This window comes from Hydractinia symbiolongicarpus, chromosome 13 (genome assembly GCF_029227915.1).
Source record: "Hydractinia symbiolongicarpus strain clone_291-10 chromosome 13, HSymV2.1, whole genome shotgun sequence".
Lineage (NCBI taxonomy): Eukaryota > Metazoa > Cnidaria > Hydrozoa > Anthoathecata > Hydractiniidae > Hydractinia > Hydractinia symbiolongicarpus.
Window position 1 is genome coordinate 15,608,740 of NC_079887.1, and position 119,385 is coordinate 15,728,124.

General features: G+C 33.4%; 10 protein-coding genes and 1 non-coding gene across 15 annotated transcripts; 9 read left to right on the forward strand and 2 right to left on the reverse strand.

Moving 5' to 3' along the window:
- Positions 1-7,942: 7,942 nt before the first annotated feature.
- On the forward strand, positions 7,943-9,097 carry LOC130623847 (uncharacterized). The gene is made up of 2 exons (XM_057439377.1): positions 7,943-8,069; positions 8,307-9,097. Exons 1-2 carry the CDS (start codon positions 8,067-8,069, stop codon positions 8,733-8,735), a joined length of 432 nt encoding a protein of 143 aa, XP_057295360.1. The 5' UTR covers positions 7,943-8,066; the 3' UTR covers positions 8,736-9,097.
- A 2,149-nt stretch (positions 9,098-11,246) lies between these two features.
- On the forward strand, positions 11,247-113,179 carry LOC130624246 (LIM domain kinase 1-like). 4 transcript variants are annotated; one of them, XM_057439818.1, is made up of 18 exons: positions 11,247-11,293; positions 100,305-100,468; positions 103,424-103,559; positions 104,749-104,858; positions 105,311-105,526; positions 105,705-105,792; positions 106,442-106,815; positions 106,948-107,128; positions 107,459-107,545; positions 108,148-108,235; positions 108,472-108,515; positions 108,983-109,042; positions 109,191-109,262; positions 109,724-109,937; positions 110,808-110,863; positions 110,943-110,990; positions 111,169-111,275; positions 112,198-113,179. In XM_057439818.1, the coding sequence occupies exons 2-18, from the start codon at positions 100,359-100,361 to the stop codon at positions 112,331-112,333; spliced, it is 2,127 nt and encodes a 708-aa protein (XP_057295801.1). In that variant the 5' UTR covers positions 11,247-11,293; positions 100,305-100,358; the 3' UTR covers positions 112,334-113,179. The 4 variants fall into 4 exon arrangements, 3 of the variants coding, with proteins under 3 accessions (XP_057295801.1, XP_057295802.1, XP_057295803.1); XM_057439819.1 differs by lacking the exon at positions 11,247-11,293 and having other exon boundaries at positions 99,070-100,468; positions 103,452-103,559; XR_008981193.1 differs by lacking the exons at positions 11,247-11,293; positions 111,169-111,275; positions 112,198-113,179 and adding an exon at positions 110,147-110,242 and having other exon boundaries at positions 99,070-100,468.
- On the reverse strand, positions 16,609-17,517 carry LOC130623123 (opsin-5-like). Its single transcript, XM_057438615.1, has one exon. It carries the CDS (start codon positions 17,515-17,517, stop codon positions 16,609-16,611), a length of 909 nt encoding a protein of 302 aa, XP_057294598.1.
- Positions 26,562-29,821, forward strand: LOC130624251 (uncharacterized). Its single transcript, XM_057439825.1, has 3 exons — positions 26,562-26,697; positions 27,640-27,699; positions 29,351-29,821. Exons 1-3 carry the CDS (start codon positions 26,637-26,639, stop codon positions 29,560-29,562), a joined length of 333 nt encoding a protein of 110 aa, XP_057295808.1. The 5' UTR covers positions 26,562-26,636; the 3' UTR covers positions 29,563-29,821.
- On the reverse strand, positions 40,874-45,497 carry LOC130624249 (uncharacterized). 2 transcript variants are annotated; one of them, XM_057439823.1, is made up of 4 exons: positions 45,248-45,497; positions 42,806-42,992; positions 41,462-41,528; positions 40,874-41,317 (listed from the first exon to the last, which is right to left on the reverse strand). In XM_057439823.1, the coding sequence occupies exons 1-4, from the start codon at positions 45,437-45,439 to the stop codon at positions 41,263-41,265; spliced, it is 501 nt and encodes a 166-aa protein (XP_057295806.1). In that variant the 5' UTR covers positions 45,440-45,497; the 3' UTR covers positions 40,874-41,262. The 2 variants fall into 2 exon arrangements, with proteins under 2 accessions (XP_057295806.1, XP_057295807.1); XM_057439824.1 differs by lacking the exon at positions 41,462-41,528 and having other exon boundaries at positions 45,248-45,494.
- On the forward strand, positions 53,680-61,008 carry LOC130623124 (uncharacterized). The gene is made up of 6 exons (XM_057438616.1): positions 53,680-53,683; positions 56,582-56,743; positions 58,913-59,130; positions 59,241-59,462; positions 60,155-60,266; positions 60,755-61,008. Exons 1-6 carry the CDS (start codon positions 53,680-53,682, stop codon positions 61,006-61,008), a joined length of 972 nt encoding a protein of 323 aa, XP_057294599.1.
- LOC130624244 (uncharacterized) lies at positions 60,764-68,309 on the forward strand. The gene is made up of 9 exons (XM_057439817.1): positions 60,764-61,323; positions 61,775-62,126; positions 62,380-62,662; positions 63,306-63,514; positions 64,863-65,041; positions 65,857-66,058; positions 66,166-66,483; positions 67,102-67,254; positions 68,014-68,309. Exons 1-9 carry the CDS (start codon positions 61,075-61,077, stop codon positions 68,268-68,270), a joined length of 2,202 nt encoding a protein of 733 aa, XP_057295800.1. The 5' UTR covers positions 60,764-61,074; the 3' UTR covers positions 68,271-68,309.
- On the forward strand, positions 71,451-81,008 carry LOC130624247 (uncharacterized). The gene is made up of 13 exons (XM_057439821.1): positions 71,451-71,711; positions 72,178-72,360; positions 72,910-73,186; positions 74,698-74,876; positions 77,129-77,313; positions 77,392-77,573; positions 77,738-77,844; positions 78,699-78,879; positions 79,162-79,290; positions 79,371-79,547; positions 79,783-79,851; positions 80,132-80,361; positions 80,615-81,008. The coding sequence occupies exons 1-13, from the start codon at positions 71,616-71,618 to the stop codon at positions 80,735-80,737; spliced, it is 2,118 nt and encodes a 705-aa protein (XP_057295804.1). The 5' UTR covers positions 71,451-71,615; the 3' UTR covers positions 80,738-81,008.
- On the forward strand, positions 85,677-93,342 carry LOC130624248 (39S ribosomal protein L37, mitochondrial-like). Its single transcript, XM_057439822.1, has 4 exons — positions 85,677-85,794; positions 90,445-90,827; positions 91,013-91,350; positions 92,518-93,342. Exons 2-4 carry the CDS (start codon positions 90,454-90,456, stop codon positions 92,940-92,942), a joined length of 1,137 nt encoding a protein of 378 aa, XP_057295805.1. The 5' UTR covers positions 85,677-85,794; positions 90,445-90,453; the 3' UTR covers positions 92,943-93,342.
- Positions 94,476-94,547, forward strand: Trnag-ucc (transfer RNA glycine (anticodon UCC)). Its single transcript has one exon. It is a non-coding gene; the product is annotated as a tRNA-Gly (tRNA).
- LOC130623125 (trafficking protein particle complex subunit 6b-like) lies at positions 98,603-99,073 on the forward strand. Its single transcript, XM_057438617.1, has one exon. It carries the CDS (start codon positions 98,603-98,605, stop codon positions 99,071-99,073), a length of 471 nt encoding a protein of 156 aa, XP_057294600.1.
- Positions 113,180-119,385: the final 6,206 nt, after the last annotated feature.

Here is a 119,385-nt window from a genome sequence, read left to right on the forward strand (position 1 = left end):
ACAACCTTTGGAAAATCTCCATCCTTTGTGGTTATCGAAAAATAATGGAAAAAGAAAGTGATAAAAGCAATTCAAATGCATTAACACCCACGGAAAAGCAATAATTGGTTTGATAAGCAGGTTTATGTTGATAAAAAGTTTGTAAGAAAACAAACTTCAGCAAACTCCATCAAACTAAATTTTTTCCTTCTTTCTATTTTGCGAGGTTGATAAATTTTAATAAAAAATTGGTGTACCTGCCCGCCTGAAGGCAAAATTTGTCTTCAACCACTGTTCTTTAAATTTATCTGCTTTCTATAAACTTTTATATAAATTTGGATCACTGAAAAATTAAAAACGTTATGGAAACTTAAATTGTTCTGAGAGTAGAAAATGCCTAAAATTTGTTTCTACTACAAAACTCCACAACACATGCTTAACCGATGGAAAAATATGTAATTCGAGAACAAAAAGTATCACTGAGTAGCCATTAAGGTCTAAATTTTTTTCTGTCATCGTCAGCTTTCACATTCTTCTGCAAAACCTAAAGCATCATTTTTGAACGCGTGAAATTTACTTAGTTAAATTTTGCCCGAGTCATTCGGAATTGATAATAAATTCGTTAAACAAATCAATCAAATTCGAATCATGCTGGCAGATACAGATTCGCTAATTTGAAACGACATTCGCAGAGTTACGTGCCGGCATGTTTTGATCGCGACAATTTTTTGCTTTTAGAGATATCGTTTAAAACGACAGAATGTCTTCTTACTTCTTAATGGCAGCATGATGGAATCAAGACGAACTTTGAAAGCAATGATTATTAGAAGATATAATAAACAACGCCTCCATTCCTTATTTGTTTTCTCATATTCACCGGAAACATAATAAATATATATAAATCATTTCTTCTAGAATGAATAGTTCTTAAAACTTTGTGGCTAGGGACGGTTTCATATAAAATAAAGTAAATGCTAACAAGATGTGATTTGTTAATTCTTGGGCTGGCGGGAGGAAAATATTAGGTCGTATTTCGATTTTTATTTTTAAAATTCCAATTCTATTTCTGCGCTTCGCAACTTTTGCAATTGAAGATTTTTAAGTTATAAGATCTTCGTTGATCTACTATTGGATAATCGAGCCCAATCTTGTACAAGTTAAAAGCCATAACCCCCGCCCTCTCCACTACCTCTGATTAAAGCGATAAAATCTGCAGTTTGAAAATTGTCAACCATGTTTGCAAATATTTTTCCAATAACGCTGTAATCCATATGGTTTTATATTTTCTCCATTATCTCTTATTTTTTAAGCGAGTGATACGCGATTGGTTTTTACGATTTGGAGTGTTACCATTAAGTCGAGTTTAATTTAATGAATTCGACAGCTCTCAACGTGCATCACATTTCTTCATTCAACTTTACGCATGGTGGGATTGGTTGGAGCTGCTTTGACACAATTTTTGATTGGCTGACCTTTCATTTGACAAATCAAAGTAGCGGAAATGGTGGAAATAAAAGAAATTGTGGCGACATATTAGCAAAGTGGGCTTGTAATTTTTAATTAAATTCAACGTAAGCATTAAAATTTCTAAACCATTTTATAGAGTACAGTGTATGAAATTTTTGTTGATTATATAGGAAAGTAGTATCCCGTACCCGTCCAGGTCTGAATAAATAAATAACTAGCGCAGGCCTGAACAAAGCTGCAAATTCTCATTGATCAATTGATGGTGTCACAATTCAGTTATCACTTTTATTATACGCTTTCAATAACCTAAAATATTGTAACAACTATATATATATACAAAAAACAAAATGCAAATCAAACATCTGATTTCCAAGTCAGATTTTAAACTTTGAATAAACCGAACAGATATTAACGAAGTCAAATGTGTAAAAAAAAACTTTAAAAAAACAAATACAACTATGAATTGTCCCACTGGACATTCAACCCAATTTGGTCTGAGTGTTTTTAAACATATTATGATCCGTTTATAACTTTTGATAGGCTGTTCAAAAATGAAATCAAACTCGGCACATTGATACAACGTCATCAAAGAAAACAAATGACAGTAATATATTTAAGCTTATGTCAGCAGTTTTTTGTGACGTCAAGACTTTGAATTGGTCCAAAATATCACTACCTGTTTAACATTCATTCTAGACTTTTTATATTCTGCCTAAAGTTTGTGGCGGCCAACTAAAAGTCATTCAAGTTATTCATTTTCCATTTTTCACATAATTCGCATGAACAAAAGACAAATATTTTCTGAATATCCATATTCGTATTAGGCACTTGTACAAAATTTACAGAATGATGATATAAATTTGTATTGTGAGTGTCAAGTTCTGAGTTATAATATTTTCCGGATTATAAGGCTTTAAAGGCGCGTAATCACCCTTATCGAAAAAAATTAACATATCCATTTTTTATATTTATTTCAAAGTTCAGACGGAGTTATGACTTTCCTAAAAATTTGAGGATATAAAACCTACTAGAAATGGAAATAATGGTACTTCAATATGTTGAATTTATTGGGGTTTATTTCTAGCAGCCATATTTAACGATCTTGTTGATCTCTTATTCTTGTCTAATAAGCGGGCCGTCGCAATATGTTCGTGTGAAACCATAGGTAAACAAATGACCTTATCTTTAAATGAGCACTGAGATGAAGTTCGATAAAATCGCCATTATGGTTGGGCTCCGTTCACGCTGTTCTTTTTGGCTTGTTTTTCATTGTAAAACATGGCATCAAAAAGTGGAAAGAAATTTTGGTTCTGTTTAAAAAAGAGGCCGAGCGTAAAAACATCCGTATCACTTTCTCCACTTAGATTTAATTTTCTTCTATTCTATTCGCCATTGTTTTTGGAGACCAGACAAAACAAAACAGAAAGAAGAAATCACAGCATTGCCTCGTGGCTATTAATTATGATAATTAATGCTTATCACGCTCTTTCTTTTTTTATTAGCTGACCGGGATTATTGCATATTATAGGCAAACAAACCCAACGGGGGAGAATGCTTATTGTGATAGTTGAAGATAGTTGAAGCACTATGGATTTGGTACTGTCTCCGTAAGGAAACGAATAACTGTTTAAACAAAGGAAAATAATCAAAAATTAAGACAGCTAGCGAGCCGAAGCTGTCTTCAGAAACAACAAAAAGAAGTGGTCAGTGTTGCAAAGAAGTCTGATTTCAGTAAGTAAAAACGTTTAAATAATAAAGAATAACACAAAAACTTCGATTGATTTATCTGATTTATCATGTTCGGAAATTTGTTGATACATTTGTAAAAGCATTACGATGGAAACACAGCTACGGATACTCTCCCTCCTTCATTATTTTTTCTGTAATGACATGAACCCAGCAACCATGTGATCGATTTTGCCGTGCGTTTATTATCGCATGATTCGTGCAATGAAATGCAATGGCGGTTCTGTAGGCGAAGAGAAATTGGGGTGATTTTGTTATTTCTATTAAACATTTGAACATGTTCTGGTTGTCAGTTTTCAACAAAATTTCTGGTTAATGTTTTCTCATGTATATCTTTCAATTTTTACAATAAAATAGGCACCCCAAAAAAAGTTGCCAGGGTGATTACGCGCCTTTAAGCAGTATTAATCTAATTTCATTGCTAGACATTAATTATTGGCTTAAAATATTTATACATTATAATGTTTGTTTTTCTCTGGTCTCAATTTGACAGGCTTAAATGATTTGCAGGCGCCCACTATAAACGATTTGTTATATACTTTTGTATTTCCCACTATAAGATAACATGATACATCATTTCATTCTGTTTATTGCAATGTTTCATTCTATCCCCCAGCAGATAAATTGCTATGCAAATGGTGTATTTTTATATGCTATTTTATACTGCTTTTACTCTTTATACACAGTTAGTGATGTAAAGCTTTAACCCATTCATTTCGACGAAACGTTCCTGAAAATAAAATTTTGTGACCGACTACTGATGAACTTCTCTACCAACGAAAGTGTATGTTAATTAAATCACACATACGCAGTTGTGTGATATGTTGGTTTACCCTTTCGTCGGGGCGAGGAAAATGTTATCACAGTGAATTTGAGTTATTGTTATTGCTCATTTCACTGGATAAAAAATTCTCTACTATTTTCTCGCGTATAAAAAAAGCTGATGTTGTGCTTTCTTGATATAATGTTAAAAATGACAATAATCAAGCTCCACCCACGTGATCTAATATAGGAGCATTATCGGCCCAAACCTTTTGGCCCAAAAAATTAGTTGTCGTAATTCGCCTTTCTTCTCCTCTTTAACCACCACTCTGCGCTTTTAAAGTGAAACGTTTACTCCAAGTACGGGCAACAGGAATATTGTTGACTTTATAGCATCTGTTGCACGTGCCAACTAGCATATCTCAATTTATGGAAATTTTTATCTCAGATCTAATCTACTTCTTTTATTTACAAAACCGCATTCAATGGCGCGCTTCTTAGCTTCAAAGCACTTACAGTGAATATCTGTTAATTTAAAGACAATCAGATAAGAGTGGTCCGGTGATTTCCTTGCTTTGAATTAAAAGCTGTCTTTCTAAAGGCTTTTAATAAAGCCAATAAATGTCGCCCCCATAAAATGTTGGATTGTTTACTAAACATTTTATTTACTGCTGCATCATTAGTCCTTTTTTTCTAATTAATTTTACAATCAAAAAAGAAATACAAATTAAGTAGATGTAGATGTGATTATGCCTACAATCAAAACGCTTCTTCTGAGCTTCTGCGCCGTCAATCTATCGTCAAACTCCACTTTCGACCTACTCCCCGTCTTAAAAAGGGAAATTTCTGAGAATCTGTTAACATTAATAAGAAATTACACACGCGTCAAAAGATCTTTTCTTAAATCCAAAGACATCATCCAGAAGTTAAATAGAAAGGGAAAAGCTAATGCTAGTTGATAATCTGTGTATAGCAAAGAGAAATATGTTTCGGATTAATAAATGACGCAAAACATGTGCTACCAGGCACATGCTTGAAGACTATCCTACCCTCATATGTCTCGACCTGCATTTTCACGACAAAGACGATTTTTTGCGCATTGCTCTATAAAGGCTTAATTTCGGTGAAATTTGAGAGAGATATTTTGGTGTCTTTACTCTTCTAGTAAAGAAATACCCCACCTCCACCTTTGTGAATATTACAGCTGAAGTTGTACACACAACCTTCAATCTGAACTTAATGCCTGGCGTAATATTTCCCATGATGACACCTGTAAGCGGTAGGCTCGAGTTGTTGTTGAACCTCCATGTTTTGACACGATTCCCATCTTCCAACAGCTGTGTGTCGTTTTCTTTGAATATGTACTGTGTATGCACGACACCCTCAGGTTCCGTAGAGCGCGCTTTTTCTCGAAGATACATGTGCTCGATGTCTTCGATTTCGCTGTATTCGTCTTGTATATTCTCAGCGTCGTAGTAGTTCTCTCGATCTTCTTGCTTTATCTCGTCGTGCATTGTTGTTGACATTTTTCTTTGCTCTGTTGTAATAAAGAGTAACAGTGTCTTGCACACCCCCCAGTCGATCGACAAGAGCGTTACATGTACGTGCTATTGGCGCGGATACTGCGCTGTATAATGTGATCATGGCATTTATAAACCAGCTTATCTCCATTTATTTTATACACATTTTTTTCTTTAAGATTTTTTTCAAAGTGGACAAAACTTTTGTCATCGGATTTGAGACCTTTTTGTGATGCATGAATTTTTTAGGACTGTTTGCAAATTGTCATGAATTTCCGTTTTTTAAAGGTACTGCGGAGCGGGTCGGAAGCAGAGATTTTCGACCGTGAAAAAAAAAAATGTGGACATAATCACATCTATATCTTCTAGTTTCACAAAAGGTCTTTTAAAATGCCATGGCACGGAAAGAGTTCATACCTAAACAAACACGCAAGAAAAAAATATAATTACAAGGAAACCCGACTAACAATTCAAATATATAGATGTATTTTTCAAGTGAAATAAAAAAACCACAAAATTATCATAAAAAGCAATCTCTAAGTTAAGTAGGGATTAAAAGAATGTAATTTAAAGTACGTTAATTAATTTAGTAAAGAAATATAAGATGTTTATTTTTAGTTACTTTATTCTGTATGGTACAATTGGTTTCGAAACTATGGCATTTCGTGTCATACTGTTATATTCCTGTCTCGTATTGTGCCTTCGGCTTCATTTGTTATCGAATTTACAACCCATCCTCCACAGGAACAAAAATAATGGAAGATAAATTATATATAGTTTTATGTTGTTTATATGTAACTTGCTGACGTGGTATGAGTTAGTTTTTCGTCATAGCAAATATAATAGTTTGTTAAAAGAAAGACTTCGTAAAATTTATAAATACAGAAAGCTTAGTTGTATTAGAGTTTAGTTCTGTCTCTACGGAATTGCTTTATCCACTATTGTGTACCTAATCTTTTTCCATTTTTATTAAGATACAACTTCCTGGTTATTAAAATAGAGTTCGTAAAGACTTTAAATTTAATTTCTTTACTTGCAGAACCATATCCTTTGATTTAGAATTCAGCATTTCTACTAATTTCATTAGACTGGATTTTGTTTGAGAACTGATATGTTAAACTTTGCTACGACGTATCTTTATTTGTTTAACGTGGTAATAACAAACATTTCAACCTACAATCTTAGTTAAAGATCCCCCAAACTAGTTTTTTGATAAGAACTTAATTAGAATACACAAAAAATTATAATTTTACAGAAGGGAATGAATGAATTGATCAAATTCCGTTGCCATGTTATGATTAACTTGAATTTAACTCTCATGTAATGGAATCAAAGTCGTGGTCTTATGATCAAGAAGTGGTGGGACTACACGTAATTGATCCTCTAATCTGTTTTTTCATTGTGTCTTTAGTATTTAGTAAGTATATTTTGAAAGTGAAGGAGTACATAAGTTATATTTTAAGATAAATACAAAACACACATACTGACCCAGCAGTTGGATGCAACTAAAAAAAATAATGATAAACAAAATAAATACCGTAAAACACACAAATTGTAAACACATGGTGCTAAAACTGCAAGTATGTTTCGCACCTGTTACTTTCTAACAGTTAGTTGCGGAAGGTCTTCCCTACCAAACTTAATAAATGTTTTTGTTTTTGTACTCGCCAGCAAGGGCATTGTCAATAACAAGTACTGATTAAAATTGTAAATCCCACTAAATAATTCAAGAAATTCCAATACCATTTTAGAAAATGCGCCATAACAGAAAACTTAAACTGACTGCTAGTGCTCTAAATAAAAGTGATTTTTGCAAGAAGCCTTAAAATGTTAAAGCATCAAGCTGGCTGTTACTGTGATCAGCATATATGTAATTTTCAACCACATGACCGAGCGAATTATTTAACAGCATTTTTTAGTAAAGTAAGGGTTAGAAATAAAATTCTTTGTCTTTTATGAAGGCAGGTTTTGGGAATAAAATGTGTAAATGAGTTAAGTCAAACAGCGGTTCCTTAACCACTGAACCTTTTCTTGGCCGACATTTTTATCTTAAAATTGGTAATAGATTATAATCTTTATCGTTACTAGTAGAAATGTCACGACATTTCCTCTTTTTCAAGCTGCCTCCTACTTCCTTTCTACACATAGATAAAACAAATTCATCTTTTTTGCGATTAAATCAAGCTGTACGTTAGAGTGACTGTCCATTCAACCAACTTTTGATTGCTAATTCAAATTGAAGAATCATCGCGTGAACTCAGCACATTCCAATTACATACTTACAACCCTTTCAAGTACTCATTTCATTCAATTATAGATTAGCAATTCTTATACCTTTTTTTATGATGCATTCATTTTTAGCAATACCGTGGCAAAGATTTTATCAGTGCCATTGCTTGATAATATTTTGTTATTGTCGCCCTCAGATAAAAGGTATTTTTGATTATTATATGAAAAATGTATAAATTGACGATTGAAAGTAAACAAAAATTAATTCATACTAAGCAGTACACACGATAGCACTAGAGTAACAGATATAATTTAACAATATATCCACTTTCATCTGGATTAAAGCAAACGCGAGGCAGTACGATGGTACGATTTTAAGTTTTCTCTTTTACAAACAGCGCTTGTTGTCTTGTGTCCTAAGAATTGCCACAAGTCTGCAATCGTAACATCAATGAAAAGTTTAAAAAAAGATGATGTGTTTAATGTGAAAGAAGCTGTGTCACACTTTTCTGAAAACGTCCGACATCTCACTATGTTTAAAAATTGACCTGTAACCTATTCACCCTAATTTCTTGGAGTGAGTTTATTTCAATTTTTCTTTAGAACACTTATTTGTTATATGCTATGTTGACCTGTATCTTGATGCAATGGTATTCTATTGAAGGTCTACCTAGTGGCAACATTCAAATTTCTGCAATTGGTTTTCCAAAGAATAATCCTGCAAGCAACGAAGTTAATAGTCTAAATATCAAACAATCGAATAAAAAAGATAAAAAGAAGGAAACACCCACGAAACAGCAGACGGAGCGACCAACGGAACAACGCACAGAAAAACCCACGGAACAACCCATAGAACAACATACGCAAGGACTCAAAACAAAACGCCTATCAACAAAACGCACTTCGTCATCTCCATTGATATTTCGTGATTGTGATGAATGCTGCAATTACGCTATCAATATATCTTCAGGCTTTCCGCATGAAATTGCTTGTGTTTATTCATGTTGCACGGCTGTATGTCATCAATGCTAAACTTATAAAGATATTTTCAACACAAGTATTGAAAACTATGTAAAATAATTAAGTTTTTTCTGTCTTATTTTAAAGGGTTGGATTGAAGGAACTGCTTGAGCTGCGTGGGTTAGTAAGTACAAGTAAAACAAAATGAACAAATCTTTAGATAATTTATGGCTACATTGTATAGATTCGTCGTTCCACTTATTTCGAATATTTTCAAATATTTTGATACGTATGTACATTCATAGTACGGCGCCTATTTGGCTATTTGGTTAGTGTAAAGTACAAATATGGTTAACAGGCTACATGTTTTTGGTATTATTGTACGGTTTAATTTGACATGCATCAGTCTAATGGGGTTAATATATTTCACACAATTGCTAACGTTTTTCTTGTCCTCCTTCAAAAATGTTACGCAAAATTTCTCGAAATTTTGCATCCTTGTAATTCTCTTTAATCAGTTCAACTTTTGGTTCTGTCTGGAATAATAGCAATAATATTTAAATTAAGTTTAATTATAATTTCTTAATTTCCTAATTTTACTTTTTATTATAATTTCCTGTTGATAATAAAATAATTTATAACATCTAAATGTGTTTTTGCATTAAAAATGAATAAATACTTGAAAATCTGTATATTTTAAAAAATGCCAGTAGTAAAATGCCAGATTTTAAATATCTATTTTTTGCATTAATTTTTGGTGATATCTCCTTAACACTGCACCCTGTTATGAGATTGGCTTTTGTAAAGGATAAAAAATTGATTATGGACCAGAAATAACTGAACAACAGCCACATTTAATGAATATCATTACTTTTATAGTCAGAAGGATTATGAATGTACATCATCAGGACAAAAGTTTTATCAATATTTGCAGCATAACTTAAATTAATATTGAACTTTTTATCTGTAATATTAGGTTTGCAAAATACAACTTTTATTTTCGACTGAAACAACGGTCGCTGCTTTTACATTTAAAGCATCTTCACCTAACGTTACTAAAGATTTAGCTTATACTTCGCATAGCAAACGTGGTCCACATTTTCGCTTCGTTCGCAAAGCTCAATTTATTAATTCGCAATAACTACCTGTGAGTAAGGCCTTCGAAATTCACCTCCTAAAATCTCTTGTATTTTGTTTCTTAAATATTTGATTTAGGAATTATCATACGGTTTTTGTTATGGATCAAATAATGTTATTGGCTCTAAATTTATTAAATTAAGCCCAGCAGTGCATAGAACTTATGTGAAAAATGTTATCCCTCGGCTTCTTTCATTGGCTTAATTGTTCAGCTTTCATTTAAACATCTGTTTACAAGATAAAGATAGTCACATAAATATGATTAAACTACCTTCATCATAAGTTGTTGAGATAAGTAATTATTATTAGTATTTCGTCATTACATCCAACCTTTTTTCCAGTTCTACAAATACTTTTTGTATTCTATTTCAACTTTGGCACCTGCGTATGTGCCTAATGGAAAGTTATTAAATGTATTTTAAAATACAATAATTTATTTAGCAATATAGCTGTACTTCTTAATAGTATCCCTGAGAAAACTTGGCCAAAATGTACCATATTAAAAAGTAGATACTTCATTCTGTTGTTGTTATATACAACGCATATCAGAAGGGATAATCTTTGTTGATGTAACTGTCATTCGTTTAGTTTAGACAGATATATCTTTAACTTAAAAAGACAAGGTGTTGAAAGAAGCCACGACGGCAATAGCTGCCGTCTAATTAACTTTTTTTCATTACTCCTTGATTCGACACACCACAATATCCCTATTGCATTGCCTTTTGTCCGCTCTGTAGTAAAGTGGAAAATATCTTATAGCGGGAAGTATGAACGTATTATGACAGAAGATTTGTTGTGGGCTCTCATATATCATCTGAAGCTGTCAAATTAAGACGACAGATTAACAAGCATTTTAATGTATAGATAGTTTAGGCCAATGAATTGTGTTTAGCAATTACAAAAAACTAAGATTGCTCAATAAGTCTCATTAGTTGTTTGACTTGTCTATGTAATTACAACCAAACTTTCTTAAACGATAAACTTCTCTAAGTACGAAAGTGTATGTCAATTTTACTCCAAATTACGAAAAACATTTTTTCTAATGCAACGTTCATTATTAATATGACAATAATTGGGTTTTTGCCAAAATCATTGTTGTCCACGTCATCTAATGTATAAGAATTGTCGCAAAAAAAAGTTTTAGACAAAAAATTCTCTGTCCTAATTTGGCTATTCCAATCAATTTAAAAACTCTGTTGCACCTGTCAACTAGTAAACATCAATTTATGGAATTTTTAATCTCGGATAAAATCTATTTGTTTTTTTAATTTTTATCTATTAAACCGCATTCTGAGGCGCACTTCTGAACTTCAAAACTTTAATTTGTAAAAAATCAGATAAAGGTGATCCGATGATTTTCTTGCTTTGTATTAAAAGCAAGAAAATCATTGGAATTAAATAAATAAAAACACGCGCAGTATCTCTTCTATACGCCATGTTAAACAGGTTACAGTTAAACAAACTCGCACTATTTCTAGGTCCCTGAGTTTAAGGTATATATCATCTCTACCGTGTTCGTCATTTTCGAAATTTATTTTTTCGGTTGAGGGTTGGGAAACTTTAGCAAACAGTCATACTGAAGTTTAAAAATGCGTTTTTAATTATAGTTATTTCTTTGTCTCTAATAAAATTTACAAGTAGATAGAACCAGTTTTGCAGTAGGTAGTATGGTATTTTACATCCGTTTATTGTTGATATCGGTACATCAATAGCTCACGTCAAAAACAAACTCGAAAAAATATACTAAAAGGGAATTGGACTTATAATATGAATGTAAAGAATTATTTATCCTTAATTTTCAAATGAATTAAAACAAAACTTTTCATAAAAACCAATCTCCGTATTAAGCAGGGATTAAAGAATGTAATTTGAAGTACGTTAATTATTTTGGAAAAGAAAAATGAGATGTTTATTTTTAGATACTTTATTTTTCATGGTACAATGGGTTTCGAAACTATTATATTCAACGTATTGTGCCTTTTACTTTCTATGTTATCAAAGATATTTACAATGCTTTCTTTAACCCATTCTCTACACAAGCAAAAATAATTGATGAAAAGTCGAGATAACCTGTATATGGCATTAATGTTTTGATGTATAACTTGCTGACGTAGTATGAGTAATATCATAACAAGCATGATATGTTGATGGAAAACTTTATAAATTTCATGAGTATTGCGAATTATTTCATGGCTTTCCAATCGACAAACTGGATATATATTGTGATCAGTTTAGTTCTTCTTTTAATTTTACTAATGGACTTATCTTGTCATGTGTACCTGATATTCCCCTATTTTTATAAACATATGGCTTCGTAGTTTTTTTTAAAAATTTCTGATTTCGAATTCGACAGTTCTAATGAAATAATCGTTAGTTTTAATTTGCTTAAGAAATACCTTGAACTTGCCGAATTCCTGACATTGAAAGTAAAATTGTTTTAATCTACAATTTCAGTTAAAAATTAATACTATATGTACATATATATCGAGTCGGGATTCAACAGAATGCATGGAGAACAAAAATAAACAAACCAAGCAATGTAGAACACCCAAGGTTTAAGCATGTGGTCGAGAAACTAGAATTATATTTCACTATCCTGCTAATTTTCTACAATTTGATCAGGTATAAATTTCTTTAACCCTATTTGGTCTGGGGTTTTTCGAGCATATTATGACCGGGGGGTTCCGCGATCGAAACATAGAAAATGATTCTTCATGATAAAACAAAGTTGTGTTGCAAGTTTCAAGTTCTGAGGATCAGCCTAACAAGAGTTATTATATTTTCCGTTGCAATTTGTTGAAGCAATTTTAAAAGAAAATAATTCCTGGACATTTCTTCGGCAAACCTGCAAAGGTGAACATAATTTTAAAAATCTCGAAGCGGACAAATTGAATCAAAAAAGGTGTTACACGACAACGACCGAAAAATATATGCATATAAAATGTTAAAAGTTGCTGCCTCCAATGTTTGTTATGATGATGCATTTTGTGCATTTTTTGGACGTAAAAACAACACATTTCCCATTCATTTTCATGATTACAACTTACCTTAGGGCAAATTTCAAACAGCAAAAAGAGCGCGGGAAACTGTTGGTGGCAAATTGTTTTTTAATCTGTAAGTACAGACGAAGAATGTGTTACTGTTCGAACCCAGAAACAGTGTAATAATTCGTGAAGAAGCACAAGGAAGTACTGTTCAAATAATAAGATTGATAAAACGCAGGAACACGCTTATTCTTGAATTTTATCAATTTGTAGGGTGACATTATTTATATCCCTATATGTGCGATGTTGATCTGGACACGACAACAGCATAGTAATTAAAGAAGGCGACACGTTTGATATTGATGTTTTCTTGTTTAGATATGCAGTTGAAAAAAATTGCTAATAAATAGAAGTTCTAAACTCTATTCTATGAAAAATCAGCCTGATAATTTACTTTAAGACAAAACACAAATTCACGGAGACTCCTCCAAAAATACATTTTACGCCTACAAAAGATCTGTTTCAAAAATCCTACTGCGAGATGTGTTCAAGAATGGAATTTTTACGTACAGCAGTAATCAATGATGCTAGTTTTACCTACCATAATGGACAAGGTATATTATTAGATCTGGATTAAAATCTAAATATATTTTTTATTAATTTACCTTTTGATCTTTTTTATTACCTGTATAAACCACATCGAATTTCAATACATTACATTAAGAACTAAAATTTTCGGCGGAAAAATTTTCGGACACAATGTTTTATTTCAGCAGAAAAATTTTTGGTCAAGATTTATAAAGTCAAAAAATGTATGGGCAAGTCTTTTGAACGAATTTTAACCAAATTTCAAAAGTGAAGATTACGGGAAATAACCCAAAAAGTAGACTAGAAGCATTTATAGTGTATATATATTCAATGAAGATCTAAAAAAGGGTTTATTCTAAAATGCGTTTCTACAGTTGCATTTGTGTCATGATATGGCAATATTTATATTTTTCAATGGCAATGACTAATAGAGATAAACTGTTATATTTTTAAAGAAAAAGAACAATTAGAAAAGATGCATTGATCTACCCATAAAAACATATTTAAAATGTTGTATTATCCTCCGAAAAACTGCTTTCAATATTTGGAGGTAAATCATTATCTATTTTTAATCTATGTTAGAAAAATCTTTTCGTTACCAATTGCTGATTTTATACTTTTCTAACATGCTTTCTATCCAATATTTTAATTTATGAGATAATTTTTAGATACAACCTGGAAAGTGCCAAATCGTGATATTGTAACTGAGAGGGGATCAAAACTTTATGAAAAGTTAAACAAAGCAGATCTTGGCAACAACATTTCATTGCAGGATTTTTTTGAGAATAACGCTGTCCTTATTTGATGATTGTTGAATTGCAACCTATTCGATGGGGTGTTACTGAAGAAGAAGTTGACCGAAAAACTCCTCAGGGAACAACAATTAAAGATACGTTAAGGACTTAAACAGCTCAATAATCCAGTTTGAAATAACTTTTTTTCTTTTGGTTTTCTTATGTTTTCTTCTTCTATTCTATTTTTTATCGCAACTTCTCTACACAATCTGTAAACGCAAATAAGAAAGGTCTAGAAAAAGCATAAATTAGAAGAATTAGAACTACAAAAATATATATTACCCCAACCTGTTCACCCATAGTTTCATATTATTCTTACAGTAAAGAAAAAAGTATCTCGTATTCATGTGACGGTGAATAAAGATGAAGAAATGCTTGGACCGAAATTATATATTAAGTATCAGAATGGTGCTGTTACTGAGGGATATATTGATGGATATATTCGGACAGTTGGTTATGCTGGAATGGGAAAAATAAAAAATATGGAGAATAAAAGTGGAAAGCTTAAGAAATATGAGTATCTACACACACAAAAGACTGATTTATGGAGTTATTCAAGTGCCACTACTACTGACAACTAGTTACAATGGCAAAGAAATTACTCACATTAATTTCCGGTTAAGGAAATACTGTATTTTACGGTAAATAAAATTGTCTTTCAGGCGATTTAAGAGGGTTTTTTTTGGTTTAAACGTAATCATTTCCACGTTGGCTATAAAAAACCAGCAGATATCTTTTTACGAAGTATTATGGCGCTTAAGAGTTCTTATGTGACTTGGCGGACCTTTTTTGAGTTTGGAAGTTTGACATGTCTGTAAAATGCACCTTCTATTTTCGACTGAAAAAACGATCATCGCTTTGCATTTTAGGCATTTCACCCGATGTTACCAAAGATGTTACCAAGGATTCAGCGTCTTCAAACAATTACCACTACCCACTTTGTGGTGTATAAATTTCTTTGAGATGGACCAAAAAGTAATTATCTTTCTGAAATTTTAGTGGCTGTTGATGGAATGAAAAAAAAATTCGAGATAGTTCGTGTTTGATACCGTGACGAAACCCAATTCTTTCAATTTTTAAAACATGAGGGCCCTTTTCATAACAACCTATTCCCCCAAATTTATGGTGGTCAAACTGCAGGTTTTTTTTGCCTGACTTCCGACCATGTGTTTTGTGCTCTGAGGATTGAAACTAGTATTTTTGGATCTTTTCATTACCAAATTTTAAGAATTTCTGTGAAAAAATTGAGTTCATTTATCCTAATTTTTTCTCCGCAATAATACTATCTATACTATGAGACTTGCCGTCCTTCACTAAAAGCGGGGAGTTTTGTATTTGAGACCTATAACCTATAATCGCACCTATAATCATAGTAATACCCTTTCGTCCAAAATTTCATTACTTCATGCTAACAGGCGGAAAATGAAACATATATATATATATATATAACGGGTGATCTCATATTTTACAAAAAGGTTGGTTACATAACAACAAAAAATATATACAAAAAATGTTTCATAAAATAATTTTCTGCATAAAGAAAACAAATCAACACGCCCTTGCGTTGCGTAAATGATGAACAAATTATTTACAAATTCAGTCGATATATAAATTAAACTTTGTCAGCAGCGTTATAGTACAATTTGTTTTCACCCAGCGAAATTTTAAAAATGGCGGATGTAGCACAAATGCTATTTGTCAATTAAGCAAAATGTCAATCATCACTACGGCAACAAAGCTGAACCGAATCGTCGAATTTAGCATAATTTTTATTAGGAATTTTGTTGCAAGCTAAGCTGTATTCCGCTACCTTTACTTTTTAGTTAGAGGTTGCTAAAGAGCTAGTTAGATAGCCACAACACCAAATACAAATGAATAATAGTATACCAAAGTAAAAAAGATTTCAAAAGAATAGGAATAAATAAAACTAAGTATAGCTAGCTAGCCAAGCTAGTTCAAAATCTACGTTCCTTGCCGAAATATTAAAATTGGTGATTTTAGATTTGTACGTGGGTAAAAAACGTAAAAATATATGTGCCTTAACATGTGAAGACAAATACTATAAAATTAAAAAGCTTATAGAAGACAAAAAGGACAAACAGATCTGCAAAAGAGACACCATCACTTCTAAACTAAAATGACCTCCGTAGCATGTTTCCTTTGTTTATCCGGTTCTGGCGTGATTCCAAAATTAAGCTAAGTAAAGCGAAAACGCGAAGTCCGTAAAAATCGGACACCGCGATAATTTTCCGAAAAAGCTGCGCGCAACCATTTTGAACACACAGAATACGGCTATTATCATAGAGACGATCTCTCCATGGAGCCGCCATTTTACATTCGCAGATACAGTTACCTTGATACGTCACTGTTTGTTTCTTTGTATTTATCAAATTAACAAATGTTTCTCTTTATCATCACAAAGGACGTCAAGCACGCAAAAAATTAATTGTTTAACGTCATCTTTTTCACTGTTCGACGCAAGTCCTTGTAGAAAATCAGGTACACCAGTGGCATAATTAACGCAGAAAAATGACCAATCACTGTTGTTGTTACTTCAACATACTCATTTGCCGTGCTTTCACTGAATATTTCGCCAGCCAAAGATAAATCATACGGCAACCAAGTAATAACAAATGTTATTGTGGTCGCCAGAACCAAGAAAGACTGTTCCTTATCTTCAGTTACAAAGGAGAATTCACCGCTAATTGCAGTCACTCGGCTAGTTTTTGACGTGCACGAAATCTTATTGGACTTCACGCGTTTTATTATCTTCGCAGCCACGAAGGCTGCAAACGCTGCAGGAAATAAATACATAATCAGCAGAACCAGTCCGATATAAATCTTACTATATCCATCTTCACTCGAAATCAATCCACATTTAACGTTACCACCTTGTAGTCCATATTTTCCTAAACCCAAAACTGGTAAAAAAGCCCAAGCAAATGCATATAGATATATGCTGCATAAACTTAATGGAACATAGCTTTTGCGTAGATACAACTCCAAGGCGTATTTTTGCTTCATACTGCAGAGATATCTATCTAAAACCAGAATAATAATGTGACAGATTGAAGAAAATTCGAAAAAGCGAATTGAACATGCTTCCAAAACGCAAATCTCATAGCTTCTTTCAAACCGATGCTTTAACAGTCCACTTGCGATCAGACTTCCTGAGATCAGCATTCTTGTCAAATCACATGAAGAAGCTGACAAGAGTACATAATCTCGGTATTTTCGCTGATGGTAATTTCTTGATAAAGCAACAATGATCAGCATGTTTGGTATTGCCGAAGTAACTATGATGAATATAATAACGGCTCCCATTGCGTTTTCAAAATCAATAACATCCATGCTAATTGGCTGCTAATTGGGGAATTATAATTTTTGTTTGCCTAAGAAATTAACACGTAAGTGCATAATAACAAGTTAAAATCTACTCTGTTGTCAATTTTAAGTTTCCTAACTTTTTAAGGTTTGTTTTGTTGAGCTTGCATTGACCACTTGTGAAGAGAAGGCAGCATAAAATATATTGAATTTCCCTTTTTTGTATAAGTGGCTTTATTTTGGTCCAAATTTAACGAAACTATTGTAAACCGAAAAACTAAAACAGCAACAGAGATAAAAAATAACAACAATCAAAATGAATAACAGCTTTTCAAAGAATCTGATAGAATGCTAATAATCATCAGACTTGGAAGAATGCGAATTGATGTCAGAGCGAGAGCGAAAAAACGACATGCCATCACGAAATTACGCAACTTTTAGATACCAAAATAGGAGCCCATATGAAAGAGAATTATATAATCCCTCTTGCGGTGGTTAAGTTAACCATCGCTAGGGTGGCAAGTTACCAGATATCATAAAGTTAAGCTGCAATAGGTTCAAGGACGAAAAGTTGTCGGTGAAAAAAAATTAAATTTTAAATTTTTTTTAAAAAAAGGGTGAGATAGAAGTTTACAATTGGAAGAAAAATATTATTTATATTATTTTTCTAATTGTAAAATTGGAATAAAACAAAGCAAAATAAAAGACAAACCATACCAAACAGATATCAGATTATTTTTGAACATCCTCTCCTGTTGCAATTCAAAACATTAAAAGAATACCAACGACAAATTATAGTTTATCCTTTACTAAAGTTTCATTGGAACTGTTTTGATTCTTGGCTTCATTGCCTTTATCTGCTGGAGATTTATTCTATTATTAAAATTGTTGCAGTTTTTGCAAAGAAAAAACCATCTGTGCAACTTTTGCCATCCAAAAAAGAAATGTTTTTATTGTAGTTTTAACTGCTCTTTTAAATTTTAATATCATTGCAATAAGAAACGCAAAGGTGACATACATATAATATTTTCTCGACATTTTTTTTTTGGTTAGCTGAATATTGTGGTCATAGAAAGTGTTTAAAAAACAGTGAAATGGGTGTTTCTGGACACCCGGAAATTATATCAGGCTGGCTTTCTTCAATATTTATATTCAAACTGCAACATTTAGAAGAGAAAAAATAACATTTTCAGGGAAATAGTCAATTTTTAATGTTGTTCTTTCAATGTTGATATGATGTTGTTAAAGTTATTTTGTTTTGCAACATTTAGAAGAGAAAAAAGAACATTTTCAGGGAAATAGTCAATTTTTAATGTTGTTCTTTCAATGTTGATATGATGTTGTTAAAGTTATTTTGTTTTGCAACATTTAGAAGAGAAAAAAGAACATTTTCAGGGAAATAGTCAATTTTTAATGTTGTTCTTTCAATGTTGATATGATGTTGTTAAAGTTATTTTGTTTTGCAGTTTTGCAGTTTTGCGGTATTTCTATAAATGTCTTTACATTCTTCTTTGTTTTGTTACACAACAACCGCCAAATACAATGTGGAATTGATTATACTAAAAAATAGATATATAATTTTAGCAGAGGATCAATCGGCTTATTTTTTTTACGAGGACTGGAAAATATCACAGCAAAACAAATTATTCCCACGTACACAGGACAGCGTGTGACATCACCCAATTTCAGTACATACATAAAAAAGGGATTTGACAGATCTGCTCGCTATTAACGTCTTTCAACTAAGGCCACCAATAAGACAATGTATATTGCAACAGCTGAAGTTTTTTGACTCGTCATAATAAAATCACTACGTCAAACATTGAGTTTCGACCCTGGTTCAGCTTTGAAGCAAACTACTTAACAAGTTGAATATTTAGACATGACATTTCTTTCAGCTTCAAAAGAAGATTCGCAAGATTCACCTGTCGCCGCTGTATAATCGGTATTACTGACGTAATCTTTTTCAGAGATTCAATACATTTGCAAATTGTGTGAATTTTCACAATCTTCAACGTTCGAAAATCTCTTCAATTTAGAAAAGTAAGACGTCATTCGCCATATATTACTTTCTCGAGAGATGTGTATTTTTACTTGATTGAATCACTACATCTGTTTCTAATCTTCGCGAAAAATTCACGTACTACTCTTTCGCGAAAATTAGTCTTCGTGAAATCACAAAAAAAATTCATCGCAAAACTTAACCGGGTTCAGATAGATTTATTCTTATTTGTTCTAAATTAGTTTCAACCGATCGCAAATATTTTGTACATGCCACATGGCAACCCATTATAAACGTCTGGCGTGAAAAGTAAGCTGAAACTATTAAAGAAATGGAAATGTTTACTTTGCTGTGAAAAAGTTTCTTTTGTCGTAGTTGTTAATTTCTCGTTTGATTTTCTGTGAAGTATTAAATTTGCGTGTCACTTGGTGGCCGTTTGTTATTTTTCATTTAACAAGGTAAAGAAAAAAATATTGCTGTTCACTTTTTAACACTTCTCTCTTCTCATCCAGGAATAGCTATATTGACAGCTATCAAAGGGAAGCAAATCACCTTCTGCATCTCCAATTAAGTTTAATTTCAAACTGTCAAAGCTTTCTCATTGTTTTCTCACTGTTATTTTTGCGGCAAAAAAATTGAGAAAGTTCTTATCTTGCGGCATGAATCATAAGGGGGAATTCCATGTAGCTACTTACAAATCGTATTGCAAACAGATTACATTATGTGTGGTTTTAATTGCTCCGAATAGACGCAAAATATCGTGTAATAGATGCTTGTATCGATTTAAAACCGCTAAATTCCGATTGCAATTGGCCTTCCTACAAAAGCTCTGAGGGTTTGAATCCGTCAGTCTCGGGAAATTAGCTTTTCCCGCAAGATAATAATTGTCAGTCGTGTTTATTGTGGTTTGTGTTAGCGAATGTTTATAACTAGTTTTCTTCCATTTAGGGTCATTTAAAGTAAGACAAAGGAGACCATGTTTTAACATGTGCTTATCCTTATGTTTTAAAGGGCTTTAGCAGATGAACCTTAGCACAGAGACTCATCAAGGCTGGGGGGGGGGGGTGGACTTTATTTGGCTTTCAAAAATATCAAAAAGGATGCAAAAATTCGCTCTAGAACAACAGTAATAGAATTTTAAGCAGATGGTGGTATATTAGACAAATTTCAAGCTTTTGATGACGTCACAGAAAATGTGCTGACATAAGCCAAAATTTATTGCTGCCATTTTGTTTCTTACGTGACGTGTGTCAAGTTTGATTTAATTTGGACAAGCATGTGTAAAGTTATTTAGAGGGAATCCCCCCGGTCATAATATGTTCGAAATACCCCTACCAAATAGGGTTAATTAAATTAACTGCTTGATTGACCAATAATTTTGCAACTTTTAAGGGCGTTATAGCTCTAACAGGGTAACAATCCGATTTACGTAGGAAAATCCAGCTATTATATCATTAGGATTAAAGTGTTTGTTTGATTTTAAAATTTTAATCGATCAAACATAAACTTTTTAAAAAAACATGCTTAGCCTAAAATTGTTCTTAAAAACATTAAAAATACATTAAAAATTTTTGTGCCTCAAAATCGTTCTGCACCCTCAAAATGACATGAATGAAATGAGAGAAGGTGTGTCTTGTTAGAAAAAAGTAAAATTCCAGTCTTGTCAATGATTCCATTCCATTCCAAAAGAAAAGAGTACTAGGTATAAAATAACTCTGGACAAGTTGACCTGAACCTAAACATGAATGTTCAGGTTGAGAAAACAAAACACAAAAGGAGCATTAGGGTGGTTTGAAAATGCGATTTTTTTAAGTAAAATTGAACTTCAACCTGACATTATTAGCTATTTCTAACTGAAAATTTATTATATTTGGTCTTGCGGCCTTGCAGAATAAGTTTAGACTGCGGTTATGGAGACATTTCGCAGTAGAAATCTCAATTTACACTCTTGTCATGACGTTTCAACCCTAGCGATCTAACGCGATTGCAAATACGCTTGGCGTTTTCTTTGTTTTTATTTTCAACATGCTGGAATTAACCGAGAGGAATTTAATAATTCTAACCTGTCATCGGCAGACTATAATTCAGTTTTTTATTTATTAGCGAACCTTTCTGGTCTGAGGTCTACTGGTAGAATATTTTCTTCTTTTTTTTTCAACTAAACCCTATTGTGCGGGTTTTTTTGAACATATAATGACGGGAGTGGGGGGTTGGTGTGGGGGATGGGGGTTATTTAGTAAGGGCGTCAATTTTTGACGTTACGGCACAACATCAGTGTAATAGACTGACGTCAATGTATCAAATAAGATTGGTGAAGCCATTGCATTGCATTTTTGTCTCCAGACTTTTCTGAGACAAAACCTCGAAAGGAGCTCTGAATCCGTCTTGTCACGTGATTAAAACATCCCACTATATAAAGGTTATTTTATTTTTGTGACACGATTCCCTGATGCGTTGTTTCTAAACCAGCTGTTTTAAGTTTGACTTTTCGTTTGCGGGGATCTAATTAGGTTCATGATTTACTACAACTTGGGTGGTAAGGTCTAGAAGGACCTGAAAACGTTTTTTGGTGATGCTGCTACATGTAAACCTAAAAGTTACTTACTTAACCAGTCAGGTAGCTACTGTTTTATGTTACAAATACCACACATAGCTTAGCTAGTCTTAGTCTTCTATTCAAATTCAAAACTAGCTAGCACATTAGTTAGCTATCTATTATATCGCCATTTTATTATTGGCCACTACTCCTGAAAATATGAAAGACATAAAAAATGGGAAAACAATTTTTACTATCTGTTTTTTTGTTTTTTCGGCCATGAAAGCTGGGTTTTTAACTATAGCTTACTCCTAGAAAAAAATTACTTTTTGTAAATGAGTATTATTTTTTGATTAGATATGTAATAAGCAGAGTTTATCGTCTGCATTTTTATTTGCATTGAAACCATACACCTTTTATCAGAGAATCTTTTTGGATATTTTACAAAATCCATTTATATTGAATCTCAAATCCAATATTCCAAGGTGAGAAATTTTGCGGGACGTATTCCTGCCATTGTATGAGGCCTGATTATTTTCTTTTTTTCTTTTTTGCAGAACATATTTTTGCAGTTGGAGGCTATCATCAAGAAATTACAATATTATTGTTTGCGATTGGAAGGATTTTTGCATATTTTTTAAAGAAAAGTGATGATAGAAAATGTTTTTTAATTTATGTTTTCTACAGTAGCGTATGTATCAAAATCAACCAACGGCAAAGTAAAGTCTGCAACAATTCATCGTTTTCCGAATTCATTCTTGCGATTATGCTCTAGGCCTCATTTTGCGAAGGGTTACAAAAAAGTTCCCCAAAAATTTAATTTAATAATAAGTTTTACATTATTTACAATAAGTTTAGTATTATGTGGGGCACAAATTTTTGTTAGAAAAAAGTCAATAATCAATATATGCACTCTTTCTGTATCAGGCTCAAATGTTTAAGGAATATTGGGGTGGCAGAATTTGATTGTCAAAATTGGTTAGTCGAATTTATTTCTTGCCAAAATTTTTTAATTTTTGTTTTCCATATCTCGATTTTTGATCCTTTTATTTCATTAAAATTCATATAATAAATGGTTGCGACCACCTCTGCAACAACAACAATGATTGTATGATTGTAAAGTCACAAAAAGCAACTTGTCAAAGAATCCTTTAACAGATTTATTAAAACGCCTAGGCCAATCCCGCCACAGTTTCTTGTCCACCTTCCTCTTGTGTTCACGTGGAACTTCGTATTCCGCACTAATGCAATCAGCTAGATAATCGGATAGACATAAAGAGACAGACAATACCTGATCATACAAACGTTGCTTGGCAACATGATGAATAATAAAGTTTTTCTGCATGTTTTTTTAAATATACTTAGGACAAGAAACTGTGAGGTAATCTGAAATTCAGCTTTCTTAAAACTATATTATTTTTGCCATACTTTTTCCACCATTTATTATTATTTTTTTTTTTTGAGCTATATTTCTTGGTTTTTACATTAACGAGCTTCTTGTGTGTTTCTTGTGTGCAAATAAAGTAAAATACTTCACATAAAAGAAACTGTGTGATAACCAAAGTGGACATATTTTAGCAAATCAGACATACTATTTCGATGTCAACAAAATAAAACGGATTAACGTCAATAACAGTTTTAAATTACACCTAGTAAGGCTGGCGCTTCAAGTCTTCTAGGGTCAAGCGACCCGTCTTAAAACTGACGGGTTGATTAAAGCTATTAAACATTATTATCTCATTAAATGTTCGTCAAAAGTACAGGACCCTAAACAATATTTTGATCACAACTTGAGGCTCTGCGCAATAGCGGAAACGAGTAAAAAAGATTTAAAAAAATGTTTTCAAGTACATAAACAGGCTAGTGATGATCTCATTAACAGCTTTATTAAAATCATTGGTTCTTTTATTTACATTATTAAAATCGTTGTTCTTTCATTAGGCTCTTTTATCTTTTTTCTTCTGTTCTGCCTAAGTGAACTTTTCCACGGGCCTTGAAAGTATTAAGCTAATAACTGTGATTGTCTTCTTTTAATAAATTCGACATTCCATACTGTATGCAAATTAGCTTTCAGCGATTTTATTAATGAAATCCATTAGTTGTCAGGAATGTTAATATTTATGTACATACTAGTGCTTGAATTTATAACTTATTTCCAAATGACCATCAAAAAAGTTGCATATATAATATATAATAAACCAAGGATGTGCCTACATGTCCATATTTCCTTAATACAGATAATAAAATCTCCAGTCTCTTATCAACACTTTATGATGAACGGTACAGTTAGCATTTCAACCGCAACACCTTTTACTAGATTACCAAAAGCAACATATAATCTTGTTAAGTCGTTGATAAACTCTTTAAAGTCTAGCTAGCCATAAGAAACTCTACAAAGAGAAAGAAATATTACGTATTGTAACATAGAAACACTTTAAACATAGCGTCCTTTCAATTCATCCTAAAATTGTTGATTTTTGTTTGTAGAAATATTTTTTCACTTTACTTCATTTTTACTTGCAAAATTTCGAAAACTCATAGATAACACATCAACAACAGCTTCTTTCTCCATCTTAACTAAGGGCCATGCTTGAATAATAACAGCTAAAGATAAAGATTTTTATCCTTAACTTTATTTCAGAAAAGCACAACACCGTAATCTTTTCGTTTACACGAAAAAATAGTAGAGGATTTTTAATCCAGTGGAATGAGCAATAACACTGATTCAAATCCAGTGTGATAGAAGTTTTTGACAACTGATGTAACTGCTTAACAACAAGTTTAAAATTTTGTTAATGTGTTATGAATAGCTAGCAGATACATCAGAATCAATGCAAAATTTAGCCACACTATTCACATGACACATGTGTTTTTAAATATATCTAGGACAAAAAAACTCTGATGTAATTTGAAATTCAGCTTTCTAAAATATATACCTTTTCTTTCTTACTTTTTGTTTCTTTGTTTTTTTAGACGCTAAATTCATCACAAAAAGGATTTACAACTGAAGTAAAATAATCTGAAACATATTTTGTTAAAGATCCTAAAAACGTACGAACCAAAGAAAAATGCATGTAGCTAGCTATACAAAATATGACACATTTAAGTAATAAACATGTAAATATATTTCAACCTTTTTTGGTCAGGCATTGGATTGATAAGCAGTGCCGTAACCACAATTTTAAGTGGCGGCGAGTGGGAAATTTTTAAATTTTTTATCTCTAGATTGGCAGAAAATGCCCTTCGAGACGTTAACGATCTCATGGATCAATGTTAAAGAGCACGATAAATGTTTCGATATTTTTGTAAATTAGAAAAGCTGCATTGTTTATTTGGCATCAAAATTTAGATAAAGATTTCCATCAGAAACCAAAAGATACAAAGAGATACATATTCACATTACACGAGTACAATAAAATAAGAAATGATAAGAACACTAGAAATTTTAAGGGTGCTGGCAATTTTCAGAAAATTTACATCGCATTTGGACTTTTTTAAATGTGTTGCCACCCCCTTAAAATATTGAAAGTGATTTTGACCATGAGTAGAACAACTGTTCTATGTTTTTCATTTCTCTGTCTCTCTTTTTTTTAGTAGGAAAATTATTGGGGGTCTGTGCCTTCTGCACCCCCCCCCCCCCCCCCCCCGGCGGTTACGGCACTGCTAAGGCCTGTCTTGGTCATAAGTTTCTTAGTTCGTTGTTTTTACCAACATGGTTCTGAAAATGTGAACCAGACCTCACCAGGAGTGAATTTATCACGCTAAAGCACACTATATTGCTTTTTAGAGGCGCAGTATATGTTGCCATAGTTCAAATGGGAAAGCTAAAGGAAGAGAAGGGATTGCAGCATAAATATAAGAAAACATTATATATAGTTAGCTCTCATACCCTTGCATATTGGCCATTACTCAGCGGAATCCACCCTGCCTTCTCCTGCCTAACTTTTGAGAAGGTTTTCCAAATTGAATTTTTTTTGTTTGTGTCAGCACTTTTCCGGTATTGTCATCGGAAGGTTGAACTTTGTCAAAAATACAACTATCGGCTTAAAATTCAATTACTTATTTTTAGATGACGTCGTTAACCCATCTGTTTTGACGGCTGGGTTTATCCAGTTCTAGAAAATTGGTCCTAATTTGGTGCCAGGTAGTTACCCTAACAGGAGATGACGCCGGTTATTACCACCTGTTTCCAAGTTATTTAGCTTTAAATTTAAAAGTGTAATGCGATGGCTTCACTAAGCTTAATATTTTCTTTGCTTTGACGGCAATATTGTTTTAATGTCAAGACTTATTAAACTACAAAAAAAAATTATAAGTGATGTTTAGATCAAATTATGAAAAGTATAATCCACTTTGCAAAAGTCACAGACAGACACAGTTTCGTATTATTAAGAGAGAAGCTAGAATGTCCTGCGTAGATGAGACCTAGGGATGAGGTTGATCTGCCTAAGACATATTCTTCTCATAGAGAAATCTGATACTTGTTTGTTTAAAGTTCGACTGTTTAAAAAGGTAAATAATAATTATTTGTTTTTTCTTTCATTTGCCAACATCACTCAGAGGCCATTGGGAGGGTTTTGGTGTAATAAAGTTTCGTATCGTGGAAAAATGGCAGCGACAAGAATTTTCATAACACTTTGTATTTATTCGATGTGCTGTTCAACATCATGTGAGTAAACATTGAAACATGTCTCTTTAATAATAGCCGTATTTTGTCTGTCTCTGCACGGACCCTCCCTGCTGAGTTAGAAAATCGTGCTACAGAAACACGAATATCAAATGCGATATATTTTTATCCACTTTGTTGCCACGGGTAAATTTAAAGGACGGGCGAACCCGTGGATTTTTCCACGGGCTAACGACTAGTCTATATTATAATACCCGCATGCGTCTGTCTATCTGTCACGCACAATGGTACCAAGTAGCAAGATGCACGTAATGAGGTATTAAATAAACAGGCGAACCCGTTGATTTTTCCACGGGCCACCGACTAGTTTTAATGATTTGGCTTAACCCTATTCGGTCTGCAGTAATGTTTTTTTTAATATCTCCTTTATGGTATGTTGTTTGGGTATGATACTTATTGAGTTTCAGCATTTATCTATAAGACACCTGCTCGCCAAAATTTTAGGTCGCCATATCTTTTAGAGGCGGAATAATATGTTCGAAAACACCCGGAACGAATATGGTTAAGTAAAGCATTTATTATAGCCAGTTTCTAGGCTACTCCATTGATGCGCTGACCTTGCTACATTTTACTGAAGTAGCTTTAGGGTAGTAGAAATGCTTGAAGAAGGTAACATGAACCATTTGCGATGACTACACTGCTTTCAAGTCAATGGTTTGGGTGTTAATAAATTGTAACTTGCGATATTTTTACTCCTCCATTCCACTGAGAATTCATCTCAATAACAAAAGGTGACAGGGTATAATTTTTTTATATGGAGGGAGGGGGTGGTATGGGCGGTTGTATGAACTATTGATGGATGGACGAGTTGAGTGAACGGTGGTCTCAACTATTTAAACTGAATATTATCCGCTTTTTGTCCACGTTTTACCTTTTTCAATAAGTTTAAATCATTATTTCTTTCTTAAATTTTCCATTTAACAGGGGTTCTAGGTGAGGATTGCCACGAAGATGTAGACGGCAATACAGAATGCACAAAAGACGGTAAAACTTTTTTTATAACTACCTTTCATTTATCTACCTTTAACACAATGAGATAACAGAAAAAATTCAACTTAAAGTTAAACTTAAACTTACAGTTTCTGGCAACGAAATAAAAAGTTATATAACGTATTCTTAGGGTTGTTCATCGTTCGCATAGAAATTTAAGGGGTAGATTTGAGTGATGATCAATATTTAAGGCTCGTAGAGCAGAAGATAAATGTTAACAAAACATAGATGTTTAAATATTAATAAGACATGTTTAAATATAAATTTATAAAATTTTAACAACGAAGGTTTTCAGGCCGGCTCAAATGCATCCAACATTTCATCCAACATGTTGGTTCGAATGTTGGATGATGTTGGATGAAAATTTTCTTCGAATTTCGAAAGTTAAGAAATTCGAAATTTGCATTTGAGTTGCTTCATCCAACACGTTTCATCCAACAGGTCGTGTTCATTTATTTGACTTTTCCTTATGGAGGACCTTGATGCAGCTATCATGATTTTAAACAAGTTACTGGATTCTGATGATGAAAAACCGACCAGGGAAAATACACGAAACTGGCTGAAAGAAGAAATTGTTTTTCAAATGTTTCGCCTGGTTGGTAGGTATCGTCTTCTGAATCACTGGCCATAGCTGTCATCCTTACTTTTTCTGCTCCTTCTTGCTATTCACAAATGATTTTTTTCCTCACACACTCTCGATTTATTTATTTACAAGCATTCCATTGAAAAAAACATTCGATTGTCAAAAAACGTTCGCAAATGTGTTCGAAAAGTACGTAATATACTTATTGTAAAATGTTGGTTGAAATTTGACTCAAATGCATCCAACATGAAAATTCATGAAAATTGTGTTGGATTAAGCTGAAAATGTTGGATGAAAAGTTTGATCGAGATCAAACTTCATCCAACATCATCCAATAAGATTTTTTCTTCTTTTTTTATTTTCGAGAAATTTTGATTCAACTCAAATGCGTCCAACATTTTATCCAACATCAAAAATTTAAGATGTTGGATGAAATGTTGGATGCATTTGTGCCGGCCCATAAAAAATTAAAAATGTACATACATAGTTAAAACATCATGTAGGGCATTCGTTAATACTAAAAAATCTCTAAAGATCTAATGTTGTCGTAAAAATAATGAAAATACTTCATTAGTACTTCATTCATTTTTAGTCTTAATGATATCTATCTCCTATGGCGAACAAGAAACCTAAATTTAGCCGGAAAAAATGACCAACTTTAGTGTCAGTGACTAAATGTTCCCCAGACTATTATTTTTCTGTAAAATCATCTCCCCCCATAAGGAAACATTACGCGTTGAATGTCTTCCCTTCCCTTCGCTTGCATAACATAACAATGTTGATTTGTGTAATGAATGAAGTCAATATTTAGTAAGTTCACTACAACAGGAAATTTAAGGTCCTTGACATTATATTCTAACGGTTTGATCATCTGTAACTATATGCTACATTACCGCCAGACGTATGTGGAGCATTGGTCTAACTTTATCGTCTGCAACATATCCTGTTTGTTGTCATTAGATGGTTCTAAATGAGCTGACAGCCTTTCTTTTTACAGTTCCAAGAGTGGGACCCCATGATACCACTACGCTATCACCGCATTAACCTTTGCTGATTTTTTAGGACTGACAACTGTACATTACGTTGGAATAGGCGGAGGAACTGTGGCTTTGATTGTGTTCGCTGTCATATTTCGCTTACTCTGTCGCTATAGATGTTGCTATATCCTTGCGAGACAACAACGAGTGCAAAGGCATCGTCAGGCAAATGCTAATGTAGAAGCACCTGCTGTAATTACGACAGTACCTTACGCGAGACAATTGGATGAAAAATAAAAAATGCAGATTTCGTTATGGAAAAGAGACAGGTCACACATTTTTGTAAACAATTGATTTTTTTGCATTCCGCCTCAAACATTGTTTAGCGATTTACGAAAAATACCCCGAAAAGTTGTTTAGTCATTGTTTACCAGGATAAGTTGATTGCAAATTGATATTTTTGGAAGTATCTCTTTCATACTATTTCATACTGATTAGCAATTTTTTAATGAATTTTTGACTATCGGGATTGTTGTTCATCTATATTATAATACCTGCATACGTCTGTCTTTTTCTCTGTTACGCAAAATGGTATCCCTAGTAACGGGATGCACGCAATACGGTATAAAAAGAACGGGCAAGCCCGTGGATTTTTCCACGGGGCACCAACTAGTATAAGAAAAGGATATTACGACTTTTGTTCATATACTTATTTTTCCATCTTTACATATATAAATAAAGACACTAAATGTCGTAATCATACGTCACCACATACTGTATCAGCGCAACCTTTTTTCAGTCAATTTTTTTTGTTTGGCTCAAATTATTCGTCTGCCTTAATTTTCGTAACCTACACAACATTAATTCAGAGCCAACAAAAAATTGATGTTGTTAAGATTTTAACATATTTGTCACCAGTTATCCGGACGAAGTTGATGGACGGACGCTTTCATCGGCTTATATTTTCCGCTGGCTCTAATTTTTGCCATCTTTTTAAAATCCGTCACTTAAAGCCAAATTAAGGGGATACGAGAAAGAAATTATAAGGAGAGATGTGGGAAAACTTGTTAAAGTGATATAACGAGATGACGTGGTTGGCAAACAATAGAAAGTGAAAGATAATACGAAGCAAGACTGTGCTATATTTATAGAGAAATAGTTTTGACGTTTGGAATTTTCTAACCCGGACTTAATGATATTTCGCTTTTACCGTTAAATGTCTATGAATATAAAAATATGTATAACTTGTACTCTTTTCTCTTAACATGATGAGTCAATGTGTTTGTGACGGGCAATTTCGACATGTGTCCATTTTCCTTTGATTTTGACAAAAATGTTATGTCTTAAATGTTAAATTTTTCTGGCGTTACGACTCGACGTTAATAAAATTAATGTAACGTCAACATCTTAATTTGAAATAACGAAGCCATTACAACGCACTTATAATTTTGAGGCCAAATAACTTGGAAACGGGGTGGTGATGTCAGTCATTTTTCACCGCTTGGGTAATTATGGACAACCTGGGACCAAATTAGGTAAGCGTCTCAAACCTGGGTGTCCGAATCCTTTTCAGAATGGACAGGTTGATTACGTCATCAAAAAAACCCCTAAACCTTGATACCCGTCAGCAGTTTGTCATAAGTACGATCCTTTACATTTTCTTCATCAGCGTTTGAAGCTATACACAATAGAGGCAACAGGCTAAAAAAAATTCTTAAAAAAATCTTTATTTGTACACTTGTGAGACTTTGCTGACGACATCGAAATTCAAGTGACCTTTTCTTTTCCATTGTTATCCTGCCTAGGCGGAATTTTCCACAGGCCTTATCGATTAGTATATAATAATACAAAATGTCTGTGACTGGCATAGTTAGTGTGTTATTTTCCTTTGAAGTCGCCAAAAATTTCCTTGAATTCGCCCTAAAAAAGTATCTCTTATTTGTTTACTACCTAGACATTATGGCACGACGTCAATGCATTTAGACTGACGTCAATTCATTAAATATGAATAGTGAAGCCATACAACTTGGACACGGTTTCAAATAACTGAAGCCATTTTCTGCGTGGGTAACTAGGGAGCACCAAAATGGGACCAATTTCCTAAGGCTGGGTCAACACACCCGTTTCGGATAAAATGGGTTGATGACGTTATTAAAAACCTTTAAAGTTCAATATCCCTGGAACTGTTCTTCAAAAGTACACGATCATTTTCTTGATCAGCATTTCAAGCTCTATAAAACGCAGGTAGCGGCTAAAAAAATGTGAAAAATAATCTTGACGCCTTGACGGGTCATTGCTGACGCCATCAAAATTCAAATTAAATCATTGTTTCTTTTTTTCCTAAGTTGGATTTTTCAATGGGCCTTTGTCGACTAGTTTAATGATATTAAAAAACTTCGCCAAATTTGGACGTATTAAATTTTTAGCATTTTAAAGTCTTAAAAAGACCTTAGAACATTCTGTCTGAGTAACAATATAAGTTGCTTCTAAAATTGTTATAAATGTTTTTTTGATTCTAGGCCAATATAAGCCCAAAATGTTCTGCAAAAATAATTCTGTATTAGAAGTACACAGAAGTAGGCACAAATGCCTGGGGAGGAGGGTGATTAGGGGTGTATACATATAATTTTCATTTTAAATTTTCATTATTTTATCCACCGCTCTTTTTCCCTACTCCACATAAAAAATGCGTAAGTGATTTAATTCCACGTATTTTTTTACGATTGACTAGCAGAAAGTGAATGTTATTCTAAATAATTATAAAGGTCATGGAAAGGAGAACAAGTGAATTTCTTCCATTTCTAATTTGCTCGCATTACAATAACTTTACAATGGTATGTTAATGTTAATTCTATATCTATCGAGACAGTATCTGATGTAGAATCAAGTAAATTTTACAAAGTCGTAGAGAGAGTGTATGTTCCTTCAGCAATACATACAGGAGCTGCGTTTGATATAGCCTCATATTTTCACCTTTCGATTACAAGGAAGTTGGTAATGCTTGGTCTATAAACTATTTGCATGCATGCTAACCTCGTTCACAGGGTCTCATGGCTCCTGAACCGTTATTACGAAGCAGCCAACTTTTCCCTGCTATCAAATTCATGGTAAAATGCCCTTGGAACGAGGTTGCGTGCATATCCCATCTAGTTATGCTTATCAACAGTGTGTAGATTTAGAAAACTTCTTACATGTGCGTAGAGTATTGGTGAAGTTATATGACGCTAGATTTCTTTCTTCGTTGACTAATTGTATTTTTCGCCAGAAACCGTAAAAAAAAACTCTTTACTTTGCGGTTGTTGCAAGAATAAAGAATAGCGTTTGCGAACGAATTAACAAACAAGAGAAAAAATGTTGAATCGAATTCAACTAAATACACATTCCAATTAGATTCGCACTTTCCTTGTAATGCTCCATACATAGATCGGCTGAATGAGACAATTATGTAAGCTGGGTATGTGAGGCAAAGGCTGGTCAAAATTAAACTTATTGTTCGTGTCAACTTTTTGTCATATACTGGCCGCAATTTCCTCCTCTTCAAAACATCCAAAAAATGAGGACTTATGGCTAGTTTACAATGTTCGCTTGTTCTTACTTGTGATTTCTTATGCACTTTCCACCATGTCTTCATGTAAAATATCAATGTGCTAAATCCAATCAAAAAATCTAAAGACAAAACAACCAGTTGAAAATAGCAGGCGACGTGATAAACAGCTGTTATTGCTAAACCTATCGTTATGGTGACTGCGAAACAAATGGCCACTATTATGAACGTCTGGACCTTCATCATTCCAGTGCTCTCACATTCCGCTACTGTGACTCTCATCCGCGAATAACGGTCAAGCGAGATGATAAAAATCAAGAGTGATGATAAATTCAAGAATAAATACGCAGATGTTACAGCATACCATGACAAAAAGCAATTTCCCGGACGAATGTACAAATATAAAAATATGGGCGCCACAAGCAATCCTGTGCAGAAATCTGTAATTGTTAAAATCAAAATGTAGCGGGCGAATTTCATTTTATATTCTTTTGTTTTAATTAGGGCGAAGATTAACGCCCCGTTAAATAAAAGTATAGCAGGTGTAACACATCCGTAGCATACTGCAAATATCAACCGTTGGTTTGTAGAAAGTAGTTCCAGCAGCGGCAGTGGGCTTTTACATTCTGATATATTTGCAGAAGCCATACAAAAGCTGTTTTGTTGAAGTATTGGTAGCTTTCGTTTTGATGTAGTTGATGGTGTTTCACGTGTTGTTTGTGTTGTTCCTATGTTGTTGCCTACCTCCGTTTTAAAGAATATTTATTAATCTTCTGACTTTCTGCCAGTATTTATTTACTGGCAAATCTGCGAAACATTTTTTACGTTTACTCAACTGATAGAATGATATGTTTTAAAATTTAAATGACGAAATTTATAAAATTCGAACTCATTCCCTTTACGCTAGTTTACGCTTATCATTCAATAGGTATCCCTGGTTCAGAAGCTCTACAAAAAGCTGTTTTTATTGCGAAAGTTAATTTTAAAGTTTGCACATATAATTTAGAATTTTGTATGACAAAACGGCTTGTCTTCATGTAACGGTACAACAATGAATTAAGTAGGCGTTGCATAAAAAAGTTTGTGAAAATAATAATTGCAGATAAAACTCTTTATACATAGTGTCGCAGATTTCTAAACTCTTCAACGTAAAAGTGAAGACAGCAAATTGAACTGGTTAAAGCGAAGCTTATTTGATTTGATCGTGTGCGTGAAACTAGGCAGACTATTTATCCTTTGTGAATCTCCTTTTAACGCCATGCCATGGCTTGATTGTAAATAATTTGTTTCAACTTGAAATCAAGTAAACATTTGGACCTCACAATTTGTTAACTATGGGAACAAATAAAAAACTGAATCAAGGTTAAGATAAATGATGAACAACCAGAGTCCTTGATAATTCTTGTCAGTGATTATCAAATGTTAAATAGGGAGAATAGCAATAGTGGGTAGGAGGGTGGATTTCACTGCCACAAAGTGGTAAGGTCGTCCACATTTAATTCCACGCGGCTGCTAAGTTGCGGCAACAGCAACACAAAAAAAATCCAACACTTTACCATTCGCGATGGTACATGTACGACACAGATACTTTGCACCAACGAGCAAGAAATAGGGAGACTTCAGTACGTGACAGACACGCTATACCCCAATCTCGTTCTCAGCGCCTGTTATCTCTTTTTTATATCGAGATCTCGAGAAGTTAATTATATAGGTAATCTTAGAAATGCTTTAACTTTAAGTTAAATAACCGTTAAGCGATTTATCCATCAATAATGACTTTTCTGGGAAGTACTAGGTTGAGAGTCAAATTACTTTGTACAGACGTTTAAATTTGTTTTATTACAGAATTTACTTTTTTAGAATGAGAGTTTAATTGAACATGCTCTTTTTACACGTATTTCCTTCAAAGAAGAATGAACATATAAATTATTTAAGGAAGGCAAAGTTGCTTTTCAATTTTGAGATCGACGTTAAGATTTTTCTCTTTAACCGACAATCTTCATATATTCGGTATTTTTTAGAGTCGATCTTGCGTTAGACGAGCAAGCATCCACAAGATGAACTAACACAAAAGAAGCTATGAAACAACTTTCTTTTCAATGTAAACTGTATCGTTATATCAGTTAGAATTTTATGTTAAAATAGTGAAATTCTCGCCAAAAATGTAGCAAGGTTGTGGGGAATACCATCTCTAGCCAATATCTACAAAGTTGTCCTGAATGAAATTCTGTCGGTGGTATCATTGCTGTAACGTGTTATCTCGTGTTGTCATGCGTTATCAGATCGTGAACATAAAAAACCATGCAATAGGGTCAGCGAACAATAGTACAACAGTTAAAAAATCAGTTAATAAGCCAAACTTGTTCCCAGGACCTTTCACTTAAGGGCTGTCGAGATGGATTGGGGATATAGATGTTATTATGAAAAGAAACTTTCTAGAAAAATATACTGACTGTTCAGATAAAATATCAACAAACTTTTTAAAGAGTTGGGTTTTTCAAGGTTCGAAATCGACGGCTAAAAGTTAGATGGTATATTTAGCGCCATCTCATAACGCCCTAAGATTTAAATCCTCACAGACAAGCATGATTGGTCAATTACTCAGATGGATGTGGTTTTTTATCCACTAAAATAGCTTGTGGCAAGTCATCACGTATTGACCTTTGATGCACTCCATCCCATTTACAATTGATTATTAAATTCGAATATAAAAGATATTAGTGATGTATAAATCTTGATGTATGTAAGCAAAGAAAGATGGAGAGTATATATAACAACAGCGGGGGAGATGTCATGTCAATATCACATGGTGTAAATAAGTAAAAACACAAGAAAAACATTCCATGGCTTGTCATATGTTTTCTACAAAGACGTGACTTGTAGAAAGTGCAATTTGAAAGGGATAAAAAGGTAAAAATTATGTATTATGTGTTTCTGCTTGTTTTACATAAAGTTTTTTTGTAGAATCAAGCAGATACATAGTTTTAGCCATGCCTGTGCAAGGAGAAAACGCTAAACTGTTTACTCCAGTTTTTACTTCATTTCTAAAAAAACTAATTAAACCATTGTTATAAGAAGCCAAGCAACCTTTAAATCTACTGAAATCATAAGAATTTTCCTAAAAAGTTTCTTAATAACGACGGGGTTTATAAGAGTTTATAATATTCAACCAAAACATGTTTTGACATAACGGAAAGACTTATCAAGAAAAGTGCAAGAAAAGATGAATTGATGCAGTTTTCAGCGTTTCTTCATCGTCTTAAAATAATATCTGTTCCGGTGAAATTAAAAAATTAAAAAGTTTCTTCATTAAAAATCTCTTAATTTCATAACTAAGCAAAAAGTTTCTAATTTTTTTGGAAGGCGACTTGTCCATTTTTTATACCGTGGTTTCTTAAAAAAAAGTGTATAGTGAGATTTATATAAGGAAAAGACATGACGTAAACCGTAGCGAAAATAATTAGGGTTCACATGAATTAGCTTAGTGGCTTTGGAATTAAACTTTTTCACATAGGTTAAATACATCTGTTGTTGTTGTTGCTTGTTGTGGTTGTTGTTGTTTGTTTGTTTATCTGGTTTACTTGATTGATTGCATTGCTACTCACAATCAAGAAATTTAAATTTAACAAGACAACCTTTCTTTTCTAACACAATCCTTCATTCCCCTTGCTATTCACTTTCGTTTAGGTCCATCAAAATGAACGTACTGTGGGCACTTATCTGGTTTGTCCTGCTCATTTTCATTGGCTGGCCATTGGGCTTCTTTTGTGCAAGTTGGTATGTGTGTTGCTTACCGTTCGAAGTTTGTATTGATGGATTAAAACAACTAAACGAATTTCTCTACAAAGGAGTACAGTTGCCATGGGAGATGGCGAAACGGATGAAGGAGGGCAGAGCCGGATGGAACTAAATGAATTTAGAAAAAGTTATTTCAATGAATCTATTGTTTATAAGTTTTACACGTCTTTTTTTATGAAAATATCAAACATTTAATTTACATGTTTATATTTACGAGTTCAATGTTGATATTAAGCGCTTTTGAGATGCTGTTTGTTTCCGAAGAAAAGAAATTTTAGTTCCAATAACAATGCGATATCAAATGCGCTATCTAACATGCTGTTAGCTATATGGCGAACAGCGCTGAGTTGTTTTCTCCCGCACGTTTCTCGTTTGGGGTTTGGTAACGTTCTATCGTTGGGTTGTAACGCTTTAATTATAAGTAGAACTAAGGACTCACAATCTTATTTCCAGTGAACCGCTATATACGCGCTTCAATTTTATTCTTACTTAGACAGTACTATCAAAAGATTTACGTGGTTGAAAGTTTTCCTTGCTTATGGTTGATATAATGAGAGTTTTGCACACACGGTTTTAGTGTATTTATTTCTTGATGCGATGGATATATTCCCAAAAAAGGTCAAATGTTAATCCGCCCTGCGGTAGTAAGTAATTAATCTTAAGGAATTGATTATTCAAAGAAAAAAGGATTGTTCGTAGAAGTTAAATAAGCGCCTAGCACTAAACTTAGGAGTAGGCAAGGTTGCTTTTTTAAATAATTTTTTTGAGTATCAACATTTACTTCAGCGGGGCGTTTCGTTGAAGCATTACGATATGTTGGTGCATTACAACTCCGTCTCCAGGTCTGACCAAAAATAAGCATAAAAAGCCTTTGAATGTAGACAAATATCTACACATTTCCTCTACGGGAGGAGATGCTACTGGAGATAATGCAATATGGCAATGCACCCAACCTTGTCCCCAGGACTTTTTAGGCTTTTTATGTTTATTTTTAGTCAGGCCGTCCATAGGTAAGTGCTGAGCGCTTATTTAAGTTTTAAAGTAAAAAAATCATTCTATTATAGGAGGTACCTTACCAGTTAGAACTTTGATGAAAATCGTCATTTTTAACCGACGATTTATTACGACCGGGGAGAGAACATTTTTAATATTATCTTTCGTTTTATTTTCTTCTTATTCATCTTGATGTTAGTTCGTCATTAACATTTGTGTCAATTGTGGGTTTTTCCTATGTTGTTCACCATTTCGATGTCAATGTAAAAAATGAACAAAAGAAATTTTTTGGGGGAAAAATTTCGTCGGGTAAAAATTTCCATCGGCCATAACTGGTAATAGGCCAACAATTTCTTCGGTGAAAATTTCCGCCACTTGCCAAAAATTGGTCACTTTTGACAGACAGATTTTGCCGTCAATTAAATTACCACCTTATCCCTAGCAACAAACGCCCTGTGCCAAACGTAAGACCTTGCAAAATTAATCTATGTTTTGCATTATTGATAGCAAAGAAGGTAACAACGTTTTACACAAAGCAGGAAATCTGAAACATATCCAAATCGCACTATCAGGGTGCACAACTCATCTGGAAATCCAATCAAAGTGCTTTCAAGATCTCAAATTCACCCTGTTGAATAACCCTTGAACACAGAAGTACGCGATCCATTCATTCTTTGAGTTCAAAGGGTCAGCTATGCTAACGATTACGCTTGCATTTATGGGGCGCCATTTTTTGTCTTTCTTAGAATGATTAAAATGTTTGCATTGATTGATTGTAAAAATTTCAACGCTTAACCGTCTTTCTGTTCAATATCTTAATTGACACAACGAACTGTGTCTTTTACTGCGAAAAGAAAACAATATGGCGTCCATTTGTTAAATAAGTGTCCCACAATGCAACCTGTTTTTATGACACGTTTGTCACATTTGTCAAAGCCTTTCGAAACATGTATAGATTTAGATGGAAGTATGTATATATACCATATAGTAAAACAGTAAATTTTACAATGCCTAATTCACAAGTTTGAGCTCTGACTGAAAGATGTTTCCGCTTATAACACTTCCTGTCACAACAACGAAACATTATGGCAAAAGCGAAGGAGAGTCAATTTACATGGGCTCTTTTCGTGCATTGTTTTCTGCTTTGACTAAATGCTCATTTCCGATTGGCACTTCACCATCCAATGAGAATTCTTCTTTTAGAGGTCAGAAGTTAAGAGTCAACAAGGTTCAAATTTTTCCTTTGTTTTAGAGTAATTTTTCTTTTTTCCTCTCGAAAGGTTAAACTTTCCATCAATGGAAAGGTTATCAATAATTTACTCATATACAGCATTGAAACAAGCTAGAATTGAAGCAAGCTAGATAGCTACAACGCCTTTTTTCTTAACAAAATTTAATCGGAGATATTCAAGACATTACAGTAAGAATCTTATTCTTTTCGTCATTATTTATTGTTACATTTACATAAGGGCCACAAATGATAAGCTCTACAGTTGTTTTTAGAAAGAAACATGTCTTCTGAGTTTAAACTGAATTTTCTTGACTTTGTAGAATTTTTTTTCAAAATCTCTAGAACTTGACCACTACTACATACCTTTAAAATGCATTTCAGCAAAAATATTCCAGCTAAAAAGCTTGTGCTCTATGGCACCATAGTTAAAAACCTTCTGTGTATTCGAGTGGATGCGCGATACACGTTTGTTACAGAAGCTAACGATGCAATGTTTAGTTTTAAGCACCAAAAATCTAAACGAACTTAAGAAAGTAGGAAAATAAGTCATAACTTGAACCTTATAAAAGAAATTACAGTATACTCTCCAATTAGCGGACACCATCGGTGTATGACCACAGTGTCCGGCTAATTGGAAGTGTCCGCCTTTTGGAAAGTGTTACATTTTCAGCTGCAAATTAGAAAATAAAGCTGGTTTTTGTATCACAAAGGAAAAATAACAAAGTATAGTATTCCACATTATTTCAGTATTTTTCTTAATGTTTTTAAACACTAAGCACTTTGCTGGTTCCAAACACTAAGCATTTTGCTGGTTCCAAACACTACCATTACGGCTAAAGTCATTGGGAAGCAATTTGGAAGTGGCTTATCGTTTTCATGGCCATGACAAGCTGATAAACTGGTTAATAAAGAAAATTGACGACATTAAGAGCAAGCTGGACAAATCTTTGAAATAAATGTTGGAAAAACTATTCATTTTTGTCTATTTTTCTTTGCTCGCTTTTGATTTTTTTGGACTGTCCACTAATTGGAGAGAAAAAAAACATATTTGCTCTTTGGTGCAAAAAATATTGCCCGCTAATTAGAGGGTCCGCTAATTAGGTGTCCGCTTTTTGGAAAGTTTTTTATGAGATTTTGACTAGAAAACGGTCGGTTTATGACCAAAGTGTCCGCTAATCAGAGGTGTCCGCCTTTTAGAGTGTCCGTTAATTGGAGAAAATACTGTATAATGAAAACCGTTTCTGATAACCTACATTACGCATTAAGCGAAAAAAAACTTTAAAATGCTAATGTTGTAACGTCAACTACAATTTTCGTTTAGATATGAATCCAATGTGGGCACTTATCTGGCTGTTAATTTTGGTCTTCGTTGGATGGGAGATAGCTTTCTTTTGTTGCTCGTGGTACGTATGCTGTTTACCATTCGAAGTTTGTATAGAAGCGCTTAAACCGTTAAACGAAATCTTATTAACTGGAGTGAAACTTCCACGTGCGTTTGCACGCCATATGATGAATGGAGAAAGTGGTTGGAATGCAGATTTGATGAAAGATTAGCAGATAATTTTTTTTAACAGTTGAACTTGTAATTATTAGAATTTTAGAAGTTTCCAAGATTTTAAATCTTTTTCCTGATACGTCTTTCGAAGAGTGTCGATTTTTTGCAACGCAAAGTCACCAGGTATAGATGTAGGCCATGGTTCTCTTCTCCCAAATTTACGTTGTGGTTATATAAATTCCTGGCCCAACTCTCACAGCAAAAAAAAATACTCAGAAGTCATCGATTAGTCCCTTTTGTTTTTCTTTATATTCCTGCATGATCTACACACGGTTTTCATATATGCACCCGCATTAAAACCTGCTTTTTACCTCCCACAGCACATCTTTTACTTTGCCTGCTTTATAATGCGAGGTTAAGCTGTCGGGATATCTCAGCAGACGTAGTGAAATTCTCTTGTGTGTAACTCAAACTTTAAGAAATACTTACGGTTCAGGCATCTATCCTTTCGGGTTTCAAGTTCAACAAAAGATATAAAAACGGTATGTTTAACTTCATTAATCTGCTCATCTTATAAATATACATCATATATGTGCAAAATATATTAAAACCTTACATTACTACGTGCAAAAAAGTGTTCACGAAAAGTATAAAAAGACCAGGGTGTACTACATGCTTACAACTAATTAAGAAATCAATTCTTTGGTACAATGTACGTATATGGAAAGCAAAAACTTGGGATATGAAAATAAAGTAAAAAATTAAAATGTAAATATGTAAATCGATATATGTAATTCGGCATGATTCCCACGAAGACGTAAACAAAAGTTCGGTTTAAAAAAAGTAACAAAAATTGCTAACATTTATTATACCTAATTTGTTCCTTTAGCAATTCGGTACACACAGTATGCGAACGTTCCAATACCCAGAGCGGTTCTAAATCCGTGACGGTAGTTCCACTGCTGCAGTAAATTCCGAATGTGAGCTCCTCCTAAAACAATAACAGATGGATTTTGCTACACAGCTGCTTCTTTAAAAAAAAACATATAATAAATAATACACTCAAGTAACGCAAAAATATATTGCAAGAAAAAGGTCTGGCTGAAGTTTTTTTGTTAAGCCAAAAATTTTATACCATGCATCTTCCGAGAGTGACCAGTAGAGTTTTGTTTTTGATTTCAATTCTGATTCCAAAAGCAATTCTAAAACAAGCCGCTAGTTATCCACATTGTCGTATGAAATCCACCTCTTAAAAAAATTAAACTATCCGCTCGCCTTGAATAAAACAGCTCTTCCTTGAAAGCCACACCCTGGCAAGCTTCCAGGAAAAACAAACGATTCTATAATTTGGGTGTTGAAACCGATAATTCTAGTGAATGTGTTGGTGAAATTAATCAATGCATCCACTTTTGGTGAATATTCATGTTTTGGTGATTGGGCAATTATACCTTCTATTTCTTATACCAAAATTATTACAAATGTCAAATAAAAAACAATATAAATTAGTTTGGGTACTCGCATCTCAGAGATTATTGTTTTCTCTGCATGCCAGTTGTTCTAAACATTTCGAATTTCTGTTCCTCTCCATACTACATCAAGGTGAAAATGTATTGTAAATTATTCTATGACAAGTCGATAAGGCCCGTGGAGAAATCCACCGAGGCAGGATAAAAATGAAAAAGAAGCGTCATATCAATTTTGATAACGTAAGAACCCATCCACAAAAAAATTATACTAATAATAATAATTTTAGTACTACTTCCTCCAGAAACCATATTATTTTTGTTCAAATAAATTTTGGGGAAAAAATCAGTTCCAACAACACTGATTTTAACAAAGCAAATTTAAAGAAGTCACACACCCATAATTATCATTTGATCTTTTACAAGTGTTGAAATTTATAGTTTTAGATATTTTATAATTTTACTTGCAAGGTCTTTTGTTAGTATATTCCCTTAAAGGGAACCCGAGGTAGCTATAAAATGACATTGAACTTATATTATAGAGCTTAAAAAGTTGGTTAGCAAGTCTTTAAATTTTGAAAACGCTCTTACGTTCCCAATATATTCGCATTTAAAGAATTTCAGTTATAATTATGCTGCATAAATTATGATATCATAATAAAGTAATAGAAAATTTGGACATTTTCTGTCATCAGTAATTATAAACCTGTAAGGGACGTGCATTCAAACTTTATCAATGCATAGATATTATAAAGGTGAATTAACATAAATTTTTTTGCTAAAATGACACTCGTTTTCTCGTTCCAGGCCTCCTAATTTTTTGCTGACGACCCCATTTTGAGAAAAAATTTTCAGACAATCTGTAAGACAATAACAGATAATGTAAACGCTGCTTTGAGTTAAAGAAAAATTCTTGTGTGGTAGATAAAGCTATGTTTTGGAAAAAAAATCCAGACCAACTGCATGATAAAATCCTCCCCGAGCGACAGCAAACATATTTTTAAGTCCAGCCTTACCTTTGGTTTTACAGTCATCCTGATCATGCAGCTGATTATTGACAGGCATAATAATACCAAAAGTTATTGGTACATTTAATTCGCCAATTAATTGAGATAAGAGGAATGGTAAATCTTCATTGTCAGTTCCACGAGTTAATAAGTAATGTCCAACAGCTGCTAAAACTCCTGCTCCATGTACTTTTGGCTACAAAACAACAAGTGACAAAATAAGCTTTATTACTTTTTGTTTTTTTTTGAATATGTATTTTCCTATGCACTTTTCAGTTGACTTTTTTGTGCACTAAAAGAAGTAAACATAATTAATAATACAAGTCAGGCAATACAGCACAAGGGGAGGGGGTTCCTATATGCACCTAAACATTAGGTTTAAGACGGTTTCACATTCAACCCTCTGTTATATTCTCCCGCTTTACAAAACAAATATTCTATGCATAACAAGAGAACTTTATATGACATTGGATTGCCAAAAAGGTAATAAAAATTTACATTATCTTTAATTAGGTCAAAACTCCCTAAAAAAGCCAATAATAGTAATAGACAGAGTACATTCCTCCATATTTGTGAGGCTAGCCATGTGATGAACTTTTTTATATGTGGGTGCTCAAACACGCGTGGGTGGTGGACAAGAAGCTAAGATATAATTCCTCTCTGCCCTAGAGAAAGTCTGTAAAACACAGCAAAATTTATTTGTTGCTGGCCCCTTACACTACTTGACAACAAGAAGCTCTGTATATAGTTATATACTTTGCATTGGCTAATGTTTGAAATTGAGTATGGGAACTTTTATAGTCAGAAAGTTAGGTAGTTCGAGAGTTAGTCAGTGGGCTACTATTGCCGTTGACCAATTGAAGATCCCCTTCTCCATCTGTAGACTTGTACATATTTGAAAAATTCACGTCAATGCTGAATAGCTAGCTAGCTGTCTGGTATTACGCCATTAACAAAGCATAGGCTTTTTTATTTTTTATTTTACTTTCTGCATATACTTTTTTCTGTCTACATTTTCAACTTTATACTTTTATCTGCTGGCAAGATTGCTGTTTTTCTCCTTTAGTCAATCGTGGCGCAACAAAGTGAAAGTGGTTTCATTTTTGTTCAGCTAGATTTGGGTTAAAATTTCTTGAAAATCTGTATGCCAAATGTGTCATAGTTCGACAACCCAAACTTTTTCATTTCTTTAGACGCACATTTCTATTTTGATATTTAAACAACGCTTTGTGAAGGTTTGAAACAGTTAAAACAGTAAAACAGATTAGATTGTTATCTAATTTATTTAAATAAATTAAAAAATCAGAAATAAATATATTTTTTTTAGTATCCTGTATATACATAAAGCGTTCAAACAAACATAAGCTTCTTCAAGTTTACCTTTCTCACTTATTGCTGTCAAATTTAAGTTTGTGGTAAGGTTACGGTTACCCAAAAAATCTAATATATTTATTGACTTAGTTTGTCTTAGGTTGTTAGGTTGGCAATTCTTGTCTGTTTTAATTATTATTCACATTCTCGACAAACAGAGCATGCGGATTGTACAATTCGTGACGTTTTACACAGCGCTGCATATTCTCAAACCATATTTTCCTAAGAAACAGATAAGAATCCAGAAAAACCCTGTCTCCTAGTTAAAAGTGCCTTTATTAGACGTGTATTTAGGGTTAATATTTTCGTGCTATGTCATAAATCGTGGGGATTCCCTAAAACAAATAAGGCATTATATTTTAGTAGTTTCCTGGAATCCTTTACCCTTCAATTTAAATAGAAAATTTTTATTAGAAGTGAGTATGATTTAGTGTTGTAGTCACCCCAACGTAATTTCACGCATCACCGGTTAAAATATTAAAAATAATAGGCTCTACGGAAAAGAACAAATACGACTTTCCATTTCGTTACCGTGAAATTTAGCAACTCTCCAACTCACCACTCGGCAACCACATAAATACCCAACTCCATGAATCGAAATTTACCTATTGTCTTTTAAGTTACAGTTGCAACGTGATGTAATGGTTTGATTTTGAATCGAAGAGTAGTAACAATGAACAGAATAAAACAAAACTTCTAAATATAAACAACAGACTGCAAAAATCAAATATATATTTAAAAAAAAAGACTGACACTGAAACTGTTTTTAATAGAGAAGATAATTAGTTGACATAAACAATATCCTAAGAATCTTCAAATCAACATTATATATATAGCTAATTTCGTTCATGGGTCCTTCTTTTCTTGCCTGTCAGGATGTGTGCACTTTTACAGAATTTTGTAAACATTCGTAACTCATCTATAGCTAGCTAGCTGGGTGGGAGGAGGAGGCAAAGTAATTTACCTCCTCATCCCACTCCTCCTTTCCCAAAAAGAAATTTAACATAGGCAGAAGAAAGCCCTTAAACAAGTCAATTTGTACATAATTAAAGCGTCGAACAGTGAATGATTCATACTTACAGCAAAATGGGATGCATGATGAAAATTTCTTTGCCAGTTTTGTAGGGAATGCTCTGGTTCATGATCAAGATTTGCAGGGACTTCTACAGCGTTAATATACAAAGACTGACCAGCATAGAGACCTAATGCAGTCGTTGAAAAAACCTTTAATCCAAAAGCGATACTTTCTTTGTTTAGTTCTGGAAGACTCATTTTGTTTTGATGAGTGAACCCAAGAGCGTATAAAAGTTGAACTTTCAACTTTCTATCAACAAAGTCGGAAATCCACACGGTTTTTCGGACAAGGCAATTTGGACAAACACAAACCTCGTTTCACAGGGCTTTTAATCGGCGTTTCTAAAAAAGAAAGAGAGTCTTCATATAAGACACGTAGGATATATCCTTTTTTTAAAATAAATTTGAATGTACTTCAGATATAAAAGAGACAACTGAATGGGAGGTTAATTCCAGAAATTTTGGCATATTTCTTGTTGCGCATTAGATTGATTAAAATCTTTCCCTTTTTTCTAAAATTTCGCTTTATGTTACGTTTCTTTTTTCTAAAATTTCGCTTTTTGTTACGTTGATGGTACATATCGCACGAAGGTATATCGCTGGACTTACATCACATGCAACTTTCGCGAGACTATTCGGATGGAACGCCTGTGTATTCCATTTTAGGCAGAGTTATCAGCTTAATTACCCCTGGACTAATACTCTCAGTTCAACTGGCTAGAATAGAGTTTCTATATCTAACTATTTTCGTCAGAGAAACCATAAGGGTAATGACGTGAGATAAAATCATTTGTTGACGCATAAAGAAGATTTATTTTAATTTTTTTAAACTTTGTTTTGCCATCGTTAATGCAGCAGTCAATATTGTCGCATCTTACTGATCAGCGAAGAAAACCTTGTTTTATCCTGACATTGCAGTTATAATCGATGAAGCCTATACCTCTGCATTTTTGAAGAGGTCGTCTGAATATGTTTTCTAGCGATGGTTTTTTACGACGCCTAAAGCTACGCTCAATCTGTTCTAAGGGCGGCAGAAATCATTGCCTCAACATACGCATGTGGAGTGCACTCTCCACTAATACCCTTCCTTCCTTACCCATCTTATCTCTATCACAGGGTAAAACTTGCTATTACCCAGCCGACACACAACGTTATTGTAACGTTAGATTAACGTTAATTATTACGTTATCCTGACGTTAATGGTAGGTTGGTTTGGAAGGTTTCTCTAACGTAAAACGGTAACGTTGTGCTAACGTTAAGAGTTAACGTTAGGATTAAGTAACGTTACGTTGCATTAACGTTGACCTAACGTAATGGAACGTTGCATTAACGATAAACAACTTGAGGAATCACAACACAAAAAAAGTTAATTATTTTGGTTAATTTTAATTTATTACTCACAGAATAAAGACTAAGGTATAATGCTAACAAAACTAAGATAAAATGAAAAAACCTACAGTACACTTAAGTGGATTAATTTGAAAAAGGCAGATTGGCGACAATTTATGTCAAATTAAAACACAGGAAATATTGTTGGTATGCTACTTTAAGAAAAAATAAATCACCGTACCTAACGTTACCTAATGTAAAACCTGAATACAACGTTACTCTAACGTTAATATAATGTTTATGCGGCTGGGTAAGGGATATGTACTATTCTTCCAAGATAAGTAACCGAGCTTCTGTTCTGGGATTCGATGTGATTACCTGCTATTTGCTGATCGGTTTTCCAGCGGAGGTTTTTCGTGATATAGACCTTTTCATTTCAATGTCGATTTGGTTGTTTGAGAAAGATTTAGCAAAATAACTGTCTTTTTTCAAACACACGCGATCGACATTTCTTATTCATTTTCCACCTTTTTTCCTCCATCTTTATTGCAGTGGTCGGGACATAAATTTAGAAAGTATAGGAAGGTAACAATAACAATAATGTCAATAGTAAAGCTATTTGCTTCCGAGTTTTCGATTTCCTATTATAGTATAGTGTAAGAGGCTTGTGTCAAGAGTAAAGCTAGTTACTTCCGAGTTTTCTATTTCCTAGTATAGAACGGGTGTAAGAGGCTTGTGTAATACTATTTGTAACGTACACTCAGTATAATTATATTAGGCCTCAAATAGCACACATAGCTTGATCATTACGAGTAAGTAACGCACTCAACGATACTATCGCATCCTGCGAAGCGAAAAACCTTCGTTTGGAACTGATGATCTATTATAAATCACCTAGAGCTTCAAATGTCTAAATGTGATGATTGGTACCTCTGCTCTCTGAAAGATGGGAAGCTGAGCTATTTTCTTCTTTTGTCTTGGGATTCGGTGAATTAGCTGATAATTGGTGATCATTTTTCTTTACAACTCTCTTTTGTTCTCCTTTTTCTTCTCAGGGTTGGCTTGCTTTGAACTGCCCTCTCAATCATACTGGCCAAAATTTCATCTCTGTTGCTTTCAGCGACCATTATTTTTTGCCTTGTTATCGTTGTTCTGACCACACTCTCATACTGTTCGGAACAAGAAAAAACACATTTGTTGATGAAATCGGTATTTTACCGGTCCGTGCATCACATTATGCGCGCGCGGCGAAGAACTAGTTTCATGCCTGCATTACTAAAAAACACCGTTTTGATTTCAGTAATTTATGGGGAAACGGATTTTTATTGGCTTAGTTACCCCTGAGAAAAAAAATAAAAAATTATAATGACATTAAACCTATTCGGTCCGGGGGGGAGGGGGTGGCGTTTTTTTTTAAAACTCTTTAATGCTATGTTGCATGGCTACAATACTTACTGAGTTTCAATATTTATCTATTAGACACCTGCATGCAAAATGTTTAGGTCCCTTTCCTTTCAGAGGCTTTGATATTGGTTATTACTCGAAACTACCCCTAAATATCTCCATGAAACTCTTATAATAGGAACAATATAGTAACTCTTGTTAGGATTATGTTTAGAACTTGAAACTTACAACACAACCTTGCTTCATCAAGAAGAATCATTTTGTATGCTTTGGTCACGTGGGTAATTTCCTGATTTTCCGGATTATATCTAAAATCGGAAAAACCGGATTTTCGGACAATATTTGGTTGTTTTTCATACGGTCTGTGTAAAAACCGAAAAATATGTTAAATAGCATTTATTTAGCTTTCAGAAACTTCAAACAGAACGTAAAAATTCGCTCTAGAACTAAAGTAATTGAATTTTAAGAGGATAGTATCATTTTTTAACAACTTTCAAGCTTTTGATGACGTCACAGAAAATGTGCTGACGTAAGCAAAAATTTATTGCTGCCATTTTGTTCCTTTTGTGACGCACTAGAAGTGTGCCAAGTTTAATTCAATTTGGAAAAGCCCCCCTGGTCATAATATGTTCGAAAATCCCCGGACCAAATAAGGTTAATACTTAATACTTAGTAAATAAGTGTTTTCGCAAATAGTTATTTTGGCAAACTTTATCTTACAGTCATATCTTTATCAAAAATTATCTATAAGGGCCAACATTTAAGCCGACACTGTAGGCCAATATATTGCTGACAAGTTGGTGTCGTTTACAAATTAACACGCTTTGCCACCATTTTAGATCCTAAATGCTTTTCGTGTTTGTTTTTTTAATTTTAATAAACATTTTAAATAAAATGGCTGAAAGAAGGACATTAAGGATGGAACTAGCATCAAACCTCAACAATCTTGGACAAAAATATTGAGATTAAGACAATTTTTGTCGTCATTTTTCAAATATGGACAAAAGTGGCTACTTATGCAGGTAAGGTAATAACCATGCTGATATCAGCAACAAACAGCACATTTTAAGATTTTAGACTTAATCCAAAGTGCAAGTTCTCTCTAAAGATTGACTATTAAACTTAAACGAATTTAAAATGCGAAAATTTAATATAGAAATAGCGCACAACATTACTTGTGGCAGCGAGATTCGAAATTATCTGTCTGGTCATTTCCGGAATTAAAAAGTTGGGTAAAGGAAAAAGCAAACACAATCAAATCAAACTGGAACTCTCTAACAAAACAACGTTGGAGAGAATTGACGACAAAAAGTAAAACAAAGAATGTTGATTCCTTTTGTTTGGAAAGTATATGGTATATCCGACCGCATTGTTTCCCTTTGCAATACAGTAGACTCTCTATTAACTCGAACTCACATGGAGAATTGATAATCGTTCGAGTGTTTATTAATTAAGAGTTGCTTTTGTCACTATCTTATGCATATAGTCACTATATGGCTATTTTTGGATGCTACTGTGTATTTAAAATCATTGCAGTCACTAAATTAGGTACGCAACAATAACTAGTCCAATATGGAGTAATGAGCTCCAAAATCTTTTCAAAAATACAAATTGAATGACGGTTTGTAAAGCTTTGTTTACAAATTTTTTTTCATTCGACAATCAAATAATTTATATCATACGGATTGTGTCAATATGTTCCATTGCCTCTTTCGAAGAATTTAGAGTTACAGACACATGTCATAAGTTCGAATTAGATTGGGAAAACTGCTTACAGGAGAAAAATAAATTGTTCGAATCAAGGCGAACACTTATTTATTTCAATTATGTTCAAGGAAGAGATTGGGAAGATTATACGGTAGCCTGTATAATTTAACCTGTAATTCAAACATCTCCTTAATTCGAACGTTCTTTTTTTTACACCGTGAAAACTCCCCAATAAACATTTATAATTCAGTCATTCGCACTTTTATTATTTGAATACTCCTCCAAACCTTTTTTTGCCGCTTTTGTCGAAGTGTATCACCTTTTAACACTGTCGCACATTGTAATCTCATCCCATGAAAGGATTACAAGGTGCGATAAAATAGGTTACAAATTGCAATGGGATTGCAAAGTGTAGCTAAATTGGATTACAATTGCGATGGGATTACAAAGTGCGGCGAAATTAGATTACAGAGTGCGATGGGATTTTAAAATGAGACACTACAGCTATCTCTCTCTGCTATCAGAACATCCTTTTAAAGATTAACTGCGTGAACCAAGTTTCAGTAAAAGAGAATGTTTCAGAACTCAAATTCCAGTGCCAAATTTCATTATATTTTGTATTGTGTCGTAAAAAATTAAGTACAAAGCTCCTAAAGAGCTTGAGAAAGGCAGTTCTCACTAGAACGTTGCTCGTATGTTTGAAGTTTGGACGTCAACGTGGGAAACAGAGAAAAAAAACCATGAAAACTATGAAACAGGACGGCAGTAACAAGATTTAAACCTGAGAAGCATAACGCTGACGAGAGAGCTGTCATGAAGTGGTTGCTGATTATGCGTAGTGAAAATCCAATAAATTGTTGAACAATTCAACTGTAAAGATATCCATTCTCCCGACTGATGACTAGAATAAGGTATCAATCAACAAAACGGTAATAGAAGATGCGAAAAAATTTAAGTTCTTGAAGATTTAGTTTGATGTTAAAAGTCAATAAAAAAATTATATCGTAGTTTAGACCAAAATGAACTTTCTTATTAAGAACAAATTGTAATTACTGGTGTTTTTCAAAGCAACAGATTTAAGATCTCATATTTTTCAAGTCTTCCAATAACTGTGGAAAGTTTATCATTTCTTGAACATGATAGTTTAGTAGGCACGTTTCGGGAGATCCTTCTCCCATCAGCGGGCAAAGTAAAATGATGTTGTGCATGTATTTATATTATTGCAGAGGATCGAAATTTTTATGAATTTCGATCCTCTGCAATTATATAAATACATGCTCAACATCATTTTGCCCGATGATGGGAGAAGGATCTCCCGAAACATCGCCTACTAAACTATCATGTTCAAGAAAAGATAACAGTAATATGAATATACTGAAAGACAAACCGAAATAATATCTGCAATAAACAACAACAATGTTGTTTACGAAACCACGTGTAAAGATTGTGATGCAGTGTATATAGGCGAAAAAAAAGAAAGTTTAAGCAACGAGTACAAGAACATATGCGCGCAGTGAGAAACGGAGTTGTGAAGAAAATCATTGACAGAAAATCCAGAACAACAGCCAGGAAGATTAAAGAAACCATCAACAGTGTAGAACGTAACAAACACATAAACAGCATCTCGTATCAACTTCCTGAGATTTGGTTACCAGCCCTCCAGAAGAAGTAGTTACCTATATATAGGTCCGAAAATGTTAATTACCGTAATTAACTGTAATTATCAGCTCGTTTCTGATTGGTTAATTTTCATGAATTTCGATCCTCTGCAATTATATAAATACATGCTCAACATCATTTTACTTTGCCCGATGATGGGAGAAGGATCTCCCGAAACGTCGCCTACTAAATTATAATGTTCAAGAAATGATAAACTTTCCACAGTAATATGAATACTGTACAGAAAACCGAAATAATATCTTCAAATAACATCTTTCAATATACACTGACGCTTGATGCTTAAAACATAACTAAATTTAAAAAATCTGGATAAGTTTCTTTTTGTTCGAACTCTCCAAAATTCGAACAAGTTTTCCGTTCCCATAAGAGTTCAAATTATATAGAGTCTAATTCATTGTGTAGCTGGTTCTACAATGTTACTCTATGTTTTAAAGACGAAGAATAATCAATGAGATCTGACAAGAGAAAATAAATCTATTTAAAAATACAGTTGACTTTTCCTAATCCGGATTCCCACAGTTAAAAAATTTTTGTTCGAATTATAGAGATATTCGAATTATAAAAAGTCACTGTAATTCGAACTTTCAGATTAAGAGTGTGATAATTCGAATTACAGGGAGAAATTACGTTAATTTCAAAATCAATTCAACACAATTCAAGTTTCATTCAATCTTTATTTTCATAGTTAACAAAAAGAAACTCTATTTGAATTCTATTCTCTATTTGAAAAACACTCGAAATTCAAATTAGGGAGAGAATTGTGCTGAAGGGACTAAAAAACTGTTTAAATTATAGAAATATTTGAATTATAGAGATTCAAAATAGACTGTATATGCAAAAATATGTACATTTTCCTGAATATATATTTTGATGTGATAGTCACTTGGAAGATTTTCTCTGAAAAAATATTTTTTCACTGTTACTCGTTGTATTAATATTCTGAAAATAACCTTAAAAACCTCTTCTTTTTCTCTCATCAATCATGTTCATAAAATACAATCTGTATTCACTATGATGAAATTCAGAAATCTATTGGTTCCTTATTTGCACATGATTTTAACGCATCGCACGCACCGTTTACAAACAAACTCATATAGCAATGCTACGAATGGTTTATACACCTCAATGCTGATACTCATACTGTTTCTAAAACTTAAAATCTAAAGCACGCTAACATAAAAAAAGTGGCCTAATGAAGGCAACGTTAAAAGGTCCGCCGTTTTTTGCCAAACGGGGATCTCTCACAAAAACAAAAACGACAAAGAGGCATTTTGTAGGCATGAGTTAATGAGTCGAAACTAATTACAAGCATAACCTTGTGAATAACTTTCTGCATATTTGTAATATAAACATTTTTATGTTATGAATTTTTTTGCATAGCCTACGATAAAATAAATGTATCAATCAGTTACTTCTTAATTATAGAAATAAACGTGCACAATTGAACGTATTATTCTATACAGTTATAATTACTAAAACAGACAGATCTCATTGTATTTCTGAGATATAAGTTAACGTTATAGTATAAGGAACACCTTAATGTTTGAAGTTATGTACTTCTTGGAATGGTGAGAAAAATGACTACTGCAAATAACATTTCTTTGTTTTAGAAAAATTTGTTCACTGAAATTGTTCCTGACAATCGCATGCAAATATGATTTTTTTAAAAAAGAAACTCTACGAACATGTGTTCTATAAAGGAGCCAAAGTATGAAATGTCCTTCCATCACTTATCATTAGTTTTGTAACCGATCCCATACTTGCAAATATCAACAGTAAAACTTGTATATTCTGCCTTACGATGTAAATAAAGTGATCTTGGTGCTCATTTTCCGAATAAACCCTTATTAAGTAATTTTACCATTAGCCCATCTCTATTATAGTAGCCCTTGTCTGCCTGTCGGCGAGAAACAAGTCATACTAGACCACGCACGAGTTCTTCAAGCTTTACATAACAAATATAGTTTTTAACGGGCGAAACCCCCTGAATTTTCCATTGGCTTATGTCTGGTCTATATTATAATGTCCAGCTTTTCGTGTGTAATCCGAAGATGGTAGCTGTAAGTAGCAGGGCTAAATTAACGTGAGCTTACGACTTGTATGGTTATCTTCAAACGAATATGATTAGTATAGCGCATATTTCTCAAGATTTGTTTTTGCAGAAGTGCCCTTTCAAATATGTTGTTTGTTAACAAAATTTCGAGGGTACAAACTGTTTAATGATACGACTGCTGATGCATCATAATCATACCGAAGACGATCCATTCATTGCGTTTTAACGTAATGTAGACTCACAAACCAAAATGAAGTAGCGCTATATGGGTTTGTTTGTAAACGGTGCATGTGATGCGTTAAGATCACGTGCAAATAAGGAACCAATAGATTTCCGGATTTCATCATGGTGAATACAGATTGGGAGAGTTTTGATTTGGTTTTGCTATAAACAAAATTTGATGAAATAAAAAAGAAAGAAAAAAAATTCTTGGGTTATTGTTTCACGATATCAATACTGCGGGTAACAGTGAAAGAATAAAATTTTGGGAGGAGACTATCAAAATCTTTCACGTAAGTACACGCTTTCTTTCATAAAAATGGTAATTTTTGTTTAAACACAAATCTTCTTAACTTTTTGGGTAATTTCATCTTAAATATTCTAATAGATTCTTATAAAAAGAGTGACTTCTTAATCTCTTAAGCAGAGTTTACTTTATCAGCTTTTGTTTGACAGATTTATTTGATTTGACAAAATCTGATAGTGTAAACGGAAAAATTGAAACTTTTTTGTATTCAAATTTGTCGTCAGACACAATCTTAAAAGTCTAAAAATCTCAATTTGTCAGATTTTGTCTAAAAAGAATTAACCAATGATTAAATATTTATGATTTAAAAATTCGTATGTTTTCGAAAGCATGAGAGGAGAGAACCATATTTCAAGAAATCAAAATGTCAAAAAAAGAAATTTTTATTGACTTTTAAAAAAGGAAAGAAGCTCTGTGAAATGTACAAAGCTCTGTGAAATGTACAAAGACAGGAATGAGAAAGCAAAGTCAATTATCCGCATTTAAACGCTGCTTTAATTCGAACTCTCAGGGGACAGAAAACTTATTCTAATCATAAAGAGTTCAAATAGTTTATCCAGATTTACTAGATTTTATCATGTTTTATGTTGCAATTATCCATGAATAGTCAAAGATCTTCTTTCTTATCATGAGTACTCCCTAAACTCAAACCTATTACTTGGGGGAAAAACCAGTAATTGAATTTCCGCGCCCGAAGGCGTAGGAAATTCTTTAAAACCGTCGTTTTTTTCTTTTGGAGCATTTTTTGAGAAAAAATCGACCCTGGGATTACACGTTCTTCCGTCACAGATGTACCCAAGTACCCAAGCTCCCTAACTACTGGGAACTCATCTAAATGACATTTCAGGACAAAATTAGTATTTGTTTTCCAAAAAATTTGGCACAGTTAACAAAAAAAGTATGCTGAACATAATGGTGACATAATCATTTTGATTTTTTGCCACCTTAAATGTCATTTTAGGACAAAATTGGTCCAAAAATTAAAACTACTTCATTTTCAACAAAAATTGGCAAAGTTAACAAAAAAAGTATGCTGAAGATAATGGTGACATCGAAATTTTGATTTTTGTCACCTAAATGCCGTTTAAGACCATAAACGTTTCAATCGCAAGACTTTCAACCATGAATGATAGGCTGTATTTTTTGTTAGCAATTTATTTTAAAATGTGAGTTTATTATGACACGTTTCGTTTTGTTTGCGTTTGTTGTAAGATATAATGTCACTTGCTTTATCTTCAGAGGTTCATGCACCAAACCTCCTCGAATGTTTAGCAAAATAACACAACGAATTAGCAGGTTTTCATCAAATATTTTGGTAGCGAGCGGAAATTCTTAGAGCCCCCAGGGCTTCTTGTTACACTTTATTTGTTAAAGCCTCTCTTTCTCTAAACTACGATTTACAATCTGCAAGAACTTGGACAGCCTTTCTTGCATGTCCTATTCCTGGTTTGTTATTCGGTTCAATAATCTAGCCATCCATCGGATGCATGTTATTGTCCTAAGTTAAGCCGTTCAACAATTTTTTTTTTTTTTTTGAACACGGGTCAGAAAATAAGAAAAGAACAACAGAAAATAAGACCAAAAGACGAAATAAATACCAATTAATTACAATGAAATGTACACAAAAGAAAATGGAATATTAATGATAAAAAATAAAGTCTTAGCCAATGAATTTCTTTCATTTTATCTCGTGAAAATCAGTCAAATTTGAAATATAATTTCAGCTATTCTCTATTATATTAGCATATAGTGAGTAGCTTTAAGTCCTATAAAAAATACACTTACAGACACTAAAGTGAAAATAGGACTAATATTAAAGGAATATAACAAAATCTTAAAAAAAAATATTTTATTCTTTTTTTTTTTTACTTTCACATGAATTGCTTTATCCGTCCTAAAGTCTCATTTGCTTTCCAAGCTTTTATTTATTGATATCAGTTTTGCGCTTTTTTTCAGTTTTATAAACATAAGTTAACGCATGTGCTGTAATTTTGGTTATCTCAGGTTTATTGATGCACAAACGTTTTATGAAGTATAGGAAGGTTTAATTGGGGATTTTTGATAAGCGCTGATAAGAATATTACGGAAGTTCACAGAAGATTAGGCATTGTATCAACATTTCTAAATTTAACGTTATTGAAAAATCCTAAAATTCAGTAGACTTTCAGAAGACTTTCTCACTAAAGCTGGATTTTCACTGAAGAACGTATTAGAAAATTGTGTTTTCTAGCATATGTTGATAAATATTCCGTTCCGATCTGAAATAAAAGTTGAAACTATAACCTGCTGAGAAAAGCAGGAAAATTATAAAAACAAAAGAATAATTAGGAGAACAGCCAATCGAATTAAATTATTTTTGTTTGGATCCAATCCGTTTTGTTAATGAGTTAAAATCCTAAATACAATCTGTACAGGCCTGTAACTAAATATGCAATAGGACAGCGTTTAATTCAAAACAGTTTTATTGCGTGCATAATTTTTTTCCCGCCCTTTATATGTCGCATTTCGTGTGTTCGCGTCTAAAAATACGGAGAGGAGACTTTCGAATGCGCATGCAATCTTTTCAAATAGCTTCTTAATCGACAATTTGTTGCTGTCAGATAATAGTCTACATAATTTCATAATTTTATTATGATTTTAGGGATTTTGAAGATGGCGGCTTCGCAATGGGTGATTACAATTTTGCACACCTTGATTATATTTCAAGTTGGGCATTCCATTTATTTTTTTGACGATGAAACAAGAAGAAGCGAAATTGTTGACAGCAAGGACTTCTTCCGTGAAGTTGAAGAAAACATGAAAGGTAATATTAGGGCAAGATTTTTACAATGTTGCATTTTATCAAGTAGCTTTAGGATATTAATTTTCACTAGAATTAACAAAAACAAAACAAACTCTTAGCCTCGATTCCAGGGTTTATTGTTTTTGGAGATCTAACGGTAAGATATAAAAGCAGGGTTGGTGACTCATAAAAAGCCCTAAAGTTGAGTTTGGCAAACTGTGATATAGAGTTTGGCCGGGTATGGGTATGTTACCAAAACTTTCTGCATGCTTTAAAATCATATTCACTATTCTTAAACACTCCAGAGAGCCCTTAACCCTATTCCTGACGGTTTTTCTTTAATAACTCCTGATTGCTGTCTTATATCGCTATGATACTTACTGAGTTTCAACATTTATCTATTAGACACCTGCATGCTAAATTTTTAGGTGCCATACCTGTCAGAGGCTTTGATATTAGCCATTACTCGAAACTACCCCTAAAATCTCTATGAAATCCTTATAATGGGGAAAATATAATAACTCCTGTTAGGATTATTCTTAGAACTTGGAACTTGCAACACAACTTTTTTTCATCAAGAAGAATCATTTTGATTAATTTTGACACGTGACTAATCCGATTTCCCGATTTTGTCGGATTTGACCCGAAAATCGAAAAACGGATTTTTGGGCAATTTTTGGCAATTTTTTATTTGATCCATGTAAACACCGGAAGATATGGTAAAAAAAAATTATTTAGCTTCCAGAAACTTTGAACAGAATGTAAAAATTCGCTCTAGAACAAAAGTAATTATATTTTAAGCAGATAGTGGTATTTTTAACAATTTTCAAGCTTCTGATGACGTCACAGAAAATGTGCTAACGCAAGCAAAAATTTATTGCCGCCTTTTTGTTCCTTTTATGACGTACTATAAGTGTGCCAAGTTCGATTCAATTTGAACAATCCTATAAAAAGTTATTGAGGGGGGGGCGGAATCCCCCCACCCCCCCCCCCCCCCCGGTCATAGTATGTTCGAAAAACCCCTGACCGATTAGGGTTAAGAGAAGAAGAGGACAATTGAGAAAAATTAGATGAACATGGGTTGTGATGAAAGCATTTTTGTTGAAAAGAGGATATATAAAACAACATGACATATTTTTATAAAAATCTAAAAAATTACAAACGTTTATTTCTAAATTTTTAGTTAAAACACAAGAAATACTACGATAAACGAATAAGGGAACGATATTGACAAATTCTTGAGCTAAAATAAATCATGCCTCCACATTTTAAGAAATTCTTTTGACGCAAAAAAAAGTGGCAAAGTTTTCCGGCATAATGTCTCCACACTTTGCTATAAGGAACTTTGTTAACATAAACAAAACTAACCGTAGTAAATTATAAACCTACTTAAAACATATCACACTCTATTTTCTCACATCCACATTGACAAATTATTTAAAACTATGTATCAACACTATCTCCTTTCCTGGCTGCACCAATATTTTACCAATTAAACAATAATTTAGGTAGATAACTTTAAACAAATTTTCACCTTTTGGAGAGGATAACACCATCTATTTTCTGTTTACGCTAAGCCAACGATAAAAAAATAGTAGAGAAATTTGAATCCAGTGAAATACGCAACTTCAAGAAAACTAAATCCAGTGTGATAAAATGTCCTGAACATCCTCGCCTTGACAAAAGCCTAAACCGACATATCACACCACTCCGTACCTGTGATTTAATATTTCTAATTCTTATCCAAAATAATTTTTTATGAATTTCGCGACCCACTAATTTTTGCGAAATAAACACAAACTCGTGGGGGTGAAGAGTTTTTTAAAGAGGATTCATCATCCACAAAATTTGTAAAACAAACTCTGCTATGAGTATTTGGAGTCCAACGTTTACCCTTCTCATTTACACGATTAATAAGTCGAATCCAATTATCACGGCGAAAAGAATCTTTCTTTGCAGTGGGAAATGGGTATAATTTAAATGAAAGATCACAAGAACAATTTTTATAATACCATCATGGATTATAAAATTAATTAATTTTTATTTTTCAAGCGTTCTTGAACCATTTTTATGGCGGTAAATATAAGTAGTAGTCATTTCGCTATCAGTTTATAGATCAACAGGAAACCACTACAGAAAAAGGGACCTCTAATAACAAAACAGCTCAATATTTACCATTTCAATTTTTAGGCGGAAAGCGCACAGATATAATGTCCGGCAGCGGCACATTATCCTTCGGAGCAAGTTGGTGCAATCTTGTGTTAGCAAAAGCTGGAAACATTATAACTGCAACACTTGACAAGAAAAATGGATGCAACCCACCTTCAGTAAAAATGGTTTTGCAGAATCATTTTCCATCAAATAATTTCAAAACTGCCACTAAAATTTTGGATGGAGATTTATTTGGGGTAGGTTCATATCTTTTTTTGTTAACAAGCCAATAAACCAACAAAAAAAGAAAGAAATAGAAGAAGAAACATAAAGAAATACTAAATCCAACTTAACACTATTTCTTAAGGTCCAAAGTATCAAGATTAACACAGCCAATTTATTAGTGGAAATGAAGACAAAAGTTCAAAGTAACTTACCTTTCACTCTGCTTGGGTTATTGCCTATCGGCGGAGATCCTAACAAGCCAACAAATATGGAATTCTTGTGGTCGTCTCAGGAAGTTATGACTCTAACCAACTTAGGAATTAGCATAAATGGGGCAGTCACGCTGGGATCAAATAAGGCGGAGGTAAGAAAGTTAAAAAACAAGCAACCCTTTTGATAATCTTCTAAGCTTTGTCATTACATTTTATGGAAAGACATATAACGTTGCAGATATTGTTTGTACAAATTTGCGACGGATCTAATCACATCATCTTTTTCAACTGAGCGTCCTTGTTTTAAAAATTAAGGGGCAGGATTATTTCGGTCAACTTTTTAAGAGAGAATTTAGGAAAAGAGATATGTTGTTGCTTTAAAATTTAAAAAACAGTAAACCAAATTGGACAGTGAGTAAAGTTAATTTCAAGTCATTATCACAGTTACTATGTTTCCAAAAGATTTTTGATTATCTGACGTTTTTAGCTTATCAATTTATAACTTGCTAATTTGTTACAAGATAATGTAAAACATAAAATATCAAAAAAGGTTTTTGTGCGAGCTTGACAGAGTGTATAGAAATCGCACTTTTGCAGATCAGAATTTTGACCCGTTTATGCAAGTATATTTTAACTACAAATACAAACATATTTTTGGAGAAAACCAAACTAAAGTAGATTTAAAAATTCGGTCTGATATTTATCTGAGGGGTGATTACTGCGAGGGAAAAACGAAAACATTAGGAATTTTTTCATGTAATAAAAAAGAAAAAGTGCTACACAAAGATGCTTTTTAATTTTGGTTTTACAACGGTTATTTAAAAAAATGTACATTCTTTTACAGATCAAAATTGAAAAGCCGTCTGGTAAGCAACTATTTGAAATAAAGTCAATAACGTCTTCAGCTCCAATTAGATTATCTAATGTTGCAACACAATTCCGCATTAACCTAGCAGGTAAGGTTTTCTTGTTCTTGATGTTTTAAAACAAGCGAATGAGAAGTACTGGCTTGATGAAGTCCATATAATAATGTATTCCATTGCACAATATTAAATAAATAAAAGTTGCACAGAAATACAATACCACGAATCAAAAAATCAAGACACGTTTAACCAGTACATTAGATGCCATGCTTTCTATATTATTCCTTATTTTGTAAGGAAAACAAAACACTGTTTTGTCTAGATGACAAACATGTCCTTAAAAAATCCTTAGTACATCAAACAGTACAGATATTTCTATTGGAGCTTTTATTTGAAATTGCGTTTCTAAACTGACTTACTAAATTACTTTGTCGCAACACTATTAGTGCCACATATAATATTTTTTACAAAGTTATCGGTAGTTAAAATAAATAGAGCGCAAAAGCTAAAAAAATCAAGGCATGCAACACTAAAATTCACGACGCAAATTGGTTTTTAAAGATACATATTTATGTTTCAAGAAATGGCAAGAAATGGAGACAACTTTAAATCTGATTGGTTACCTGGAACACAATGGAAAGTTTGGACTGGCTATGGAGCATTCAATGCAGAAGAAGAATTTCAAATTGCCATTGAGCATGTCACTGCAAGTGGAGACAATCAACCTCTTGGACTTAATGGCGCTTCACTAAAACTTGTTCTGACCAGGTTAGGCAAAAATAGTGGCTTAATAGTATTAACTTGTACCAATGGCGTTATTAATGAGCGAAAATAACTTTTTTACTTCTTCAATGACAGGTTTAATGAGAAGGGAGGACAGGCTGGAGCACCCTTCGGCTCAATGTTTGTCAGGTTACCAACTGGTGCAGATTTGATGGAAACAAGCAAACATTTTCTATCAAAGAAAAACCTTGAAAAAATTCCACTGTTTAGCAAGCCGGCAGATCGTCCTTGGTGTATCACTGTAGCACCAAAGCAAGTAACTTTTATGGACACTCCAAAGTTACAAGATTCGGCAGGAATTCTTTGTGCAACACCTGAAGAAGATGAACAAGCTTGTTCAGGACCTGGTTGTAATATCAAGTATCCGGTTAGTATCAACTTTTTATAAAAAAAAAACTATCAAGTTTTTTAATATAGAATTATCTACCGTGAAGTCAAACAATAATGAATCACTTTTGCAAGGAATATAGAAGTTGTTTAATTTTTTGCATGAGCTAAATCTAGCAAAATATATAATTTGAAAATTATTGAACAAGTAAAATATCGAAGCATTTCCTTTGTTATCCTCTGAACTCCCGCCTTATACCTAAAATCAAAATGTTTAAATCCACCGCTAATAATCCCAAGTTTTGCATTACGCTTTCCCGTAAGTCCATCTAATGACATTATTATTTTTTGTGAATGAATATTTTTACATCATTTTAAGAATCTCTTAAAGCAAACTTTCCTATGAAAAAACATGTTAGGTTCTGGTTAAATAGAACGTAGTGTTTTACCAACGCAATCAGTATCACATCTGTCTTTTATTTCTTTTTTAGATCAAAACAAATGATACTTTGACCGAGTGCGGTGCAGTGCCAGATGAACTTCAAGATCTTCCCGAAATAGTCACTCTCGCGATGTCTATGGGTTACTCAAGGGTGAAAAATAGAATACCCTCCCGTTTTACCACACCAGTAAAAGCAACTCTAAATTGTATGGGCGTGACTGCAACACCAGACTTTCTTTCATTTTTATTCGGTAAAAACGGTGAAGAGCCAGTGTTTAAGTTGATAGACTTTGATTATACTCCTGCTGATAAAGACGACAAAGATTCAAAAACAGAATTCAATCTCGCCTTTGAATTAACATTGCCAGAAAAATACCGGACAATACCAAACACTCAAATAGGTATGTTAGAAAACTATATTTTATCTTGTATATTCCTGGTTGAAGAGAATAGCATTTTCTTAAAAAGTAAGATATGGCACGACACTGCATGAATAATTAAAGCTTACCCGAAACTTATTGCAACAAATTACAGGAACTATCAGCAAGGCTTATTTTCTCCTTTTTTTCTTACTACTTTAACAGGAAGATTTAAACGTATCCTTTTATATGCCAAAAAAGAAAAAAGGTTTTCGAGATCAGGTTAATATTTTAGCGTTTCAGACGTTGGAAGCAAGCATTTCAACAAACGATGATAATGGATGGGACTTTAGTGCGGCAACAACCATAAAGTTAAATGAAATTGAAGTGTCTGTTCAGCTTGAGAAATCTTCGAGTAACTGGGTGTTCACTATCGAAATACCTTCGATGACTTTACAAGACATCCTGGGTATTTTTAACAACATTCAATACACCAAAACAGGGGTTAGCGAGTTGGATAACTGGGGTATCAAAGATTTTAGATTCGAGTGGCATTTCGGTGGGACGACAATCGTAAGGTAATTCTTAATAAATTCTGAACTCGTATTTTTGACATAAAGAGCATTCTTTTTTGAATTATTAAAAAACCTTAAAGCGTTGAGAACTCGTTAAATACGGCAACGTTGTTAGATCTTGCAACGATGTCGTCACCTTATGATGTTACACGAACGTCATGTTACAATTTATTAGTAAAACTTTTCCTACAGTAAGTACATCTTCAGACTATATTTTTAACTTTCAAAATCTTAATTAAAGATTTTTTAAGTTCGAACAATGTAAATCCGTTAGAGTAGCGTTGATGCAACGTTGAACAACTTCGTTGTTGTAAAAATATCAGAGTTTAATACGTACGAACTAATAACACGTGCGAATATACTTTATTTCAAAAACGCAACTCACCGAACACACATTCGGAACACATATATACAAACTAAATATCATGTCACAAAACCACAGTTTTACTATCCGGTTATTTAACAATATAAAAGGAGAAGTATCCATTTCAAATGCATGACAGTTTTGTAACATTCAATAGAATTAAATTGATATTTTTAAAATAGTGGATGGATGAAATAAGAAATATAGTTGCATAATCTATTAAGAAAATGTAAACGTGACAAACTCCTGGAATTTATTTGACAAAACAATGTATTTTTTTAGGTTCAGTGGAAATCCAATTTTATTTGGTTATGATGGAGCACACCTTGAAGCCATATATTGGAAACCAAAAAATCCAGTAGCAAACGGCCAACCTACACATGCTTTTGCATTCGGTATTTTGTTTAAACATGTGGATCTGGAATGGATTTTTCAAAAGATAACTGGATCAAGCCAAGTTTCAGTAAAATGGTTGTCAAACTTATCCGCGGGTACGTAATATAACTTTTGTAAATTTGATCGAGGTCCGCGTGGTCCAGTGGTTATTAAGTTCGCTTTGTAATCACAAAGTCCGCACTTCTGTCTAAAGCGCAAGCATGTTTAGCCTTTACCACAAATACCGGTAAACCCTTGCGGTGTGAGGAAAATTGGATAGACAATGCGGTGTATACCCGATGTATACATTCCGAACACAGGACCTGCGTTGATAACAGTGTTTCCAACACTGAAGTGGCTTTACCCTGCACAAATAACCGGAACAATAATGATAAAAAAAACAACTAGTTATTTAACCCCGGGGAGGTATGCACTTGAAAAATTTATAAGATTTATTTCGCTTATCATCTGAACACAGTTTGTTGTTAATTGTAGAGTTGAAACGCTGATGAAGGAAATGTATAGGGTCATGTGCTTCTGATAAACAAATAAGGAGACCTCGAGACCAGTCATAGTTTTTTTAAAAATTCGTATACCTGTTGCCTTCATTGGATAAATGCTTTTGAATAAGGAGATATAGGCGTTCAAAAATTTTGCTGACGTCAACAAACGTCCACCAAAGTACAAACATTTTTTATCTAAAATTTTGTTTACCGTTGCTTCTATTACACAGCTATAGAGCTTAAAACGCTAATTAGGACAATGTACGAATAGTTACAGAGATATCGGGGTTTACGTAATTTTGTGATGACGTCATCAACCTCTCCATTTCAGAACGTATTCGATTTTAGGAAGCTTAAGTTTTTAAGTCATTTGGCCTGGAAATTATATAATGTAATGGATTTATTTATGAAAATAAGCTATTGACATTAAATCAATGCATTGCCGTAATGTAAGTTCACAAATCAATAAGACATTTCGGTATTTTCCAAGGAAAATATACACATGCAATTTGCCTGGTACAGACAGAAACATGGAAGTAGCCTATTAATACAGGCGATGACCTACATACAACTTATTCAGCTTCATCTCGTCGACTATCACAATCACAACTAATAATTCCGCATGTCCCGTTAATTAAACCTTGTTGAATATTGGTTTGTTTGTTTTCACATATCCGTACGCAAATTTGCTTATCAAGTAATTGATAATACAATTCAATGGACAAAAATTTACGCTAATTTGTCTTTTGTTTTGATGTTATTTATGATTAAATTTAATTTCCTTAACTTTGGTTTAAAAACAAAATTTCCTAACTCAAACATTTGTACAAAATTATATATTTTCCTTACTCCTTTGAAATTCCTACATCAAAAGTATGTCACGTAATTTAAAGTTCTTTCGAATTCAATAAAAAGATTGTGGTTCACAACTCCTTATAAAAATTTGATTTGTAAACTTTAGTTTTTGCTGTCAGCAATGCAAAGGGAAGTGTTAGTGGAACGGAATCGAGTGAGGAGGAAGAAGAAGAACCAGCAAAATCATCATCCAGATCCTCCTTAAAACTTAAAAAAAATGGCCAAAGACGTACAATACACATCAACAAATATCGGAATAGCACCACAGAACATTCTTTATATCAGGTAAATAGACATATCAATATCCGAAAAATGCAAAAATTGCCTCATAGTTAGATCTCCATAACCGAGGACAAGGTTAAAATGTTTTAGAAGAAGGATGAATCGTGCTACCTAATGTTGCTAAACGCGAATCGTTTAGGTCTCGGGCACATCTATCAAATACCTTTCAAAGTTTTAAAGGCTGATTATTTGTTCACTGACAAATGGAGACCTTCTTAAAAACGGCCCGTCCTTCAATATCTTTATTTGTATTTACGGTTATACCTTGCAAATTTCCGGGAGCAAGTTGTTTGTGAACAGGGGGTAAAATATCTAAATTAAATATATTTTTTTATCTCGTTCTATGTTAATTTTATTATCAAAAATTATGAATCTATATTATAATACTCGTATACGTCTGTCCGTCCGTCTGTCTGTCACGCAAAATGGTAGCTTAGCTGCGCAGGTAGCGAGACGCACGCAATGCGGCATAAAAAGGACGGGCGAACCCGATAAAACTTTGATGGTAATGACATGTGTAAAGTAAAATTGGAACCAGATGTGTAATTTTTAGATCAGAATAAATAATTTAAAGACCAAAATTGATATTTCACGGACCAGATTTTCATTCTTCTTTTGTCTATGATGACGTCCCATTAGGTGGTAATGACGCCATTACGCCCATTGTGATGAATTTCCAATGTGCCAAGTGTGATAGGGAAATCATTTGTAGTTCGTGAGTCATCTATAAAAATTTGACCGCGGGCACTTTGTGGCCCTCTACCCTTGTCAATTTCATTGAATGATTTGAATAACAAGTGATGTATATTTCGATCCAGAGAATTATTCCTCGTGTTAGAAGGCATGCATCATCGCAGATGGAATCGGATGTCTATAAGAATGAAATGAATATGAAAAAGGGCGCACTCGAAAAGGCAGCTTACCAATTAGCAGCAGAGGATGCATTGAAAAAAAAATCTGATGAAGATGAGCCTGATCTAGAGTTTTCCATCGATATGCCAGACACTGAAATTCGACCTGGTACGTGTTTCATATCTCTTATGGCTCAAATTTTCGATCCCACTCCATTTTTTGTTCGGTTTTAAAAATATAATTAGATACATATTCCCTAATTGTTATAATTTTAGGATTAACTTTCCTTATGACCTATCAACTACCAGGCGATACGGAAAATTGTCTCGAAAATGCATTATGTCTCTGGATGGCTAAGAATCTTGGATCCGACTTTTTTATCCAGCTGTCGGGATATATTGGCAAAAAAAAGATTGAAATATCGGCCAGAATTACAGCAGAGCTTAAATTGATCGATAAACCAGACAGTCAACTAATTTTTACAGACCTTATATTTCAAATAAGAATCGGACTAGACGATCCTGGGCTCAGATTGGAATGCAGACTGAAATACATCAGTAGCAAATTGTCACAAGAGCCGCTTTTCTTTTTTGGTGAGAAAAACATACGTTTTTGCAGTTCAAATTACTACTTAAAGGATGTGAAAGAAAAAATAAGAATGATTTTCTAAATTACGATATCTTAATTTAATTTATGGTAGTGTATAAATATTCGAAAAGAACTTAAACAATTTCTACAGGTTGGCATAATTTTTTTCCGCTAAAACAAAGAAAATTTGGGCCCGTCCATCATATTTAAGGTCCAATGTACAAAATGACTAATTTTTTTTCTAACTTTTTTGATAAGAACCAGTAGGAAGGTTTCGAAGTTATTTTTGGTTTGCAAAATAAGATATAGTCACTACTTCGTAAAAAAATAAACACTGAGAAAGGGATAATTGCGCATACAAAGCTTATTTTTTACATAAGTCACAAGATTATAAGAATCAAGAATAGCGCTGGGTTTCCTAGCTAACTTTCAGATACAATTTTAAATTAAAAATTTTACCATCGAAAAAATCTGTTTTTGTTCACACAGTTTCTACATCAGGCATTCCTCACCCTACTAAATAAATCAGCCAGTCAAAAAAAAAAGAAATTTGACAAATTATCGTATATATTGATTCATCAAATATAGTTGGCTGTTTGTTTGATTTCACATTTTCGTTGTAGGTGCAATTGAGATTGGGTTCACCGGATCGATCAGCCTAGAGTTTGCAATGGCTGGCATAATAGAGCAACCATTTGGATTTCCATACCTGGGTTTTGGAGATTTGTTCCTGTCTATTGGTTATTCTTTCGGTGCTCTTCCCTTTCCTAGTTTTGGTGAGATAGTTTTTAATATTATTATTTATTTATCTATTTTTATTTCTATTACTAACTGTAATCCCATTGAAGAAATACACCTAATATATAACCAATACATAAAGACTTTGAGACGTTGAAATTAAAAAAAAAATTATATTCTAAAACCCAATCGTGCGAGTCAAAGATGGTAGCTGTGTGTAGCGGAGAGTAAATGGACGGGAATTTCCATGGGTTGACAACTAGTTTTTATAAGTAATCGACTAATCAAACAGATAAATCGCTACATGTGAAGTGAGATGTATATTCTTTCCCAAGATTTGCCTTCACAAGGTTTATCTAAAAATGCTTAGTTACTAAAACCTTTGCCATTCTGTGCATATTGCTGAGCATATTAATTCTGTGGCAAAAACAAGCTTGAACAAAAAAGTATGGTAACATGGTATTGGAAAACAATTTAATCTTTCCCGATTGCAATTTACTTTCATATGCTATATTCAATTCAAGGGCAAGATTCTTTTCCAAATACGAATTAGCTTTCATTCTAACATATGAAGACCGCTCTAATGCATCTTAACGGATGTTAGATCTAAACATAGAATCAGAGACTATAATGTGACATAATCTTACGACTATCTGGTTTCTGTTAAAGTATGTAAATGTGGCCTCAAACTTGACCAATCTCGTTGTCAGGGCACTTTGCCTTAACAACACTTAGGGATGAGTATGAAACATGATCCTTGTCATTATGTGTAATCGAAATTTTAATCCCTCTTATAGAATTTGCAGCAACTTTATGGCTCGGCAAGTTAATCAAAAATGACCCAAATAACAATGATCACGTAATCAAAATCAAGGCAGGTTTCGGAGTTGATCCCAACAACCCCAAAGACTTCTGGGTGTATGCTCAGTTTAATATTCTTACAATCGAGGGAGTATGCAAGGCATTCCAATTAAATTGCAACATACCTCGTAGTATTGGTGATTTAGGATTCCCAGAAGGAGGAACGTTGTCGTACTCTTTGACAGGTATGTAAAAACGACGTATAAACATGTCTTTACGTAGGTCAATCAAGTATTTATTACTTTTTAACTTAACACAGTCAAGTCAACGCGAGCATAAATGCGTAGTTTCATTGGACATCGCGTCGTATTATTCCAATGTCTTAAGACAGGACTTTTATAACAAAAATCTTTTACTTAATGTAAATGTATAAATGTTTTGCGCAAAACTAGGGTTATTCATACCACAAGCATGAATAACCCTATTTCAACTGGGCTTTTATGGGCTCTTAACAGTTAAAGAGAATGACGCTTGCGCATCTGATCCCCTTAGGTATCTTGATTAAGAAACGCTTTTGACGTCAATGTTGCTCAGATAACGTCATCAAAATCCTACAATTGAACTGTTTAACTTAATCAAATAACGAAACCTGTTTCATTATTTTTTAATTTATGTTTTTCATTTTTTGACACATATATATTTTTTAGGTCTTTTGTATGATAATACTTTATGATAACAGTGATAACAGGTAAGAGTCAGCATAGGTTGCTGGTTAATAACATTGGCTTAGTAGGTGTTAAAGAAGCCAAGTGAGAGAACATGCTCTTTCGAAGAGTCTAGAAGTTGAAAGAAGATTTAAGCAGTTGGCCCACAATGGTCAATGTAATAGCAAAAATGTTGGAAGTACTTGGGCTACTTTAAAGAATTGTGTTCTAGAAGCTTCTGATGTTACCTGGTAGAGGATTAGTGATATTGACTAGTGTATAACAAGAAAGAGGAAAGTCTGGAAGGAGTGGAAGTCAGGTGGTAGTATGATTATCTACTTGGAAGCTAAGTGCCTTGCTCGTAAAGCAGTGTGCAAAGCAAAGTTAGAAGCAGGGAGAAACCTATTTGTAAGTAAGTTCAGAATCAAAGCCCAGCATGAAAAGGTATTCAAGATAGCAAGGCAAATGAAGAAGGCTAATTAAGTGGTTACAGGTAAAGAGTGTATATGTAACGATGAAGGTGTCTTGGCTAGTACAGAGAAGCAGAAAAGCATAGCTATAAAGAGTTATTACCAGAGCTTGCTCTGGAGTTGATTGGGATGATTTAACTTTGATGTAATAAAGAGGACAGCTATTCGGATCAACAAAAAATGGGTAGTGGAGATTTGCAAGGCTACAGAGGTGTCAGGTTTAATTGCAGAGTTAGGAAAAGCGTCTGTATATACTGGAGGTGAGCTTTCCACAAATATTGCCAATCAAATTATAATGAATAGTGCCATCCCGAGTGATTGGCAGTCGAGTGTAATAGTCAATTGCTTCAGGCGCAATGGTTATGCCTTTAAAAGAGGTAATTATAGACGGTTGAAGTTGGTTGATCAAGTATGGAAAGTTATTGAATGAGTAATTTATAACTTACTTAGGAAATTCATATAGATAGGATACAATTAGGTTTTGTTGCAGGGATTGGCGCAGATTGAATATTTTTATTCAGACAATGGCACAGTAATGCTAAAAGTCGTGTCAAGATTAACACGCAGCGATGAATTTAGCGTAAATGTACATCACGTTTCTAAACTAAGTCGTTTGTTTTTGTGGATAAAGTTCAGAACTGGATTAACTAGATTGGCATAGGGGAATCGATGAAAGGATTAATTAAAAAATGTGAGAGAAGTGAAAGTAAAAAGTAGAAGAGACAGAGTTAAGAGTTAATGCAGTAACGTCTAAAATCATAATTAGTAGCATTGAAGACAAGTGTGACCTTGTAGCTGAAAGTTTAGAGTGGTTGGTAATGACTCATTTTCTTTAAGACTTGTAAGCACCGGGTACATGCAAAGTTTATTGGTACTGCAGAAAGTTTAAAGAGCTGACATTTAGTTTGTATGTATGATTGATTATATGATTATGGCAAGGAACAACAGCTCGTTAGGAATTTAAAGTTAAGTTAATTAGTTAAAAACTTCTGTTACCTGACTGATATGTTGTGCACTGTAGGGATTGTTGGAAAAAAGTGTTACTTACAGAATAAGTTCTGCTTGGAAAAAGTTCTAAAAATTACTTTCTTTGTTGACTAGTTGATGCTTCTCGATTCAGGTAAAAGGTAGGTTGTACGAAGCCTGTGTGAGAAGTGTTATGTTGTACGGTAGTCAGTAGGACCAGTTTGAGAAAGAAAAAGAGTAAAGATAAGCTAAAAATCAGGCTGGCTGCTCGTAGCATTAGAGATGTTTATCAGGTGAGAATATTGAGTTAGTTGAAATGCTTGGAAAGAAAGGAGAAGGAAAATTGGGTAAGGAAGTGTAGAGACTAGGACAAAGACCATAGGTAGACTGAGAAAAGGGTTGGCAAAAGGTAATAAGGACGGAAGGAGAGTTTGAGTTTTAAACTAAATAACACAGTTTAGATCAGATTGCCAGAAGGATTAATATACCCTAATCAACCAGTGCTGCCATGGAAAAAAGGAAGTTAAGCAGAGAATGGTGTATGATAACAGATGATAACAGATGTCAATAAATTAGTGACAAAAAATTCACCTAAGATAAGTAAATAACGTATTTGTGTCAGTTTTTCCTAATTTATGCTTCAAAACAATAGTAAAAGTAATAAAAATTGTTCAAAAATATATGTATTGGTGGAGAGGGGATGCATGTGCCGTCAGTTGGAATAGGTTACTTTATGCTAACTTGATGTCTTCATAGGGATCACAAATGACGTCACACATGCCTAAAATAGGCCATCTTCCCAATTTCACAACTTCTTAAGCACTACTGCTAGAGCCTGGATTGTTGGTGGATATACAAAAAATTTATTATATGTAAAAAAAATTTTGACGAAGTTATTATTGTAGTTTGTGTCATTGGTACATGTTTAAATATTGCATTTAAATATGTTCGAGGTTAGGAATACAATACATTAACGTCCTTGGAATAACAAAGGATGCCATTCTCTGGGTCGTTAATTCCTTCAATCTTGTCTATAATTCATCCCCAGTTCCCATATATTTCCTTAGCAACACCTTAGTAACTACCTTAACGAACACGCATGTCATATAAGTAATTTAATAACCAACATTCAAACATGCATGTCAATATTTTTTAAATTTGTATAAAGCTACCCCCGTCTGAGAAATTAAACACACTCCCCCCCCCTGAAAATGAAATAAAAACTATAAAAAAAGTCACAAAAGTTCAGCGCTTAATTACATGCGGATCAAAAGTCAAGTCCAGTCATGGACATGAGTCTGCGGACACTGTTTGCTTATTTATTTAGCAAAAAGTATACCAATTATCAATTTGGAAGTTCAAGCTGGTTTTTTCTTAAAAGGAAAGATTAAAATTTTTGATATCGAAGTTTGGGGTCATATACTTGTTGGTCCTGAAGGCTTTGATATTGATGTCCGGATGGCACCGCTTAATTGGGTAGGCGGACTCATCAAGGTGCAACGAAATTCAGAAGATAGCGAAAATGGTCCGATTTGCGTAATTAAAGCAGGCGGGGTATGTAGAAATTACTATAATTTTATTATACATGCAACTAGTTAAAGAGTGAAGGACTTTGTTATTACGTGTGCGCTCAGTAGAAGCTGAGTGAATACTCCAACATAATTAGGGGGAGGACAAAGTTACTGTGTATGTCTTAATCTACTGGGGGGCTGTATGTAGCTCCCTTTTTTGTTATTTTTGTATTTGCATGCGCTCCTGCATAGAATAAGTTTTTTTCAAGTACACATGATCTAGCAAAAAAGCTATAAAAATAACTAAAACAAATTGCGCTATAGCAGGAAACTGCAGTCGAATGGAAAGGAATCTTTGAAATAGTTTTCCGCATCCCTCTCCTTAATTGTTGTTCATTACTATAATTTCAACATCGTTGTGCCCCCTAATTATTACGGCAACTTCATCAACAAGGCAAAATGTTCTGGAAACGAGGTTACTATATTTTGTCACATTTAATTCGAAATAGGACGTTTTTGAAGTACATATAGAAGGATATGCTGAGGTTTTGGGAATATACGGTGAAATAAAGATACTGGTCAGTGATACAGAACTCGAATTCAAAGTTAGCGGTGTAATGTGGCCTGGAATTTTTGAAGCATCAATACATCTAAGAGCATCGTATGGAAGCATAGACACTCTAAGTTTTTCAGTAAGTACATTTCCAATTCATGCTAGTTGAACAGGTAGTTCTTCCTATATTAGCCTTCTCATTCTTACACCTTTTTTTATAAGAACCTAGTTCGTAAGAACGCTGTGGCTAAGATTTTATCAAAAAATAAATATATATTTTGAGAACGTATAAGATGTGAGAACAAAGTAATGTGAAGCTAGAATTACTGAGGGATAATTATTTTACACTGTTTATCCGTTTTTTTACCAGCATGGATGCATGCTTTCACAATGAAATTACTTTAACATCAAATATTCCTTCCAGCCTTTAAAATAATTATCATTATTCGTAATTAGCATATACTCTTAACATATACGCTTCCAGTTTAGTTTCTTGAAATATTTAAATCAGTTTGTTTTCCTCAATTTATTCGAAACAACCTAACTATACAATCTCATGTGGTCCTCAAGATATTTATGTAAACAGAGGTTTCAGCAAAAAACGAAGATACGATTTTTTTTCATTGTAGATTTAAATCAAATTATGAAAATTTATCTTAGATTCGTGCAAAATTTTGATATTTTTTAGATTGTCGTGGAAGTTAAAACGAGTGAATTTATTAAAAAACTCAGAAAAGCAATAATTGAATTCTGCGACAGAATAGGAAAGAAAGCGGAGACAGCTTTTAATAACACAAATAAAGCTTTTGCTGCCGCTCAAAGCAAAGTTGATTTAGCCAAAGGAAACGTTGCCAGCTGGAGGGGTGATGTCACAGCATGGCAGGATAAATTAAGGGCGAGACAGGCTGAACTCGAACAAAAGAAGAGAGAAATGCAGACAGATTGCAGACAGAAATGTCCTAAAGGTATGCTTTAAATAGTTTCAATATTGTTGAAATATGACACGACGTATCACAAGCAATTATAAGACTGCTTCTAAAAAAGACATACGTAATATGCAAACGGATTTAGGAACCAAATTATTTTGTCAGATCCAAAATCATAATTAACGATAGCAGTCTTAGAAGACATCAGCATACCTTCTTTTCCCGATTTCCCCGACCTTAGACCTTAGATTTCTGCAATGCAAACATGCCAGTACCATATTTTTAACGTTGTTTACCCTGGCTTTGATTCTGGTTATTTTGCAACTACAAGAAATAGCCAAAAACAACATTTGCCAATGTTCAGGATCTTTAAAAAAATAACAACAGGAAAACTCTTGCGGTTTTACCACTTGTAGAACCACCGAGTAGAACCTGGATATCTTACCAAGGTCTTTGAAGGCGAATACATGGCTGCTTTTGTTAAAGTCGCAAAAAATCGCTTTTTTGACTCAAATAAAAGTTGATCTGAAAAAGATAGCTTGTTTACCCTATAGGGTACAGGAATAGGCACCAATTTTTGAACTACTACTGACAGGTACGATAATTTTATCAGCTGTTATGCAATTTGTTTCAAGGGATTTTGGAACACTAAAAATTCAATTCCACATGTCGGACTCCTCTAATTTTAATGGATAGAAAGTGATTGCACTTATAATACCACGATCCGACCCTTACAGAAGCCTCTCTAAAACGTGCAAAACAATTAGCCGACACTCTAGTAAGCGGATAATTTTTTTTCGTTCCACGGATTAACTTGTCTACTGGAAAATCTCGGCCACGGTAAAAAATTCAAAAGTTTTGCTTTGAACATTGCGGAGTAACAAAGCGAGCTAATGATGTTTGTCTTGAGTAACTCAAGTAAATCGAACTTTTGGCGAGAAAAGAATTATAAGCAATTTAGACAATGGACACCCAAATAAAAACGACAGAGACATAGCTAAATAGTATTTGATAGCCAAACTTTATTCTATATAAGCACTTACCTGGCTCGATCAAATATTTGGTAAAAAAAAATTTAAACCTCCTTGGACCTAGCAAGCTAACTATTTTCTTCTAAATTCTAGATAGCCAGTTAAAGCAGTAACAATGGATATAAAACCTTTTTAGAGGTCTTAGTTATCTTATTTAGTATAGATAGATACAAAAATAGACCGTCCTGTTGTCTCTACTTTCTTATCAAAACAAAGTTTTAATTTTTACTGTTATATAATTTGCTTTGGAGACCTTGAAAAAGAATGTTAAAAAATAATGCATTGTTTTTGAAAAATACCATAAAAAAAAGTGGTAAATCCTAAAAACACTATAATTCATACCTCAAGTAAATACGAGTTGAGATAACCTATAATTCTCGTCTTTATTTTCGTATTAACGTGTTTCATAATTATAAAAAAAAAATAGACGTAATGTTTCAACAACACATGTTTAAAGTCATTCATCAGGACAGTCGCCCAGTGTATTTTCCTTAATGGAATATGTCCTTATGTTTATAGTGTGCTTTGGATTTTTGGATTGGAACTCAAAATGCTGGAGGTTTTGGGGTCATTGGGTTGGATGTCTTTATTGGAACAGCTGTTTCAGAATGATTGATGATATCTTCTGTTTGGCTGGATGCGAAATAAACAAGTTGTGGAAAAAATTTCTTGTGTGGGTGGAGCAAATCGGACTCAAGGTACGTGATGAAGACGTAATACGGAGCTTCCGTGTGTCTATCACTTTTGCAAAGTCGATTATATTTTTCATAATTTTCTTCAATAAAGTCTATAAAACATCACCTATAAAATTGTTCTGTAATTTACCAAAAAAGGAAATTATATTAACATTGCAGCCATTACAGTGCACTTAAACTTTGAGACTTTATAACTTGGAAGCCAGATGGTGACATCAGTCATTTTTCACTGCGTGGGTAACTAGGGACCACCTAGGACCAATTGGGGTAAATTTCCCAAACCGAGGTCCCCCAATCTGTTTCGGAATGGACGGGTTGACGACGTCATAAAAACCCCTTTAAATCTCAATATCTTTCCAACCGTTTGTCAAAAGTACATCATCTTATACATTTTCTTGATCAGCGTTTCAAGATCTAACGTGGAAGGCAATAAGTATACAAAATTCTAGAGAAACTTTTTTGCACTTTGGTAGGGACTTTTTTGCCGTCAGCAACATTTTTAAACCTTTATATCTTCTTCTTAACCGTTTGTCAATAACACATGATCCTATACATTTTCCTCAGCAGTATTAAAGAAAGGCAACGGAAAAACTAATTTTCTCAATTTCTTTTTTTCTATATGCACTACTGACGCGAAAAAAGCCCCTAAAAAACCTTTTTTGATCGCTAAGTGGATTTTTCCACATGCCTTATCGAGTAGTATATTAATAAAAAGTGCGTGTGCAGTCATAGTGGATGTGTTTATTTTTCTTTTAAGCCACCGAATAAAGTACGTCGTATTTGTTAACTGCCTAAATATTACGGCACGATGCCAATGTATTTATACTGACGTCAAAACCTTTTTTAAATTAGCGAAGCCACAGCATTGCACTTTTATGTTTAAGGCGTTATATCTTAAAAACGGCTGGAAATAACTGACTTCACCTTCCGCGGGGGTAAATAGGGGCCACCGAGGACCTAATTGGGTAAGTTTTCCAAAGCTTGACCATACCACTCGTTCCGATGACGTCTTTGAAATATTTTTAAACCCCGGCATCTCTTCAACCAATCGTCAAAAGTACACGATTCTATAATTTTTTTTGCTCTGCAAAAAAGAGCCAACAGTTAAACAATTAAAAAAAAATTAAAAATTTGTACATTGGTTTGTCTTTGCTGACGTCAGCAATATTTTTAAACCCTTATATCTCCTTAATCGTTGGTTGAAAGTTCACGATCCTATATATTATCTTGATCGCCTTTTTAAGCTGTACACATTGAAAAAAAACAGGCAAATAAATTTCTGATTAAATTTTTATTGTTCTTCTGCCTAAGTGGATTTCTGCACGTTCTTTATCAGCTAGTACTAATTAGTAGGCTAAGTGTGCCCCGTGTATCTGCAACAGGCAAAGTGGACGTGTCCCTTTTTTTTGGTGTCGCCGAATAGCGCATGTATCAAATGGTAATCGACAAGTAAACCGTCGCGATGTTAACTTAAGTTAACAAAGCCATTCCATTGTTGTCGAACCATAAAATAACCCTTGGAGCTCAATATATCTGCAATTGTTTGTCAAAAGTACATGATTTGATAAATTTCCTTGATCAGCGTTTTAAGATCTGTACGAAGGCGACGGGTATACAAATTTCCAAAAAAATTTTGTATTTTGGCGGGACCTTGTTGACGTCAGCAAAATTATCAAACACTTATATCTCCTTACCATTCTTTGAAACCACATGATCTTACACATTTTATATTATGATTCTATACAATACATAAAGGCAACAAGTAATTCTTTCTTTTATGTTTTTTTAACTAACTGTGGAATACCGTTTCTGAATTCGCTGGTATGTCTTCCTTGCTGGGGCAATTTTCTAACCCGTTTCGAATTTTATTTTGCTTATGCAGACGCAGCTGGTCGGCTTTAAAGGTTAGGTGACATTCGTTCAAGAGATGAAGTGAATGGTTGAATGATTTTCTAACTCTTCTTTTCATTTAACATTTTCCTCGCCGTCGTTATTTTATCTTGACTCTTTCTGCATAATAATTTTTTTTATTATCCTTCGCTTTTTATGTACTTTTAACAACGTTCTTTGCTATTTACATACAGGCGGGTAAAACGTTTCAAAACTGAATGTTGACCTGCAAACTTAGAACGTCTCTAAGTTTTCAATAAACTGTCGCAAATATGAATCTTTCTAAAAGAAATGCAGTTGCAATTAAAATTTTGCTTAAAGACGAGAAATACAACAAAGAGTTTAATTAATTGATTTATTCTTAGATTGCACTTGCATTGGGTGACATAGCGAAGGGATTGCTAACAATGGTACAGGGGATACTTGATTTAGCTAAAGAAGTTATAGAATTTGGAAAAAAGCTCAAAGACTTCGTTGGAAAAGTTGTACAGGGCGCCATCAAGGGATTAAAATGGATAGCAGATAAAGCCCTTGATATTTTTGAACTAAGGTGAGGTTTTAACCTACAAACTTTCGTGCCTGATTCCATAAGCTTTAATCGATAATTAGTTATTCGTTAATGTTTTAGAAAGCTGATACTTAGAGCAAAAATGGATTCAGATTTTAATGCTTGCGTTGGTTACGAAATTGACGTTACAATTTTTACTAAAAAAGTCGAAGGCAGCGGTGAGGCTTGTCTGAATTTAGGATTTATAAAATCGTTAGTTGGCAGAGTAACTGATGGCGACGGTTCTCCATCAGAATTAAAAGGTATGTATTTATCACTATTTTTTTAAGGTTAAGGAACACGCTGCAAAAAAAGATGAAGCTTTCAAGACCTAACAACTTGTAAATTAGAGTGTTTATCAACCATTCCGCACAATTGTTCATTGACTTTTTTAACCGTCCCTTTCTCATGCTGGAAACATTCATAGGTATCACGAAGACGGAAAAAAATCTGGAGGAGGCGGAATCGAAGAAAATGGCTTTAGATGACGCTGAAAAGAAGTTAGAAAGTGCTGAAAAGGACGCAAAGAAGGAGGTGATTTGAAATGTTTTTAATGTTTTTGTATTACTAATCAACCTGTACTAATTAATTGGAGGTTCTCAAGATTTCTAAAGAACCATGAAGAATTGTTTTAATTACCCAAACTACAAAACATCCTAGATTTTCATGAATTCCAAAGTTGTAGGGGAGGAAGCAAATTAAAGTTCCATGCAGCGCTCACGTTAACTTCTTGTTGAAGCATGCAAATGGACGATTTTTCCATATTTTAACGCAATTCGTAATTATGTACTGAAACCATACCAAGCAGGAGGAATATGATCGAGCACTACTTGAAGTTGTCAAATTAATGCAAAAAAAATCAAAAAAAAATCATTTTCGCGAATCAGTTATGTTTGTCGAATATAACCATTTTACGATTTTTTTGCAATTATCTACTAGTGCTTTTTTCTATTTTAATTATTACTAGTGATCGACATGGAATCTGCTCACATCATTAGGCCTTTGACAATTATTTTTGACTGCTACAAAAACGAATACTATCTATTAACAGGTGGCAGTCCATTTAAAGCTCAACAAGAACTACGCCAATAACCTAGAAAGTGGTCAGCTGTTTAAAGAGAAAAAAAGAGACAATTAAAAAACAAAAATTTATAAAAATGTTGAATGGCCTAACATATTACATCTTACAGCCTTCATATTTTCTAGAAGCAATTTGTTAGTAGGTAGTGTTAATTATATCAATAATTAGTTCAACAAACTGTTCATATTAAACGAAAATAAAATGTCATTTTGTTAGCTCGGAGTTCTAAAATTAAACGATGCTGATCCTTTTTTTCTGTTGTGATATATCACTGATTTGTATATTTTGCATATCATTTAACCAAAAGGTAGGTGCTGAAACGGCAAAGACATACGATGAAGAAATGAGGAGGAAAAGGGGTACCATACCAAGTCCAGAGACTATTGCTTACATAAATAAGCTGCCAAAACGCATAAAAGTTCCGACTAAGGAGGAAATGCAGTATATCAGAGCTGCAAATGAGCCTTTGCCGGATCACAATGCTAGAAGTAAGTACAGTATATACTGCAAACCCTCTTGTAGAAAGGCCTCAACTCCCTCAGATTTTTGTAGCAGCCAGAAACGAAAAATCACTTTATTATAGGTAAATAAATAAAGTATAAATACATTGTTTACTTTTTAAATAAAATCTTTTTATTTGTTTTTATTTGTTGTTGCTGTTGTTGTTTTCTTTGTTTGTTTGTTTGCTTGTCAAAGATTTCATTTCTCTCCGTAATGTTAGGTTTAAACAAACAATGCTTTATTTAAAAATAACCATAAAATATTTTCAGAGGAAGAGATTATTTCTGCATTTCAATCCCATCCTTGGTTCAACTCCCAAGAGATAACACTGCTTGGAACATCTTTACCGCTAAAGGATGACACGGTTCCTGGATCAAAAAGAACAATTCTTGATTTCGGTAACAATTTCTTTCCTCTTCCTGTAGATTATAAATTCATTCAAATAATAATATTACAAAATCTTAATTTATATCTTTAGAGTCGAGTATGAATCCGTGTGAACGGATGAAGAGAGCTATCCAAAATTACGAAGGTCTTACAGACGGATTGATAACTTCAGCTGAGTCGCTTACACAGCAAAAGAAGATGTTAAATGACACAGTACGTGAAGAAAGAAGCAAAATTGACAGAATAAAAACAAATATTCAAGACTTAGGTAGTGATTTTCTTAACAGTGGTTCTACCCATCACGTCATTTGCAGTTAAAAGTTTCTTCTTTTCACTAGAAACTTTTTGTAAAGGTTCGGAAATTACGCATAAATTTGCGTTTAACCTATCCTGTTACATTTAAACGAATAAAATATAGTAACTATGTGAGCGAAATTAATTTTCATCTCTGCACAATAAACAACCAATCACACAATGTGTAACAGTCTTCATTTCTGTTGTAGAACGACATCGGAATTTGACAGATGAAGAAAGAGCAGATGCATATTTCTGGTACAACAAACTTGATCAAGGTATTAAAACTAAATTAGCAAGAAATCAGACTGATATGTTTACTTTCTTTTTTTTCCAAAGAGCAAGTAAAGGTAGATGATAAAGTCATAAAAATAATGAAAAAAAATGTTTGAATCATCGTTAATTGAGTTTTTACGCTAGTAAAAAGGATGGATTATGATTTTTTTCCTATTTCTGCATGATAAACGCCAGCATTAATCCTCCTACGGCAAGACCTGCCGTGTTATTTAATTGTCATTTTCACTCTTTTTATCATTCTACGTATCTACTACGTTCTAGGGTTAACTGATTTCACGAAGCGTTCGGAAGAGGCGATGAATAAACAGGACTCGTATGCAGTATCCGTTCTTCGAAACCAACTGAACCATATGCTGAAAACAGAGAAAGGATCAACAGTGCTGGAATTCACAGATTTGATCCATCAGAATGCAATGAAAGGTTACAAGCGTTCTTTCATTCCCAAACATGAAAGTGATGATGGAGAGAAAACGCTTCTGTACATCAAAAGGGTAAGATTTACTTGGAATTTTGGTTAGCCGAATTTGATAACATAATTTCACTAAATTAGTTATCAAGAAGTATTATTGAACACAACCCTAAGGGACAAAAAGGTTTTAAAAATCGTGTAATATTATGCGAATGTGGTGTTAATGCTATGTCTCGACTCAACAAATGTTATTCATAGATTTTTCTTACTAATCAACACAAATCTATTTTAAGAAAACGATTGATAATTTGTATGTTTTTTTTTTGCTTTTTTAGGATTTGAAAGATGTACTTACCAATACCGACGTCCTTCTAACAAACCAGGGTGGTCGGCTGAACGTTCTTCGAAACAACATTCAGTCCATGAAGAAGTATGCCGAAACATGCGAAAATAAGTAAATTGTTGATCTTCTGGCAAAAGAAGTATAAAACAAGAATATTGCAAAAAAAAAAGATAACGAAATTTAGTGTAAAATTAACGTTATTTCATTAAAAAAATGTTGTTGAAGAAAATTGTAGTTATTATCAACCATCAAGGACGTACATAAGGTGTATTTAACATCCTTAAGAAAAAGAGGGGAAATGCTGTCAATAGTTAATAAAAATATAAAAATATTTACTTGATCAAGCATAGGCTAATTCCAATGGAAAGTTATTCTCATGAAGGTATAAATGACAGGAGAAATAAGTCCTGTTGTTAAAATGTACTTGCATTTCGCGCTACAGGATCGTGTATTTGCATTTCGCGTTACAGGATCGTGTACTTGCATTTCGCATTACAGGATAGTGTACTTGCCTTTTGCATTACAGGATCGTGTACTTGCATTTCGCGCTACAGGATCGTGTATTTGCATTTCGCGTTACAGGATCGTGTACTTGCATTTTGCGCTACAGGATCGTGTACTTGCATTTCACGTTACAGGATCGTGTACTTGCATTTCGCATTACAGGATCGTGTACTTGCATTTCGCATTACAGGATTGTGTACTTGCATTTTGCGCTACAGGATCGTGTACTTGCATTTCACGTTACAGGATCGTGTATTTGCATTTCGCGTTACAGGATCGTGTACTTGCATTTCGCATTACAGGATAGTGTACTTGCCTTTTGCATTACAGGATCGTGTACTTGCATTTCGCGCTACAGGATCGTGTATTTGCATTTCGCGTTACAGGATCGTGTACTTGCATTTTGCGCTACAGGATCGTGTACTTGCATTTCACGTTACAGGATCGTGTATTTGCATTTCGCGTTACAGGATCGTGTACTTGCATTTTGCGCTACAGGATCGTGTACTTGCCTTTTGCATTACAGGATCGTGTACTTGCATTTCGCATTACAGGATCGTGTATTTGCATTTCGCGTTACAGGATCGTGTACTTGCATTTTGCGTTACAGGATCGTGTACTTGCATTTCGCGTTACAGGATCGTGTACTTGCATTTCGGGAATCAACTTCGCAACTGTCTTAAAAATTTCTTTTTGAATAGTTAATAAAAATATAAAAATATTATTTTCATATTTTTTCTTCTAACCACCAAGAATCAAACTTTGACATAAATTAATAAACTTTGACATAACTTAACAAGTTTTGAAATAAATTAACAAACTATGACGAAGCAAGAATCAGGCTGAAACTTAAAAGTAAAGTAAGTTTTTGCAACAGACACTAACATAAAGTATTACCAAAATATAATCATAACATTTGATTAGTTAATTTTGATCAGCAGAGAAACAATAATAAAAATACTTACCTTAAAACTTGCTGATATTTTTCCTTCCTGCACCGTGAAAATACTTTTGAATATTCGAATAAATGAGAGATTTTTGTTCAATAGAGAAAATACGTTAGTTCAAATAAACAAAGGTTTTTAATACGTCCCGTGTCAAATAGCGGAGAGGATCAAGGGAAAATCACCTTTAAAAAAATCGTAAAATAATCAATTCAAAAGCATAGTATGGTGGTTTTTATCCTGGAGTAGGACGCGATTACAATAAAAGTAATCGTCTTCGTGCAATGATCTCACGTCGACGTTCTCCTTGTAAACTTTACTTGTATTACCCGTACTTTTCCGTCCTTGTTCTTAGACCTCATCCCAGGGATTGAATTATTTTTAATAGAAATTAAAATTATAGTTTTATTCATTACTTACTAAAAAATACAACTTTCATAAGCCGACACCTGTGCTGTGCACGAACATGGTTACTTCGGGATAATATATATACAGAATCTTGTCTTGATTATTGAAATAAATGTAATTTTAAATGAAATTTTACGGACGTTATGTTTTTAATAAGAGAATGTAAAAAAACAAAATCAAGCTGTTGCTGTACCAATGACGTAAATATCTCATGCTTTGACTATGTCAACCCTTTAAGGAGGCAGCAATATCATAGATAAAAAAACTAAAAGTCACAAGTAGTCAAGGGAAAAAAGGAAACATTACTCTCAAAATCATAATGGTCACTGGAGTAAGCTATAAGGTGTAATACACAATGTGATGTAAAGAATATGAACGGTCAAATAACCCATAATCACGTTAAAACGCAATGAAGTAAAAAAGTAAAACAAAATAAGAGAATTCAAGTTAACGGTTTGTTTATATTTCGAGTTACAACAATAACAAAGGATATATTTATCCAGAAGTTGTGCGTTCATTGAAATTAAACAATATTTTAGTTGTGTTGCATCCCTAAGTGGATTTTTAAATCTTCAGAAACAGAAATGCAAGATTTGTCAAAGAAACAGTTGTGCTTTAATAGACAAGACTTAATGAAATAAAAGAATCAACCTTTCTACAAGCCTTCGGGCTGTTTACATTTTAACTCCTTCTTACCTTTGTCGAAAATATGTGGTACGAGATAAACAGTAGGAGAATTCTCGTCCAATTTCTTATTTCCAGAATACTTTGTTCACATCAAATTTGGGAAAACCGCTTGCAATTTATGCATGAAATCTTAAAAGTCATTCTCTGAAGAAATATACAAAATCTCAAAATATTTAAAATCGCAATTTTAGCTGCACTAGCCATCTTTCTTATTTCTCGTCATTTTTTTTTCATACTGCATCATCGCAACGCAGGTTACAACCGGACTCGATTAAAATATATGAATAAGAAAATCTTTTACTACGAAGCATCAGTTTAAAGACCCTAAACTTTCTGTAAATCAAATAATTAGACTAACTACAAAACTTCATTTTTTAAATTTTGCTGTCGACACCTATTGCACTTCTTTTTGAAAATGACTCACATGTGAACACCAAGGTGTTAAAAATAAATATACTGTAAATGCGCAAAATAAATAATGGCTCAATATTAATAATAACATCAGTATTAGTCATCGCACTGTACAGAGTACAATGAATATTCTTCGGGTCTAATAGTTTTGTATAATCATTGTCAGAATGAGAAAAATACGTCGTTTTGTGCGAGGCTTTAGTGTGATAATTCTAATGATGATGATGATTCCAAAATCGAACGACATGTTCTTTTTATCAAAAAGTTTGTTGAAATTTCAATCAAAGGCGGAGATAATTAAAACATTTTTAAAGTATTAGACAATTATCAAATTACCTGTAGTATAAAACAGGTGACGATAATTTTATAGTTAATAACGATGACCAATAATGAAGTAAAACGAGAAAGAAAACAAACAAATTAACTTAGCGTTAATATATATACATAAGGAATTTTGTTAGCCTAGGTTGTTTCTTTTGGAAAATTTATGTTTCTTATGAAACTGCTTTGTTATCTTTTATTAATGATCTTAATTCCCACTATGCAGATTATCCTAGTATTTTATAGATCCGTTCAAAAACGAGAGAAAATTTTTGTTTTTTACCTGTTGTTAAACCTAACGAAGTTGTGATACTTAGTGATAATTCCAAAAGACAAAAAGTCAGTAGGCAAATTCCAACGAGAATAATTCAGATACTTGCAGACACAATTTGCTTGCCTCTTACAAACTGCATAGCACCCAGCATGCGCTATTCCGACACATTTGTAAATGACTGTGGTAATGGGAACTGTTCTAATGGATTTATGAAAAGCATTTGCTTCCATAGATCATGTCCTTTTGAACTCGAAATTAGCTGCATATGGCTTCAATAAAAAAAGTCACCTCTTATAAAGAAAGTAAAAGTTTGCAAAGAACTAAAATCTGTTCCTGTTTTAATGAGAGGCTATCAATTGTTTTGGCGTTCCACAATCAGTTCGCATCTTTTTAACCTTTAGCCGTAGCTCAGTAGTTATAACTGTAACACTTTGTGCGGAAGACCGGGTTCAATTCCCCTTGACAGCGATTCATTATAGGCGAGTGAATGTTACTATAGCGCCGGATAAACCCAAACCATGTGAGGGTAATTGGGGAGATGGCACACTGTGTTCGCCGTTGAAAGTTGCAGGAAGTTGTCTGGTAGAGCGTGAATCCTAATTGGGTGTGCGTAGCTCAAAATTAGCATCAAATATTCTAGGACTTCCTATCTAAGCCATGGCCCAATTAGACAGGGATATCCCTCGATATTTGTGAGGCTAACCATGTCAAATATGCACATCTTTTTCTCTTTCTATCTCATTGCTGACCTCCAGCTACTTTAATAAACATGTTGGTCTGGTTTATGCAGTCTTTTTTCCTCCGAAACCTATCCGTTATATTTTGCGCAGCAAATAGTCTGGTATTGCCATATACAAGTTTGATACTATTTGGTAGTAGAATTCTTTATACCTGACATAGTGAAGGCTTCTCAGTCCGGTAAGAGTTTCAAAAAGACTTTACCTATTAGATTTCTGCACATGTACATGCTCAGCCAACCTCGTCTCCAGGGTTTTTGCCTTCTTTTTTTTTAATTGTTTGTTATATTTTCTTCTGTTGTTTTTTTTCTTTTTTACTTTAGTTGGTGTATATTAGTATTTATTATTTACTATGTTTAACGGTCTGATAAATGAAATAAATAAAAAATAACATCGTATTTGCATGTCACTGACGGACAAAAAATTGTTGTTTACATATACGTATACATGTTTTGACTACGTTTAAAATTCTCTTCAAAAGTCGAATATTTTTGTTAAACATTTGTTGCTTTTTTCTTTCACCCGAACCTCCTGGGAATTTTGTATTTATGTCTCTCCTTACCAATGACGTTGGAGATATTTTTCGTGTTAACATTAATTATGCACAAACATTACCTGCAATTTAATTTATTGCTACGCAGTAACAGGATGTAATAGGTGCAAGGTGACAAAAACATGCCGAAAACAGTTCGGTTAAATTTTGCCATACTGTAAATTTGAGGGTCCTGGGTCTCGCGTGGTCAAAGTCCTGGGTCCCGAGTCCCACTTTTCTAAAATTGTAGCGGCTTGTGAGGCGCGTGTTGTGCGTTAAGTCCTTGACGGTCCGTATTCTCATGGATAGTCCTAACGATAAAAGATTACCAATTTGTAAAACCACTTCTTTTTGGTGAGTGTGATAAAAAATATTTTTGTATTATTTAGCACCTAAGGATATAGCATCTATACTCTTACAAGTTTCCACTGGAAGCGTCTATTTGACATTTGTTTTCTAGTCAGATCAGCCAGAGGGAGATTAGATAAGATAAGATAATGTATTTCACATGTACTAAGTTATACATAATATGTTTACTCGAGTTATGATAAATAGTTCACATATGCATACTTCATATATTGCTCTTTAAAAATAGCAAAATAAGATAAAAAAGTAAAGTAAAATAGAAATAACTCTGGTAAAAATCTATGATAGTTTTCTGTTTTGAAATAAATAGCTAGCTACAGTTTTTTTTAAAAAATATTACCACTTATCTGTTCAGTCATCGTCATTGAATAATATAATTATTATTATGTCATGAACAAGTGAGTTTATTCTAGGCTACGTTTCAACAGCTACAGCTGTCATCAACAGGCAATTAATCCAAATTTAGTTTTTTTTATCATTGTTGATATTATTTTATTGTAACTTTACACGGTAAATCAAGACCTCCCATTAAACATATAATAATCAACACATACGTCGTTCTTGAAAGAATCCTTCTTACTTTTCTTTCTTTGAGGTAAATCATGGATGTTCTTCAGCAGGCCTGGAAATTTGTGGAGTCTAGGGAAACGATCCATCATTATCGTGATTTAAAGCTGACGGAAACAATCAACACGTTTTTTTTGTTTCCGCGGAGTACACCTTGCGGAAACGATATCGCCCTAGTTAGTGACAACTTGGAGGAAAGAATACGGAAGGAGAAACAACTTCATTTCTGTACGCTTTAAATGTATTGAATTTTCTATTGTTTTTAATTTCAAAAGAATCAGTGCGTGAGGTGCTCGACCGAGTCTTTTTCGCAAAAAAATGATTAAATTCCATATTCTCCTTTAATAGGAGCTAACTTTTTTCTATTGATATCTGACTGTAACACGCTGCAGGGACGTGATATTTGTATGGAAAGTGTGCCTAATATAAGTCGGTAAACATTGCTGTTAAAAACTTCAACAATACGTTTGGAAATAAGCGTTTAACCATGATATTAACCTATTCTTGCAGGCTTGAGTATACCACTTTGATCATGAAAAACAATATAGATAGATATGCGCCGGACGTGTGCCGACAAAATGTGTGCTGGATTAATGTTTATTCTAACTAAAAAAATAACTTCTTATAACAGAACGTCGTTTTAAAACGAGATATAAACTTTTTCTTTTTGTTTACAAAAGTGTGGAGCATGTGCTTCTTCGCTAATTATGTTAACATAAGAACAAAACAAATTTTACCGATTTCAATATGGCTTCTTGTTTTGATAATATTATCAAATTCATCGTCAAATTATCTAATTGTTTTTATAACCAATCATAGTTGCGAAATGTTATTCACGAATAATTTAGTCAAACAACCGCCAAAATTTCAAATTAAGTTTCTATACAGACACCTGCTAGAACCTCACGCAGTGTTTCAATAGATTTAAAAGAGTTGTTTCTCCTTCCGTATTCTTTCCTCCAAGGTGACAAGACGTACTATATAGTAGTGAAATATTATAATATAAATATATACAGTACCGATCGCGAGTAACTATACACAAGTATTAAACTACGGGTATGAGTAATTTCTCCTGTGAGTATTCCACGAGTACGCGACAATTATACTGGGCGTACGAGTAAGTCAAAAATACTCGCACATTTTTGCTACTGTACTCACACAGTACTCGCTAGCGTGCATGAAAGGGAAACGGTAAAATTAAACAATAAACTTTTGCGATATTTTCTAAAAATGTTTTTCGGTGTTTACGCTATTATTTTTTTTTTTAATTAATTAGGATTCACATTGTTTGTCATATTTTTAAAACAAAGAAAAAAGTTAGGGAAACTCTGTTTTGACAATTTTCAAATAAAATACATCATGTCAAGGTTTAAACGAAAGAAATCCCGCGATGTTTAAACAGTTTTCTAATGAAATATAGTAATATTACAGGCCATTTCGTTTTGTTTTTTAAAAGAACCCAATACTTATGACCTCACTGCACTTAACGTGCTTTAATTTTTCTCTCAATAACGATTTCCTCACTCTCCCTAAAACACGATTCTGGAGATTAATTTTTCTTTTGTGTTGAATGTTATTCTAATCTATTTATATCTTTGCAATCACATTAAGCATATTGAAATGATTTGCTTCTGATAATAGGGCAGTATGGCAGGTATCATTTATAGGTGTTATTGACAGGTATTTTTAACAAGCTAGTGCCCAAGACTAAATTGATAAATGCTGTTAAAAAACAGTAAAAAAATGTAACAATTTAGTTTAATGATATTTTTTTCTTTTTTATATTCGCAACTTTCAAACACCAGGTGACCACAAAAAATGTGAAAAAAAAATTAAAATACAACTAATAAATCACATAAAACTTTCTCTTCCCCATTACTGCCACTCATTTTATTATGAACACTATTCAATTTTTTGTTTCTTCTTACGCATCTTAAGGACACGGATGCTTGATTCACGTTATTTTTAAATATAATGTTTTTTTTATATAAGAAGATATATTTCTCACCGGATTTAAAGACTTCCTTGTCAGGCACGTGTTTTCCTTTGGTTACTAACAAAACAAATAAATTAAATGCGATTGGCTTAATTTATTCTCTAGAGTACATTGTTTAATATGTGCATCCGAAGAGAAGGGAATAATATTTAATGTAGCAAGAACACATTTAGCTAGGAGAAAAAAGCATTTAGATAGCAAATGTAAATAGCAAAGGGTTTCCTCAATAATAAGAAATAAGCATTTAAATGTAAAGTTATAAAAAGCCATTACAGAAAAGTATATATTTTTATGTAAACTAAAGAGAATTTGCTGCACCATAAAAAAAATTAATGTAAAATAAAATGTTATTTCTTACGGCGCGAAAACGAAGTACAAGTTTTCACAATGTCTAAGGTAGCAGACAAATGTGAGCTATTACTCGTACTCGTCTTGCACTTTACTTGTCATTTAGTGTACCGGTACCCGTATACTCGTGTATCACTCGCGATCGGCACTTCGCGAAAACAGCATGGAAACAAAACAATTGTTTCCACCAAATTTCCAGGCCTGTTCAGGATTAGAAATTTTCCAAACTTGTTCATGGAACGGCGATACCCTATGCCTTGAGAGGCCTAATAACGAGGTTGCTAAATTTTTGTTTTTACTAGTTTTAATGACACAGTTATTGCACAATTACGAAAAATGAAGAAAAAACTAGCAATACACAAAACAAATATTCTTGAACACATCCTTGTCCCCAGGGTCCCTTGAGTTGTTATTACAGAGTGGTTAAATTGATCAAAAAGAGAAAAATGCCCTGTGTCCTGGTAACAAAGTTGTTTTGAAGGGAATAAAATAGGCATGTGGCAGCACAAAAAATGTAAACACAAGTGAAGACACATTTGATTTCTGCTCTTGCCTTTATTTTGCTTTTTATGACCAATTAAAACGTTTTAATTGCCACTTTTATTTTATCACCTAATATTTCCGTGAATTAGTTTTTCTTTTTTTGCAGCACACAAATTAAAATTTCATCATAATATATTTAACTTAAAACATGTATATAACTATTCATAAGTAAAAAAAAATGTTTGCCAAGCAGGACAACATTGAAAACTTAATGAATATAATGTGAAAAATTTGGTTCTAAGAAAAACAAAAGATTTCACGTACAAATAGAAAAAAATCATTAAAGTACGGTCATATATGAATAGCCAGTTGGAAGACTTTTTACATCTCACAATACTTTATCACATATAAAACACATTGCATTAAATTAAGAAGGAAATTATAAAGCTATAAGGACAAAATTAGTCCATAATCAGTAAATGTGTCTTATATATAGTGCAAAATATATTGAACAATTCTACTAACAATAAATTACAATTTAACTTTAATCCTTTAATAAAGCAATCAGTATGTGGTTTATCTGCAGTGATATGACATAGAAATTTTCTGATGGGGGCAGAATTTAACAAAGACAGCATTTTGTTAACAGTATAATTGCAAAGAGGTAGATTGAATATCTTGAAAAGCTCATACTGTTTAATTAATATGACATCTATTCTAATTGTTACAACCACAAAGCTGAAACAAAATACAAAAGTTCACTTAAAAAGACATAATAAACTAGATAAATAAATATGAGAACAAGAAATAAGTAGAAGAAAAAAAGAACATAAAGTTAAATGACTAAAACTGACTAATTTGCAAGTAGTGAACACACATACACACAATGCAGCAACTTAATAACTACACACCTTACAAACATATGAAACAGAAGTCCCTAATGGGCAATTAAACAAACAATTAAAAAGTAACACAGTTAAACAATACACTGTGGCATAACAACTTAGAAACTAATGCCCACATGGACACTTACTGAACACACTTATACTAACACAATTAACAACAATTAGACTATTAAAGGTAAAAACACACATTGAAACAAGCTAAAGTACTGCACACACATAAACATATATATAACAAATAAATAACGAAACTGGCATTACGGCAGTAACAGCATGTGATTCCCAATTATTATATATATATACTAATAATTATTATATAACGTTGTTTTTTTTACATTGCAGGGCAAAAAAATGAATCTTGTTAGAAAAGGCCAGCAGTTGATTGGTCAAAGATGTCTACATCAAGCATACGTTGTCTTTCCCAAAATTCGCGCTCAAGAACAGGAGAAGCAGTCGTTGTATTTGACAAAAACTGTACTTTGTGACAACAAAGTGCTACAAAAGAAAGACAAGGTGTTATTATTACACAAAAAAGAAGATTTAATAAACACAATTAAAAGGAATATAATTGAGGTGAACTATTTTCACCGTGACGAAGAATTAAAGTTGAAAAAACGTGCAAAGGAAAGGACAAGATTAGCAAAACTTTTGGAATACAAAGAACAGTTTTCTTTACAAATCTTACTCAGCATGATGAAAGCTGTGTGGAACAGTAAAAGTGCAAGGTAAATAATGTATATATGATTTAGTAAAGTTGTTTGTTGTAGAAGAAGTACAATATCTTCTGTTTTATGCACTTTAGATTTTACAATCTGAATTTTTTGGATTTTGTTTTGGACAATAGTGGTTCTTTACACTTTCTTTTATTTTTTGCATAGGTATTTCTTAACACTGTTATTGGTTTTTTTAGAGAGGCTGGTTTTCTTAATAAGTCATTAAACTACAGACCAGATCTTGCAGCTCCATGGGAGAGACTTGGTAAAAAGATCCAAGTAACAGGAAAACATGGGCACCTAATATCTGGAAAAACACCCTTGCCATTATTTGCAGATGAACAAGAAGTTGCAAATACAAAGACAGAAGATGTTATTTGGGATGATATTATTTCGCCGTTTTTTGATCTTCATCCTTATCAGTGTATATTCGAACCTGACAGTGGCTTTTTACCTGGTGCTCCATATCCATGCCCTCAGACTTTACTAATTACAAATCCATGGAGGTGGAAATCAAGGATGAACTCTGGACAGGGTTAGTGAATCTATCTCACTACAGGCTTTCTCCTTGAAGCTCCTCAATTCTCCTGTGATAGTACAGATTTTTATCAACTTTCTGAATTCTCTTCAACTTTAATTTCACAACCTGTTGCGTGTTTGCGTGTATTGTCAAATGGAAATGCTACATTTATACAATGATAATTTGTTCTTTACTTGTGTCAAATTCAACAATTTCTTAAAAATTCTTAATATTTTTAAAAAAATGTAAAAATCTCCTCAATTCCAGTCCTCAAATCTCCTCAATTTTGGCTCTATAAAAACAAAACATGTTTCCATCAGGAATTTAGCAAAGAATTAAGAAGTAAACCCTGTCTTAGAAGAAATCAAAGATCAGATGTGATTTTAGGACAGGTAGAAATATTGTGTGCAGTGATGAAACAAGAGCTGTGACTCTGACAAAAGCAAATTTATTTTTATTTAACATTGTCATTCAAAAGGGACTCAAACTGTTCGTTTCAGCCTTTATTTTGCAACGAAATTGCTATATATGTATATATATTCATATTATACAAGCTTGACGCTTGCTTTGGAGTTTAGTTAATCTTTATTAAAAGATAAAATTATTATTACTTTGAACTGTTTTGTAGCTTTCCTGATTACCTAGGTTCCAGCCTAGAAGTGAAGGGTTTTTAATTCTGAACTCCAAATCCATAATTCTAAAGTCGGGGAAAACTAGGAAATTTGTTTCTTTTTAAATTTGGAATTAATGTATTTGGAAAAATAGATGAAAATAGATGAAATAAAACAATGTTACAACATGCCAACCCAGTTAACAAGTTAAGGAAATGCCAACAAATTGAAATTTAAAAATATGAACTTTTAATTCCCTGACTATCGGTTTCCGCCGTAACAAAACCATATATGAAATCAAGACCACTAGCTTAGACTTTCTATTCTTATTTTAGTTTCAGACTACCTCTTTTACAAACAATAACACAAAGCTGTTATAACAAAAAAATCGTGTGTAATGTTACTGGCACCACTTGTCATATATGTCTTCTCAACCTCAGTAAGTTAGCAAGAAATTTAGAATATGAAAATAGACTTCTCTTGTTTTTATCACAACCTTATTAACACATATTCCTAACGTATTCTAACCTTAGGCGTATTAATTAATTATGTTTCTGCTTTTCTTTTGCAGGTGTTTTTTACAGCTTTGCGCATGCGCTGAACCACGCCCTCAACCAAGGTGCAAAAATGGGACAGGACTTGGAGAAACCAGTTGTCATGCAGTGTGTTATATTTAACGGTACTTCTTTCTGGTTTGTACGCTACCAGTTGAACACGCTTAATTTCAGCGAAGAAAATAAAGGTATTAAAAACATGGCCTGGATTGTCAGCGAGGAGAAATTGTACCACCAGGTGACAGATAAAGCGTCAACATCGGAGGATTTCATTACGTATACATCGGAGCGAGCTTCCTTAACTGATTTCGACAGGAAAGTTTTGAGTAACACATTTAAAAACGAACAAACAAGGAACGTTTCTATAGAAGAGTTTAATCCAAATGCTGTCAAATTGTTCATTGACTTTCTGTTTTATCCTTACACGGTTGAAAACAAATGATTTTTGATGATCTCCATAAAAATATACGGTGATATTATGGAACTAGTGAGTGTCACAATAGCAATCTTCTGACGTAATGGATTTGCTAAAAACGATACAGGGCTGTTTTGTGCGACAAGGAGAGCATGTGTTATTACTATAATGTTTCGTATTTCGAGTTTTTTTTAAATTTTAGTGAATTGTAGTTGTTGTTTTGGCACAACGTGTGTCAGTATCTGTGATAAGGATGTGGCTTCAAATACAGGCGAGTTCTAAGAAGAAAAGGAATAATTCCAATGCATCGTGATTGCCAATAAGAAAAACGTGTATGAAGCCTATTATCTTGATTTGCTGTTTTTTAAAAGTACTTAATAATATTTATGGATGTAAAATTATATCTTAATGCTACTACTTCTCGCTTTTTTCGCAGTTTTTCTTCAAATTCGCGAAGTTACGTACCCGCGAAAAAATTTTCAGGATAACATTTGCAAATATGCAGAAGAGTCAGAAAATCGAAAGAATTTTAGTTCCGATTAAACAAGAAGCTTCATAAGGAAGTAAAGAAACGAACGCGCTGTCGTTAGAATTAAAAAAAAGAATCGTTAAAAGTGTATGAATGTTTGAGAAAAGTTTTTGTTTTAAAAACGGCTATGATAAATTTTTTACGTCACTTGCGAAATCAAATACTTGTTTTTATTTTATAAGCAATTGAAATTCCGAAATGAGGCTTTCACTCAGACGAATATGGTCGAATCGATCGGCGTCGATCGCATCAATGTTACTAAAAATAGAACATTTCAGTAGAATAGAACGTTCCAAAAACAGTCGTACCTCCCTAAGCAAAGAGGTTGTAGGCAAATAGCTAGAAATTTTAGAAGAAAATATCTTTATTTATGGTATTTATGTCATAAAATTCTACATGCTCAATATCATTATTTCATATCAAATTTGTGTTATTGTTTTGAAATAAATTTGAATGAATCGTTATCGATCGAGGCATGGTCAAATTTAAGTGGAAACCACTTTTTAATAAAATCGCCATCGATCGATTCGACCGCATTCATTTGAGTGGAAACTCGCCTTTAAGTTTCTTATGAAAGGTACTATTTCAAACTCAAAATGTGCTTAGGTTATGCTTTATGGCAAAAAAACAACAGGAATATGCTTATGAAAAACACATGATCAAGCTCTAAATATGCTTTTTTGAAGAAAAAATATTGACTCTGAATTTAAAACATCAGTAATTACAATTTAAATCTCATTACATACTGGTTAAATCAGCTTTTTTTTGCAGAATTGACTTTATAGGTAGAGACTTGTTAGTGCTTTTTGAATTAGCATTTTTGAAGTCATTAAAAAATATTTTCATATCACCAATCCGTATTTCGAGTATGTTGATTTCTTTACAGCATTCCGCAGTTCAGAATTCTATTGGCAGCCTATCGTGAATTCAATACAGAAAAATGATGTTGAGCCTGAGAGCGTATAGATAAATTATTATGCTGAATGTGAGATATTAAACTTTATAGTTTTAAGCACAACTCCCTTATTTAAGCGTGGGTGGTGTAACGGTTAGCATTGTTGCCTTCCAAGCAATAGATCCGGGTTCGATTCCCGGCTGACGCATAGTTTTTTTCTTTTAAAAGATGTTGTTGCATCTCTAACTGATTATGTGAAAGTAATTTTGAATCTTGACGCAGTTAGTCAGCTCCTAATCCGCAGTCCTCTTTGCCCTGCCCCCTTACTCATTAACAATATGAGGTAACCCTCCCTTCTTTGTATAATAATATTGATGACTAATCAGCAACAAATCGAAGACTTTTGACTTCTTCGGTTGACAAAGCAAATCACATCGGCTTCTACACTTTTTAAGTCCTTACTTTATAGTTTTTAAACGTAAATGAAATTAAGTTCTTTTAATACTATCTTTCAAAAATCCAAAATTGTCTAGAAAATTTGAATATATTTTGGAAAGAAAAAGTCAGAATATGAATAAAGAACTTTCTACCAGCTGCTGATAAATTGTACCTCCTAACTTTTTAGACGTTATAATGAACGTTTACGTTGCTGGATTTCACTTTTAGCATTCATCATCAAGGCTACGTGCTCTAAGGCAGACATATACCTGTTCAAAAAGGTTTTAATTTGGTTGTTATTGATTGCTTCGTCGTCGTAACTACTGTGACCATTAAGCTGAATTTTCGGCTGTAGCACAAAAATCTAAAGAACTTTTCAGTTATCGCAATGTAGAAATTGAAAAACTAACTCTGATTGAGAGATTTTTTATACAAAATATAAATAAGTGGCGTTTATTTGTCCGATGAAAAATTCTTCAACGAAAAACATAGTCTTGTGTTAACCCATCGCCACTTTGTGACTCACTGCTAGCTCGATATAACAGAATTGGTTATATCCCAGAAGACGCCTGAATTCACGTGAATTAAACAATGATGATCGACCAGACCCCTTTTCTTCTGGTTTTCGGCTTGTAGAAAAATATTCGCGAGAATCAACTTTTGCCTGTTTATGTATATTTCGAGAGAACAAACATTAAGCCGTTTTAAAATACTGTGCAGGTCTAACTCTTGCATTTAAGGTCAAAAATCATGAATTCGCGAAACTTTCTCTTGCGAAACCTTCTTTCTTTAAAGTAAACAACACCCTCGTCCCCAGGGTTTTTTGTCTTTTTGATATGAGAGAAGACGACGAAAAATATTTTTCGTCACCTCTCATTATGGTCTCAAAAAGGCAAAAAGCCCTGGGGATGAGGGTGAAGTAAACAATACTCCAAAATAATAAAGAACCACGCCCGTTGTAACACCACACCAAATTAAACAGTTATATAAATGATAAAAACAGAAACAAGAATAAAACATACAAGAAATAATTTGTTTCGCTATCTTCAATTTCTTTTGTATGAATTTTGTCACTGAGTATGCGCTTTTCTGTCATCCTCGATCTAGAAACGAGCTTTTGTACTTGTTTATTGCTAGTATTTTTTTTTAAGCAACAGAACTAAAAATGCAGAATTTCTATTCGAAGCAACTTTGACATAACTGTAGTATTGTGAGTGACATGCAAAAAATTATTACAAGACCTGCGCGTTGGACGTGTAATTTCTTTTCGAGTTCCATACGATAATTATTTAATAAAACAGCTTTTTTTCCCAGATTTTTAATATTCAGTCTGGGCATTAAAATAATTGAAAAGAAACTCTGTTGACATAAATACCCCAAAGAAAATATTAAGAAGATTTAATGCACGGGCGAAAGAAGCAGATATATGTCTTTAGAATTATAAAAGCACCAAACCTAACCAATCGTCAGTTGTGCGGCGGTTACGGCACTGGTAATGCAGTAGAATAGAATAACCGCTGACACGACGTAAGAACATGATCCCGAGCTTCTCTCAAAAAGTTGAACTTTTCTCTCGAGAACAACTACGCATTCCATTTTATTGAAAACAACACACACAAAAAAAACTTTCTGCACTTTTTTATTCACAAAATAATAACAAATAAGTTCTCGGTGTTAAGCCGAGCAAAAAGACCTGTTAGGTGGAAGTTATGATTACTTTTTAGTTTATGAATATAACTACTATATTACCCCAACAACAAGTAGGTGATTTTTTTGTTTGTCAAGAAGATTTAAAAAGAATATTATGAAATGATAACTTTTGTTCATAAATTTAATACTAATATTCCCTCTACAGTTAGCCAGGAGACCCAGCATAATTTATCTTACCACCAGGAAATCGGAATAATTAAAGTAGGAAAAGTTTCGTTTGAGAGAAACTGAATTCGATATCCTCGAAGAAAACTTAGTTAACTAGCCTAACAGTTAGAAAACTTACGCCTCCTTTATTCCATCCAGCACCTATGAGAATCAAATAATACTAGAAGGTTGCTCAAATATCATCCGGGAGTGGCGAAAAAAGGGGAGGAGAGGCCCCCCATGACACGAATCTTAAGGAAGGATAAAAATCTACTTTGGTCATTCGTTCTAAAAGTCATAGTTTATGAAAAACGATAACAAGTCCGATAGAGAAGTTGATTTTGCTGTGAATTTTTATATTCCAAATTCTTTTAATTTCTATTCTGAACGGAGTAGCGCAAATGATAATATATGTAGTCTAGCTAGCTATCTAATAAAGAGTAGGTAGCTGGCTAGATAGGTAATACAACACTAGTTAGGACCATATTAACTCTCTTGCTCTTGTTTGAGCCCATAATGGGCCTAGCTAACTAGCTAGCTAGCTACATTTTTTTCTGTTTATCATGTGGCCAAGAAGGAAAATTACATCACAGTTGCTTGTGCATGCATGGCCTACATGTTTGCGCATGGCTGTGTGGGTGGGGGTGGACATAACTTTTTATTCTTTTTAATTTTTATATACTGGCCTAATTACACATGATTATCTAAACAAACAGCTCTAGCAACGATCTGGCAACTTCATTTGCCACGTACTTCATAGTTCTAACTATTAACCATTCCTAGAAACAACTTTGCAAAAATGCCAGTGAACCAAAAGAGGTGGACGTTTGCACAGGGCTGAGCTAAAAAAAATAGACTAAAACGTCTTATTTTAATGATTTACGTCTTCATTCTGTGATGTGTTTTTCCAATGTGAGATTCACTGGAATTATTTCTATTGGGGGCCTTCAAAAATTTTTTCCGGCCCCCAATAGAAATTTTTAGAAGGCCCCTTGGCTCTTAATTTCACAAGTGTAAATGTCCCTTTGTACAAATTTTAAACACATATCAGGTTGCTGTATAAGCCGCATACGCCATAAAAAGTGCGGGTGTTTTTGGATGAGTTCAGCGTTTTGAAAAAAATTCATGTATTCCCCCGAAAAAACCCACATAGGCCCGAACAATGCCCGAAAACTAATAATTAAAAAAACTATAAAAATTAAAATAAACTTAGGGACTGTCTCAAAATGTTCGTACGTAGTTTGTATAATTCATATAAAAAACTTTATATCGATTTATTAAATCTTTTGTATCATTATATTTTTAATACGAACTTTTTCGTATCATCAAAATTACAAGTTCGTATAAAGCTCGTATCATTTAAAATAAAGTTTGTATGTAGTTCGTATCATTTTTAAAGAAGTTTGTATAAAAATTTGCTTGTAGGAAGTTTGTTTATCATAATTGGACTATTATTATAGTCTTTATATTGAATTTTTTTCAACAATTATAAAGTTTGTTTCGTTATGCGAAGTTCGTTTATTTTAATTGGATTTATTATCTAAGGTTTTTAGGGATTGTCTCCACGGCATTGTAGAAAGCAAAAACATCTCCGTAGATTGTTTGAAATCATGAAAACAGGATAGTAGCAAGCGAAAAGATCGCTGTGGAACGTTTAAAATTCATGAAAACAGAATCGTATAAAACCAAAAGATCACTGTAGATTGTTTAAAAATCATGAAAACGGGATCATAGAAAGCGAAAAGATCGCCGTAGCCCGTTAGAAAATCATGAAAACGGGGCTGTAGAAAGCGAAAAGGTCGCCGTAGATCGTTTAAAAATCATGAAAACGGGATCGTATAAAGCGAAAAGATTGCCGTAAATCGTTTAAAAATCATGAAACGCGATTCACGATGTTAGGTGTCCTGATTCCAGTACTGTGTATGTTTTCCATCTTTTTTTTAGATGAAGCATAAATAATTGATCAAGATGATCGATGCAGAAACATTATTTGACTTGCTTCAAATGGAAGTTGTTAATTTTACACATAGCATGAAAGGTGTAAACAGACATGAGGCGAATACAAAATTGGAAAAAATGGGTTTTCGTGTTGGACAGAGTCTTATTGAAAGATTTACGAAAGACTCTCAAAGATTTAAAGATGAATTAGACTTAATGAAGTTTATTTGTAAAGATTTTTGGGGCATGTTATTCATGAAACAGATTGACAATTTGCGAACAAATCACCAGGGTGTTTACGTTTTAAACGATAATTGTTTTAAATTGTTAAGTAAGCTACCAGTCAACCGACAGTACATTCTAGAAGGAGAGAAATATGTGGCGTTTCCTTGTGGTCTGATCAGGGGCGCTTTGGCTGGATTGGGTGTGACATCATTTGTCACTGCTATTGTCAATGAAATGCCTGCTGTCAAATTTCAAGTTGAAATACAACGATCGTGATTGTTGTTTTCTGGCTTTCAAAGCACAATGTGGTTCATTACAGTGAACAATATTTGACTAATAATAATACCTATATACTATTCTGAATTGTTGTTGTATTATTATTTTTAAACCTCACATTTTTTTGCAAATTTGTGGTAATTATTACCCACTATTTCTTTCATTTTTGGCGATTTGTACTACGTTTGAAAATATATACATGCAAATAGGTTGCAAGGATTTTATTTCAAATATATAGTCATTTTTTGTCATCGTTTTGGTGTTTAAAATTGTTGAAACCTTTTTGTAAGAAATTGAATTAGTGCAGCATATATTTACAATTATATATATTATAATATTTTGTAACTATTTTTTTTGGAAGTTATTTGAAATATCTTGCTCAACCTTGTGCAAATGTTATGCTGTGTCTTTAAAAATTCAATATAATTGTAACACTTGGATGCATATTATTTTTTTAGAACCTGAGAAACTGTGTTCTGTAGGAAGTGCGTGAGGTTGAGATAGAGGATGGCATGGAATGGAATAGGTGCTTCTTATAGGTTTTTTAACATGTATTGGTTTTTTAACACGTATTTGTTTTCTAAAGTATATTTGCAGACATCAATGGTAAAAGAATCTTACAAAGAAATCACATCGTTCCAATTGTTTATTTTTTTATAATGTAATTTGGATGTTTTTATTTTTCAATTACAGAATGATCTTAAAAACAGTTTGCGCTACAGGAAATATGATGTTCAGTATATATAAAATTGGACATATGTTATCTTTATATTACTTGGTCTGAAATATGTTCTTTCTTAAAGATAATAAAATTGTGTAAATTCGATCCAGTACAAATGTTCTTTTTTTAATTCTTGAATCTTTATACAATGTTCTTACACACCATTCCTTCATCTAGCAATGACAATGTAAATTATGTTGGTTGATTGACATCTTCTGTTCATTTGACACCTACCACAACATTTGCATAACTTGGTTTCTGTTTCTTTCTTTTGATGTGATCTTTTTATTACAGTATGCAATTTGATAATTTCGTCTACACTGCACAAGTTTGCAAAGTTTAAATAAGGATGTATTTTGGGTTTGTCATATGTATCATGGCATGTGAAGTTTTTGACACCGAAAAAAAAATGGGTTTGCTTTTTTCAAATTGCCCTACTATACAGTATGTTTGTTTTGAGAAAAGTATATGTATAAAATAATATTATGTGATACACTATAATCTTTATAGGTTTAAAAACATCTATATGTCTTGGTGAATTCATACTTTTACTATGCATCTGATATGGCAACTTCAGCTATACCCATTCGATGTGCTGGCTGTAGTAAATCTATAAAATATCAAAATGAGTCCTTGTTTACATTGAGAAAAACTTGGCACAAACAATGTTTTAAGTAAGTCATTAATGTACACATAACTTCAGCAACTTTAACCTCGAATAACTGGGACATTAACTTAATCCATTTTTCGTCCTTGTGAGGCTAATTTCTTCAGATAACTTGAACTTTTTACTTAAGAAATCAAGGACTAGATAAATGTGAGATTTTTTTTTAATTTTTATTAGCTTCTGTCAAGGAAAATTCAATTTTTAAGAGACTCATGCCTTTTTCATTGCCAAGATTGCATCTTTTCCTGGTAACTGTTGTCCCACCTCTTGCAAAAAATTACCTTTGTCCCTTAGAGGTTTGAGTTATCGGGGTTAACTGTATTGTCATGAGATTTTATCAACCCTCTTATATTTTATTCTTTTTCCTACTGCAGTGTTATTTCTGTAACAATTCTATAAATCTGCATAATATATTAAATCAATGGTAAATTAACATCCTCTTTCCAGTAGAATTTTAGGAATTTTTTTTTGTTTGTTTTTTAAAGGAAGATTATATTTTGCTCATTTAGAGTCCTGACTGTGTATATTAAAATTTGATAGTGCAGAAATGACTAGGGAATGTTTTAAAATTTATTTGGCAACAGTAAATTAGATCAGATTTCATGTTTTGTATGATAATGGTGTTTCTAGTCTCCATAACAACCTGTGGCAAAGTTGAACACTCAAGATCGTTCAAGGACCATTATAAAATATAACAAGAATATAGTTTCCTTTTCTGGAGAGAAAGTTTTTTTTTTTCCAAAAACTTAAAAAATCATTAATTGACAGAAGATGCTTCAAAAAACATTTCCTTAGAATTTTTTTGTGTTTAGGTTTTTTTCCAAAAATAATTTTGGAAGAAAAATTATTAAAAAGAATAATATTATTATTCTACCCAATTTTTCACCCTATTCTTAATTACATATACATGGTCTTTTCGAGAAATATGCCAACCATGCATAAATTCTGACGGTGTAGTACCTATGAAGTTAAACATTTTGGCATTTTACGAAGAGAATAAATTAGCATAATTATTTTCTAGCTGCTTTCAACATTTTCCATATTGTTATCAGAAAGAATGACATTTAACTGTTTAAATTGTGGTTGAAATGTTGTTTCAGCGTTTTGGCAATTTCTGTTAAGCCAACTTAACAGGTTGTTCTATGGGCAGTGAAGGTAGTTTTTCATATGGGTAATCCAGATTAAAGTATAGTTATAGTCAAGTGTGCCAAAAGCTGCAACTTTCTCATTTTTTCCTTATATCTGTGTTTGTTTAGGCTTTAGGATTGGAATAAATGGTTCTAGATGATTGACAAGGAACCATCTTTAAAACAATTACTATTTATTTTACATAGCATGTTTTTGGAAAAACTGTGCATATTTTTTCCTTACCGTAAGCTTTATGCTTTGTGGCAGTTAATCAGTAAAACTGTTTTCCCTTTCGAAAAACATGTGAAAATAAACTTAAAATTTTGCAGAACAAAACAACCTAAGTAATAATGGCTCAGGGGCTGCGAAACCCTAGGGACAAGGTTGGAATAAGAGATGAAATACTCGTTCGAAACATGGTTTATGCCCAAAATACATTTTAAGATGGCCATTTAATATTTTATGCACTTTACGCAAACTTGTTTTACAGTCAACTCTGTACAGTTTTTTAACACATTTGCTTAAAAATCTTTTAGAAAAACTGTGCACCATGGGAAGCTGGAAAAGCTGTCATGTCTCGATTACCTCTTTAGGCCTTATAAAAGTAATTAAGTCAAATCCATCACTATAATGTCGTTCATGGACTTCAAAATTTTGTTCTTACAGCTGGAAAGATCTGAATTAATGTTGAACTATGTTTAAATGAGTTATATACAGAGAAAGTAGATAGTTTTAGTAAATGTAAATAGATAGTAAATGTTGAAAGAAAAAGAGCGGCTATGGTAAGAAATTGAAAAATTATACTCAAATCTTTAATTTAAACAATAGCTCAATAATCATTCTGTTAATTTCAATAGAAAAAACTTCGCAAAAGTTAAACAGGTCCAACTTTTAAAAAAAATTATAAAACCGAAAAAAGTTGTACATCTTTACTGTTTACGAGGCAAGTTTTTTTATCTTACATTTAAATGGTCCGTTTAAACTTACCGTGTAATTTAGCATTAATATGCCATGACAACCTAAACAAAAAGGAACTGAAGAACACGATTGAATGTTCAATTTTATTATTTTTCCACCATTTCTCTCTTAAAAAAATTCTGCATTATAGTTTTTTAAGAACATACAATAATTCAAATATACAGAAGAGCTAATTAAGTTGGTTTCACCTTAATGCTACGAATGCTCTATCACATAAATTTTTTTTGTAAAAAAAAGAAGTAATGGAAAATTCCCTAAAAAGCCAATTTTTAGTTATATCACAATAAATTGTTATAATTGCTGTAGGGTTCAGCTAAAATCTTTTATTTTAAGTTTATAGCATTTGCCATCGTAAAGAGTCTATTATGGGGATTTTAAGCAATGCCTAATAACACATTATGGCTTTTAATAATTGTAAATGCAGAAGGGCGCAAGTATAAAACAAATATTGTGAAATTTTTTTTATGTGTATATATTTAGTCCATAACTTTTAAGCATCAAATTGTTTATATTTTTAAAATAAATCGTGGACTGGGCCATATCAATTTAATTAAAGTATAAATCGCTGATAAACAGAAGCAGCATAAATTTCAGATTCTTTTATGCTTTACAAAATTTAGTATTTCTGTCTCTGTATGATAACTGTGTTTTGTCTGTTTAAAATGGTTGTGCTGCAGCTTTATGTCAGACCCCCGTAGAGTTTCATTCATAATTGCAATAGGTCAACTAACATTTTTCTGACTGGTAAACCCATGAATTTTTTCGCAGGCTAATAATTTCCCCAAAAGAAAGGTTTCACCTTTGTTTCTGTTCTTTAATTTTGTAAAAATTTGTGACAAGAATCTTGTGTTTATAGATGTTCTGTATGCAAAATTCAACTTCAGGATTTATTCTTTACAAGAAAGAAGAAGTTATATTGCCGGCAGCATTATCTTGCTAAGTATGCACATACCTGTCATAGATGCAACAAGAAAGTTACAGGATTAGCTATGGTGAGTCTGTCTATATAATGTTACATTGAGATTAACTGACTATAGTCAATAATCCTGTGGAAAAATATACGTCGTTTTAAGAATTTTGAAGAATGACATTTAGCAGTGTGCAAACAATTTTTTTGAAGATATTTGTTTACTTGTTCCTTCTAAAGTATAGAGCTTGAAGTGTTGACAAATAAGAAGATAAGGGTTTAAATATTTTGCATAAGTTAGCAAAAATTCGCCTAAGTACTAAAAAAAATATTAAGAAATTTGTACCTATTTACCATTGTACCATTTTAATTGTACCTATTGTATAGAACTTGAAACGCTAATTAAGAAAATGTATAGGATTATGTACTTTTGACAAATGGTTACAGAGATAATGGGGTTTAAATGTATTTTAATGAGGTCATCAATGCATTGTTGACCCAACTTTTAGGAAATTAGTCTTATTATCGTCCAAAGATGGTGCCCAATTACCCGCGCAGGAGATGATGTCAGTTATTTTTACTTGTTTCCATTTTTTTTTGGCGTCAAACTTAAAAGTACACTGCAATGGCTTCACCAACTTCATAATATCATTGACGCCTAACCTTTTAATTGTGCCAAATATTTGCCTGGTTCCGTGTTTTTAGTCATAAAGAATAAATCCTGAAGTTGGATTTTGCATACAGAACATCTATAAACACATGATACTTGTGGCGCCTTAGGTTAGTTGTTATAGCTTTCGAACTATGTGGGGAAGACCAGGGTTCCATTCCTCTTGGCAGCGATTCAACATGGGCGAGTGAATGTTACCATAGCCCCGGGTTAACCCAAGCCAAGACATGTGGGGGAAATTGGGAAGATGGCACACTGTGTGCGCCGTTGGATGTAGAGTTGTGTAATAGAGCGTGGGCCGTAATTGAGTCTGCGTAGCTCAAAATGAGCATTAAATACTCTAGGACTCTCCATCTAAGCCATGGCCCCTCCTGGAATTAATAGACATGGTATATTCCTCGATATTTGTGAGGCTAGCCATGTAAAATATGCACATCTATCTATCTATCTATAAAACTTTTCGTATTAATATAAGAGATATTACAAATTTATTGACAACTTTTCTTTGACATTTTTTTATGGATTAACGTAAGATGGAATTTTGACCAAAAAACGCGTTATTACTGCTGAAGTCTGAATTATTATGGTCTTTTTATGTTTTTAGGTAGCGGGAGACGTTGGTTTTCACCCAGAGTGTTTTCGTTGTATAAAGTGTAGACACCTCATTGGACATGGTGATAATTATGTTTTTGAAGAAAGATCCCTTTTATACTGGTGTGTATAGGTGTAGATTTCCCATCCTTTGATTATGTTTAAATGTGTGATGTTTCTTTTTTGTTGTTAAAAAAGCAGAAATCTGAATTGACCAAAGCTGACTTGAAGCTAACAAAGTTGTTAGCAGTTCCTGACCAACCTTTCGTTGTTTTGTTCACCTATAGTGAGGCTACAGGAACATTCTGACATAAGAATGTGTATTCCTGAAATGCATTTTATTGTTTAAACTAAATTTTAAATAATCTTGAAGTTTAAGTACTCGATAGAATGATACAAACTTCATCTGTAGTAGTTTTTTTATTCAGTGTAAAGTTTCCAAATATTGCTTTCCACAATCAAAAACCTTTTGACTTTTTTATTTTTAACCATTTTAACCATTTAAGTTTTTCCTGTTTTGTCTTTTGCTAATCTATTTATATAGCATGTCCTATTCAAAAATTTATTGTTTTTAGTCACACGTGTTATCAGAGCGATGTTAATGACTATATGAAGTTTAAAAAGTTCAAGTCATTTCAAAGAAATGCAATCCATCAGTTGAATGTATTTCCAAGTCAAATGAAGCAAAAGAAGTTATCCTTTGCGTTTAAAGAAATCAGAAGCGAAGCTCCACATCAGATTGAAAGTGGTAGTAAACAAACCCGGCGAGGGAGTATTGTTTCAATTATCAGGTTGTTAATGATTTTTGTTTTGTTTTCAACTTTAACCCTGGTAATCTTCCTGTAAATACATGCTTTTATAAATTTTTGTCAACCCTTATTGGCTGTTGATGATGTTTGGGGACCTCTTTGTAATGTTAATAGCCTTCTGTAAGATATTTCAACTTCTTGTGGTGTCTTGTTTTTATAGTAATGACGATGATCCTACTTCTTTATCAACTGGTGATACCATTCTGGAAATTAATGGAATTCCTGTTTCCAACAAAAACATAAAACAAGTATGAATGTTATGCTCCACGGAAGTTTTTATATATTTTTTTATCCCAGTAAACATGGGTTGTGATAAAATGCAACAAACAGCAATGGCAAGGATATATCTAGTTATAATTTCTAGCTGCTTTAGTGAGAGAAATTTGTTGATGGAAATTTTTACATTTTTGGTAATTTTTGCAAAAATAAATCTTGTGGAATCGCCGAAAAAGTGAAAATTAATCCACACTAAATTTTGAATTTTTATTAGCGAAATAAATCCGGTCCCGATCACAATCATTAAGAATATTTGGCTAAGTTAAAGGCTTAAAGACAAACAATTTTGAATTTTAAATAAAATATGGTAGTTGTTCTTCCCTGGTGGATATATAAAACGCTTCCGATTCTTTTGTTTACATAAGAAAGTTTGTTACAAATTTAATCAGGCAAGTATAAAACATGCAGACATCATCATTGATAATCTCACTATAGCTGGGTCTGTATTTGGACTTTAAGCTTTATATTAGTTTGTATGTTAGGGAAAGTGTATCAGCTAAAGTACTAAAGCAATAAAAATGTTATGTGAAAGTTATTGAAAGTTTAGTCATAAAAAAGAATTTGACAGTCTGGCAGGAGTAAAAGATATACCTTTTTGACACTTTTTCTACATCTATTTAGTTCTCAAAGTTGTTCGAAAACGACGCAACCAACAACAGTATCAGTGTTACCATTGAAAGGAACATTAAGCAAGACGATAGCCACGAACACATATCTAGTCCCCAACACTCTGATCCTATAGATCCGGATGTATATGAACGAAATGTATCATTTTTCAACTTCAGTGTCTTTCATCGCACTGGAAGCGACCCTGCTGTTATGAAACGCAAAGCACAAAACCAAAAGAAAAAACTCCCCGTGAAAGGGTTTTCATTGGATGGTATACCAGAAGAAGACAGGAAGAAGTTGATGCGCCCTATTCGCAAAAATCACACGCACTTTCCCCAGACCCAATTGAAGTTAGTCAGAAGCAAATCATTAAATGATGTTGACAGGTTGGTTGCTGTTTCTTGTTGTTTGTTTCTTTTTGCACTTTTTCATCTGTGTGTAATTGCACCTCTCCTTGTTATGGAGTTGATTGTGCAATTACATCACTGACACTAAATAATGGACATTTTACATCTTAGCTTATCTATGGAATACGACAGGCAGTACTTTAAAAATGAAATCAAAAAAGCCATATCTCCCCTCCACCGCGCTCAGTCGTTAAAACCATCCGGCTTAAAAACCGTAAATCATGTTTTCCGACCAATGGATTTGACTTTTGGTGAAGTAATTGGGAGCGGTTTTTTTGGCGATGTTATAAAGGTAGGTCAAGTGTGATTGATGGATTGATTGCTAAAAGTGTGAATATACTGCTGTTTTCTCAGGCTAAAAATTCTATCAAAAGTCTAAAAACTCCTCAAAATTTGACACTATAAAAAGAATGGCAACCAAGAAAAATTATATGACTTAAATTTATTGTGGGTTTCGCCAAGTTTCTACCCAAGAAATTGTTTAGAAAAGCTTATTCCCCAAATTTCTGTAGCAAATGTCTTTTGCCAAAGCATTATGAAGTTTACAATTTAATTGAAAGTCATAAAAACATGATAGAACACTGTTAAGAGTTTTGGCAAAGCAAATAATTGTCTTTTTTAGATAACGCATAAAATCAGTGGTGAAGAGATGGTGATGAAAAAACTCCACCAAGTAGACCCTGAAGCCGAAGAACAATTTCTTAAAGAGGTATGTTTCCAAGTTACAGTGTCCACTCTATTGGTCAACAATTTTAATTTTTTGTAGGCTGACTAAAGTTGGGAAGAAAAATTGAGAATATCAGAATGTTTAGATAAATAATGTCAAATGTTGGGGAAATCATAGTCAACTTCAATGGACACCTTGTATAACACCAGAAGTGAAAATAATTCTAAACACCCTTTATAGCTATGGTATCTACAAGATAAGTTAGTTATCGTAAGACAACCTCTTATGGTGAAACAAACAGAAAATTTGTGCAAATATTTAGCGGCTGTTACTGTTGTCACCGAGACGACCAAACTTGAAAAAAGACAATTACGGACATTTACGGCAAAATATGCATTGAAAATTTACAGTTTTAGTTAGGACTATCATTTCTGTCACCTATCACAAATCTTTCTTTGTTAAGGCGTCGTCGAATTTCCTTTTTTGTTTTTCATTTTTTTCCTTATTTTTCATTGTTGTTGACTAAACAGCTAGCTTCTAAAGTGATTCACAATTGAAAGTTATATCCTTATGTTCGTTTGAATTTTTCAATAACCCCCCCCCCAAAATAAACCTTACACTCTATTTTATCTGTATTTTCTTAGGTTCAGGTTCTAAAAACATTGTATCACCCGAATGTACTTCGTTGCATTGGGATCATGTATAAAGAGTCGACACTCCACTTAGTAACAGGTAGAAAAAGGTTTTAAATTCTTTGAATTTCTTTTTTATGTTGTTTTAACATCTCTCAATCCTAATAAGCACAATGTTTTGTTATGTGATGTATCTCTTCGTATTTAATAAAGCGTAGAATTTTTAGGTGATTAGTGTGTCTAAACAGCTACACAGCTATCATGAAATTATAAATAACGATGAAATAATTTAACTGTAGTTGTGCCGGATGTAATTGAAAGTGCTTGCATTTCTAGAGTACATTGCTGGAGGTACATTGACCAAACTTCTAAAACACAAGGTAAAGTAGTACTTAAATTGTTCTAGGTGGGTACTTACTTTGAACTATTTCCCGAAGAGGAAATTAAAACAATATCCTAGAATTGATAATAATACTAAGATGATTTTTTAATCCTCTCTTCAGTATTCCACTTGCCACTTACGCGTTACAATTTTAGTAAGTGTGTTTGGTCTATAGCTTATCTATAGCACCGACTGGTGGCCTTGTGGTAAAGCGTTTGGTTCCAGTGCAGATGGTCTTGGAATCAAACCTCGCTCGAGGCATGCCAGAGACTATTAAGTGTGAATCAATTCTGGCGTTCAGCATGAGAACAGGATTGATATCTTGGTGGTTGTTTAGTGAAGCGATTGCTGTGTTTGCACGCCTTTAGTAGCTCAAACGGTAGCTATAAATGCACCAGAACTGAAGAGGCTTTTAATTTCTCAAATAATATAAATTTTAATGTTGCTCCCTTTCTCTTGTTGTAGTATATTGAACTATCTTGGAAGCAAAAGATGGAGTTGGCGAAAGATATAGCGTCTGGCATGGTAGGTTTTTATTACCTTTGATCGTCACTGAAACTTTTAGTTGTTTACTTAAGTATTAAAGAACTAAACGAGCATGTATATTTGCGAGATACACCTAAAAAATGTTGTTTTTGTTCTCATTGTAAAGGATATCTCCTTTGACACCTAGGCGTATCTTCACGATCAGAATGTGATGCATCGTGATATGAAATCGAAGAATGTTTTAATCAAAAGTAAAGAGGTGAAGTTGCTATAATTCTTTCTCATTTGATTGGTGATGTTTTGGTTATTTTTATTGTCTGAAAGTTCGGAATAAATTCCTAATGTTGTGAGATTTCCCCTAACTATATAATTGAATTGTATTTGTGTATGCGTTTCAGCATTTATTGGTAGCTACAAAAATCGATTTTTGAAGGATGTATATTTTTTTGATTTTTATCCCGTTAGAATCTGAAATGATGTCAGGAAAGTCGTTTGTAGTAAATAAGAAAGACTTCAGTTCATAAATACAAAGCAAAATAAAATATACTCGGACCTTATTCACTGCTCTTAAAACAGTTATAGGGAGGCTTACATTGACTATCAGTTACCAGAGCAAACTAGACTTTATTTTTGACGTGTGTTACGTCTTCTTTTTTCAGAGTCATTTAGTGTTTAGTGTTTCAGTCGTAGCATCTAGAATTAATTATTTTTTCTATACAGGCAGGGGCAAGAATCGCTATTGTTGCAGACTTTGGACTTGCTACTGTTATGCACGATTGTCACAATAACTGCTTGACACCACTGACACCAAGATTCGACAGACTTATGTTTCCTCCAACCAATAATGTGCACAGCCCTGTAAGCCCTGTGAGTCCTCGCAAGAGACATACTGTGGTTGGGACCCCATGTTACATGGCACCTGAAATGTTGAAAGGTAGAAGGTTTTACAATGAATTTGTTGTGTCAATGTTTTGCTTCTGTTTGCTTCTGATTTGTGGGAATAATGTCATGAATTATTTGTTGATTTAAGAGTGTGTGTAGAGAAACCGAACAAATAATTGTGGCAATTAACGATTAACATATTCTTTCGCCCAAACATCCACGTTTTTTCCCGTCGTTCGTATTTTCGAAATCGCTATTTAGTGCATCCGTAGCACCAAGATCGATTTGGCTACCATTTTGAACAGAATACAGCCATAAATATAGGAGACTTAAATTTTATCCGGTGAAATTTAAAAAGTAAGAGTTTTTTTGTAGGTTTTGCGATTCTAACTCTTCGCGAAAAATTTGTCGCACAATTTTTTAGGTTTTCATTTTTTCAATCTGCCATAATATATTTTTGGATGCCGTCTGTCTGTCTGTTTGTCTGTCTGTTTGTCTGTTTGTCTGTCTGTCTGTCTGTTTGTCTGTCTGTCTGTCTGTCTGTCTGTCTGTCTGTCTGTCTGTCTGTCTGTCACGCAAAATGGTAGCTTAGCTGCGCAATAGCGAGAAGCACGGCATAAAAAGGACGGGCGAACCCGTGGATTTTCCACGGGCTAACGACTAGTATGAAAATATTACTCTTCCTCAAACACTATATCATGCAATATTATTTCTCGTCTTATGGTACTTCGTGCTTCGTCACATACTCTCTGTTAGCTATCAGACCACGGTCATTAAGACTGGGAGCTGCAAACATGTCCAATACATGTGTCAATATATTAAACAGTACACGGAGATTGCTTTTCTGGATTGCCATGTATATGTGTCGATGTAAGGTTACATCCATCTTCGAAGTGTAAACAAGGTTTTTGTTTGTTTTAAGGAGACGAATACGATGCTTCTGTCGATGTGTTTTCTTATGGTATTGTCATGTGTGAAGTAAGTTGTTTTTTATTGCACTGCCCAATCCGTTTGTCGTACTTACTTGAGTTATAAACGTCGAGACTTCCTACTTTAGATATTGGGGCGTGTGAAGGCATACACTGAGCAGCTACCTAGAAAAAACGTAAGATTTCTGTTTGTTTTCATTCTGAGACGCATAATGTTTGCTTAAAATGTATACGTAAGTTTACAATAGAAGATATTGATTACTAGAATGAGTGTGTCTGGTAAAAACGAATAAAATGGAACAGGACATTTGGTGCCTGGCATAGTTTGTTTTCTAACAATTTCGCCTTTTATAGGACTTTGGTTTGGATTACGGGAAGTTTAAAGAGCTGGTCGGAGAATCTTGTCCGATACATTTTTTGGATCTTGCAGCAGAATGTTGTAATATGCAGCCAGAAAAGAGGTGTGAGAAGCGTCGTAATTTAATATAAATCGCCGCGAAATTTCTGCATTGCAGTCATTTGCGAAATTAATTCGTAACGGAAATTTTCAAAAAAGAAAGCGGGGCATCGAATTTTTATAAGAAAATTTTATAAAATCATGTTTACCAAGGACTAGGTTATTAACCTTTAGAATTTGCAAATTTTAAGGTAACAATCAAAAAACAGTGAAAATGTTTTCGCTCACTTTAACCAACTGGCCATTCTCGAATTTCTCAAAAAAAATCGAAAAAAGAATCATCTGACAGATATTCAGATTTCTTGGCTGAAGCCAACCCTGAATTTTAATCTCCACGAAATTTAATCCTAATAAAGTTGACTTTTGTTTTTTCGAATTGTTTGATAAAACTTTGTAATGTTGAGTTATTTGAATGAGATTTTACAAAATTCGTTTTGACAAAAATCCGCCAAATTAAATTTGCGCGAAATTTTAGTTTTTCAATGTCCGTTACATTAAATCTCGGCCTAAATCAGTTATTGTTCGCTCTTTGTGAGTTTTTAAAAATAAGAGAATAAAGTTTACGGTTTATGGATTTTTTTAAAAAAAAAAACTCTTATTTGAAGAGAAAAAAAACTTTCATGTTTCTTTTTTCAAAACAAGTTTCATCAGCCAAAATTATTTATTCTTGTTCAAGCAAATTTAATATTTTTCTCATCCGCCAAAGTTACTTTCGACCAGATTTTCTTTCCCCTCAGAATTTATTCAGAATTCACTTAAGTGTATATTAAGAGACAGTTCCTGAGAGTAAATTCATAATCTGTATGAATTTGAACTCGAATTCAAAAACTCTCCTTCAGTATGGTAAAAATGTAATGGAATTTTATGTCAGTATATCTTTGTGAAAAAATTTCCAAGGTACTAAAGTTTGTCTGCTTTGCTTTTAGACCCAACTTTCATTGTTGCGAGCAGTGGTTGCAATCTATGCTTGCGAACATCACGTTTAAAATTCCGTTGCCGGCAAAAATTGACTTCAGAATTGAACCCAAACCGATCAGACTGAAAAGCGTCATTAATAAATGATAGTTTGTTTTATATTGTTTCGCATATCAAAGTTTTTGCACCTAAAACAATTTGGAAACTAGTGTCTTATTATAGTCAGAAAAAAAATTGTGTCCAGTTTCTGACATGTGTATCCTGATTCTTGCTTAGTCTGTCAGAATTAGTATTTAAACTCGAAGAAGATTTTTCAGTTACGTTGGAGAGTATCAAAATATGTAGTTGTAATTATTATGTTTTTAACTTATTTTTGGTATTTCTACCACAAAGTTGAAGTGTTTCTTTTTTTATTGCACTGTATGTGGCCAATTTATGGAATGCTTTTTACCTGTTTGTATTGTTTGAAGAATACTGAATTTTTGTACTAAATTTTTATGTGGCCTTTTCAAACTATATATATTTGCATTATTTTTTAAGTACAATCTACTTTTCCTGTTAATATATTATTAGTATGATGATAATTATGCGATTCTGTTTATTTGCCCATTTTTATTGTTCAATCGTTCAATAGTTTATATGAAATGAAATTGTAAATATTCTTTTATTAGAATTTGCACGTAATATCAAGTCAATTTTATTCACCAGAATTGATTTTTGGCGTAAATACTAGGAATAATTTCGCTCAAATTGCTATCTATGGTTTTGAATTTGAAGTACCGTTAACAACGCCTCCTCTAAAATCCTCTAAAGTCTTCTAAAAACTGGAAAGTGTGACCAAATGTCCTCTTCAACTCATCTATATGTTTAGGTACGCTAATAATAGTTTGATAGTTTCACTATTATGTTACAGGGATTTTACATTTGTTATAGTGATATAAACTATCTATCCTTCATGTTAGCAATACGTCCCTCATCAACAGTTTATTTGAATATTTTTAGTCATTTATTCTGAAAGTAATGCTTTCGTAAGCATATTAGATCTTCACATCAGAAATAAATAGACTTAAAACCTAAGAAATAAAAAAGCGTTGATCTTCTAAAATCCTCTATTTTTGTTTAAAATTTTTTGTTTTTGCGAAAAAATCCTCTAAATTCAGTGCCAAATCTCCTTTAAAATTCTCTAACATCCTCTTCTTCTTCGAACAATTTTTTGTGGTCACACTGTATTAGCACCAAAGCGTTTTTAAAGGAGAAGGGCGCCAAACAAACAAACAATCGCTAAAGATGTTGGACAAATCATAAAAAAAATTTATATACCCATTTTCTTCCATTCTCTATAAAACAACTCGTGAATATCAGCCTAATACAATATAAATTGTTTTGTCGATCTTTACCGAGAAATATTGCCCGAGATCGATACGCTGATTATTTATTAACTGATAGCTATATTGTTTGGGCGGAATCGAAAATTTGTGATCTTCCTTCTCGTTGTTTATTTTTATTTTTCAAATTTGCATACGGTATATACGTGACAGGAGCACCTTGACCAACGGCTTTCTGCATAAAATGTATAAAATTAGCATACATTAATTCTTCGTGTGAGCGTTAAGGATAAAAATTTAGAATTCGCCTTAACATGACATATAATGGCAATTCCATTCTTCTGTCCATTTTATCTAAACTTAATGAGTTGGACGCTAGGTTCTGTAAATATTTTATTTTTGCATATGATTCAAAACTTTCTGATACATTTTTGAAGATATGTACACCCTGATAAATCACTTCCGCAACAAAGGAGGTGTTTAATACAACATCATTTAGTTTTGATAGACCTTTAATTGAATTACACGGAATCTCCATCCAAATGTAAACAGTCCAATAAGCCCTGGGGACAAGAGACGAGGGATGAGTGAAAAACCTGAGCTGGGGAGGCTGGGTGTTCTTGTTTTTTGATCCTTTTTTCTGTCTGGTTTGTTCCTATTTTGTTCTTAAAGAATTCAGCGTTATTTCGTTCTTAAGCAAAAAATTAATAGCACCCGTTTTCTTTAGGCGCTCCTACCTCGTTCAGTGCCCACATGTGATAATCAGAAAATTGATAAGCGCTCAGAGCGCTAATTCGAATTATAATGATATGATAAATAATTGCTATGTTGCGCTTTGAGTAACACCTTAACTTTGGAACAAAACCCTAATTCAGTCTCAAAACTTTTTCTATTTTCTTGCTCATCTTACTTGCTCATGTCAAACGGCAAGAAGCAACTGTGCTCTTTTGTCTCTCATCGGTGCAATGCTCCATTGTTTATGTTCGTCTCGCCGCCAGAAACACAAAAAAGTAACAACAGGCCCTGTCTTCAAAAGGGTGGACAAACGGTGGAGAAATGCAAAGTATACCACCATTGATTGTTTGGTTTTTTCTTCTCATTTTTAGTTTTACCTTTTCAGTATCTTCAAGTTTTATCCACCATTTTACCTGTCAAAATTTATTTGGCTGGTTAAAGATTTCTGTCAGATAATATTTTCGTCACCTAGCTGGTAAAAATTTCCTCATTTTTATCAAATTTTTGACCTGGCATTTGTTACTTTTCCCTTGAGACACCTTTTTAGGAAAAAGTATGCTCTCATATCTTTCATGTATCGATGTTATCGTCCTGCGTTATGTTTACCAACAGATTTTTTCCGGTTTAATGTTAATTGCAGATGGGTAAAAAAATATTCGTCGGATATTTATTTCTTTAAATTTTTTTTGTCATATTTTTATCCATTGGATTATTCTCCGCGGGTAAGTTCATCTTCTTTCGAGTTATACCTTGTTATAGGAAATTAACATCCTTCAAAATAGCGCTCAAAAAATGACAAAAAGATACAACGCAACAGAAAAATGAAATGTTAGAAAAAACAAAAAATGAACGAAACACTTTAGCCCATTTTCTTGTCAACCGAAACATAAACATACCGGTTGGGTGTTCGTTTTAACCAGCAAGGCCTTCTTTAATATCCTTTATAAATCGTAGAAATTTTTGGAGATTTAATTACCGTCTAAATTCAAAACGCGTATACTATAATGAAGTATTCTATACCTTTAGCCATCCATAAATCAGGCGCACACCGTCGGATCTGTGGGCGCGATAGGGGCTGTTCCATTTTTATTTCTCCGAGGTGTACTTTCTGCCTCAATCAGTTTGCTTTTGTCTTTTATGTTCTAAAAAATCTTCAGTGTGCCTCAGTCACAAAAAATTAGGTACATGGGAATGCGGCTTTACAATTTCTATAATTTCTATTTATCCGCGAAGTTCAACTCACTACACTCTAGGCTTTAGGATCCTGGATCCTGCGAGCAGGGAGAGGGGCTTTTCGATTATTTTTTCTTGTGTTTTTGGGCGGCGGGAGATGGTATCCAAAGTGGTGAACACAATAAACAAATTCTAAACTTTTGACTGTTATTCCACGTTATAGAAGTGGTTTTATGTTGTTAACTTGGCCTAAATTATTCTTTCTACCGAATCTGAAGAAAATATTAGACTACGGATGAGATATAGCTAGTTAGGTTCCAGGGACTCTGCATAATAGATTCGTAAGGGTTGGGTTAGCGCGTTTCTCTAGCCATGGCTAGCCTCCTAATATCGAGGGATTTACCCTGTCTGTTATTTCAAGGAGGGACCAAAGCTTCGATGGGGAGTCCTAGAGTATTTAAGGCTCTTTTCGAGCTATGCAAACCTGAGGGTCCGCGCTCTGCCAGACAACTCCCTGACACAGCACTGCACACAGTCTCCCCAATTTCCCTCATATGATGGGCTGGGGGTTCACCCAGGCCTATGGTAATAATGTGAGAGTGTAATAGTGTGAGAGTTATAACTACTAAGCTGCCATAATGTAAATAAAGTTTAGACGACTTTCTAGCGACTTTCATACTATTCTGTAATAACAGTCAGGGAAATCCTCTTAACTAAGCTGTATAGCTTAAATTGGAGATCTTGTAAATAAGCTGTATATATAATGCAGCTTAATTAGGTGACATATATCTAAATTAGGAGGTAGAAAAAGTTTTTCTCTGATTATATACTTGAAAAACTTAAATTTTAGCAAAATCACAGCTGCAGCCCTATCATCGTAAGTTTGACTACTACACATTTTAAAAAAGAATGGTATTTCCAGGACCCCGGGTTTAAAAGATATGAAGTAGAAACAATGGTTCATCGTAACGATAGTTTATTTAAATGTACTTACTAAAACAGGAATCGACCGAAAACGAGCAGAAAACGAGCAGTAAACAACAAGAAATAAGCATTAAACGACCAGAAAACCATCAAAAAGCCCAAATACAACCAAAATACAACAGCAAATGGCTATATGACAGGGGAAAAAGATTACCAAATTGCTTGATTATGGGCCCAAGTTTCATTCATTTTTTGTTTTTTTTCTAGGAAGCCATTGCGTTGATGTCTCACTTAACCGAAGTTTTTTGCTCAAGGGACCGTAATCCGGGGTCTTTTCTCTTAAGCGAAGTATTTTTGCTTGGATTTAGTAAGGAGGTGTAATGGACTGAGAAATTTGGTCCCAAATTAGTTCAAGTTCCACTTATCCAGAAGAATTATTATCAGAGGTTGCTTAACTCTGAGTTTGATTGGGATGAGGATAATTTGTCTGGTGATGATGTTGTAGAAGGGCCAGCTATGCAGATCAAAACAGAATGGGTAGTGGAGGCTATTAGGAAATTGAAAATTGGCAAGGCTGCAGGAGTATCAGGTATTGTTGCAGAGATGGTAAAAGCATCTGGATATATTGGCGTTCAGCTTATTACAACTCTTGCTAATCAGATTATAAAAGATGGTGCTATTCCAAGTAAGTGGCAGTCGAGTGTAATAGTGAATTGTTTCAAGGGCAAGGGTGATGCATTATAGAGATTTAGAGATTTGAAGTTGGTTAATCAAGTAATAAAAGTTAATAAAAGAGTGATTGATAAGTTACTTAGAGAAAGAATTGATATAGAGAAGATGCAATTTGGTTTTGTTCCAGGGCGTGGCACTACAGATGCAATATTTTACTCAGACAGCTTCAGGAAAAGTATTTAGGTAAGAGAAAGAACCTCTATTTTGCCTTTGTATATTGAGGGAAAGCTTTTGATAGAGTGCCACGTAAAGTTATTTGGTGGGCTATGAGAAAATTAGGTGTGGATGATTGGCTAGTTACGATGGTACAGTCTATGTACAGCAATGCTAGAAGTCTTGTCAGGATTAACGATCCACTTAGTGATGAATTTAGTGTAAATGTTGGTGTACATCAGGGTTCTGTACTTAGTCCTTTGTTGTTTGTTCTAGTCTTAGAAGCGCTGTTGATGGAGTTCAGAACAGGTTTAGTTGAAGAATTAGTTGAAAAGTTTGAGAAGTGGAAGAAAGGGCTAGAAGAGAAAGGGCTAAGGGTGAACACAGCAAAGTCTAAAGTCATGATTAGTAGCATAAAATGAAATGAAATGAAATGAAATAAACATATATTTCAGTTTACTAGGAGATAAATATACATTATTAATTAAAAATTTTGCCCTAGTAAACCCCGGAAACTGCAAATTGCAGCCAAGAGTGACCTTGTAGTTGGAAACTGGCCTTATTGAGTTTGCAGGAAAGGGGTTGGTAGTAACTCAATTTTTTGTCAGACTTGCAAGCATTGGGTACATAAGAAGTGCAGTAGTATTGGTGAAAGGTTAAGAGCTGACATTCAGTTTGTATGCAAGCATTGCTAAGGTGAGATTATAGAGAATGAAGTATTTCCAGCTTCAATGATGTACAACAGTGGCTCGTTAGAGATAGTTGAGAACTTCTGTTACTTATGTTATATGTTGGGCAGTGAAGGGGGTGTTGGTAGAAGTCTTACTTGCAGGATAGGTTCTGCTTGGAAAAAGTTCAGAGTGTTACTTTCTTTGTTGACTAGCTGGGTTTTGTCAATTGAGTTTAAAGGTAGGTTGTATGAGGCCCGTGTAAGAAGTGTTATGTTGTACGGTAGTGAGACATGGGCAGTGAAGCAGCAAAATCTTGACTGTTTAGAAAGGAATGATACGATTCCCACTGCTTTCCATACCTGGCTACTTATTTACTTGAATCAATCAGGGCCTCTTAACAACTTTCTTCTGATTTAGTTTGATGGTTACATGTTCCCGCGTTTGATATCACCTTCAAATTTTTAAACCCAACAAAATAACCACTGGAAAATAACGACCTGCACGGCAGAGGAAAAATTTGAAAAGAATGAATGGTAAAATGAATTCAATTTTTGTTTCACACATGTCTGGAAATTTATAAACTTTTTCTTTTGGTTTTTCTATGTCTGGGTATGATACATATATAGATAATAATCTCGTTTCCAGGGTTCTTCTACCCCTATGATATGCCGACACATAAGCGTACAAGAGCCCTAGAGACAAGCTTATATCTGAAACATTCCTGCCTTATTATCGGTTTAAGTAGACAACTAAAAATGACATGGATCATGCATGTCACGAGCAACAACTATATATTTCATATTGAACAAAAACTAAACAAATTTAGAAGTTTCTTCGTGAATGATTTTTAAATGTCTAGACATATTTTTCTGCAATCGTGCAGTTAGTTACATGAAAATGAAGCCTTCTGCCAACTTTAAAACGACCTGGGGTTTTGAAGATATTATCTGTGAAAATAAATATTGCAGAGTAAAGCGCTAATTTACACTGGTGAGTCTTCCGTGGGTCACAGAGAGAGAGAGAGAGCACCCATTTTATTATTTGTTAACTGCTGGTTTCTGGTCATTTGTGTGTGTTTCCTGCTCGTTTCCTGGTGGTTTTTCGTGGTTTCTGCTCGTTTTTGGTTATTTCCTGTTATAGTAAGTACGCTATTTAAAGCTGTATATACTGCATCCTAGTTAAGATGTCACGCCACGTGATACAGCCTATTTAAGCAGCCATTTTTAAAACTTTAAATTTAGCGGATCTCTGGGGTGCTACGAAAAAACTAATGCATTGGGAATGTTTATATACATGTTATTATTGGATTTATTTAGTTAGATAGATGCTAAAATTCAGTTAAATGTGTGTTTTCGATGATCGATTTGTACATCTTAATCAAGCTGTAGATCACAAAATGTATCATACATCCTAATTAAGCTGACATCCAAATTAAGCTGTACAGCTTAATTAAAAGAATTTCCCTGACTGAATAATAATATATAAA

Bases quoted from the DNA above. Each gene is read 5' to 3' on its own strand.
- LOC130623123 (XM_057438615.1), bottom strand. From the start codon at position 17,517: ATGGATGTTATTGATTTTGAAAACGCAATGGGAGCCGTTATTATATTC.
- LOC130624251 (XM_057439825.1), top strand. From the start codon at position 26,637: ATGGCAGCGACAAGAATTTTCATAACACTTTGTATTTATTCGATGTGC. The intron at 26,698-27,639 runs GTGAGTAAACAT...TCCATTTAACAG, and splicing joins GATGTGCTGTTCAACATCAT to GGGTTCTAGGTGAGGATTGC. The intron at 27,700-29,350 runs GTAAAACTTTTT...CTGATTTTTTAG, and splicing joins TACAGAATGCACAAAAGACG to GACTGACAACTGTACATTAC.
- LOC130624249 (XM_057439823.1), bottom strand. From the start codon at position 45,439: ATGAGTCTTCCAGAACTAAACAAAGAAAGTATCGCTTTTGGATTAAAG. The intron at 42,993-45,247 runs GTAAGTATGAAT...GTTGTTTTGTAG, and splicing joins ATCATGCATCCCATTTTGCT to CCAAAAGTACATGGAGCAGG. The intron at 41,529-42,805 runs GTAAGGCTGGAC...GGCTTGTTTTAG, and splicing joins GGATGACTGTAAAACCAAAG to AATTGCTTTTGGAATCAGAA.
- LOC130623124 (XM_057438616.1), top strand. The intron at 59,131-59,240 runs GTAGGTTCATAT...CTATTTCTTAAG, and splicing joins TGGATGGAGATTTATTTGGG to GTCCAAAGTATCAAGATTAA. The intron at 60,267-60,754 runs GTAAGGTTTTCT...TTATGTTTCAAG, and splicing joins ATTCCGCATTAACCTAGCAG to AAATGGCAAGAAATGGAGAC.
- LOC130624244 (XM_057439817.1), top strand. From the start codon at position 61,075: ATGTTTGTCAGGTTACCAACTGGTGCAGATTTGATGGAAACAAGCAAA. The intron at 61,324-61,774 runs GTTAGTATCAAC...TTTCTTTTTTAG, and splicing joins GTTGTAATATCAAGTATCCG to ATCAAAACAAATGATACTTT. The intron at 67,255-68,013 runs GTGAGATAGTTT...TCCCTCTTATAG, and splicing joins TCTTCCCTTTCCTAGTTTTG to AATTTGCAGCAACTTTATGG.
- LOC130624247 (XM_057439821.1), top strand. From the start codon at position 71,616: ATGGCACCGCTTAATTGGGTAGGCGGACTCATCAAGGTGCAACGAAAT. The intron at 73,187-74,697 runs GTATGCTTTAAA...TTATGTTTATAG, and splicing joins CAGACAGAAATGTCCTAAAG to TGTGCTTTGGATTTTTGGAT. The intron at 74,877-77,128 runs GTACGTGATGAA...ATTTATTCTTAG, and splicing joins TGGAGCAAATCGGACTCAAG to ATTGCACTTGCATTGGGTGA.
- LOC130624248 (XM_057439822.1), top strand. From the start codon at position 90,454: ATGAATCTTGTTAGAAAAGGCCAGCAGTTGATTGGTCAAAGATGTCTA. The intron at 90,828-91,012 runs GTAAATAATGTA...TGGTTTTTTTAG, and splicing joins TGGAACAGTAAAAGTGCAAG to AGAGGCTGGTTTTCTTAATA. The intron at 91,351-92,517 runs GTTAGTGAATCT...TTTCTTTTGCAG, and splicing joins AAGGATGAACTCTGGACAGG to GTGTTTTTTACAGCTTTGCG.
- LOC130623125 (XM_057438617.1), top strand. From the start codon at position 98,603: ATGATCGATGCAGAAACATTATTTGACTTGCTTCAAATGGAAGTTGTT.
- LOC130624246 (XM_057439818.1), top strand. From the start codon at position 100,359: ATGGCAACTTCAGCTATACCCATTCGATGTGCTGGCTGTAGTAAATCT. The intron at 103,560-104,748 runs GTGAGTCTGTCT...TTATGTTTTTAG, and splicing joins AAGTTACAGGATTAGCTATG to GTAGCGGGAGACGTTGGTTT. The intron at 108,236-108,471 runs GTAGAAAAAGGT...TTGCATTTCTAG, and splicing joins GACACTCCACTTAGTAACAG to AGTACATTGCTGGAGGTACA.